At 41.2% G+C, this 142,041-nt stretch overlaps 10 protein-coding genes and 1 pseudogene across 15 annotated transcripts; 3 read left to right on the top strand and 8 right to left on the bottom strand.

Moving 5' to 3' along the window:
* The first annotated feature begins 38,266 nt into the window (after positions 1-38,266).
* On the top strand, positions 38,267-42,156 carry cuedc2 (CUE domain containing 2). 2 transcript variants are annotated; one of them, XM_056435413.1, is made up of 9 exons: positions 38,267-38,390; positions 38,635-38,717; positions 38,808-38,951; positions 39,055-39,116; positions 39,321-39,442; positions 39,594-39,761; positions 39,852-39,916; positions 40,004-40,064; positions 40,162-42,156. In XM_056435413.1, the coding sequence occupies exons 2-9, from the start codon at positions 38,644-38,646 to the stop codon at positions 40,306-40,308; spliced, it is 843 nt and encodes a 280-aa protein (XP_056291388.1). In that variant the 5' UTR covers positions 38,267-38,390; positions 38,635-38,643; the 3' UTR covers positions 40,309-42,156. The 2 variants fall into 2 exon arrangements, with proteins under 2 accessions (XP_056291388.1, XP_056291390.1); XM_056435415.1 differs by having other exon boundaries at positions 38,267-38,507.
* A 110-nt stretch (positions 42,157-42,266) lies between these two features.
* Positions 42,267-50,603, bottom strand: hif1an (hypoxia inducible factor 1 subunit alpha inhibitor). Of its 3 annotated transcripts, none has more exons than XR_008834294.1 (9): positions 50,175-50,603; positions 47,284-47,534; positions 46,704-46,852; positions 46,436-46,581; positions 45,239-45,345; positions 44,793-44,856; positions 44,577-44,687; positions 43,244-44,260; positions 42,267-42,906 (listed from the first exon to the last, which is right to left on the bottom strand). XR_008834294.1 is itself a non-coding variant. In XM_056436099.1 (8 exons), the coding sequence occupies exons 1-8, from the start codon at positions 50,352-50,354 to the stop codon at positions 44,204-44,206; spliced, it is 1,065 nt and encodes a 354-aa protein (XP_056292074.1). In that variant the 5' UTR covers positions 50,355-50,603; the 3' UTR covers positions 42,267-44,203. The 3 variants fall into 3 exon arrangements, 1 of the variants encoding a protein (XP_056292074.1); XR_008834293.1 differs by having other exon boundaries at positions 42,267-43,325; positions 44,147-44,260; XM_056436099.1 differs by having other exon boundaries at positions 42,267-44,260.
* Positions 50,604-54,647: 4,044 nt separating this feature from the next.
* On the bottom strand, positions 54,648-60,208 carry wnt8b (wingless-type MMTV integration site family, member 8b). The gene is made up of 6 exons (XM_056435652.1): positions 60,042-60,208; positions 59,091-59,124; positions 57,909-58,047; positions 57,323-57,448; positions 57,087-57,229; positions 54,648-55,869 (listed from the first exon to the last, which is right to left on the bottom strand). Exons 1-6 carry the CDS (start codon positions 60,110-60,112, stop codon positions 55,300-55,302), a joined length of 1,083 nt encoding a protein of 360 aa, XP_056291627.1. The 5' UTR covers positions 60,113-60,208; the 3' UTR covers positions 54,648-55,299.
* A 3,221-nt stretch (positions 60,209-63,429) lies between these two features.
* scdb (stearoyl-CoA desaturase b) lies at positions 63,430-70,729 on the bottom strand. The gene is made up of 6 exons (XM_056435651.1): positions 70,610-70,729; positions 69,425-69,682; positions 68,481-68,611; positions 67,251-67,456; positions 66,307-66,539; positions 63,430-65,128 (listed from the first exon to the last, which is right to left on the bottom strand). The coding sequence occupies exons 2-6, from the start codon at positions 69,657-69,659 to the stop codon at positions 64,929-64,931; spliced, it is 1,005 nt and encodes a 334-aa protein (XP_056291626.1). The 5' UTR covers positions 69,660-69,682; positions 70,610-70,729; the 3' UTR covers positions 63,430-64,928.
* Positions 70,730-74,520: 3,791 nt separating this feature from the next.
* trmt2b (tRNA methyltransferase 2 homolog B) lies at positions 74,521-78,727 on the bottom strand. Its single transcript, XM_056435412.1, has 2 exons — positions 77,714-78,727; positions 74,521-76,950 (listed from the first exon to the last, which is right to left on the bottom strand). The coding sequence occupies exons 1-2, from the start codon at positions 78,581-78,583 to the stop codon at positions 76,327-76,329; spliced, it is 1,494 nt and encodes a 497-aa protein (XP_056291387.1). The 5' UTR covers positions 78,584-78,727; the 3' UTR covers positions 74,521-76,326.
* Positions 78,728-78,825: 98 nt separating this feature from the next.
* dnajb12a (DnaJ heat shock protein family (Hsp40) member B12a) lies at positions 78,826-83,780 on the top strand. The gene is made up of 9 exons (XM_056435353.1): positions 78,826-78,974; positions 79,288-79,465; positions 80,068-80,213; positions 80,312-80,482; positions 80,950-81,029; positions 81,143-81,252; positions 81,342-81,514; positions 81,798-81,940; positions 83,185-83,780. The coding sequence occupies exons 1-8, from the start codon at positions 78,842-78,844 to the stop codon at positions 81,917-81,919; spliced, it is 1,113 nt and encodes a 370-aa protein (XP_056291328.1). The 5' UTR covers positions 78,826-78,841; the 3' UTR covers positions 81,920-81,940; positions 83,185-83,780.
* Positions 83,781-84,640: 860 nt separating this feature from the next.
* LOC130207003 (DNA damage-inducible transcript 4 protein-like) lies at positions 84,641-85,900 on the bottom strand (annotated as a pseudogene).
* A 409-nt stretch (positions 85,901-86,309) lies between these two features.
* On the top strand, positions 86,310-123,485 carry spock2 (SPARC (osteonectin), cwcv and kazal like domains proteoglycan 2). Of its 2 annotated transcripts, none has more exons than XM_056435352.1 (11): positions 86,310-86,359; positions 93,210-93,516; positions 107,483-107,528; positions 117,445-117,559; positions 117,880-117,985; positions 119,666-119,774; positions 119,924-120,058; positions 120,419-120,637; positions 121,125-121,187; positions 121,846-121,977; positions 122,569-123,485. In XM_056435352.1, exons 2-11 carry the CDS (start codon positions 93,328-93,330, stop codon positions 122,703-122,705), a joined length of 1,251 nt encoding a protein of 416 aa, XP_056291327.1. In that variant the 5' UTR covers positions 86,310-86,359; positions 93,210-93,327; the 3' UTR covers positions 122,706-123,485. The 2 variants fall into 2 exon arrangements, with proteins under 2 accessions (XP_056291327.1, XP_056291325.1); XM_056435350.1 differs by having other exon boundaries at positions 86,327-86,497.
* A 311-nt stretch (positions 123,486-123,796) lies between these two features.
* Positions 123,797-127,718, bottom strand: tysnd1 (trypsin like peroxisomal matrix peptidase 1). The gene is made up of 4 exons (XM_056435349.1): positions 126,509-127,718; positions 125,741-125,871; positions 125,400-125,585; positions 123,797-125,219 (listed from the first exon to the last, which is right to left on the bottom strand). Exons 1-4 carry the CDS (start codon positions 127,558-127,560, stop codon positions 125,017-125,019), a joined length of 1,572 nt encoding a protein of 523 aa, XP_056291324.1. The 5' UTR covers positions 127,561-127,718; the 3' UTR covers positions 123,797-125,016.
* Positions 127,719-128,295: 577 nt separating this feature from the next.
* On the bottom strand, positions 128,296-133,486 carry sar1ab (secretion associated, Ras related GTPase 1Ab). 2 transcript variants are annotated; one of them, XM_056436247.1, is made up of 7 exons: positions 133,409-133,486; positions 131,631-131,701; positions 130,986-131,105; positions 130,825-130,890; positions 130,644-130,747; positions 130,428-130,559; positions 128,296-129,518 (listed from the first exon to the last, which is right to left on the bottom strand). In XM_056436247.1, the coding sequence occupies exons 2-7, from the start codon at positions 131,686-131,688 to the stop codon at positions 129,402-129,404; spliced, it is 597 nt and encodes a 198-aa protein (XP_056292222.1). In that variant the 5' UTR covers positions 131,689-131,701; positions 133,409-133,486; the 3' UTR covers positions 128,296-129,401. The 2 variants fall into 2 exon arrangements, with proteins under 2 accessions (XP_056292222.1, XP_056292221.1); XM_056436246.1 differs by having other exon boundaries at positions 130,428-130,747.
* A 621-nt stretch (positions 133,487-134,107) lies between these two features.
* Positions 134,108-140,500, bottom strand: ppa1b (inorganic pyrophosphatase 1b). Its single transcript, XM_056435490.1, has 11 exons — positions 140,376-140,500; positions 139,570-139,634; positions 139,086-139,139; positions 136,485-136,604; positions 135,766-135,852; positions 135,468-135,594; positions 135,248-135,375; positions 134,894-134,979; positions 134,694-134,769; positions 134,547-134,586; positions 134,108-134,456 (listed from the first exon to the last, which is right to left on the bottom strand). Exons 1-11 carry the CDS (start codon positions 140,434-140,436, stop codon positions 134,425-134,427), a joined length of 876 nt encoding a protein of 291 aa, XP_056291465.1. The 5' UTR covers positions 140,437-140,500; the 3' UTR covers positions 134,108-134,424.
* Between the last annotated feature and the right edge of the window lie 1,541 nt (positions 140,501-142,041).

Here is a 142,041-nt window from a genome sequence, read left to right as displayed (position 1 = left end):
AAATTCTTTTTTTACCTCTTTGTTTTTTCCACATTTGATTTTCGTTTCCTGACGTGTGAGGCTGTTGGTTTGATGGACAGTGAGGGACGGGTTTGTGTGGGCGCAGTCTGCAAACCTCTGTGGTCGTCACTCTGGATGAGAGAGAGCCTTTAGTTATTAGGCTCTCTCTGGACAGATGGGGTCCATTTGGAGGTTAATTTAAAAATGAATAGAGGACATAGAGAGAGAAATGGAGATGGAGACAGAGAGAGGGGCTGAGCACAGACCTCACAGATCATGGAGTAAAACAAAACATAGAGTCTAATATGTTTTTGCTCCACACAAAACATTCATAGGAACCATTATCAGATTCTTAGAAATGACCAAATTAAAACAAGGAAGCCTGCCCCAGACCAAGCTGCACAACTGAATCCTATCACTTCCCATCCATGAGGCCATTTCTTAAACATTGAGGCATTGTTCAGATGCATGGACTGCAGCCCCTGCCTCCCAATTTCCATTTCTTTCCCCCCTGCAGAAAGGCTGAATCTGATCCGGACCCATTGGTGTGTGGATAATGAAGGGGTTACCAGGAGCTGGGAGAGGCCCGTAATTCCCCACACCGGGGGAGTGGGTTTTTGGGTGGGGTTTGGATGAGTACCCCTGCTCTGTGATGCATGCACTCATGTGAGCTTGTGACAGCCTTTACCCAAATCCAAGGCCAGACATAGACGCTGCATGTATTATATAGAGATACAGTACAAAACCCAGCTTCAAACATTTCATTGCTACAGAATTGCTTTTTTCCACACAAATGGAGCTTACGCTGTATACATTAGTGTTAGTATTATTTTGATCTTCTGTACAAATTAGAAAGGACTCTCCCAGAATATCTTGCATGAAAGAAAAACAATTCTACTTAGCGTACTACTGACACCAAGATTGACATGAAATTCAACTTTAAGAAATGTAAATGAAAATCTCAATCCCCTATATGTCGTGCTGAGCTCATCATCCTATGTTTTCAATAGAGGTGGGAGTAACCCAGCTCAATCGAAGGTCACAAAAATTAGCATATTTTCTGGCAAAAAGGGTTAGCCAATGTGTGGGTGTCTCCCTAAGGGGGGTCACCTTAAACATCAGTGTTAAGGCACTAAGAGACCCAGGGTACGTACTCCAGGGTTAAGTATCTCCACTTCATTATGATAAAGATGTGAACCCATCCTACCAACACTGTCAATAGACATTGAGTCGGGCGCTCTATCCAGCCTGGCTCTGCCTCTCTCAGGGCCCGGCATGAGCCTCCATCCATCATCTGAATACTACGGGCCTGAATCATTGCCGATCATTATAGTAACAGTGAGAGCTCTGATGATTGGCTGCGATTGTTAGATCACAGGGATCTGAGGGGTGATCCTCTGTGTGATGGGGTTCACCTCCGGGGTCAGGGCCAGGTCAGCCAGAAGAGAAGCCCTCCACAGAGACTACCTCCAACATTCCCAGTTACCCACAAAAGGCTTAGAAAGTGAAAGAGGAAATCATTTGATTCGACTTAGTCCTGCATTAGCAATTAGTAACAAGGCTTCTTTTTTCACATATTAATACAAAGAGAAAATCTGCTCTTTCTGCTTCACAATGCAAGATGAGCCGCTGACCCCATCCAACTTGTTTCTCAAAACTGGCGCAACACAACATCGTAACCTGAGGCTATGTGTTGTCATCCAAATGAGATAAGTTTATTTTCCCCAGACGAGCATTTGTTCCATCAGCCTGCAGGGTTGCAGACCACACAAGGAAGCAGTGGGGAGTCCTTCTCAGCACCTGCAGCTCTTGCGACGTGGGCCGCTAGCAAGGAAAGGCTTTGGCCGCCACCCAAATATCTGCCTGCACCTTCTGTGCAAACGCGCCAGCCTCAGGAAACCAGGAGGCAGCAATATTGCGGAACAAATGTCCACTAATCTCAGCCTGCTGGTCTGGGGTTCTAGGTGGGGCCTCCTCCTTAGAGTTTGACCCTGGACAATGGTCACACAGGACAGTGTTACTGGTGAGTAAGCAGCACACACCAACAGAAGTGTCACTCACAGCGGTATCAGGATCCAGCAGCTCGCCCCGGATGGGATATTTTACAGTGGCGAGCAACATTAATACATTAGAGTAGAGACGGAAAGCAAAAGTGTGGACTTTGACTCAGAATGAATAATTAAAATAAGTAAATCCCAAATTATTCAACAGCAGAAACACATTGTACTTATTAACATGATATTATATCTGAGATATTAAGAGCAAAGGGTTGTATTGTTCAATTGAAATGTATCTTTACAAATCCTTTCCAGGCAGAGTGTTGACGTCAGTTCGAAATCATGTTGTGTAGACATGTAAGATTGCTTTCTTTTGCAAGAGAAGTATTTACAGATTTCAATATTTGACTCATGATCTCAAAAGCCATCTACAGTGAACCCAAAAATCCATTCTTTGCATAAATACATTGATTTACTTTTCATATAGCGGTGGCGTTCACTGCCATGGGAACAATTAAAAACAGATCAAATCATCCAAGTGGATTTACATTATCCCAAGGTAATTACAAAACATATATAGTCTTCAGTAGTTTCATGTATACAATACCAATGATGAAGAGATGCATGCCAGGTAAGTAAATATCCCCAGGTTATTTAGTATTTATCTTCAACACGCCAAGTCCATGATCACTCTTTTTTATTAGAACCTGGCTTTTTAAATAAGAAACTAAGATTAAACCCTAAACCACAATGTTGAGAAAAGTCTATATTAAACCAGTAAGTGTGGCAGGTTCAGGGAAGACTGAAATGTAATACAATAATACCAGCAACGTTTTGAGTACACAACTGGATAAAAGCTTATCATACATCATGTTAGAGGCCTTCATTGGTCCATATATCTACCCAGTAGGCTTTCAGACCACTTCCTTACTATCATATTAAGCATATGGTATTGGTGGAACTTTCTCTATTAAATATTTTCTTTTTCTTTTGTATTTTAAGACAATAAAGCAATGTGTGAATTATATTAAAATTCACAACAGAAATTCTGCAAAAACATAAATTGTGCTCTAAGCTACACTGCCGTTCAAAAGTTTGGGATCACCCAGACAATTTCGTGTTTTCCATGAAAACTCACACTTTTATTTATCAAATGAGTTGCAAAATGTATAGAAAATATAGTCAAGACATTGACAAGGTTAGAAATAATGATGTTTATTTGAAGTATTAATTCTTTTCTACAAACTTTGCTTTCGTCGAATAATGCTCCTTTTGCAGCAATTACAGCATTGCAGACCTTTGGCATTCTAGCTGTTAATTTGTTGAGGTAATCTGTTGAAATTTCACCCCACGCTTCCTGAAGCACCTGCCACAAGTTGGATTGGCTTGATGGGCACTTCTTGCGGACCATACGGTCAAGCTGCTCCCACAACAGCTCAATGGGGTTGAGATCTGGTGACTGTGCTGGCCACTCCATTACAGACAGCATACCAGCTGCCTGCTTCTTCCCTAAATAGTTCTTGCACAATTTGGAGGTGTGCTTTGGGTCATTGTCCTGTTGGAGGAGGAAATTGGCTCCAATCAAGCGCTGCTCACAGGGTATGGCATGGCGTTGCAAAATGGAGTGATAGCCTTCCTTATTTAAAATCCCTTTTACCTGGTACAAATCTCCCACTTTACCAGCACCAAAGCAGCCCCAGACCATCACATGACCTCCACCATGCTTGACAGATGGTGTCAGGCACTCTTCCAGCATCTTTTCACCTGTTCTGCGTCTCACAAATGTTCTTCTGTGTGATCCAAACACCTCAAACTTGGATTCATCTGTCCATAACACCTTATTCCAATCTTCCTCTGTCCAATGCCTGTGTTCTTTTGCCCATACCAATCTTTTCTTTTATTGGCCAGTCTCAGATATGGCTTTTTCTTTGCCACTCTGCCTAGAAGGCCAGCATCCCGGAGTCGCCTCTTCACTGTCGACGTTGACACTGGCGTTTTGCGGGTACCATTTAAAGAAGCTGCCAGTTGAGGACCTGTGAGGCGTCTATTTCTCAAACTAGAGACTCTAATGTACTTGTCTTCTTGTTGAGTTGTGCACCGGGTCCTCCCACTTCTCTTTCTGCTCTGGTTAGAGCCCGTTTGTGCTGTTCTCTGAAGGGAGTAGTACACACTGTTGTAGGAAATGTTCAGTTTCTTTGCAATTTCTCGCATGGAATAGCCTTCATTTCTAAGAACAAGAATAGACTGGCGAGTTTCACATGAAACTTCTTTTTTTCTGGCCATTTTGAGAGTCTTATCGAACCCACAAATGTGATGCTCCAGATAATCAACTAGCTCAAAGGAAGGCCAATTTTATAGCTTCTCTCATCAGCATAACAGTTTTCAGCTGTGCTAACATAATTGCACAAGGGTTTTCAAGGGTTTTCTAATCATCCATTAGTCTTCTAAGGCGATTAGCAAACACAATGTACCATTAGAACACTGGAGTGATAGTTGATGGAAATGGGCCTCTATACACCTATGGAGATATTTCATTAGAAACCAGACGTTTCCACCTAGAATAGTCATTTACCACATTAACAATGTATAGAGTGTATTTCTGATTGATTTAATGTTATCTTCATTAAAAAAACCAGTGCTTTTCTTTGAAAAATAAGGACATTTCTAAGTGATCCCAAACTTTTGAACGGTAGTGTAAATCTGGCAACATTACAAAAAAGCCTTTTTATAAGAAATTATAAAATATGCCTCAAATGCCCAAAGACGCTGAGTGGTCCTCATAAATTTCTGGGAGAAAGAAACACATGCTACATTGTTACCATATGATTTTGCGGTATCCCATGTCCACAAAGGATATTTATTTTTTAATATGTGTTGTTACCTCAAACAAAGTAATGACACTAAGTATTTTTACGTTAATTTCTCTTAATCTCGATCCCTTTTTTAAGGATACCAGATGGTTACTTCCTGGGTCACTTTATAACTCACTACATCTTTTAAACTTAAAGTAATTGCATATGCTTGATACAGTTGAAAACAAACATAAAGTGTGATGGCTTTGAAAATAAATGATCCCACAGTATATATATATTTTCAAAAATAAAATGTATCACTGAGGGAAGTTCCTGCATTAAAAGAAAATTCCAGTCTGTTCAGTCAGTGAACAATATTTGTGTCTTCTGTAGCCTGGCACACAAGAAGTTACCCTGTGAAGTGTGTTATTGGAAAATAATATTTGAAATTATTTTCCTGATCAGTGGTTTATCTCTTGGAATTCTTCCACATTCATGGAAAAGTTCTGCAATGTGAGCAATACAAACAGAAACGCAGTCATGAGATTTATATTTACTGTTCCAAAAACTGACTTTCCATTCTTCTTAATCAGTTCTAATAGATAACAATTAAACCTTAGAGTGCATGAAAAGAAGAGAGTGTTCTGTTTTCAGATTCAGTATTCTAGTTGTACGGCGTTCTTATTTTGGTTTAGTTGCTTAGGGAAGAGAATATAAAGAGAGAGGCAAGAAAAATATAAAAGCTCAATCACTATTAACTGATACTGTCTGTCTTTGTGTGTGTATACATATATATATATATATATATATATATATATATATATATTTATATGAGTGTGTGTGTTAACTTCAAATGAGCATTGGATTGGGGGTGGAGAGTGTATCTATGGCAACGGTCTGGTCCCCAGCTGTCACGGTGAAGGAGAAGATGGGTGCCATGAGTGAGGAGACCACTTAACCTCAGCTGCTCCTCAGCTTAGGGGAGTCAAGATGCTGCTGAAACCCTTGCAGAACCTCACTTAATATGTAGACAATAACCCCCCCTCGCCAGACAAAAGATGACTTCAAACCAGCCCGTGGAAAAAAAGAGAGAGTGAGCTTTACAGCAACTCCTCTTCCTAGAAGTGGAGTTCACTATCAGAAGCTCAAGTACAGCAGATGGAGAGTTTAGGGGTACGAGAGGGGGGAAATTGGCAAAAGCTAATTAGATCTGGTTTAACTGGAGAATCGCTTTAATCGTTAACTGTTAACTTCTCATAGAGGGATGCCATTTTGCAGCAGATTTTTAACTCTGCTGTAACCATCTGCTGGAATTACATCGAACTACACGGAGTGCATACAAAACAAACCGGTGGAGACCAGCAAGCCTTAGTATGTCTTCTGTGGAGGTTTCTTTTGAACAGACAATGTAGGCTAATTGTAACAGAGACATTATTGGTTAAGCACTTATCGGAAAGTATATTAGGAGGAAGGTATTTTATTGACATTTAACTATTGTTTTATTTTTATTTAATCATTGACCTTTTGTGGCCTAAACCTAACATCAATTTGAAGATACCGATGTCTCCAGTATGAGAGCCGTGAGCTTCAGACACCCAACATCAACCACTTGATTAGCTTTGTGTACAACGCAGTACCACTACAACTATCACTCTTAGTTAAAGTAAAAGATACTCCAAATTAGTCAAATATAAACTGCATTTTTAGATGACTTCATTGGTTTCGTTTCACATATTCCAAAAGGTACAAAGAATGTTTGAGTCACGTTTGTCATGGCCACGAGGACACGTGAAACTCCTCTGTACTTTTGTTTCTGTTATATTTTGTACTGAACATTATCAGTAAATACAATATCATTGCACCATCGAGGACACCAGAGGGCTATTCATGTCCTACCCTTACAAAGACACATCATATAGAACGTTGCATATTTAGGAAATGCTATATTAGCAAAATAGAAACAAATGAATATTCTTGTAAAGATGTCATCAAAATAAAATCCTCAATGGTCTAATTTGAGTCATGAAACTACTTGATCTTTTACACGTTTTCAATGGGGACTTAGAAAATGTAGGCCCATGATAGATAGAACAGATACAGTGAACATACTGGGTCATAAAGTGTTCTACTGCAACTAACACTTATTTTGTTTATTGATTCATCTTGATGACTGTTTCTTGATGAAGCGTTTAGTCTTTAAAAAGTCAGAAATTAGTGAATCACAATTCCTTAACACCAATGTGATGCCTGCAAATGACTTGTTTTGTCACAAGTAGACTAACTATATTAAATATACAGTGACATAACTCTGATATAAGCAGCAGTTGTTCACAATTGATAAGCTAAAACCAGAGAAACAGAGTTTGGTATATTTGTTGAACAGTTAACTGATTCACAAAATAGCTCAGAATAAAAAAAAATCTAAATCGATTTATAGACCAATAATCATTTTAACTCTAACATTGTTTGAATCAGTTGTTTCCTGGTATTTGTTGTATTGGTATAAATGTGCGTTTCAGGGACACAGTCAGAAACTTAAATACAGATAGTTCTTTCCAGCACCAGTTTTAGCTCAAAACCTTAAAATCCCCCAACATGAAGAAGAAAACAGCAATACTGGCCACAGCAACGAGGACACGTGAACTCCTCTGTCCTGGAGGGTTGAACCCTTTGATCAGCACTGTACCAGTGTAAGTCACAGGACAATAGACATGAGATCTCCCTTTATCACACCTGCTGTGCTGAAAAGTGAATAATTTGGGGGTCATCAGCTGACAAGGTTGGACTGACAGGTTGGAGGGAGGGAGGTGGGTGATGGAGAGAAGGAGGGAGGGGTGGGTCTGACAGGGTGTCGTCGCGTCTGTGACACGTATTGCCGCTGACAGAGGTTAGGGGGTCACACAGGAAGGTCTGTTGTTATGAAGGGGAAGCGGCCGGCATTGTTTCGACCTCACTCCCTCCTTTACTGCGCTGCGACGGTCTAATCAGGCTTTGTCGCTGCTGCCCGACATCGACAGCACAAGCTCACTCTGTGTTTTCTCCTTTATTTTGGGTTGTCTCTTTGTCTGTTTCTGTCTCCATTTCTGTCTCCCTCCCCCCCACACACACACACACACCCCACCCCTCTTTCTCCTGCTAGCAATATTTGTATTCGTTCTGTCTCCCCTTCTCACGTTTTTCCTTCCTTTTCTCTCTCCCCACATATTTCTGAGTCTTTACCTCTGGCATGCCTCCTTCTGGCTCCCTGTATGTGCATGCATTTGTGTGTGTGTGTGTGTGTGTGTGTGTGTGTGTGTGTGTGTGTGTGTGTGTGCCTCAGGCCATCCCAGGGGAGACTTCCCAGGCTTTAGAGGCCAAATGAAGTGTAAGTCTATTAAAAAGGCAGAGCCGATGTGTAGATTCCCAGCACAGCGTGTCATTCTGGTGCAGTTGATTTCTGCTTGATCAACAGTAGATGTTGCAGGAGTGAGCTCAGGGAGACTGACAGGTCAGCATCAACACCTCTACCGTCTTCTTGTCTCTCTTAGCATCCTTAGGTGGCCCGTTAAGGCCTTTTCATGCTTATAAGCTGCAGCTGTTCCTGAGGTTTAAGTTAGAAATATTATGTTACTGAGCACGTGTGGAGGTCTGATCTAATTCAAAACACTGTCACAAGTTTACACATAAATTTAGAGAATGACAGATCGCTATACATCTCTCTGCGCTTCATTTGCAATGGAGATTCTGTTGATAACCATTCAATGGAAAGAGGAAAAAACATGCATGTTTGTAGGCTACACATCGCCTGCTTTTAGGGTATATGTGCCACAAAATCCCATGGAAGGACAGAGAGATTAAATAGGCCTGTTTATTCATATGAAGATGACAAATGTTGGAAGCTGGAGGAAAACGAAAGGCTCGGAGGACACACTATTCATTATAAGAGCGCCTGTGGGTCATCATGTTTTTATCTAAATCAGTTCCCATCCCATTTAGCAAACCGCCTGTGTGTCTGCTTAACCTACTTCAGGTGTTCAGTGTGGTCTGAATACATGGGTCATTTGTCTGCATCTATAAAGAACATACACATCTACGTATATATACAACACATGCTATGTATAACACGCAGCATTGATGGCCAATAAACTATGGTGATGAACCTGAAAATAACATGCAAACAAATGTTAGAAAAAGCACTATTATGATTAGATTATGAATTATAACCAGCAAATAATGCGAGCAGATCAAAACAGTGTGCATTGGGAGCAAAGTGACACGAGAGCAGCGTAACCAGAGTCTGTCAAGGATAATTACAGGTGATTGTGAGTGTAGCTTGCGCTGCTAAAAAATTTAATTTGCTATTGATTTGATACTTAAATGGTGTACGTCCATTCCTATCACTATAACATGGAAGCAGGGTTGCCAATACACAAAGACCCCTGACTCCTCTCAGGGTGACTCCGAAAGGCTTTGAGGGAGTTTGTATATCCTCAGCAGCACCAAATGAATTCCTCGAATCTCAATTTGACGATCCTTTTCTTAAAATAAAATATGATTCGAAACAAAACTTTGCTGTCCACCACCTGAGAAAATGTTTTTAGAAAAAAAGAAAACCAATACAACTCATCTTAAACTGCCTCTGTGGCAGCTCCCGCTACAGTAGGGGTCTCCAGGACCACCTTCAGGCATGACGACACACAGGCTCACAAGAAAAAAAGAACAGCAGTTTTGCTGTCGCGGCGCAAACTTATACTGTACAATCAGAGACTTGTATTCAGATCCATGCTTCAATTAATACTTGGCCAAAAAGATTTCTTGTAAATCTTTCAATGACGAGTAAAGCACATTTCTATGTATATTCAACTGCGAAGAGATTTAATTCTGGATTATGATCTGATATATTTCAAAGTCATGGAACTTCCAATGTTATAATGTAATGCATTTACTACATATACATGCATTGCACATTAATAATTGGCTCTTGTTTCAGCTTTGATCTAAATCAGGTTATTACGTTTGCATGAAACATGGGACAAGAGAATCTCTCTATTCATGTTTCATTACAGTTTCCATGTTTCTGATTGTCTGAGTGCAAGTGTATCCTCAACATCTCAGCCACAGGATGATCACAGTTTGACTGTCTGCTACGCTGCATTTATCCACTCTGGCATCACCACTGTGACCAGATGTCTGATCACAGTAGCCCAGTTTCTATTGGAAATTTAGGATAAATGCTCGTTCAGATCTTTAGAACCAGGATATGATGCAACACGTACAATAATACCTGATGTAAATGTCCCAGTGTACGTGAATTAGGAGCATCGTTAGCTTCTGTCGTGGTTTTAAATGTTTGATTACTGATCCTGCACTCAGGAGCATTTACAAAAAATCTGCATTTGGGCTCGTAGGAGCTAAAAGAAAAAAAATACCTAATCTAATTAATTTCAGGGACATTTTGCAGATTTTCAACCAGCTCTGCGTCACTGCAGAGTGGTTACAGCAAAGTTCCCCATCACCTCTCTGTCGTCGTCCTCCTCCTCCTGATAGAGTAACAGGTGGAGAGGTGTGTGGGGAGCCAACAGTCCTCTGTAACTCCATATAAACTCTGAGCCCACCCACTTTTTAGCATCCAATCAAATGCAAAAGATTAATTAAAATCCTCATAGTACAGAAGCTTAATACTCTGTAACTTCCGTTTCACTGGGAAATTAACCAGATGCACTTTGTGTCCACATGCACAACTATACTGACGGAACAACCACATCTAGCTGGAGATGTACGCAAGCAGATTAGTAGACTGAGAAACCCCGATTCCTCGGATGGATTTTGTACTTCATTTGATGCCTCACCTATTCTCCTGTGATTGTTGTTTTTAAATAGAAAGATGATTCAAGTCCCCCGCCCCCCCAACAAAAGAGAGAAAACGAGTTCATGCATTTTAAAGCCTTATTTGACATGCCACTAAACAAGATTGCCAGAGTTGTTGAACCATGCAGTGATGATGAGTTGGATGTGGAGGTTTACTGGCATGACTGAAAACGTATATACATTTTTTTAAAGTCTGTGTGTAGGTAGGTTTGGATAAAGGCAAGTGGACACAAAGACAGACACCTATACCCCGTGTGCGTCAGCCTGCTCTATCTGTGCGCGGAGGCTGAGGGGGGGTAGAGGTCAATAGCCCAGCTCTGACCTCTCTGGGCCTATTTCTCTGACAGACATTTGTCACTCTGCTGAGGGCTGTGTGCCGTAATAGATTATTGACCACTTCAGCGATCCCATCACTCCACACACCTCGGATCCCCAATACAACCTTCATCGCCACACAGGAGCCAGAAGAAAAGACAAGGGAGCAACCGTATGAGGAACACATGTAATGATGAATGAAAAGATAATAATTTAAACTGAAGCGCCAGTGTTATATTATATGCATGTGATTGATTGTGTTTTTAAGAATCACAACATCACCTCACATTAAAATATCATCACATACAAGATGGCTTTTCAGTATTTACGTGAACCTGTATGAATTACTGAACACATGTGAGCAAACAAGCATACGAGTAAATGGGCTCGAAAGTAAAAGCCTGTCCCTTTAAATGAGAATGGGACAGTGGTCTGTCTCCGTTGAATTCGGGAGAAAGTAGGTCTTTTCTCCATATTGTGTTTTTTTGTATCTTGGCACATTCTGCGATCCTTAATTGTATGATAATTCATCTCGGAGCACTAATTTACCCCCTGCCAGTCGCTTTAAATGTGGGACCATTTTGTGAACCAGCACTCAGAATTAGAAATGAAGTGATGGCTCAAAGAAGTGTGTCTTCCAGCTAAGAAGCATATTTATACCCATATTCTTAAGTGGGTTTCTTCAACATTAGCGCTTTGGGCATATGAGTGCACATATGTGGCATTTTCTGAAAGAAAGATATGTAAATGTGTGATGTTTCATAATTTTCCTCTCTTCCCCAAAAAGTTGAACAACAATTGTTTCATGGAAACTAATGATTTGGCATTTTCACCGAAAGGCATATAAGCTGTGAAATAATGAGTTGTGATGTTTAAAAACAAAATGCAAAAATATCATTAAAAAATATTATGCCGCAAATTGGTTGGGGTTTTTTCTTCACTGAAATGCACACATAATGATTCAAATCTAGTGCGGTTTGATGGTTTTGATGTGGCATGTTAGGTCTGCAATATGTCCCTCTCCAGCTATTCATATAATAACTACCTGCTGTTTGGATTCTTGGGCCCTGTCTGTCATGTGATTGGGGGACATTTAGACTTATTTAGCCATTGCTTATTTAGCCACAGGAGGCCTATTAATTTCAGCAGGCCCTGTCCTCTCCAGGGGCGATCGCTATCCGCAGCACGCGCGTCCCATTGTTTAGACCCATTTACATCTGTGGTCAATGAATAATGACAGCTCCAACACAGCAAAACACATACTTGCACACCGATGCACAGGGACACCAATAGGCACAAACTGAACACAGATTTTCCAAATGCAGGGTTAACAGAAAAGGAAAATATATATTCCAGGGTTGCTTTTCTTTATCTGAAGAGAATTATGATTAAAAGCTGCATACTGCCACGCGGCGCTGTAACACCTCTCTGTGATTCTCCACCCTGTTAGAGATACTGCTGGTGCGTCTGTTATATTGGCATCCTCCCAACCGTATTTGACCCATTAAATTAGCCACATTGGTTGATATGGTGCCATGCTAATGTTGAGGGTTTCTCTCCATCGGGTGCACAGACTTCTGGCACCCGGTATTTCACTCTGGCTGTGCAGAAGAGGCTGTGCCACTGCTACCACACATCATAGAATATTAACCCTTTTCTGTTCCCACCAGATGGCACAGCACAATAACAGCTGTCAATTTCAAGGCAGTGCCTCTTCGGTGGATTTTTCCCCCTTGCTCTTTGGGACGCTGGGAGGATTTTTTTAAGACATAATAAGCGAACTGATGTGCTGTTTCAGATCGTAATGAATCAAATGTTACAGTGGAGCAAGAAGCGTGTTTCCTCCCTGGGAAACCAAGGAGGTGTTACAGAGCAAGTGCAACAGCCAGCTGCAACACACACACACACACACACACGCACGTACGCACGCACACAAACACACAACCAATGATGGAGCTGTGGAAGAGATCTTGCACATTGAAATGTACGGCACCAGTTTGAGGTTTCCCCTCCTTCCACCCGAGCAATCGGAGCAGTCAGGAGATGAAGTCCCTGGTGCCCCCTCAGCTGCCACTCTAGTTAAATTAAAACTGAGGCCTCCAAATACATTCCTCATTGTAGGCCTAAAGCGCAGGAAAGTTGTATTTGGCTCAAGTGGCGGCTGGGGAATTGCCCCCCTAACCTGGTCCCATTTGCCTTATTTACATGATAAAAGCTGGAGTCAGGATGAACCACAGGCCCCGGGCTCTTTTTTTTCTCATTTATTCATTTCTTTACCAACATCACTTCCCCTTCATCAGAGACGAGGGACAAAATCATGCTATCAATTTAAATTGAGTTTAACACACTCGCTGGAAAACAGGACAGGGAATTGCCTCTGTGCCCGTCACATGTCTCCCAACGACACTCTGCCTCCTGAAAGCAGGCAGAGAGCCGGGATTCGCCAATAGCAGGACTTAACCAGTCATTATCTCAACCGGCTGCGAGATTACAAGAGTAATATGGATGTTTACAGGAGTCTCCTTTTCAGTTCAATCAACTGACGTTCTTCAGCTGGAGTTATGAGAAGCGGACACAAACTGTATAACAGTCACAGAGGCCATCAATCCCTCTCATAGTGTGCTTTGTAACTCAATTTCCCACCTGGCTTGAGCTGAGGGCGGCACACAGAAGTCAATTCCAATAGCGAGTCCCCAAAGTGCATGTCCAATCGAGAACTCTGCAGTTTAACCTAAACGGACTTCATCAATCGTAGAGTTGAGGTAAATCAATTTCGATTGACCAAAGTCCCAGCGCTCTCTCAAGTGACACTGCATTGTCTATACGTGTTGGCTGTCCGCACCTGACTCCGCTAAACATATCTGACTTAATGACATCACACTGGAGCGTATAACTACCGTGCTTTCCAGCTATCCTCGCTCTCATCTTTTTCACTCCGTCTTTTATGCCACAGGCTAAGAGGAGAGAATTGCAGTCAGCAGGAGGTAAAATCCATACACATCTCCTGAGATCTCATCACACTCATCAGTGTAAGAACTCATATAATCCTGCTAATGCCTGCGTGCCTGTCAATAGCAGCTCTCACTGAGACAAAAGTGTCCTAATTAGAAAATGAAAGTGCAAACACACTTTATGTGTCTGTGTGTGTGTGACGGAAGGAGAGAAAAAGAGATGATGAAAAGCTAGTTAGGTGAAGAAAACAATGGAACACACACATCATTGAATTTGAATGAGTGGATCGTCTATTTGTAATTTTCATAATTAGCAGTATACCTTTCACGTTTACAAAAGCCCTCTTCATATCCCCCCTGCCATTTCTCTCAAATGGTATCATCCTCCTTAAAGATTAATTGAAGCTGGGATAAAACAAAATGGTTCCCAGGGGGTGGCCCACTGTTTGTTATTCATGTGGGTCTGGAAAACAGCAACAGTAAATCCTCTAAGTTGTTGTTAAACTGGGGATATTACCATATGTGTGCCATTTCCATGGACTGACAGCTCCCTCTGGATCAACTGGGGACTATTGATCTTGCAGCACTCCATTTCAAGTTAATTGTGCTTGAAATGAGGTCCACACTCCCAGGCATACCTTTGTTTGAAAGGTGGATATTCGTTTTTATTTGGCAGGATGTTGATATCAAAGACACAGGATATATTCTATATTTAGTTTATGTTTATCCTGCAGAAGCAGTTTCTCTTGCAGTGATTGGTCAAACAGTCAAACACTTATAATAGGGTGAAGAATGCTAGCGTTCAACTTTAGTTGTGTTTTTCTCAGTTGTGATTGGACAGAAATAACGCCCCTCCTACACTGATGAAGTAGGCAATAGAAAGGGGAGAACGTTGTTTTTATTATGTAGTAGAAATAGAAGGTCCACATTTGTATTGACTTTAGTGAAGGGGACGGGAGGCTAGATCTTTTATGCGCTGAGATGCATTATTTGGACATAATTTCGATGGGCCTAATATTGTGTACACATTACAACAATTAAACATCTATGAGGATACTTGTATAGATTTATTCTGTAACACATGATTATTTTGGGGTTAATGTGACCATGTGTGTGCCAGCAATAGTAATAATAGTTATATGGAAGAGTTTCATATAGATATAGATATTTATGTGTGTGTATGTGTTTGTCATACTGGTATTCTTTGTCAATTGCTTTGAACTGAATGACTGAAGAAATCAGTTGCATCTACACTGTTTAAAGAAAAGAAAGCAAACTTCCCATCGACTAGCCAAAGCACAAACAAACACTTGACCCTGGATTTAATCTACTCAATTCTACTATTTGCGACGATTATTCACAGAAAAATCCTTATAAGCTACTTTTGGAAGAGTTCTTAGGATTCTTTCTCTCCTAGCCTTGTTTAGCTTTAAATCCTAATCGGAGATAAATTGTCTGCCCTGCAAAGTTGAGCCAGACACAGAGGAAGGTGAACTTTGCTGCTGGAGAACAGAAAGAACACTGAAAGTTTCACAGTGTTGTGGCTACTGTACGTAGAGTATAATCCTTGTCATGATCCCTGTGCAAATCGGATTAGCATATGTGACATGTGTGTTTTACGGCCACTTTTGGCAGCCCGACAGGAACAGAGTGTGAGAGGTAGACTTGGAATGAAGCAAAGTACAACCTCATTAAAACAAAAGAGAAAACGGTGAAGTACGGTCTGTTATGGCCCGAATACTGCCACTCTCACTGATTAAACCTCTCATTCTCAACTGCATCATAATCCTGCCGGGAACTCATGAAGGCGGATTCTTTAAGAGGTGAAAAAGAGGGGGATACAAAAAAACAGTGTCAGTCCCAATCGGAAGACCATCTCGGAATATTCCCATTGCTTGTTCCTCCGAGGCCAAGAGCGCATTGCCGGGATGAGAAAGGTTGAAAATTCCATCTTCCTCAGTAATCACACCCACATCAGTCTGATGTCCCTGATTGTTGCTGCAACCGCATCTGTTTGCAATATCAGACCACAACAAATAAAAGGTGTGAAATGGAGGACATTATGGGGGGCCAGTGTATAGAGGCAGGATTTAATTTGCATGGCAGATTAGCTTTTTAGTCCCACTGGTGGGGCCACAGCCTCGGGGGCAAAGGCGCCCCTTTTCTCCTTTCCTCCATCCATCTCTTTTATTCCTTTATTAATAGGATCTAGTCTTTTCAAATCCATTAAGTCAATTGAGCAGGCACATTTATAATCTGATTTCAAATCTAGCATGAAAATGCTTAACCAGTGGCCCCGGCTCCATGCTGGTTTTACTCTAGGCGACTGAAGGGTCCTAAGAGGAAGGAAGGAGATGAGAAGGCAAAACAGAGCGAGGATAATCAAATATGTGTTCACTGAGAAGATGCAAGGGAAAAGAGGACTGTACGTCAGAGAAACAGCATCAGTGGTTTGAGCTAATGTCCAAAGACAACATTGTATTACGTTCAAGTGACAAAGGAATTATCACTCTTGTTCATCGGGAGCAAAGGAGAAAATATTGCCAGACTGAAGAGATCAGTGATGAGGGATCGGTCAACAACACTTTTGGACTTTGAACTGTTCGCTTCTCTTTCCTTCCAATAGTCAGCGTGGCTTTCTTTTACCCATGATGACTCTTGTTCCCCAATCCTAACCAAGTGTCCGTTATTGCAGCATGACAACGTTTCCCCTAACGTTAACAAAATGGGAATTACATTACATGACATTACATGTCAGTTAGCTGATGCTTTTATCCAAAGCGAATTGTAAACCAAACAATGATCATATCCAACACAAGCTAAGGTGTTTTAGTAGATTAACCAAACCAAAGGTATGTAAGAGCAAAAGACACGTTTGTGTAATGTGTAACTGTTCTGGAAGGCACAGCCAAATTACACCATATTGATAAAACGTATGTAAGATCAGAAGCTGTGTCCCTCTGAAGGGCAGCTGCAAACGCTGCATTTTGCTATTTGATTTTAGGACTTGAAATTGATAAATCTTAACAAATCAGCCACAAAGTTGATGGGGTCATTTTCAGCCAATGCACAGTAAATATACTGCATGTGCATTTATAAAAAGAGCACAAAAATCCCTCAGTGTTGTATACAAAAAATAAACACTTGTTACATCTTCCGGGCTACCTATTTCCAAATCCCAGTGGAAGAAGGAGAGATTGAAAGAGAGAGAGAGGTAGAGAGAGAGAGAAACAGAGAGAGAGAGAGAGCACGGCTGGAGGCTTTTTGGTCTCTGCCCTCTGCACACTGGTCTGACTGGGGCCAAGTTTCGCCTCAGTGCCCCGACGAGCCTCAGCTTTACACAGCTACACAAACAAATACACACTCTCTCTCTCTCTCTCTCTCTCTCTCACACACACACACACAGCTGGTGATACCAGTTAATAGACAGCAAGAGGAGAGAGCCGAGTACACACTTCCACACAAATTCATGGATTCATAAATACATAGAGTTGTAGTTTAACCCACCACCTCTCAGCTCCCCTTCACTTTAGAGTGAGAGCTAAATAAAGAGAGAAGTAGACAATTAAATAAATCAAAGTACAACAAAGAAAACCAAAGTGCAGTGAAGATACAAGTTAACACAATTATTTTAACAAAATAACAAAATAGGTCTCATAAAATGGGTCCCTAAAATGATTTAATATGTATACCTGTGAATGTTAACTGAATGATTAATATCTGATAATGTGATTGATAAATTATGTTGTAATACTGATATTTGAATGCCCTGACTCACATGTCTGAGATATGAAATAAACTCCTCTGACTGAATAAAATCATATTAGCTCTCACATTCCTCGAGCGAGCCGATTAATTAATGAATCCTCACATCAACCTTTACCTCATTTTCAAAAATTACTACTCAACATCTCAACACTGAAATTTGGTCCAGCCTCAATCCATCTTGTGATTTTGTACACAACAGGTCCATATTCAGTTTTTTTACTAATTTTCTCATTTATTACTTATTGGGTTATTATTTAAATTTATTATTATGTTTGTATTTATTCTTTAAAAGTTATCAGATATTTATCTTATTGTTGCTTTGTTTTGCTTCTGTGATAAAAACCTCACAGCTTTATTTTGTTAGACATTCTTCTTTATTCTGTTTGACTTCTCAGCATACTTGTGTCTTCCATCCAACTTTCTATTGTCCCTGCATTTGAGTCTCTTTTGAGATCACTCTTTGTTCATTCCATTTGAAACAACTTTTTTCACACTTGATACGGTCCTCTTTTAGTGCGTCAAAGTTTCATAACTAGACTAGTCTCAGTAGTGATGTATTATCTAAAGTCAAACTGATGACTAACCTGCTATATTTTAAGAATATTTGATTGAACGATTCTCTTCTCATATTGAGAGAGATCTGTCTAATCCTAGTAGTGGAAATCCTGGCCCTTCTGAAGATAGACTTTGCATAGGCCTCTGAAGAAGATTACAGTCTGAGAGAGGAGGGAAACTGAAGACAAGGAAGAAGAGGAGGAGACTGGGCCACGCCCTCAACAACCCTGGAACCGCTCACTTCTGGTTAAGCGTCACAAGCGTCATGGCGTTTCAAAAATCTCGAAGTAACTAAAATAGTTTGAGAACTTAGCTTATACAATAAAAAAGGCGTATATATGGCCAACTCAATAAATCCAGAATACAATGGTTAAAAAAATAAAAAAAAGGTTAAAAGCTCTCAGAGCTCCGTTCAGCTTCAAGAAGAGTGCCATGCTAAAGTAGCATTATTATAAACTTCCTTAGTTAACTAATTACTTCTTAACTTTAATGATTAATGATTAACTTTTAGGGACAAGATTAATAATAACTTAATAATAACCAAGTGCCCCCTGCTGAGGATGTGGTTGGAAATTTGAAACGCTTATCAACCCGTATGGTATATTGTTTTCTCCTATCAACGTGACGATAACAATTACTTGGTGGTTTCTTTCGGCGTTTGCCTGTCTCTGGACCCCTTCCATCCAGAGGAGGGCTAGGCGTTTTGCCTTGCCTTGCCGGCTCTCCGTTCTTTATATGATATTATCAATGTTCTAAGGCTGAACCACACCTCCCTCAAGGTAGCTGCTCTTTAATTAAACCTCCGGAAGAGCCCACAGATCCAGATCTTTGGCTAACCTACTCCGATCTCTAACCTCTTCCCCTTCCTCTAAATCAAGAAAGTGGCAAATCAGTCAGTTCAATTTTGAGACATCATAATAAAATTTTTGAAAATTCAATCAATCAGGGAAAACACAACACAGCACGAGCGGCACTGGTAAAAATACAAAATTCCTCTCTCCTGCAGCAGATAAAGGACTCCCTCTCTGTCCTGGTCTTAGACCTTACCATGCCATTCTGACACCATTGATTGACTGACACATCCTTACAGAGAGACTGTCAGTCGATTGGCATTTCAGGTTATCACTAATTTGGTTTAATTCCTATTTTCAGATTATCGATCTCAGTTGTGCACCAAGACGCCTGTTAAACCACCAAACCAACAAGGTTCGTTCAGTGGGTTCTGCTTTTGACCAATTTATTTTTTACTTTAATACATTGCTTTGGGCAATATATCATGGAAACACCCAATAAACTTCATTGTTATGCAGATGACACTCAACCTATATTCGATAAAAAACAACCAGAGGAAAGCAAATCTTAAATTCAAAAAAGTCTTAAAAACATAAAAAAAAAGATGGAAAACCTGCAACTTTTTGATGTTAAACAAAAAAAGTAAATTAATCTAATTTTCGTATTCACACCTCTCAGAGATTTATCTGTGAGGTGTGGTGACTGTATTGAGCACACCCCACAATCTCTGGCATCTGCTTTCTCTCTTTTGCCTTTAACTAACTCTTCTCTCTTACCTCAAAAGTAAATCTCATCTAAAGCACTTCATTCTTTCATCATTCAAAAATCAAAAAATCAGGAAAAAAAAAAAGAAAAAGAAAAAGTGGTTCTTGTTCGTTACTGTTTATTTCTACTTAACACTGCTTATTCTTAGAATATAATGCTCTCTCTCTATCCTCAGTTCATCCAGAATGCAGCCAGAATGCTGCAGCAAAGAAAAGAGAGACTAAAATCACTCCTGCACTCTCTGCTCTGCTGCACTGCTCACCAGTAAAATAAAAAATCAAATTCTTCTTCTTTTAAAATTCTAAAGCCTTGATTGGTGATGCTCCATCATATCATCATAGCTTAAGGAGCTTATAGCCCCCACACTACAGCTCGCTCACTAAATGGAAGACTACTACTTTCCTAAGTAGTAAAAAAGAAGTAGATGGGAAGAGAGCCTTTATTAGCAGCTCTCTTTTATGGAACCAGCTTCCAATTTCAGTCAGGGGCAGACACACACCTCGTTTTTAGTGAGACTTAAAGACCTTCCTCTGACACAGAGCTATAGTAGGCTGGCTGAATCAGGTTTGCCCTGGCAGCCCTTATGATATGCACTATAGGCTTATAGCGGCGGGATTTTAGGAGGCACTGGTACCTATCTCCTCTTTTTCTCTCCTTAAGCATCTCAATCACTAACTCTGCTGTCTCCCTTCTCACTTCTTTCCTGAAGCATCATCGGACGGTATTCGGACCCTTATATCGGATCCTATCCCATCTGCTGATGGACTGCTCTGGGTGTCTGAATTCCCTCATGACTGTCCTGTTGAGACTCCTGTTCCCCTCCCGCCTCCCTCTCCCCTCCCCTGCCTGGAATGGATCGTCGTGGAATATATGAATATACCTACTATGAACTATTCATATTCATTCATATTCATTGAATGTTTTTCTATCTAAATCTGTCCTTTCTGTACACACTACATCATCTCATCATATCTCCAGGAGGGAGGATCTCTCCTCTCCTCTCCTCCTTTTCTTCCCTTTTTTTTTCCCTGAATTTATTTTTTTTTTTTTTTCGTCGATGTGAGGTTTTGGGGCAGGGATGTGGTGTACACAGATTGTAAAGCACGAGAGACAAATTTAAAAATTGAAATTGGGCTATACAAATAAACTGAATTGAATTGAATTTACAAATCCTGAACTCTTCTCTCTACAACACATAGCTGAGTGACATGGTAGCAAGCAGCTTGACAGCTTGAAGTGCTGCATCGAAGGCACACGATTACAAATACAGAGCGGTTGTAATGAGCTTCGATGGCTCTCTGTGCAGAAATAGTATTGAATATACAAAGATAACTTAATCCCCAAAATACCATCTTTGAGAATTAAACTTGCCATCAGTTATCCGAGCTGCCTGATGTGAAATCATTATCTGCAGGGCTGCCTTCTGGATTGACTTTGAAACTTCGCCTACGGTCTGCCAAATGCAGGATACCCCTCCCAATCGGAGCATTTGTGAATCCTGTGATGTCAACCTTGAATTACATCTGTGCACCCCCCATGCTCCCTACCCCAATCCACGTCTTATTAACATAGAAGGCAACAGCAGCAGCAACAATGTTTTGCTAACAGTTCATGCATTACTACTCAGGGGAGGGTTGGCACCATGCATCCCTGCATCTCAACCACACACACACACACGCACACACATGTTCCCCAGTGTGATTCAGTGGGAAGATTAAAACAGCACAACACTGCTGATCAGATCCGCCCCTGACAGAAGCGGCGATGTCGAGCTGCAAGGAGCCCGAAGTTGGTCTGTCACTGATTCATAAGAACTCCAGCTCTTGTTGCCCAGCTGCAGCTGATGTGCACATCTGTGCTTCTTGACACGCCACAAACAAGCTTATTTTCACAATAGACCAAAGTGGACACACACACAAAGGGCTCATCTCAACAAAGACACACAAACACACACTCGTGATCTGCGTGCACAACCGACAAATGCTCTGCAGTGCGCAAGAGCTGATATTTAATTTGTAAAACACTGCTCAGCAAAGCTGCAGCGAAATAGGCAATTAGAGACTCTTCTTCCTGAGCACTTGACTGTATTCCTTGAACCTTTACACAATGATTCATGTCAAAGGATTTGTCACCTTCGCAGTGGGGCCTTCGCACATAGCTTTTCAAAACACACAAAAGGGGAAAAGGAGGGGGGGGAATTAAAACCCTCCTGTGAGGATTTGGGAAGTTATATAACTCCCAATTATCAAAACTTCTTGCAGCCTTTGCAGGCCTCCCCTCTGTTTGTAAGACTCCCAAAATATCTACAGTGCCACTGAAGAGTGTATAATGCCTGTATGCCCACATGACTGGCGAAAACACTCCTGCTCTTTCTGCCCCGCTGAGTCCTGCTGCATAATGGGGTCTTGAAGGCTCCGGGCTCAGAGCGGGCCTGCCTAACAAAGCCTTGGTGGCTTGCAGCAGACAGGAGAGTGTGTTTTCGAGCCGGTTGCCAAAAACTAATTTTCAGGAGGTTTTCTGTGGGATGGGGTGGCAGCAGCATGACAGTGTGAGGTTTAGATATCTTGGTGAGCGGGGAGGGTGAGATATGTATAGGTCTTTTGTGAGGGTCCAGAGAGTTGATTAAAAAAAGAGGAAGTTCACAAATTGGTAGTTCAGAATAAATTTCAAAAGTTATCTTTGCATTTTTTTTCACCCTTCTTCACTTTTTTGTTTGTTTCTTTGCAGTTTGTACATTTCCACCACTTCATCAAGCAGTTTTTTGGAATTAATTTCAGATTAACCGCACCAAGGAATCCACTTTCACCAGTCTGCCAGCTAGTCTCGTATTTATTTCACTCCCTCTGTATCCATCTCTCATGAGTATTTTTATCCTATCAACTCACCATTCACTTTCCTTTTTGCTCCACAGTAATGTACCTGTTTACCTGTTGGGTGGTCTTGAGCTGGGCTAAACTATAAAGCCCCAGTCCCTGCAATCTAAGTGTAGAGTAGCTGCTAATCCGATTTCAGGAAACAGCCCCCACCTCCCTCTGCTCCAACCCCACCCACCACCCCCAAACACTAGTCCCCCCCTTCCCCTCAGAGAGGGAAGGAAATAACAGAAACATGACAGTGAAGGAGTTGGAGGGAAGAATATTTCAACGTTGGTTTGGTTATTGGAGAATTTTTCAGCGTGACTCCATAACCAGGGCTCATACATGTATCTGTCCCTTTAAGGTGCGACACTGAGGACATATTACCTGCCCACTGACTGGTCTCTCCTCTGAGTCCACTCTGCCCTCTCGAGTACGTTACCGAGGCCCAACATAAAGCAGTGTTTCATGGTGCTGGGGCTTATCTGGGCTCTGAAAGTATGTGAGACATGCCAGGAAACAAAGGAGCGTCTCTGCGCCAACTGCAGGGTGAGCATATCCCTTTCACAGGCCACACATCTCCCTGGCTTTACTTATCTAACAGGCTCACAGTGGTTTTTAGTGGAGAAGGTCTGCACCTGGAAAGAGGCTGACCAGCATGGCACATGGTTGGTTAATACTTTCTCATACAATGTGCTTTAAGGAATTCCAAATTGCAATATTAAACATATTTTAGGATGCCTAAATAGCCATTTAAAGGTTAGAACAAACAGGTTCTAACCTCTAAATCAGCTCTGGTTAAAATGTGATTGTTCAGATTTTTAGGTATCTCTTAAAAAGTTATACACTCACAACTTTATATTTAGTTATAGTTACTTTTGTAATTATAAAAGGGCCGTGGTGATGAACATTCCTAAATGCTGATCTGGGGCTGCTTTTATTAATGCTTTTTCATGCTGAGTTACTCAAGTCTAAGACACTTATAAGCACATATCTAGTTAACACACGATTTAACGCAGTGTTTTTGTTTGTGTCTTTCTTGAGAAACTTAAAAGCTTTTAGCAAATTAAGAATTTTGTTGTTCAAGGACAGCCCTATTCTGAATGCAAGTCAAATAATCAAGAATTCAGTAATATAAACACTCTACACTGAAATTATAAGTGTAAAGATATTTGCAGTAGGTACCTACAGAGGATGTTTTTAATATTAATCCCATTGACCTGCAAGAAGCATTTTGCAAAGCGTCTTTTTTTTTAGACTATAGCCAATAATATGCCATGTAGAAAAAACATATTATACGAAGCAGAAAGAGCAGAAAAAAAGAGTAAAAGAAAAGACATATACACTAATACCGAGTATGTACAGGAAACTATTCTGTTTTACTTTCCTCTGCTGCCCAAAGTTTTTAGAACGCAAGATGATTGGAAATGCTACTAATTACTTGGCCCATATTATATACAGATGTAAGAAAGAAGTGGGCAAGAGTGACAGCATGTAGGCTGGAGTCAGATTCTTACCCTGAGGAAAGCATGGCCTCAACTGGCCAAACATGAGCAGTACAAGCCACAGCACACCCCAGCTACCCCTTTGTTTGTACATGCACTTACAAGGCAGTATGAAACCTTGCAAACTAAACAACAACCAGCAGACTTTCTGACTCAGTTATTACAGATAAAAAAACTCTCATTTTGAAACAATGAAAAAAAGGGATATCTCTTTGGTAAACACGTTGCATTGTAAAGATGCATAAAGGTGGACAAGACAATGTCATATCACTGACATGAATACATCTGCTGTAGTATGTTTGACATGATGAAACCCCACCACACAACTCACACACACTCACACAGGCACGGTGGTGTTTCGGACAGCAATGTGTGTGACATGAGGGGATTGGTGTCACAGCTGATCCCTGGTGTACTGACAGACAGCCGAGACCCTCAGGGCCCTCCTTTACAGCTGAGAATACAACAGTCCATACGGCATCTGTCGTGCACTGAAACACAAGCGCGCGTGTGAGTCTTTGTTTTACACGCATGCCTCCGTGGCCACATTCGTGTGTGCATGTTGTTGTGTATTTCTGACTTTGCCTACTGAATCATCTTGTTGCAATGCCCAATTTCATTAAAACACTTTTCCCATTCACTCACCTGATCCCCAGCACAGCCCACCTCTTTTTTCTGCTCATCCTAACCTGCTAGCCACCTGCCATTGTGGCTCCCTGATTAGCCCCATTCTCCAGAGTTCTTCCTGTGTTTATTTGCCTCATCTTTAACAACAGGTCACTGTGGTTGCTTCCACTGATGACCTTGTTCTATCACTCCTGACACAGTAGGATTGCTCCATAAAGGATAAGTAAAGACGCAGTGTCTGGGGGTTAAAAGCCTCCACTTTCACAAACAAAGGCAAGTTAACAGTGATGTGGTTGTGTGATTGTAGTCGGGCTTCTGTTCCTTCTGGGACAACTGTGTGCTCAGCTCCTTTTAGGGGAGTGAGGCTTTATTGCTTGATCTAGAGAGTTACCCACTGCTCTAAAATCAATAATTTGCTTTCTCTATATAAGCTAGAGTGAGTATTGAACACCAAAGAAGTAAAAGAGAACAAATTTGTTTGGTTCCTTGTTTGTTTTTGCACTATTTGTTCAGTAAGACACTTGTGTTTCGTGCCATTTAATGTTGCTTTTTATGGCATTTACCCATGCATACCCATATCAGTTTTCACCACATAATTGGGCTTGAAAAAGATTCACTACAACATTATCTCAATATTGATAGAACATTTTAAAATAAGAAAATAATTAATTAATTTTAATATATATACGTATATATATATGTGTATATATATACATATATATATTAGGGCTGTCAGCATTAACGCGTTAATCTATGCGATTAATTTGGCCGCGATTAACGCACTAAAATATTTTAACGCAATTAACGCAACTTTGTTTACTTCCGGTGTGCGTTGAAGTTTTTGCACTCCTCTGAGTGTCAAACCGCGGCAGTCCGCCTCCTTCCTCCCGTCTGCTCCTCGATTCACAGAGAAACAGAGGGCGACGTGTCGGTGACGCGGGGCGGAAGGTGCAGGTGACTTTTTTTTTTGCTCCGCCCCGATGCGCGCGCACACGCCGGCATCGGAGCTCTGCGGCGCGCGAGACCGAGAGCCGAGATGACATGCTGGTGTAGAGACGATCAACAACAGACGTTTAGTTTAATAAAAGAACAAAGACGTCTTGAAGAAAAGAACCGTACATTACTTCTGCTGTAATCTGGCGCGATAGAGAACATTACAGGGGGGCGGGGCCTCACCCTGATAGAATGGTGGGGGAAACACTGGGATGTGTCACATGCAAAAGACTTTAAAAGGTGAATTTACATTGTTTTGTAAAATCGAGAAAATGAGCCCAGACTCCAGAGGGTTAACATGACATATGTGTCAGTTTACCAAGGCCACTGGTTCTGCTGTTCAGTGTTAAAGATGACAGGACCAATAGGGTCTCAAATACACCTTTTCTTACTTATCTGATGTTTCACTGAAGAAACAATTTATCATCCATGATATTAAATACCTCACTGGCACTTTATAGGTAGGAGCCTCTTTGAAAACACAGCTGTGTGAAGTGTTGTCTTTAAAAAGGAATACAATTAAACAAGTGTCTAAAATACACGCTGTCTGAAGGGATTACTCGTTCATTTAGAAGATTTAGTCTTTAGAAGAAAAAAAAACTTTTAATCGCGATTAATGAATTTCAAAATGTGCGATTAATTAGTTACTTTTTTTTAATCGATTGACAGCCCTAATATATATATATATATATATATATATATATATATACTACAATTCACTCAAATGCTTTATGTTATACTTTGTTTGTTGTGAGGTCTGTCTATTTTTTGGCAAATTAAATTGTGTACGGAGGTGGAAAGCGAGTCTGTAACCATATAATTATGTTAAAGACACTCGATTACTTAAAACATATTATCATGTGTATTATTAACATGATATAAATAATTACCTTTCAATATATCATGATTTATCGTCAATACCAGTTTATCGAGACACCCCTTTTTGGGGCATTCATGTTCCCCTCAGGACAAAATGTATTAACTCTGATGATCCCTCAACTTTTCATGCAGCGCCCTCATCAGGTATATGTTTGTACTGCAGTGGTTATTTCATGACATTCCCATCAGCACGAGCTGTACTTTTTGTTTCGTGTTAATTAGCAACTAGCAATTTAGCATCCTAACACGCTAAATTCTGATGGTTAACATGGTTAACAATATCCCTGCAAAACATCAACATGTTAGCAATGTCATTGTGAGCATTCATCTCTATGTAAGAGTTTAACTTAAAGCACTTTGTTCAAGTAGAGCCTCAGAGAGCTGACTTTAAAAAAATCTGATTTGTTTTATGTAACTTCACTACTTCAAAAAATGGATAGAAAAAATTATGATAGGACACAATAAATGGTAAATGTTGTGTTGTTCCGTTTTTAAATCAGCAACATAGTTTTTAAAGCCTTCAGCCTCAATAAACATTAAACAATAAACAAAAAGACCAAAAAGTCTAACCACTCGTTTGTTTTCCCACTTTGTCTTCATCAGAGCGACTGAGTAAAGTGCTGATCTCACACTTCTATAGTTGCTGTGAGGAGACGCCTCTTGAGAAGGCACCGAGGAGCTCGGTCGACTCCCTGGGTAGACACAGGCCGAATGCTCCAGATTAACAGGTTTTCTTAATGTCTCCTCTCTGGCGAAGTTTCTTTCAGAGGGTTGAGAGGCAAACCGGCCCTGGTGAAAGGCTCACTCTCCATTAGTGGAGGTAAATGGCTCTTCTGTGAGCAACCGGCTAAAGCGGGCAGGATAAAGGCCTCTCCACACACTTCTTCAGACAGATTAGAGAGGTGACTCTTGTCTCGAGGATGTTAATGTTTATACACGCACAGGGGAGCACTCTAGCATAGGAACCTCAGCAGTGTCACTGTTACGTTTATCACAAGGAATTCACAAGGCTCTGGTCGTCAACAAGCTCATGGTGCATTTTAGTCTACATTCAATCATTTTGCATAAAGCCACTTTGTTTATAGTTTGAGAGAAAGCTTAAAATACTATTAAAACCACTGCTTTAGCGTTAGATGTTGAGGAAATTGGTTTTCAAATAATGGTAAGTACATCATGAAACTCTGTTTGATCTTTAGGTGGTGTAAATACTGATCAAAATAATTTTTCAAAAACACGACTAGTAGAAGTTCAGAAAACTGGTAAAAAAAGGAAAGGCTTGAGAGTGAAGATAACATACATTTCAGATAACAAACATAGATTTGTTCCGTTTTTAAAGGTTTCATATTGTTTTTCTTTATGTAGTATATATTAGAAGTTTATACATGTAAAAAATAAAAAATAAAACATGCAGTTTGGCATGACTTGCCAAACTATTACATTATATTTTCCACCAACAGTGTTTCAACTCTAACTCTTCTTTACTTTTTAAGAAGGGGAAAAGGCTGCACCTAATCGCAGGCTCATTGCTTCCTCGCCAGCTAACAGCCCCTGATTGCATTTCAGCCGAGAAGTAAATACTACATGCTCAGTTACCAGGTGAAATCAAGCAGGCAGATGTGTCGGCAGCCTCAGTAGACACTCGCTGGACCCGGCCTCTGTCTACCTGTGACACAGAGTTTCAAGCCAAGTCAGCTGCTGCTGAACCACGTTGCTGAGTAGGTATACACGTGTGTGTGTGTGTGTGTGTGTGTGTGTGTGTGTGTGTGTGTGTGTGTGTGTGTGTGTGTGTGTGTGTGTGTGTGTGTGTGTGTGTGTGTGTGTGTCAGAGAGAGAGAGTGAGATGGAAAAAAACTAGACAATAAGTAGGAAGGATTTAGTTGACTTTTTAAGAAATAAGCATTGAGTACGGATCTAAAACAATGAATTTGAAAGACTTCATAAAGCAATTAGATAACTTCAGTTTGTTATGAAGAGTGTAGAAAGCAAGAGAGCAGCAGAGGTATGCTTGCCAGAGAAGGGGTGAGAATACAATAGCCCTCCTTCCAAGGGTCTGTAACCATAGACTCTAATAAAGTCACTGCCTGCAAATAAAGAGCCACTGCGCAGCTCGCCTTACAACAACAAGGACGGCTTTATACAACTTGTCTCTTTGTTTTAAAGTACACCACAACCAAATGTTAAAGAGCAAAAAAACACAGCGCATTGCACAACATCGATGACCCCGTAATACCCTATATTATTGTGTTTTTGAGCAATTCAACCACTTAATACTGGTTCAATGACTAAGAATGTATGAACCTTTACACCCACGTGCTGTCAGATCTGAATCAGAAGGATAATGTCATTGCATTACATTTGACTCAGACTTTGACAGACATATTGGATAGTTACATTTCAAGAGTAAGAATGTAATTTTTTTTATTTAACATGTGTTCTCTTTTTGCAACGACCTGTCAGGGCATAGTAAGGAAATGTGTTTAATGCCACAAGGCTGAACGTAGGAGCATTAAATGTTGGACTTAATAAAACTTACAAATAGTTTAAAAGTGAGTAGTTGATCATTAACCTTAAAACAACAAGTAATATGGTGTTTGTGTGAGGGTATACTGTATATGGCACTGTAGCAAATTTAACTGAATTAATCAAATATTAAATAATGCAAATCGACTTGTTTGAGGTAAAACACACACAAATATAACGATGGTGATATTGACTGGACTTTCCTCTAAATTATAACTTTGCGAATAAACACTTGTCTGTATTATGTCAATAGTTGCATCCAGCCAAAGAAGGAGCCTCACTTTGCTGATTTCAGGCCTCCCCGTTGCTTAAGGTTGTGACCCCTCTTTTTATTTTTCCCGGGGCCGTTGGGTTAATGAAGTAACAACAAACTGGGCCTGCAGCTAATTTGGAGTGGCACTTCCTGGCCCCTCCTGTCTCCACGAAGACGTATTTCATTTTCTCTTATCTCCGCCTCGGTCATGTGGCTTTCCGCATGGATGCCCATGTCTCCCCCAGTTGCACGACTAATGGAAACTTCGTTAATGTCATTAATCTGCAGACCAGGACATGAATCAAACACGTTTAACCTTTCTGGGCAGGCCTCTGCCACCGAAGCTGTAGCGACTGTCCACACACTCGCGTACTGGTGGCTCAGTGTGACGTGTAACGATACCAGATCCGCATCAATTGAAGCCAATATAAAGATATTTGGGTCTAACATGGGATTTAACAGGAAGAAAAATGTACTTTCAATAATGTTTTTAATTTGTCAGCTGTTACCAGCGTTTCACCAGGGAAAATGCTCGATAACTAATGAGTTTTGATTTCATGCATCTCTCAGTTTTCACTAAATATCTGTCTTTTCTCATCAGCCTCACTTGACTGAACGGGTGTTTATACATGACAGCACTCTCACTTCCACCATGCACATTTAAACAATGGTAACGTCAAAAGACTACTTAATGACTAATCAGGTGGCTGTGATTCATGCCTCATTCAAAGCCCTTATTCACACATTCCACCAGCTCCATGAATGGACACTCTCAGCCCCACATGTCATATACTTTCATTCATAAAGAAGAAAACAACGAGAGGGGGAGAGAGGTTGCAGAAAAAAAGGACTCTCTCTCTCTCTCTTGTAGGATGCGTAACCCAGGGGACATTTTCTTTTGTGCGGCGCTCAGCTTATGGGGCCAAATGCCAGCAGGCTTACCTCCACACTGTCTGTCTGTGTGTCCCCCTTTCCTTTGCACACAGTAATTAGGAGGATCTTAATGGAGAGGGGGTTTATTAGTGTCTGAGGAAGGCTTTAAACGTCACTTTAATTAAGGGGGATTCAGCAGACAGCTTGTGTGGCGATGTCACCCATTTTATAAAATCCTTGTTTGGGCACAACAGAAAAATAGAAATGGGTCTTTAAAAGGAAGGAAAAAGGGCTTTCCAGCGGAAGGCGGTCTAGACCTGCGGTCAGAGACAGAATAGAAAGTCTGACCCTGGCTAAGCATTAAGATGATGGTCATTATCTGCAAGAAATTCCAAATGTGTGCATGCGGGGAGAAAACTACCCCCCCTTCAAGAAAAGAACATCAAACCGCCTGCCAAACAAACCGCCTGTCCCTCTGAAACTGTTAAAAGATAACCTCACCGCTCAAAAAAAGATTTGGGGCGGGGGGATTAATTTATTCTCAGCATATCCTATGGCTATTCATGCAGGATATAAAATCCTAGATTATTTCCTGCTTGGTTAACTCGCATCCGGCCAGTCCCTCTCACAAAGCCATTCTAATGTTGCCATTAGTTATGCTCCTCTGGTGGCCAAAAGATTGATCCCGGAGACTTGGAATCCAATAAATGTGTACATGAATGGCAGAGGGAGATAACACGTTGCCCACAGATAGTGCGAGGGGCCAATCAGTGCTGAAAGACGCTTGAAAAAGGCTGATTAATGATAGCATATTTGGAAATAACCTCAACATTAAATCTTCAATAGGTTTTTATTTACCTTCACCTTTTAAGTTTATTATATTATTCACTCTTTTCAGAACAACAATATTAGCCACTGAGAAATGAAATTAGTTTATATGTCTCTAGTTGTTTAACAAAAAGAGATGGGTCAGATGTGTTGTAAACTTTTTCAGGAATAAAGAAAAAATAAATAAAGATTTATCAGATGTTAGTTGAGAAAAATAATGGGGAAACTTCTCAGTCCACCCCAAAAAAAGAAAACGACACATAAGACAAAATGTACCCACTCATAAAAGCTGACGCTCTCACAAACATCACGGGGCTATGAAAGTCAAGTCTTCCACAATAACTGCAGCCACAGAGCCACTGATAATGTGCCTGAGGGGGAACAACAACGTGCTCAGGGACCAGGGATTGCCTGAAAGACGGATAAGAAGACACGGGAGCAGGTTATCGGCTAGTTTAGGAGGTGTCACTCCGCTCACACGCTCACCTGTTCTGCAGGAAAATCACAGAATCACAAACAGGAATCCTGTTGCATCAGGCAGGGATCTTGCTGTTATGGATCATATCAATGTAAATATATTGTACACCTTTTAAACCAGGTCTCATACAAAATGTTTTGATTCTTTCATACAAAATGTGCTCTATTTATTTAAAATAAAAATATATTACATTCATATTTTATTTACATCTTTTTATGAAGAATAGCTGAATATGGTACCTACACTAAGACACATCATTGAAATAACTCTTATACTTGATATAACATCAGGATTCACACTATAAACCCATCTGACATTGTGTGTTTAGTCAGTGTGTAAACTAAGAAATAGCTTCATGTCGAACATGGAAGGAAATTGATGCCGTGCTTGAGAACACGTTAAAACTTCTCAGAAAAGGCTCTTGAGGCTCACGGGAAATACACCATGTCCACACCGAACTGGTGTATAACAATGTTATCAGAAGACATTGTCAGAGCTAAATGTCAAGATGTTTTACTTGTTACTTCAAGATAGATTAAATTAGCTAGCTGTTACAATGCACTTACACAAATTCCATAATTAGTGCAAATCATTGATCAAAGCGCCAATTTCTCTGTCGTATATCGCCTCTAAAAAACATACAAACGGAGAAATACAAGCCGTTTTAAAGCTTTACTTGAAATGTATCTTAATCATGTTATATAAAGTAATGAATTATTTTTTAATGAATGTGTTTCATGCTCAAAGTGGGTGATACTGTTGAGCAGTGAGAGGGAATTAGCTGACTGACTGAGATGAATGGCAGCTGACCCGGGTGTACGTAGAGGTGATGTGCCTTGTGGCTCTACAGGACAGGCACTCTAAAAACACTTCCTGTGGAGAACAGTGGCGTCCCCTCACCCTGGGCCTGTCTGAAAGAACAGTCAGAAGAAAGAGCTTGTGCTGGCAATACATTTCAACAGCTATAAAAGCGTATTGTGCTTGTTTACTTTATGTTAAATCCCACCAACTGCCTCTTCACTCATACGAATCTGACAGAATCAAAGAGTACAGTTTTAGTGCAAAGACAAATTGCATTTTCCACAATTCAATTCAATTCAGTTTATTTTGTATAGCTCAATATCACAAATTACAAATTTGCCTCAAAGGGCTTTACAATCTGTACACATACGACATCCCTGTCCCAGGACCTCACATCGGATCAGGAAAAACTTACAAGAAATAGAAAAAAACCTTACACAGGGAAAAAAGGGAAGAAACCTTCAGGAGAGCAACAGAAGAGGATTCCTCTCCAGGATGGACAGATGCAATATATGCCATGTGTACAGAAGGAATCATTACAGAGTTACAACACATTCAATGAATATGACAATGAAATTAGTTTAAACTAAAAGAAACAATGCTAATTCCTCTTTTTTCCAGTGGCTTCTTACATACATGATAACAATCACCACGTCATGAATAATTAGAGAGTAGTTTTTGTTATCATCTTTAAGCAGCTTGCCACTGTACACTAATGTACAGGAAATGTACGCTTACTAAAGTGTTTAATTGCAAATTATTTGTAAAAACTTTGTCATATCACTCGCAGCGCTTTATTGTTTAGTTTTACATGAAATAACTTATTTTCATGACATGCTTCAATGTGCATACCACAAATGCAATAAATCAGAAAGAAATGTTTCTTTCCATGACAAAAAAATAAAATAAACAGCCCAACTGTAGACTGCTCAACTGCTTTGCTAGATTCTCCAGATTTTGTATCATTATGCTTCCACCCACATAAATGATCAAAACAAATGACAATCTCTGCGCAGAGACAGAGCCCACAAAAGGGAGTCTGACAGCCATTTCCACAACAGATGTTTTTACAGAGGGGTGTCTTCTCTCCGCTGAGCAGTCTCACACATGAGAGACCCCCAAAAGCTTCAGAGAAACGTCCAGAAAACCAACATGTAAATTTGTAACTGCCATGTCTCAGACTAGCAGGCCCACAACAATTGTATTTATCTGGGAATAAAACAGAGAAATAACGAGAGATTTTTATAAAGGCATGCCTAAATATACATATCAGTGTGGATGATATAAAAAGGCGGAGGAGTAGAATTAGAACTCCAACATCAGAAAAAGACAACAGACAACATCGTTATGTGTTATCATGAAAAGATAAGTCCCTATTGATCCACGTTGTGGGCAAAGGCTGCACTATTGACAGGAAGACAGAATATGTCGGAGGGGCAATATTTCATACATTTGGCCGGTTCACTCCATCATGGCGAGAGGGTGTTTTTCTGGGCTGTATATAATAACACGTGTGCTCTTTATTTCCTTCAGATCAATGGTAATGTGAGGGAGGCCACACAAGATGGATGCCACGGGCAGGTTAACCTATCGACTGCTGAACACAGACAGGCAGACCAGGACAAGGGAGACCAACCCATTTACTGAGATACACCGAAGATAGCTTGGTTTCAACCGCCCTACTTATTGCACCCATCTGTTGAGCTTTAGTATGCAGAACAAAAAAGAAATGTCACTGCAAAACTGTAATTTAAACATTCAACATCTTACATTTTTAGCTTACATTTATAAATCAAACATCCATCCACGAAATGCTTTTATTTTCTTCTGCATTCAATATGAAATAGTTTGATTTGATTTTGGAATGATGCATGCTTCATGGTCTGCACGTCCTGTCTAACCCTGACCTCTTGAAAGTTGATGTGGAGGGGAAAGTGGCAATGGGCTGCCTGTGACCACTTCCTGGAGACAGGACAGGAGCCAGACGGGAGGGCAGGCTAGCCGACACAGGTGGCCCGGATCTGGATCAGGTCCGCCGCGCCCCCGGACAACCAGCCAGCTCATCTCATGCCCATGCACCAAGTCCATAACCTGCAGCTCTTTATAAATGAAATGGTATATGGGTCAAATTTTATTAACATGCCAACTTTTATTCCACAAATGTTTTAATACAGTATTAGCTGTACTGTACTAATCGAGACAATAACGCTTTGAATCACATGACCTTCAAGAGAGGTGAAATGATCAGTGAGTTTTAGAGTTGATTTAAAGATGGGTTATGATTGTAAAGGAGGCCTTATATTGTAAAAGTTTTAATTAATTAAACTGAACTGTGCTTGAATTCACTCTGTAAATGCACCTTTTGTAATCCATTAGAAAAGATATGCTAAGTGTTTAAAATGTTTAACTAATTATCTTTCAAAATAATGTGCGGATCCTATCTCAGGTAATTCAACTGAAATAATCAGATAATTCTCTGCCTTTCTATTGTTGCTACAAATTCACTAAGAAAATACAATAAAATTTAAATATGAAGTCACTCTGGCTGAACTGCAAATCGAACGTTAATAGAATAATACTGTTCCGACAGACAGCTCCAAGCATTATTGTCTAAAAGTTGGGTAAAGGGTAATTAATTTGGCAGTAAATCATTCAGTGTCTTGGTGACTCTGATGAGAATTGTGGTCTTTTTTTCTTTTTTTCCACTCAGACATCCCCCAAGCCAACCCCCAGTCGCCATTGTCTGTGTGAAAATGGAAATCTGTGCCACCAGTACAATATCCACATTATGTGCCCTGCCTCGACATTGTTGCATGACATGCTTGATTGTACCCTGGCATATAGGAACAGAAATGAGTAAACATACCATTAGCACATATTATGGTTTGTCTGCCACTTACTTATCAATGTGTAATGTATGCGTTTATACATTTTTTAATGATTTCTTCCATGCTTGAATCAAGTTCGAGCTTGCCCTTATATAGATGTGCTTTGGACAAACTAAAGCTGTCTACTTCAAAACACCCAAAATACATTTTATAAGAAAAAAAATATTTATCTATTTTACTGTCACACAAATGCACAAAACATTCCCACGAATGTTCTGTCACAGCATTTCCATTCAAACATTTCTTGTTTGTGCTTCCCTAAAAAGGCAATTAATATTATTAACATTGCTTGAGGCTAAAAGTGCAATATGTGCCTTGTTATTATTGAAGGTATATGACATTTATATACATTGATTTGACTTACCGTGCGTGTTTATATGTTCTATAATGATTATACAGCTGAATGCCTTGTCGTCTCTCAGTACGTTTGTTTCAGGTAATACAGTTTGAGGACATGTGACCAGCGGACAAACCAACCAAAAATAGACTTTCCCCTTTATCATTAAGTGCGTCAATCTTCTAAGTGAACCTAAATTCACCTGTTTGTTCGATATTCATCTTAGAGAATAAAAACCTCTTTTGCACTGTGTTTTTTAAATTGAATAAGTCAGTAAATGCATGCATGTCTTCCTCTCTCACTCACTCATGGACTGCTTAACCACAGCATGCACAAAGATGTGGAGTCCTGGCTCTAAAAGACGATGATAATTCATAGAGAATGACCAAACATTAACAAGTTGCAAATGAACACCTATTTACACAAAAACATCAGATAATGGCAGCCGACCAAATTCATGATCAGTATTGTTGCTATGGCTGAACTCCCCTCACAACCTGTATATTTTAAGGGTCAGAGGTGTGTCACATATTGAGAAGGGCTGTTTTCAAAATGTCAGTCAAAGTCTTTCATTCACAAGAGATGCTCTATGAACTATTATGGATCTGATATATAGATCTCTTTAGTTTGGTTTCTACTGGAAGGAGTCCAGAGTGAACCTTCTCTGGGAGACGTGGTCGACCTCCTGCTGTCACTAATAACTCAATGCTGCCACCTTGTGTTTGGGAAACCTTTGACTTCAAAAAGAGGAAAGAAAAGCCTGTTTCATCTTTTTTTTCTTGAGTGAGTTCCTATTTACCACTGAACTCACAAACATGAATATACAGGAACCAAGGTGGCTTTTTGATAATTAATTATTGATTGGGGCTAAATGTGACTGAGCAGTTAAGAAATGGCTTTGTATGTAAAAGTGTCAAACAAATGTTGCCTGAAGCTAAAGTTTGTCGGATTGTAATACAAATGTGAACATAATATTACAGTATATTGATGCTTCTATATATTGCATCTGAGCGTTAGTGAGTGTTATGTAGTTTGCAGGTTTCTCTCAATGTCAGAGAAAGCCTAGATGCTCTCCTTTGGTGCAGATTGAACACACTCTCCTCTGATACCTCAGCCCCACCTGTCTAGCCATGACCTCAGAGTTCAAACAGAGTCCAGCCAAGTTGGGAATTGTACTGGGTTGTTTTATCAGCAGCGTGTACCATATTTCCCCCATGAAATACTACAGCCGGCTAGAGATACTGCCAAGGGAGTAGGGAAACAATTGAATGGGCATTAATGATTCACAGCTACATATCTGCTATAATACCAACACAGGTGGAGGTAACCGTGAGCAGGATCTGATGACATCATTGATGTTGCCTCAGATAACACCTTGATCATCAACTATGTATGGATCTGGCAAAAGGTATGAGATAATGTCCAAGTGAGAGTAGACGGTGTTCAGGCTAGACCGATGTTCAGACAGTGAGTCTGAATATCAAAGGTTGTGAGTCACATTTATTGATGAAATAATCTAGATCTAGCATGTTAGCTGTAAAAGCCTAGGTTCAATACGTGTTGGACGCTGTAGAGATATGTGTTTCTGATGCAGTTTTCTTGAGCTGCAGTTAAATGAATCATTGAATCATATCGGCAGAGGACCCTTCTTGTTTGTGTTTGGGTCATGATCTTTTTTTGTATTGCCTTAAAACTAGGGCTAAGCAACGTGTCAATATTAGCAAAATTGATTCGATATTGTTTTCAATATTATTCATCATAATATGGCATACTTGTTGTCTTCCTGGTTTTAAATGCTGCTTTACAGTTCAGTGATGTCATTTTCTAAATATACCAGATATATTATTTGGCTTCACCCACTTAGTTATATTATATCCACATTTCTGATTATTCATCGAAATTGTATTGTGTAAATATTTGTTTAGACCAATTTTGTCTAAAATATTGTGATATTTGGTTTCTCAATATCACCACACCCTGCTTAAAACACATTGTAAACAATGTTGTGACATTTGTAACACTGTTTTAAAAAATAGCTAACTTTTATTATTTGGACAAATGTTAACCATACAATAAACATTATTTCAAATAATTGGAGTTAGAATAATTTTGATTATAGTATTTTAGAAAAAAAGTGAAAAGGGCAATGAGAAAATGGTTTTCAAGCTGATGCCTATAGTCTTCATAGTTTCCATGTAATTTAGGGCAGCTAGTCACAATAAATTTCATATTCAATTAATCTGACAGCTATTGTCGAGATAAATAAATGAGTTGTTTGTTCTATAAAATGACAGCAAATTATTAAAATATATATATAGCTATAAAATATAATATTTTAATATGTTGTCCTGCCAAAAACGAAAAGATATTCAGTTTAAAATTATATTAAACAGAGAAAACAGAACATCCTCACATTGGAGGGGCAAGAAAACGCACATTTGTTCTTGAAACTTAATCAAAATCCAAATAAATATGTGTTTAAACTTTTACACATTTAGTCTGTCGATATATGAGTCAGTAATTAAATTAATCATTGTATAGCTGTGCGCAGCTTTCAGATCAATGTTACACATTAAAGAAGTTAACACCGCTACCGACAGTCCGAGGACAGCAGCTGCATTCAGCGGACCTGCGTACATCAGAGGAAATGACGTGCAATGTTTTGAACCGTGCGGGCTAGCAAGTAGCGCGGATACCGCTGCACACTGACCGACAGCCCCTAACGCAGCCGGGGGAGCAGAGAGCTTCATGTCCCCGTAATAGTTGTCACAGTAAGTTGAACTCCATTAAAAGTCGCTCTGACTTAAACCCAAGAGGTTCTCCACGCAGCGCTAGCTCGAGCTCGTGCGCTAACAACCCACCGCTACTTCTCCGAGAAAGATACGAAGGTTAGCGAGCTGTGACAACCTTGACACCATGTGACGGGAATAACTGGCTGCATGAGATAGATGACAACGAAGATCTAGCTACCTCAAACCCAGCCGCTAGGTGAACTACTCTGTATCTCTTCTGCAGCAGGACGCAATGGACCTCCACAAAATCATCCACAGCGCGCTGCATGAATTTATTCAGGCTTACATTCCGGATGCTGATCTCAGGTAAATAATCTCTCGCTCGTGTTGCGTCCTGACACACAAGCTGCGTTCACTCGGTTGTTAACCTCTTGTTCTTCTTCCCCATCAACGCAGCACACTGGACGATGTTCTCCTGTCGTACATCACCGGAGTCCTAGAGGACCTCGGCTCCCAGATGAGTGTTGAGGAGAACTTTGGCGTCGAGGACTTTGTCGAGATGTTGGAAGCTTACATACCTGGCTTTGCCGAAGTTGACAGGTAAACAGACAGACTTCTTCTTCTTCTTTTTGTTTTCAACTTTTCTGATTGTAGCCTACTGTCATTTGTTGTTGTCACACAAACAAAACCATTTATTTTGCAGTGTCAAGGTCTGTGAAATGATGTTCAATCTGGCTTCAAAACTAGCCAGTGCTCGGACCTCAGGTGGTGCTTTTTAATTGATTATTATGTCTAATGCATGCAATAGCCCACAGTTGGAGTCCTACCCTTTCCAAATGGTTTATGTCATTTACCAAATGAATCGCCATAAACAAACTTATTGGGTAGTGCCACTCATATTAGACGTAGATGATCAGCTGAGCATGTATACTACTGTGTGCTGATGTCTTTCCTTTTGAATTGATGAAGAACAATTAAAACTGAAGGCTAGGAGGGAAGAGAATTCACTGAAACTCACCATCCTGCCCACTGAGCCGCCTCCAGAAGAAACGCAGTGCCTTAAACCACAGGCAGAGGGCGCCACTGCCAAGGTGATCATTGCAGCATACATCAGCACATTGTTTTCCCTTTCTTGAAGCATTTTAACGACTATAAATTAACATTTTCTCATCGTGTCCTACTGCTGATATTTATACTTTAAATGTGTCACGTGTGAGCTAACATAAGTGTGTGTATGTCCAGCTACCTGTGCCTGAGTGGGAGTCCCAGGAGCAGCACCTGCTAGAGATGTTTCCCAAGTGCAGTCTGTCCGAGGCTCGCAGCGCCCTGTCTATTGCCAAAGGAGACATGGAGGAGGCTGTGCGCCTTATCTTAGAGGGTGATGTCCAACTCAGCCCCACTCCTCATAATGTAAGCCTATGCTACGCCACTGTGTACACACTGTGTATGTATGTCACTGTGTGTGTGTCAGTCTGATTTGATGGTGTCCTGTTGCCTCAGGTAAATCATGGGAAGAGTGATTCCCCACAAGCAGACCAGAAACTTAAAGAGAGCATCCTTGAGAAGTGAGTATGGTTGCTATTATCCTGCGTAGGGCAGAGCTGTCCTCTCTACTTTGTTTCTCTGTTCATGACGATGTTTCATCTCCAAAGATACATGCTGGTGGATCGGGAGGATGATAAGAAAACCCACCGGCCTCTCGCCCCCAAAGATGTAAGTTCTATTCACTGCGTAACTCTATCACACAGGATATACATGCATTCTATCTGTTCCATGCAATACAACTTGCATTCTGGTGTGACTTTTACAGCCTCCGAAGAAGCTAGTTCGGTACCACGGTAACCAGGTGGTAACCACAAAAGGAGAGCGATATCAGCTGGTGAAGAAAGACGAAGCAGAGGACATGAAGAAGACGTATGTCAGCCTCAAGCCTTCACGAAAGTATCGATTCCATTGATGACGAGCACACAAGTGTAAGAGCAACTCCTGACAATATTGGTTACACTTTTTTAAATGTAAGTTTATTTGGCCTACAGTTTTTTTTTAATGTTTTTCTGAGTAAAGAACATATGTACTAGTGTATCGGTGGCTTATTTCTAAATTATGTTACTATTTTACGCCTTGGTTAAAACATTAAATTATTGTTTCAGTTACTTGAGGAGCTTTTGACATTTTGATGAGGTTGTTGTAACTTGTCTTCTCGTTTGTGTAGTAACAGCTTTACCGATATACTTTTTGCCATCTCAGCAGGTCTGATGTTAAACTAACATTATTGTCATTTTTAATCCATTTTGTTGTTTAATATTTATTCTAACTTCCAATAGACACTATAGAGTCATGACATGAAGTTGTAGAGATTAATCTATTGTCTTTCTGTAAATATGTCATTGTGGTGCTGTAGAGTTCCTTCTGGACATTACGAGTCTCGACTGCTTTTTCTATGTACATATGAAGTTTTTGAAGCCAAATTATTTTTTACATCATACAGGATTACAGCGCTGTGGAAATGTGTGGTCAAGCCTTGTGATTTGGAAAGTTTGTTGTGCTATAAAATGGTTTTCAAATGAACTCATTTCTGAAATATGTAGATTTTCTTTATCAAATATTTGTTCAGCGAGTAGCTCCAGAGAGTTGGATGTGGTCTAAGTGATGGTGCTCATGCCCCACTACAGTATTGTTTACTTACAATGACTCGACTGCCGTGTGTACAGGACTGAATGACGATGAAAAAGTATGTTCTGCAGGTTAGCGTAGTTATCTGGACAAGGGAAATGTTTTTGTTTCTCTCAATCTGTTCCAGATTTGAGCAAAATGTTCCTGATCACTTTTGATAGTGAAGGAGGTTCTAGATTAGCACGACCTTGAACTCTCCTCATAACAAGTTAATATGCTGCGAGCAATTCAGTCCACTAGAGGAAGGCAATATTCCTGATTGGTGGTCATCCTCTCCCATCACAAATAAAGGAAATGTATGTGATAACATGCAAAGTTGTACACTATAGAACATGTTTTCTTGAATTATCAAAATGAAAATTTTGGCTCAAAGCCACCCACAAGTGAGATGTGTGAGCTTGTGGCTGTTACCTGGGATATCTTGTCAGTGACACAACTAAACTCTTTTTAACCATCATTACATTCATTGAAAATACATTTTCCAGCACAACAAATTAAATTCTCAAAAGAACCTACTATTACAGCTCCCATTGTTTTAGCATAATACAGGGGATGACTTGTGGTTGCCCCCTAAATGTTTAGCAAAATGCTGCGGGAGGACCTGACTTTCAAGTTCATTCCAACAGCATTACTTTATTTTTGATATAGATGTTTAGATTTTCAAAGTCCGATCATGTATTTATTATGAAGTGTGTGTGCGCGCGCGCTTATAGGGTCCGTTTGTACAAATGTGTTTACTAAGTGGTTCGTTCACCACATTCATGTTTTTAATTTAGCTTCGCTTGTAATTGTTGTCTGGATTTTTACAAACTATAATTGGATTATTTGATTCTTGTTTATTGTATATTCTGATAAATGGGTTGGTCAGGTTTTTTCTTTTCCAAGAAATATTGACTGTTTATTTGTGTTTCTTTGCATCCATTTTTAGAGACAACAATCAATTGTTTTTGATTGGTGGTAATCTAGTTGTGTTTGGAGTGTAGGTGTAACACAATCAACTATTGAAAAGATGTTACTAATTATCAGCAGCAATGTTGTCTTTAATTACTAGATGAAGCTGTTTATTGTTGTGCTTTGACAAACCACTGACGCACAATTTGTAGTCAATAAATATCAATTTTTGTAGATCACTGATATTTGTACTCTTTGATTTGTTCACTCATGTTACTAAATATACTAGTTCAAAAGCAACTATTTCATTCCCTTAACTTGTTAGAAATCATCACAGAACTCAGCACTGTAGAACTTTGCAAACAAACTTTAATCGGACGATAAAGGAGAGCACATACTGTATGTGCAACACAAAACACAGGCATCCATCCATAAAATCATGCCTCTATTCCTATGACTCAATCCCACATTTAAAGCTGTTTAAGGCCAGAGTGAAAACCAACATTGTGAAAATAAAACAAATATAAAAATCAACTCATTGCAGCATTTCGTGCCATGCCATTGTTAAGCGAGGCACAGGCGTGCAGTAAACATGGTTGACCGATCAATAGAAGAGGGGGGTGAAACATCCGGTAAACTATTTCTACAGAGGAAGGGTTTTTGTTCCATCGTAGAACTAGATATGCATGATATCAACAATTTAAATGTAATTATACATAACAAACCCTGAAGACCTGTATATTCCAGGTGAATTAAGTGCTTTGATATTCCTATACCACTTACCAATGTATCCAATAACACATGCAAACAGCTGTCTGAATATGGAGATGCCCATCCACTGGTCTGTATATTGGTTTGGCACATACAGCACAACATGTGAAATGATCCTCCCCGTTTGTTTAATACACATTTTTACAACCGTTCTGAAGAGCACTTTGAACTTGCACAGTCATCTTTCAAGTGGCTCCACTTTCATGTCTTCAGAATATGGCTGCATGCAAGAGAAAATAAGGGGATTTTTAATCAATAGCAGCAAGAGGTTTCCATCTGGAATCATCCTTTGACCACATTGCAGCATCATTTCATCTCAGATCTGCTGCATTTAATACAGCATATTGAATGGTTGTGTTTAATGTAGAGCATTGTAAAACATGACAGCTAGATGGTACATAAGCTACATCCCAGCAGATGGCCCTGCTACTTCAGTGCGTTGATTTAACATAAATCTATCATTTAAGCAGTTAACTTAAATCCCTTTTACAGTTTTTTCCATCAGAAAAAACGTGACAAGTTATTTCTTTTTTCAGTTTTCCAAAACAGTGACTTACTTTATTGAGGTTTCTTTCTTTTACTGTGTATGCAACTAAGATGGTAGGATGTGATTTATTTCCAGTGCCTCTTCACCTTTTACTGGAAAGCACAATAGCAAATTCAGTAAAGTCCAAAAAAATCAATCAAGCAAGAGCATAAATAAACAAAGCAGCATCACTCAGTTACAACAATTTAACTGCAAGCCGTCACATGTCCCTTTAGCTGAATATATGAGCTCCCACACATATTTTTTTATCATATTTAATTACAGTTTTGAATCACTGTACTTCTGTGTTTAATACCACGCCTATACTTTCCTCTTTGCAACAGAAAGTTCTTGCTGATCACTCCCTATAACCATGTAGGATAGGCGTGGAGATGATGCAGATTACGTGGATAAATATATTTAAAACACTTAAATGACCCGTTGTCTTTAAAGGTTTACACCACGCCAGTTTTAAAGCTGTCTTTGTGATGAAGACGGAGAACACAATATGATCACTCCACACTTGGTAATCAACCCACAGCTGTGTTACTACATGTGTATAAGAAGTGTTCTGCATTTAACTGATGTTTACTGTGTCTATAATACCCCTTAACTCATCCATTAGTGGTCAAAATGTTGTCGTTATTCCAAAAGGTACCGATCTCAGACAACTTCACCTCTTAGCTTGAATGTGTTGATAGAACACTGATTCACATAAATACATCTGGACGAAAGCCAAATCAGGCCTTTTTCTCAAAGAAAAAAAAACACTTCCACAAGCTGGGTGAATTCCCATGAGTTATGCAGGTGTTTCTTCTATGATGGATGTATTGGCAACGACCGTGGGAGAATGGTTTCAATATGGCCGCTCATTGCCGTAAAGTGATGCGTAGCTCCGGCATCAGAATGTGCAGTACGCACGCAGCAGTCTCACTTCAACACGGCAAACAGTTTCCAGAGCAGTCTGATGAACAGTTTTAGGAGCCGGGCTCTAACTGAGATCCTGCTCATATCGCCCCTTGATCATGGTTTTCAGTAGAGGTCCAACCTCCAGAAACACAAAGGGACTCTTGGTTAGTACAACAATTAAGCAACTTTACAGTGTCAGACATATTACTTTACTCATCATCCCAGTCTGCATTTATCTTTCCTTCTTACTAAATCAGGTACGCCATAAATATTCACAGTAATTGGGTTGCTGGAAGGGTCAGCATGCCCCGGAGATTTCATGTAGCAGGTGACCTAAATGTCGATCTGATTTGATGTTCTTGAAAGTGGCAGTGTGACATTCATGTGTGACTTATGCAACTGATGCTAGGAAAGAGTTTGTATTCGGAAGGGGATAACAAAGTAAGTTATTTTACCTCATGTGGGTCTCCTAGTGCTTCTCCCAGCATTTTCTCAATATTTCTCATGATGGCCACCTTCTGATGAGCACGCAGCGGGTACTCTATCTTCTTGGGTGTGGAGGCACCCTGACCGAATGAGTCACAAAAAAAAAAGTGAGTGAAAATGAAGAAACATGTAGTGGCAAGGCAACACAAATGTGGATATAATGTTAAAATAACAAATATGCATACTTTGTACCAGAAGTTTACAGTGATCGTCACTCCACCGTTTAACAGTGATTCAATGTGATGCCACCTGAGGAAAGAAGACAGATATGAATACACTTTGACTGCCGAAGCAGTTCTTATCGTTAAGAGTAGTTTATAAAATAACACCAAGGTACCTCCACTCACTGTGAATTCATGGATTCAAAACATTAAAATGTATGACAAAAATTACAACTGTATTATACAGTAGTTGTCTGTGACAGCATGAATGTCAATCAATTCTGGGCCGAACAATAAGGCACAGTAAACTTTCATAACGGAAACACATTGATGGGTCATTTTCTAATCAAATTAAAGAATCAAAGAATATCTTCCCGAAATGCATCCAAGAAACTCAATGCTCTGGAGATAATCAAGTAATTTGGTGGTAGAGATAATTTTGCTCCATAAGTAATAACAGAAGTACTCACCAATACATCGGGATGTAGAGCACATCTCCTGGGCCCACAACAGTCTCATAACCAACTATATTTTTAAAATTGGGAAACTTCTCATAATCAGGGTTATCAAAATCAACCTATAAAAGGAAAATATGGATTCATTACAAAACATGAACATCAACTTCTCGCTGATCTCATTCAAAGGCATCCGTATTCAATTGAGACCTTTTCATAACCAGTTAAAGGTTCCTCACAGTTTTGAATATGTAGACAATGTGTAGACTTGCATAGTGTCTCCCTCTGAGAGCTTTAATGTCAATTATCTCTACCACTACAGATGAAAAATAACTGTCCTGAATCACAAATCTGCAACATTATAAGTTGATATTATTTAACCACACAGTAAATTCCCCAGTGTTAAAAATTCAGTGTTAAAGTATATTGACTCTTTCAGAGTTATCACAACACTAGCAAAAGTAAATAGCTCCCAGTGTTGGTGTAAATGTTGATATTTTAGCAGAAGCAACATTTTAGAATAACTCTATACTGAGTTCAATTTACACTCAAGCTGTTTTTGTGTCTTGAAATACTGAGTTGCAGACGGCTAACATGACCGAGTCAAAAGCTGCACAGTAGAATTAAAGAGTACATTAACACTAAGCCAGTAAACAAATGGTCTCTATCGACAGAGTGTTAAAGAGCCACTGTGGGTCAGTGGTTAGCAGTTCAGTCTTTCAATCAGGGGGTTGGCGGTTCAACCCCCATCCTATCGATGTGTCCTCGAGCAAGACACTTAACCCTGAGTTGCTCCTTGTAGCTGTGTCTGAATGTAACATGAATGTAAGTCACTTTGGATTAAACTGGCAGCTAAATGACATGAAATGTAAAGTAACACTGAACATAGTTAGAACATTTCAGGGTTAACATAACTCTGTTAAGAGTTATTATTCTACACTAAGAAGTGTAGAATTAACACTATTTATATTTGACACTCGGACTAGCGTTAATCTAAATGAAAAATTCTCAGTGTAGTTTAGAGTAAAATAATAACTCTTACCAGAGTTGCATTAACTTTGAAATGTTAACACTATGTTCAATGTTACTTTAACACTCTAAAGATAAGGGACCATATGTTCACTGGCTGAGTGTTCAAATGAACTCTTTAAGTGTTAAATCGACACTGCCAATCTGACTGTGTACTTGGATGTCGACACATCTGTGGCTTACTTGGCTCTGTCGGTCACAGGGGTGGTGCACAGGATATGGATAGAGACACTCAAACTGGTCGGGAGGAAAGAGGATGCATCTCTTATGGCCTTTAATTTGTGCGAAGAAGTTCTGCTGCTCGTCGTAATGTGCTGGAGTCACGTTGCCTGTGGTGACAGAATATTAACAGGAGATGTGAAGTGTGAAAACCATTGAGGACAACATTATACAGCAGGAACTGCCAAACTGCATCCCTTGCTCGGTGGATAACGTCTGTGATAGCCCTTACCCTCCATGCCGATCAGCAGCAGGTTGGATGTCAGTTGTCCCCAGTTCCTCTTGGCTTGCTGCTTGTTGATCCAGTTCCAGTTGAAACCAAGGAAGTCAACAACAATCTTCTTCCCTACCGTGTCATTCAGGGTCTGCTGCAGATATACCCTTGAAATGCATGAGAAAAGAGATGTATACGCCACCTTGCTTCACTCTGAGACCTGAGGCATCAGTTATATTGCTATTAATGTGTCTTCAAGGTTTTAAGCTTCTTCAGCGTGTACTTCTATTGCAGAGGACACCTCCTTTACACCATGAGGAACAATATGACTCCTCAGGAACAATATGACATTGAAGGATGTGCACAGCAAAATCCAAAGAGATTAGAGCCGCCGTGAGTGTCAGCGAGTCAAACAGTGAATTCACTTTAGTAAGTAATCAGTGTGTGTGTGTGTATGTGTGTGCGTGTGTGTGCTTGTGTGTGTGTGCTTCTTCCCTGAGTGTAAATGCTTAGTCATTTGCTCCCTCTTTGTTTAGATTGTTCGTAGCTTACATCATATTCCTGTTCCAACTCAAACATCTTTAGGAATATATCTTACCTCTCCTCTCCTCTCATTTCTTCCGTTAAATGCATTTTATCCACAAATTCAGAGAATTTCATTTCCATTCGTTGCGATTTGGGGACAAAGTTCTCAAAATTAGCCATTTTTTTCTCATCATAGTAGAGGAATTTGTGCTTTTGTGCAGTGTAAACAGAGAAGTCTCCATTCCCAATGTTCTCCTGGAGGTATGCAACATCCCATTTAAGAGCTGGATACACAAGGTTTGTGTCTGTTAAAATCACAGGTTCCTGAAACAGATGAAGAACAATTTAATACAGTCATATTACAAACAATTATATTTATTCATTAGAACAAGCCTACAATTACAATAACAAGCGCATCTCGATGTAACAATGGGATAATCACAACAAGACTAAGAGGGTTATGTCACTATCTATGATTATAATATCCAGTAGTTGCATATAACTGCAATTAATAGTTGAACTTTATCAAATATCAGACTCTTGTTAATAGGTGAACATTTTATACATTTCTATTATTTAAAACTGTTACACTTTTTTGTTGCACTACTGTACATCATCTTGATTGCGTCTGTGTTTTTCCAACTAATGCATATCAACTATAATCTTTTAAGAAAAATGGAACATAAATCCCAACACACATGCAGTTTATGGCAAAGGACACGTGGAGCTCCGAGGGCTACGTGACTAACTGAACGTCGACCGTTGTGCGCGCTCCCGTTGCCTCGCGCGCTCGCGCGCCCTCTCTCTCTCTCTCTCTCTCTCTCTCTCTGCACCTCCATGCTCATGGGATCGCTCTCTGGTGAAAGTGAAACTGAGAGCGGAAGAGTTCAATAAAGTGGTGGTTTGCGGGTCGTCTTTAATAATAATAATAATAATACAACTGTATCTTAGCATCGTCATTGAGCCCTGATAGACGTGCAGGTTTTACAGCAACACGTATGTGACCCCAGGGTTCAGCCCTCCAACAGTTTTAACTGGATATTGTTGTTGTTGTTTTTGTTTATTGTTATTTAACTATCTGATAACGAGCCAGCATGGACTTGACATTTATATATTTTTTAATTTTGCTTTTGAAATCACTTGGAATGAATATTTCTTTCCCGAACAAATAATCCATCTGTTTGAAAGTGTGTAAAAATGTTTTGCACTGCGCTTGACCTTTTGACCTGAGCACAATCCAATCACAGTGAATATAATCGAGTCAAGGAAGAGTCGTGTGCCTTTTTCTTCAAATTGCGTTTGTGATACCTGATGTGATGTGTGTTTACTTCTTTCACCTCACTTGAGCCACATTGAGCCTCTGAACGGGAGTTCAAAAGTGGTTAAAAGTGGGTTGGTGTGATAGGAATGTTACTATTCTTGAAAAACATTTATCAAGAGCTGAACATTGAGAGCTACATGAGTGTAAATAGAGAACCTGGTACATATTGAGAAGACAGAAGACATCTCTATTCCTGTGAGCACCAAGAACCACGAGACAGAAGAGAAAGGTTCAGTTCTTCTAATACAGAATCTATTTCATATATTAACGTGTCATTTTGCATATATGTTGATGAGACACAATTAAATTGATTGCTGAAAGTTTCCAATTGCTCAAGAACCACTAAAGCCACTAGAACCACGACTTGTTCAACAACAGTTCAGTTCTAGATATACATCCGAACCTTTTAGGGTGGAGTAAATAGTCTTTTCTTTTGAAAGAGACATGATAACAAATGATAACACATTGTCACATTTATGAAAGGCGACATATTGTCTATGCGAACAGGTGCACAACCCTCCTGGGAAAGGCTCCAGCTGCCATCGACACTGACTAAAAATAAAGAGATCTGGAATGAGGTTTGTATTCCTATTGTACGCCAGCTTTAAGTCAAAGCTGGTTCCCTCTGTTCGACAAATACCACTGAGAAATGTAATGATGTCATCCAGACATCACATTACACATAAACCTAAAGCTGTTTCACCAAAAGGTTGAGAAGGAAAACACTGTTGCAGACTGCTCTCCATGATGTGTTTCTGAGTGAGACACAATGATGTCTGCAGGTGTGTTCAACCAAAACCATGTGACATCACGGATTTAATTATCATGGTCTGGAATTCCAATGGGTTTTGCAGTTTTATTTTGCTTTCATTCCCAAAACTATATCAAATGAATCCTGTAACTTACATTGGGACATCCGTTATTGTCCCTAATGTCTGGTTGAAATGCAACCATCATATATCTACATTTCTGCCAATGTACTTATTGTTCCAGCTCTCTAGACTTATCTCTTAATGTCGAGATAAAATGAATGATACATTACTTTTCAACCCTTTAACATCACATCCTTCAAAATAACACAAAAAATAATCAAATAAATAGACAATTTTCTTCGTATTTTTCTAGCTAAATCCAATCATCTGAATTTCTTGTCCAAACTATGGCGTGTGCTCATATGGTATCAACTCATTTCAGCCAATAATATCATGACATCCATCAATTCATATGCCAGTTAGAGCCACAAGGGAGGGTGTGTGTGAGAGGGTGTGTGCATGCGCGCGTGTGTGTGTGTGTGTGTGTGGGGGGGGGGGTCGCAGTCTGGAGCTCTGTATCGCCCTACATTGCCCACTTTATAGCGGTCCAATCAAATGCTAAGGATTTGGCTTAAACCCCTCTTAGCTATTCACAAACCCAGTTCCCCAACATTCAGTTTCCCAGTGATCCCAGTGCAGAGGCTAAAGACGCTCTAACTTCTTTCTCACTGGGATCTCACCACATCTGCATCTTTGAAGACATTCTTCTGGGAGGACTTATATACCACCCACTATTAAAATACCTCTCCATACTTTACTGGGGCACTGGTTTGTGGAGCAGGACCCTGGTGAATGTTTCTTATTCCTTCTTGTCAGGTGGATCAACTTTACCTCGTTGTTTATCAGCATCTCTGCTCTGGGGTCCGTGTGAGACAGTCTGGGAATGGGCTGCGTTGGGAAGGAATATTTCCTTAGCTGAGACTCATCCCAGTCCCAGTTCTGGACGCCAGTGAAACCAGTGCCGCCTTCGCTCGCCGCGGGATCAGCCTCCGCAACGGTCGTCGCCGCCATGGTTCTCCGACGGGCGCTGATGAGCCGCGCGCGATGGAATAACCCGCTTTTTGTTCCGGGCTTTTTGTTCCACCCTGCTGGGCTACAGAGTCAGCAGCGGGACGACTGCACCAGCGTTCCCATTCACCGTACTGACTTGAACTGGGGGGCTACGCGCCGTCCCGCAGCAGCTCCTCTCTCCGGCTCTGCTCCGTGGTGTTTACACACCAGTCTGACAGCCAGAAAACAAACGACACCACCTGCAACAGGAAAGGGGAACAGCTCGACACTTTGACTGCCCCGGATTGCAGACAGCGAGACCTAGTGTGCTGGGTGGCTACATGGGCGCCCTGTAATGGCGGGCTCTGGCCGCGAGAGGGCGCTGTTGTACTTGCTTTACTTGCAGTTCTTCAAGGAGATTGATCCCCAGAAAGGTCATTGATCTGTCACAAGTGCACAAAAAAGGTTACTTTTCTTGAGTATTCAACCTACTTCATATATCTACACTATATTTCAGAGGGATTATTGTACTTTTTTGTCCCACTACATTTATCCCACAAAATAGACATTGCAGTTATTTTTTTGATCCAAAACACACGATTAACTTAATAAAAATAATAACAATAATTATTATTATTATTCATTTTCGAATTATTAGCATTCCAATTAAAAAATATAAATGATATAGCATATAATATAAACATTATACAAACTCTGATCGTGGCCAAGTATACATACTACATGATATTACTCTGAGTGAACATGATCTATGTTGCATGCATGGATTGACATTTTTAATTCACTCAGTTATAGTACTTCAGTACAATGTTGAGCTACTTGCAGTAGTATCAACATTGATTTCACAGCTATAGTGACAAGTCATGTACAACATATTGTCTTGCATTCAACAACCCTATACAGCTGCTAAAATTAGTTCCATCTGGACAAAATACAATATTAAACAACAACATTAAGAATGTAAGGTGTCATTCTGCATAATCAGTACTTGCATATTTTAAACAACCTGAATCTAAATATTCTTCCACCAGTGTTGGTCTGAACAATGTGCTGAACAGTAGCAAACAATAATGCACAGTAATGTCACAACACAATATGTATTCATCAGACAGGTTGAGAAGTCATTGTCTTTCTCTCTTTCTCTCTTTCTTTCTTTCTCTCTCTCTCTCTCTCTCTCTCTGTGAGAAGATATGGTCATGAAAGACTGATGTAACACTTTTGAAATCCTCAGCCAATATTTACCTATGTTCATCATTGCCTCAACATTGCCATATTGATCCCTCTTCATGAGATAACCGGGCACACAGTAACTCGCTCACTTGACTGATCAGCTGATTCTCGTTCTGTTTTGTCAATGTCAGACTGGTATTGAACTAGATAGAGAACATCTTATCAATTGACTTTGATCATTGATATCCTCTGTTTTTAACCTTTTCTGGCCGCTTTTTAAAGCCACAAAAAGGCAGAATTTCATCTCAAATGCACCTCCTGAAGTGTCTGTAAACCCTGAAAGATCTTGTATGTTTTCTCTTGATTCAGGCTTTATCAGCAGGTTTCCACGGCAGGGACTAGTGTGGGGCTCCCTGGTGGGTTCCCATGCTCTGTGTTTCCTGTGCAGATCAGTGAGCTGAGCTGAGCTGATCCCCCGGTGCTCCCCTCTCCTCATTCTTTGCAGATAGAACCAGGAGATTGACCACCCTGGTGAGCCTCAAGAAGCTTGTATCTCAATCCTGCTGATAGCAACAAACATACACCACGGCCGCCTTCTCCCCAGCAGATGGACTGCTGTCAAAACAAAGGCTCTCTTGAGGAGATACTGTGACAATGAAACAGTTTCTTGGAGGGTGGAAGCGTCTGATGTTTCTTGAGCTTAACTTCATGTAATCATAGCTAACAAACCGACACAAATATACACACATGTAGGTAAAGTTATTTCGCTGAGTTTTTGTTTTAAGAGCTTTCATCTTTACTCATCTGGCTTTCTCTCACATTCATATTGCCCCTCGCCCCTCTAGGTGTTGTAGGTCCAGAACCCCTAAGCCATAAATCCTATTAGCCAAGGATTCTCTGGAGCATTATAAGTCGTTTTCCCATCTTTCAATGATTGCATTATCACTTGCTACCTGAGAGAAATGTTTATTATTATTACTCTATATTATTAATATGTATGTGGTATACAACCAGAAAAGTACAAATTCAAAAACACATCCTACTTCTCTCTCTTAGTACAAAAAAACAAACACATTTCTATCAATACTTTGTGTTGTTCCTACAGAAGTTGAAATTGATTATTGAAGCTTTGTGAGAAAGCAAGTGCTTAGACCCCACTCTTCCTCTGTGGTGGCAACTCTCCCTCCGCCACCTCAGGCTTACGGCAAATTGGACATGGCAGGGCCGGCCCGGGAGACGGAAGTTCAGACCCTGTGGTCGGAGGTCGCGTCACTCTATGGGAAATTATGTGTCATGATCAACCTTGTGTGCTGTTTCACACGCCGCTATAATGTGTGTGTGTCTCATTCAGTTCATCTCCCTTCTGTTTTTTTCTCCATTTGTGTGGTTGTTCATTCGAGGGAATACAATTGACTGAGAGAAAGCTGACGATAAAGCCATGTTGTTGTGTGTCTGTAATTCAGGTTTTTACCTCAACTGTGGCCTCCGATTCTTCATGGGAATCTCATAGCCTATTCATAGTAGTTCATTATGAACACACCCCAGATTAAAGACGAGTAGAGAAGTATAGTGCAGCAGGAGCAATTTCCACTCATTCATCTCCACTGCTGATGAACAGATCTTGTCTGAATACGTGAACAGGGCCACAGGTGTGTCAAACTGCTAATCGTTAAAACAGCTAAACACGTTTTTCTACATCTGGCTTTCCCACACATTAACAGATCACTGCCTCAACAGACATTCAATTTGAGATCATTTTTCTCTCTTGGCATACAATGTACATGTTCTGCTGATAGTGAACCAATGCATGACATCGTGACATCGTGACATCCTGAAACGAGGGAAAAGTCCAAATAGGAATCACATCATTCTGCACGTCGAGTTTTAAGTAGCTTTCTTATATTTAATTCAAAATGCGTTTCCTATCTATAACTTTGCATTACCGTCAACATCTTGTGAATGAGCATCCCCCCCCCCACGCCCCCCACCCCCCTTCTACTTCCTATCCCAGAGTACGTTGCAGAACCTCCACAGAGCCGGAGGGCAAAAGCTTGGTATGCTGGCTCTTTTGTTGGTGAGAGGGCTTCGCTGCATGCCAGGCCGAGCAATCCAGCCAGCCACAGGGGTCATCAGAGGGAGGAGTTTTGATTATGATCATTATTTGGTAAATAAGATGTCAACAAGGTGTTTCCTTGACACTTTATTGAGTAAAAGGAGGAAGGTGCAGAAATGAACGCCCCCTTCTCAATGGGACTTCTAATCTCTTCTTTCATGTCCCATCTCGTCTGAAGGGTTTCGGCTTCGGCTGCCATGTGCTAGTTTGCCTAGGCCTGGCACTTCTTACTTGCAGGTGGGGTGAGTATCCTGGCAAGCATGTGTTTATAAAACCCACTTGTTTGGGCACAATACTTGAACTAACTTCTTTTGAGAGAACAGTGTGAATCAGTGCAAAGCCTTTTCCCAAAGTCCTTTAGAAGGCGACAGCCCATTGAGAGGAGAGAAGGAGGGATTACCTTCCTCGACAGTGGTGCATTTCCGAGAGAGCTGATTAGCTCTGCATTCATTGTTAAATCGAGCAAAGGAAGGCCCTAGAGGAGTGAAAGGATCCAAATAGGTGGGCCCAGAAATAAAACAGCCGCAGGAAGCCCTGCACAGGCAACCCAAAGTTTTCCCAACATTTCTTTTCCCCCTCTCCTAAGGAGGTGCGGCGTGAAAAAGAAGATTAGCATACAAAATTAGAGGCAGGATGATTTTTAAGGGCAACTTGCCTCATGCCCTCCACCCCCACGGCCCTACTCTGTCTGGACAAAGTTAATTAAACTAGTATTAAACAGTAAAGAAACTTCCAAGCGCTTGGGAGTTAGGGGGCTCTTTGAGGATTACCATGATGAGGGAAAGAACGGGGAGGTATTTGTTGAGTCGAAATTGAGAAAGGCGTGATGGAACGAAGAGTACGCTCGAAAGGGTTTTTTACTCTTGTTGGTTTGCCCCAGAGTATCCTGACCCCGATGTGAACAATGTGAAAGGAAGGTTGTGTTTACTGCAAACCATCAGGTATCACTGCCACAAGGAGGAAAGAAGGATCAGTGTCTTCTTCAGGCGAAATGAAGATGGAAGGATTTATTATTTTGTCATTACAATTTAATAGAAAACAAACCACGAAAGAAACTAACAACAAGACCAACTAGGAAATGTGCAATAAATTAACAATGTACAGTACAAAGTGCTTCATTTTATATACAATTAAATACATACAGAAGGGCAGCAAAGATCAGGGCGAGCAAGGGGATGGGAGAGGAGAATTTACCCCCACAATGTTAAAATATTTCTAAATAAATTCAACGCTTGGTAGTGATAGTTGAAAAGTACAAAGATTACTGGTGGGTCTTTTAATGGGAATACAACCGGAAGGGTTCTTAAAAGTTGGGATTTTATAAACTATTTAATGTGTATGTATGAAAATAAATAAATCATGTTGTCAGAGAAAAACTCTTCAAATGCCCAGTGGAAAAAAATGTATAAAAATATATCTTAAATACATTTATACCAAAACTTCTAGAAAGTTGTAAACTTCTCTATCATGTGGCTTCGTGCACATCCCACTGTCTTTAACTTTTAATACAAATTTGACAATGAAGATGTTCTGAACTTGTAGTTTTGCTAAGCGTTTGTCCGATACACACACACACACACACACACACACGTTATGAATACACAGAGAGAGATTGAGTGTTGACAGGAGTTGCAGTGGGATATGATGACAGCGTTATGAAGATGCTCAGTGCTTCTTCCTCAGTCTGAGGTTCTTCCTTCGGCTACTGGCACTCTCATTTCTTCCTCTCTGGCCTCCTTTCTTTACACAAAAGTACTGAGTCACTGTCTTCCTGCACTGCTCACACTTAACCGTGCAGCACCAGTGGAATTTACAATTACAGCTCGACACTATCTCAGCTTTGCGTTCCTCCACAGCCAGCCCGCACTCCCCGCAGAGCCGCTTGCAGCTTCGCTTCTCCCATTTGCTCAAGTTCTTGCCCTTCTTGAGGCACTCTCGGCCCTCTGTGCCAGGCAAGCCCAGTGTGCGGTTTTCCAGGCAGTAATCGGGGGAGTCTTCGAGGTGGACCAGCTCCTTGCGAGAGATGGAGTTAAAGGTCTCTGCGATGGCCCCCCGGTTGGCCGCGCTGTTCCCCGCTCCTCGGAGGAGATCTATCTTTAGAGCCCTGTGGTACTTCTCCTTCAAGTAGTTCCCCACTTCCCTGAATTCTGGCAGCTGCAGCCAACAGGTCTGAGTGGTGCAGCTTCCTGACACCCCGTGGCACTTGCATGTCTTCTGCATGGTCCCCTTCACAGCCTGGAAGCGGCAGAAAAACATTATTAAACCTATTTATAGTTCACTGTGTTAAATAAGCTTAGCCTCATATAAAACGATGTACAAGTGTGTGTGTGTGTGTGTGTGTGTGTGTGTGTGTGTGTGTGTGTGTGTGTGTGTGTGTGTGTGTGTGCATGTGTGTGTCTAAAAGACAGGATGTCCATTGTCTCTTGATTGATGTGTTGTCAAATGAACTGACTGAATTTGAAGTTTTTTCAGTGAAGTATAAAGAGGGATGAATACATTGAAAAGAAGAAATGATAGCTTCAAGGTCCATATGAAGTTCCATAGTCGTCCTCAGTGTTTCCTGACTTTACCCGACACAAACCAGCTGTCGGTTGAAAGGGGACGTTTTCTTTTCGTGAGGAGGGGATGAACTTTCTGTTGAGGTAAGGCTGAATCAAAGTTTCACATCGAGTCCTATTGTCCCCCCAGAAGAAATAGGAGTATTTATTTAGCATGTTCATTATCAACATGTTTTCTAGTGTGAGAAGACCCAATGGAGAGTCCCATTGAGTGGGGAAATGAAAAAAGGAGTTTTTTCTCTCTTTCTATCCCCATTTTTTTCTGTTACAATGATGCTCCAGGTGCCATGGGGATCCTAGGGCCCAACAGGGGGGAGCAAAGGCACCGTAAACAAAGAGCACTTCAGCTGCACGCCTGTGGTCCCCTCAGACTCCCTCGGGGCCAAACAAAGACCAACATAAATGTGGGATCCTTATTGCAAGAATAAAACTAAACACTTATTTTAAAAAGCAGCATAATACAGAATGCTGTGCAATGTCTGGCTCCCCAGGATCTCTAATTAAGCTTGCACCAGTGATCCTGAGATTCTCTAGTTGAGGTATTGTCACAAGGGGCATTCAGCACTAGTAAATAGGCCCTTCTGGTACACCGAACACACTGTTATTATTGGGGACGAGTGGCACCTCACATATAGCGACGTGAAAGGGATGCTTGGGTGGCACACTCAGTGTAATTCGGAGCAGGGGAAAATTATTCAAAAGGTGCTTTACACTGTGCAATCAGTTGGAGGGCCAGGAGACATTCCCAAAATATCAAACAAGCCGCCACCCAGTTTAAATACTGTATGGTTCAAATCCAGGCATTAACATCACACACTTGTGCTATACATCTTAAATCAAGGGCCCATTTGTCATTGCAGAGTGGATGGAGTGAAGTAGGATTAGCCACTGTACCTTGCGCCCGGCCTCGTTATTGTGGAGATTCATGGCCGCTCGTGAATCCTGTCCAGTCTCCATCGCGTCGACAAACTGTTTGGAGATGGCCTCGCCAAAGCCAACGTTGTCGCTGCAGCCTCCCCAGAGCCAACCATGACCACCTGGGAGAGCGAAGAAGAATTAGGTTTCAATCATCTGTGCCATCTGATTAAAAAGTGGGTATTGACCTGTGCACATGTCGGCACTTCTCTGACCTCGTTGTCCGTTCCTGCTGTCATCACAGCCACAGTTGTCAAAGTCTGCCAGACTGCAGTTCCTGGTTAAAGTGTACATGACTCCAGCGGAGCTGATGGCGTGAACGAACGCAGTCTCCCGATTTGCTGTCAGTAGAGAGACTCGTTATCAGCTTATCTCATCACACAGATCCATCTGTCTGATCCGTTCTCTCAGCACATTCACGTTACATATTTAGGCATATTTCTTATTTCTAAAACAGTTTCAAAAATCTTTGACTTAATTAGTCACTTTTCAGTATTCTGCTCAGGCCCATACAACCAGACTGAAGGGTATCTCTATTTCTAAGCTGTCCCTTCATGAAGTTAATTTTGTATTGCCGAACAAGTTTGCCTCTTTGTCTCCTGAATCTCAGTATATCAGCAATTCGGGGGGGGGGACAACCCTCCCCCTCACACAGAACCTTGAAGCATAAGCAGACAGTTGCAAAACACAATTGTAACATCTTTGAAATTCCGTTAGCCACGTTTCCCGCTCAGAGGTGGACTCTCCCTCCGCCTGCAGGCCAGAGGTGCTGGAGCTGGTCTCCGAGGGCAGTGCACTTACCGCTGCGCAGGCTGCTGTGTGTGGACAGCTGCAGGGCTCTCTCGGGGCAGTTCCAGCGGTCCCATGCAAACTGGTATTTGCACTCCTCTATGCCACTCTGAGCTCCTGCTGCCACACTGCTGGAGTAGATGAGGTACGCCTGCAGCAGCACAGACGATGGGTAAGTTAAACCCATCACATGATGCACTCTCATCGGTCAACAATGATAACAACTCAGTGGAGATGTTTCTGAAGCATCTGGCTTGATTTAATACCCGGATTACATATCAGCATCGTCTTCGGCGAAAATGAACCTGATCCAACCAAATTGGTAGAACAGAAATCATTTGTTTGAATAAATCGCAGAAGCCCCCGAGCCCAGAAGAAAGAAGAGATCAGACACTTGAAGGCAAGCAGTGTCCACAGATCTGACAAATCATGAGAGCTCTTCTGCCACTTCTGGACACACTCAGGGTTCATAAAATCAAATGTTATGTGTAGAAGAAAACTATAAGAATGTTGAAGTGAACCAGCCTCAGTCCCTTTTACATGTATATCTCCCGATGGAGGGTCCAATGTTTCACTCTTCAATGTGCCTTGCCACTTTCCATCCCAAGAATTTAAAAGTGGATAGCACATCAACAGGTCCTTCATGTAGATTATAGTCCTTGTCAGTTTGATGACCAAAACAATGTGGACTGATTAAAACATTATTCTACTCTCTAAACTTTATCAGCCGCGGTGAATATGCTGAGTTGTTGAGTTCTCTTAAACCAGTACGCTCTGGCCTTGGCTTTCGCCCGCCTCATTGCGGCTCGTTCACACTGTGTGAACGATAATATAACTAATATGTCTCAAGTGGCCTTTGGGGAGATGGAGTGCCACCTCTTTCACAGGGGTCTGGTTCGCTAATGATGACCACCCACTACAGCAATGCCTGCCCTCGCCTCTTAAAAAATCAAACCTGCAGATACGCAGAGCCTCTGAATAAGGTCAAGTGTACGGAGGGGGGGAAAAACACAAAGGACCAAGAATATCACTGATATATCTTTAGTGCCATTGTTGCATATACATACAAGGTACAATAACTTGTCCATGCACTCGAGTTCAGATATCACAAGGACAACACAGACACCATGTTTTCTCTCTGTCTCTCTTTTGGGGAAAGGACAGGGAGAAAAGATCAAAAGAAAGTTGGCTTACCTTGGGTCCAGTCATCAAGAAATTATTCACTGACCTGGAAAAGGAGACAGATTATTCACTCAGGGAAGCTCAGTGTCCTCCACAAATTCCTCTTCTAACATCTCTCATTAGTGCCCTTTGTAACATGTTAAACCGTGACACCAGTGGGCATCCTAACCCAGTGACTAACTTAAATGCAACAAATTTTTTTTTCAAAATATCATATTAAGAAATACTAGCAATAATTATGTTATTAACAATTGATTACTTCATTGTGGGGGGTTGCCAGGTTCTGCAAACCTTCTAGACTGGTGTCCATCCTTTATATTGGAAAAATATTGTTGTTCTAAATGTTAGTAGTCCAATTTAAAATGCTCATGGGTTTCTCACTTTCTAAAAAGCTATAGAGGCTATCGATATCATTTTGTAAATTAATTAATAAATGGCTTTAAGTCATCATGTCCACAGTTTAAAGTGTTAATAACTTAAGTCGATTTTGGTCTTCAGCACTTTTCTAGAAACAAGCGGTCAGATGGTAGGTTGGAGCTTCACAACATGGCAACCAAAAAGTTGTTCTAACTAATGGTTTATAACTGATCTATAACGCATTAGTAAATTATTATTTTAACAATAAAGCCATTAGTTACAACTTATAACTCATTTATAAAAGATGCCTTATCAAAAAGTGGGATTGATGAAATGCAGAAAAACAAGATTCAGCAAATCCATAATTTACATTTCCTCACAATTGCAAATTCAAACATGTTAATATCGGTAAGGTTGTGCATTTTCTAATACAACCAAATGAGAGAGAAAAAATGCATATAAATAAGCTCTTATAAACAATACTTTAAAAAATAAATACTTGTTTTTCCACTGCCATGCAATTTGAGAGATAAACATCATCAGGACAGAAAGTAATCTGCATATTTAAGAAAGTAAATATCATATTTCATGATCGTTTAAACTCACCAGCAGCAGTATGGCCTCATGTGAGCCAGGAGAATGAAAATGTAATAGAAAACCTCCAAATGCATGAACATCCTGACAGGTGAGCGGGGTGACGGTGACTCCGAGCCCGTCCAAAGCCTGCAGACAGTCTAACGATGGAGAGGAAACTGAGCTACCAGCACATGCAACTTCACCGGGGCTTCTAAGATTCAAGGAGGGGGCTCTGAAATGGAGCTGCTCTCGTCCCAACAAGAGATTATCTGCTTAATTAAAGAGTTTCCCCCTTCTTACTCTCTTGGCCAATCAGAAGTATTGCACCAAGGAGAGACTGAAATGATCAAAAGGGCTCCACCGGCCTTCAGGGCCGGCCAACGGTAGGTTCCCTGCCTCTATTCAAGAGCAAAGGAAGATCTCTTTAATCCTATAGGAAAAGTGTAACACTGATCCCTTGAATTTTTGGCCGGAGGGAGAAAAAAAGTGTATTTTAGCAATCTAACGCGCAGTTGATTGCCGGGGATTACTAGAAGATAGTCCTGTGGAAGACGAATTGTTTGTTTGATAGCTAGGTTACAAATACTGTTCGTTCTTGAGGAATTAATTCATGGTTCAACAAAGGTGTGATTGAATCAATGTGTATCACCCTGAAACGGACTATCGCTCACATGGGGGACGACACAGCCATTTCATTTCAAAAGGGGTCAAACCGGCTCATTATATTGTAGAAAATCTGCGACAAATAAAAAACTATTTTCACTAAGGGATCGACTGCAGGTGGCTGCTATAGAATAATCATCGTTTGTTATTGTTTTCTCACGATCGCGCAAATGCAGAATTGCATTGAATTGGACTATCGGCCTATTTTTTTTATTATTTCGGACATTTCCTAACAAGAACATTACTTCTTTTCAATTTCATAAAACGGGTGATGTGCTGTTACACTGAAGTCATAATACAGAATTAATAATCACGTAATTTTGTACCGTTTGGAAAGAGTGTTTTGGGGTCGACGATTCACTTTAATCAGACCAAATGGACATTTCCATGTTTGTAAATTTCACGTTTTCCTACAATATTTCAATCATGAAATTATGAGAATTTAACAGCGAGAATTTCTCCGTTGATGAACCCTCCAGGGTGACGGTCTCGCCATTGATCAGATATGGGCATTTGCATCACTAATCCAGACGGTCACTACCTAACACTGCATGGAGGGTTATTCCCCAATAACCCCGTCTGACCCGTAGGACCCATTTCCTTTGCCACAGGCAGCCCTTTAGCAAACTTCTTGTGTGCAAATTAGGATTAAAGAAAGGTGATTTGAAGGGGGAGGGGGACTTCTGAGGGATGTTTTTGGATTAAGATTTACAAAGGAATGGCAAGTAAAGTTAGAAAACCGCAGGATCCATCCTGTTGTTTTAGCATTTTAATACTAAATAAATGAATCCTTGAAGCGTATCCATGCAGTGCGCGTGCACTCATGTCTAAATGTTATTGTAACAAGTCATTTTCCAAGAGTGAGGTGTCGGTAAACATCAACAAGTGTCACTCAATGTGAAAATAGCGTCCCTTCTGTCTTTGGTACACATTTAGTGTCTTAATGAAATGTGTCTGATTTGCGCCGATGGGAATAAAACATGTCGATCTATTTCTATACCATCTAAAGTTTGAGACATCAGAAAAATCTGCCAGCCGCAGCAATATTACATCAGTCAACAAGTCCTCAATGTTGCACAAGTCTGCAAGAATTGTTGAAATTGCATGAGCGTCCACAGTGAGGAGTCTGAGCTCTGACTGTCAACGTGATCAACACCGAGGTGTTGCATGCCACGAAGAGGATGGCCTGACAGCCAGCAGCCAATGGGACAAAGGGCTGATGTCACTGTTACGGCATCACAGATCAGTGGTGGTGGGACCACTTGCAGAACATTTGGACGGGCCTCAGTCGGACGGCTGAACTCTGGAGCAGACTGCGGCGTGTTGTGCAAACCCACCGACATTGAAACACGCAAATCGCATGTGCTGCTTTTCAACAGAGCGAATGCGTTTGCCGTTTCTTTGACTTGCCACGACGTCATTAAACAGCAGAGGGAGCCAGTTCACAGATCCTTCAAGATTCAAGATGCACACAGGCAAGTGACATGTCAGCAGGAACACAGTAGGCACAATGTGCAAATGAAACAACAACAACAACAACAAAAACAACACAACATTTACAGTAAGTGTGTGTGTGTGTGTGTGTGTGTGTGTGTGTGTGTGTGTGTGTGTGTATGTGAAATGTGTGTTTGTGTGTGTGTGTGTATGTGGGGGGTGGGTGTGGGAGTTCACAATCCTGATGGCCTGAGGAAAGAAAGAAACTCCGTCTCAGTCTCTCTTCTTGCAGCGTGACTATCTGCAGCTGCGCTGTTGCAGCTGGAAACAGTCTGTTGTTGGGTGGTCTGATGAGTGTCCATCCTGAGATCCTCCATCTCTGCTGCTCCTCCTCAGTCCTGCAGGCTGGGTCCTGTAGGGTGTATAGTGCAGTATGCCGAACAGCGCACTACTCCTGCAGAGCCCTCCTGCAGAGCCTGAGTGTCTGAGCAAACCAAAGCCTGGCCGCTGTGATCAGGACCAGCTCTCAGCTCAGCTCCAGAGAAGGACTCTCTGATCCTCTGGGATTTTTTTTTTTCAGCAGCTGCCTGAGGTGGTAGAGGCGCTGCCTTGCCTTTCTCACCAGAGTGTCTGTGTTTGTTGACCATGTGACCATTGACCATGTTGACCATTTGGTGACCATGTTGACCATTTGGTGACCAATTTGGTGACCAAATGGTTGAAAGCATACACTAAATCTTCTGTTTTGTTTTTGCTCACCCACTGCTGATCAAATGAGGCTTTTTCAAGTGTTGAGTCTGCAGTCTACCCTCCAGGAATCTTTAAGCAATATTAATGTGAATTGGTATCAAGTACAACAGCATGAAAGAGGCTGAGCCTGACAAGCAGAAGTAGATTCCCATAAGAGGCTTGTAGACAAGAGACGAGGCTTTCGATTATCAAGCGCAATATGTACAACAAAAAACAAGAGCGGCAAGATGATTATAAACTTTGGAGAAATGTTTGTGTGGAGCTGCTGATGGGGTCAGTGTAGAAAAGTACTTTACAGTCTGCAAAGATCCCCAGGGCTCCTATCACATACTGCACTGTGCAATGCGTTTAAAATGAAAAACATATTTTCACATGATTCATTTACACAGAAGCTCTTAGGACATTTAACATGTAATTAATGTAAGTCAGTGCAGTTTGTCAACCTAATTATTTTATCACATTTGTATTCTTTGCCTCCCATAGCGAAGTACATTGCTTTTAAATACTTTTCCAGTATAGTTTATTATATATTGGAGTATCCACAAGACACTGATAAAGAATGTAACAGAAATGGTGTCATCATATTTTTATTCAGAATGGGAATAAGGACCATTACAGAATTAAAACAAAAACAGCAAAACATATTGTCACAAGTAGAAAATTTGGTTTATTTACGGTACATACTGTGGGCAAAAATATCCTTCGGAGAAAAAAAGCCTTTTTAAAAAGCATTCAAACTTCAAGAAGTTAACACTGAAAAAGTGTTGCTCTTTAAAAGATGAGGTGTGGGAAATATCACAACATCAATGATATAACACATTTGGATCTTGTTTTAGAGCAAAATATCTGTTTGGTTCCACAAAGGTTTTTATATATTTTTGATTGGTCCCCCCCTTTTCATTATAAATAAGGGAATTTCATTTTTGAGCTGTTCCTTAAAAAACAAACACACAAAACAACTGTGGTTCAATTTAAGCCCCAATTTATTTCCATAACTTGCACTTTTAATTTCTCATCAGGTGTGCAACCCACATAAGGCAATCGGTCAAGTGTCCTGACACATGTTTCAATAATATATAGTCACACAGCACAAAAGGTAAATCTTCCATTTGCCTCGTCTGAGGGAGAGCTCATCTCAAAGTGTATTTCAAATGAATACAAAATAAATGTAAATATATATCTCTCTCTCTTTCCAGGTTAAGAATTAGAAGTCTGGTTCTGTTTCAGTCGGAGTCTGCTTCACTAAACAGAGTTATACAATACGTTACTCCAGAAAGTGGTCCTCATTAAAAAAAAAAACCTCTTGTACAGTGGGTGTGAAAATAAACCAAAGTATAACATCTGTACTGTATTCACACAGGGTTCCTCAGGTAGGATAAATAAGGGCAGTTCAATTGAGTGTCGGCTGTCTCGATGTTGGCCTTGAACACAGCAGCTTATGATTTAGTAAGACCAATATCTTACCAAAACATAAAGAAAGCCGTAGATTATAATTGACACACAAATAAAGATGAAACTCCACTCCTTGTGGCATGAGACAAAGCAGTACGGACAGAAGTTAGAGCGAAAGGCCCTCAGTATCGCCTGTAGAGAAACATCATTGTTAAAGTTCCAATAAAGCTTTTAAAGTGCCAAAAACTATTAATAAATAGCACATTAACAAATAAGATATACAGTAAATTATGCTGTATTCACTGCTTTTACACACTGCTCACACATATTCTGGTTGTCCTACTGCTGCCAAGAGACACTTTAATCCCAATAAACAAATTTCATTCTCTTTGTGCCAGTTTTATATATATATTATGGTGAAAAGCTGTGCTTGCACACGTAGCCAGGTCACTGGCTGTGACTAATAGTTGGTGAGGACACGTAAAATCTTAAAAAGAGACTCACACATTTATGGAAAGTCTAAAACTCTCAAAAGCCAATATTAGTCTCAGGAGGTTTATCTTATATTCAGAATGGGAATCACCCCTAACCACCACTGAAAGTCTGCTATACCCATTGCTACATTCTGTCTTGACTCGACACATGGGCATCAGTTCCAGAGCTCTCGGCTCGGGAGACTCAGCCACTTTTGTCGCTGCCTTCACCCGTCCGATTCATGCGTGCAGCGATAACTTCCTGCGACACCTTTTTGAGGTCCTTGGCCAAACCCAGGAAGCACATGGTGTCTATGAAGGCCGTGGTGAAATTGAGCTTGATTCCAAACTCACTGGTGGCGTAGTCGAAAGGGAATGTGTGGTGGTAGTTGTGGAAGCCTTCCCCTGGAAACCAAAATGAAAGACTTTAGTATTTTGATAAATGTCAAACAAGTTAGAGTGCATGACTGAAGATATGCATGCACCAATTATGTGGTCCATGTTCACTCATTAAAACACATCAAAGGATGGTAAGGAGACCTTTTTTTGATAATCTTAAAAAGTCTGACTGGCATATAATGTAATTCACAAGTAGCCAAAAACCAGGAGATAACACACAAATATTTTTTCTTTCAGATGAGTGTTTGTCATCATAATACAGTTTAGTTGCCATGGTAACATCACAGGTGTGCCCACGGCCTTAGGAGATACAACACCTACAAATCTCACGGGGCATTTCAGTAGAAAACAATGAAATCAAGGAGCTTAAAATGATGAAGCGCACACTGGTAACACTGCAGGTACAAGCTGAACGCAGTCATTTTTGAATCGTCATTCAAACCTTTCGGACCTGGTAGTAAAAAGTCTAGGAGACTACTTTTGTGTGGATGAACATTGAGGTAATCAACAGAAACTTTCGAAAGAGGAAAATGCTTCCAGGGCAAGGGAGAACAGTCCATACGATTGGGTTTACGACAGCTGCTCTGGGTGCGTAGGACAAGGCGAGACGTGTGGAAAAACTACAATTGGTGCGACTGTAAAACAATTTTTTAAAAAGGGGGGGGAAAATGGAGCACTTTTGATTTCAATCTTGATAGATAAAATGGGGCAGACAATGATATATCTGGAAAGACTGCATGGATAGACAATTGAAAGCAAAGAAAAGTCTGCAAGAATTGTGCAACCACTTGTTGGCGTTTGCAGCTAACAATGCTCTTCGCTGTTTGCAGCATCACACCCCCGTGGTGTCAGCCACCCCAAATAAAGTCTTGACTGGTGGAAACCAATGACACTGAAATAACGCAGTGTCCAAATCTAAAACAAATACATAGCTCAAAAGCTGACATCCTCTGAAATGCAAAGGTTGAACTTTCACCCCTGGGTTATCAAACTGTCCCACTGCAGATGCCCAAGTCCACTTTAAGGGGGCCCACACTCTGGCAGACTTGACACGCTTTCAACAAGGGACGTAAAGATCATTAAAATATTCCTCAGGCTCATTAAGGCACTAAATACCCATGGAGTCATAATACAGCGACAGGTTACTGGAGGACAAAGAAATACACAACAGGCTGTTTCCTTACCGATGGCACTGAGAATAACTATTAGGTTTTCCCTCGGGTTGATGGTCTTGTCATAAGGCCTGTTGCCCCACATGTGTGCAGCGCTGTTGACCAGCCAGGTGGCGTTGAGCATCACTGCATATCTTAGGAGTCCAGGGACAAAGTATGCCACGGATAAGGATTCCCCCCAGAAATACCACGGCACAAACATCGGCAAGCCGAAGCAGAAGATGACCACAGAGAGCTTGTAGTGCCTGAAATAAAGAACACGCATGTAAATCTCTTAGATCCCTTCTCACTAAACAAAACAGATTTATAATGATGTACATTTAATCTTTTGGACAAATCTGTACCCATGCCAGAGTAAAGGGTCCCATAAAGGACATAAATGTAATCCCAATTATAAACCTGACAAAATAATAAACGCCCTTTGTTTGAGAGCAGAAGTACAAATCTGGGATTGTGGAAGGAGATATGACGGTCGACACCAAAGGACTAAACAGGGATTTGATCCCTTGATCATTAATGCACGCATTAGCAGACCATGAATATCAAGCGTTATCATGGTCAATACAACCCAGACTTCCTCTCCAGTTTGGGCAGACGGGGGAATTACTTTTAACAACAAGACACATTTAGAGACAGCCATTATGCATTAGCAATATAGTCAGTGCTATTAAAGGAAATAGTCTGATATTCATATATTATACTTTGGAGAGCAATGGTGTGAAAGCCCAGGTGATGGATAGTAGTGTTGTTTTTTATTATTTAATCTTATATAATGATATTTATATCTGAAAAATACTTGGACAGGAGACAGCAAACATCAAATTGATAACATACAGACTAACATTAGTTTGTCAAGTCATATTTAAATTTCCCTCAGAGACGCAACAAGAACAGCAGTATATTTATAATAAAATTATTATTTCTTTTTTTAAGTACTCAGAGTAATGTTTTCTCACCGTTTCTGGAACATAACCACTTTATCTGCCTTCAGGTCTGACATGTCCAGTTTTTTGCCCTTTTCAATGACATCGGGATGTTTGCGAACCATCAGCCAACCAACATGGGAGAAGAAGAACCCCCGTGTGGCATTGTGGGGGTCTGCGTCCGTCTCGGAGTACTTGTGGTGGACACGGTGGTCCCTCGCCCACTCAAATATGTCATTCTGTTCACAGAGACAAACATTGCGAGGATTATGTGTACAGGGTCAGATACGTCTCAATAAATGCACACAGAGACTCAAATAAAAACACGAAGAGTGACAAATGTGCACAGAACAATTCACAAATACATTCCAATGCACATGTAGATAAATTTCGATTTATATAAATGTAAAAAATCAAATACATTTATGCATTTCTATGTGGATTTATCAGTTTGTGGATCGCACAGCATTTGTTTGCAGATCGCTACACACTTGCGCACGGATTTATGAGACTCGACCGGCGTTGTTCAATCTGTTAATGTCGCCAGGGGAGTCTCATAAATCCGTCGACAAGTGTCTAATGATCCAGAAATAAATACATAGATCCACAAACCAATGGACAAATCCACATAGAGATGCATAAATATATTTGTGCTTTGTTTTTAACATTTATATAAATCGTTGTTTTTTTTAACATGTGCTTTGGAATGTATTTGTAAATTGAATACATTTGTGAATTGTCCTGTACGCATTGTGAATCAGATTACGGTCAGAAATAACAAAACCATAAATGCATCACACTCAAATTGCACAACTTTACTGAAATCCCCATACTACTTCTACTTTTTTGTTGGTGGTGTGAGGAATATTAAGCATTGGAGTAGCTTTTAAAACTCCTTCAGGCATGTTCCATGAAGAATAAATGCTCTGCTTTCAATAATACTTAGTGTTGATGTTTTCTCTCCAATAGCCGACACTCTTTGTTGCATATTGGATGATAATGATTGTTGTGATGTCACAACAACCTGTTTGTACATCCAAGGGTGAAACTCAGGGAATTGCTCCCCTTCAGCAGATGAAATCAAACAGTGAATACCAAACATCAATCAAAACATATTGTGAGTTAAGGGTGCATTAAAGATGCAGCAGCTTCCATGCAATGCACATGGAAATATTGTGCTGCTGCAACAGCCAAATCTCCCCGTTTGGAGGGGGACTCAATAAAGGTGCATCTTACATTATATTACATTTGGTCTTGCGTTACCTGAAAGGCCATGGAGTTGGCAAGAGCGAGGAAGACTCGCAGCGGAAAAGAGGCCTTGTAGCATCTGTGGCTCCATAATCTGTGTGCACCAGCAGTCACACCGAGACCACTGATGAAGTAGCACACTAAAGCTGGAAGAAAGAGGTGGAAAGGACATATTTTAGGGGAAACTGTCACCGCTACACTGAGATTAATTTTACACCCGTGAGAGCAGTCACTAGGCCACCACGTTCTTTCCAATACACCCTGGCCTCTTTGTTCAGAGGAAAGTCATCTATGTGGGGAGATGGAACAGAGAGCGCATGCAGGTCTGCCCTCAGATTTGTTGTTCTAAAACTGCTGAATGCATTTCTATGTGAAGCCCAGACAAGACTACCCAGGATTTGAGACCCGGGGGCTTCTGACTGCCAAAGAGCATTCTGTGGTGGTGCCACACAGCTCACAATGGGATGTCTATGGGACTGGTGATTGTGCTTTGTCTTTCACGGTGAAATAATATGCAGCTCAGCATTGCAAAGATAGAGGGAAATTATGCAACACCAGAGTGGAAACAAAGTTAAGACTGTTTAGGAATTAAAGTAAATAGTTGTGTGTAATTAATATATATACACACATTTCAGCTTACAGTTAGTCTTTCATTAGGGAAAATTAAATACTTACTTTTGAAAATACTAAACATTCCAACAAGTACAACTATTTTACAATCAGCCACATGTTTGAGCACTCGTAAAAGATTTGAAAAACATTTGGATTTGTATAATTAAAAGGCCAGAGTGACTCATTGTGTATTACTCCCATAGGCATAGACCCACCCTCAGGCCGCATGTATTGTAGTTAGCAGAGATAACACACCATCAGCACATTCTGTTCTTCTGTGGCCCACAGGGTGAGAGGAGAAAACACAACAAAATGTTGCATGCTAACCTGCTACAGTGAATACTTACTCCAGGCAAGAGTTGCAACCGAGACGGATGGCAGAAGAACCAGTCCATAAAGAGCTGCGACATGAAGGCTGGACATCAGAATTATATTTCGCCACACCAGCATCCTCGGCGGTTTGGGACCCGCTTGTTCTTTATAGGTGTCGTCAAAAACATCCTCCACCGTCGAGGTTTCTGCCACGGCACCTCGGATCTGTTGCGTGCCATCGTGACGAGTCCTGGTTTCCGTTTCAGTCATTTTCTTTTTCTCACAAGGGGTTTCTGTAAAAGCAGTGCGCAGCAGGAAGAGGAACGGGGGGGGGGAGAAGAAAACAAGAGAGATGTTGCTCAGTTAAATGCGCCCGGCGGGATGCAGGAGGGGAAGGTACGGCGGCTGGCTGAGTCCACGCAGTACGAGCAATGTGCGGTTCTCTCTCCAGCAGCGCCGCGGTCGCGCAGTGGCTGAAAGCGTGGCACTCGTGTAGCAGCGGCACAGCCCGGCTGGGTTTGGTGCGTCTTTGCCGCTCTACTGGTTCATAGTTCCGCCGAACTGAATGCAAGTTAACGGATGTTGCGCTCACACGTCATACGACCGCCCACCGTTCGTGTTACCGGTGCCATGCAGGTGAAATAAAAGACAGACGATGAAGACGCCGGCTCATCGCTCATGTTTCACGACACACCGTGACCACGTTGCGTGCCCCTTTATTTTCAGTGCCGTATGTCGACGATTTGATACTTACAACTGCAGCCATGAAAACCGGGTGCCACTCCTCTTTCACTGCCCGGCTCTCAGTGGCGGCGACTTCACACGAAAGTGGTAACGTTGAGTCGCTGTTGTCGGACAGGAAGATGACCCTTTAGCAACAGTTTCCCCCACCCGGGAGAACCATGGCAATTCACCTTTGGGTGCCCCGCGCCACGGGGATGCCACAGGTCAAAGACTAACCCCTCGACACTTCGCCTCCGGCGGGCGGTAAACGTGTCTGGTCGCTCGGCTAGCAGGTTAGCCGAACGGTGTGCGCGCCGGACAAAGTTTGGCCGTTAACGATAGCGTGGTAGTCTCGCGACCCAAAACAGACAAAACCAGCTGCGACATTATTATTTAAATGACAGTCACACTTTGCATGCGACACTGTGCGCCTCTTCAATAATGTCCGTTCGCGTTGGGTTTGCCTCCCGATGGCTGCTTCGGTCGAGTCTACTCACCGTGAGCTGTAGAGGAAGGCTTCCGAGCTGCAGGCGAGTGGCTGGAGCGATGAACCCGGCGGTGACTGAAGTCCTCACTGCGATGCTGAGCTGGTTTTAAAGCAACTGGTCGACGAGGAAATTGATGCCACAGGTTCTGTTGCCCTATTGGCTGTTTGCTTATGTTACCCACCCTCCCGTTTTTTATCACCAACAGAATGACTGAGACATGGTTTCGCCTCTCAAATCAATCAATATAACTTTTAATCTGATGAAACCGTGTGATGTGTTGTACCACGGGTCAACTCATCTACCACCATGATGTCATACAGCAGGGGTGCTCAATACGTCAATGCAACTCTCAAAACGTTGTTTCATTCATATGACCTGGCCCCCATGTTGATATCTACTCTTAAAGGTTGAACATTTTATTGAAAATTCTAAAATCATTTGTGTAACTTTGCAGCAAAACGTGTGATTATTATATGAATCACACCTTTTAATTTTCTGAAGCATGTACTTTTAGTGAATACACCAGAAATGTGTAGTGAACAAAAATAAAATAAGCAGAAATTAGTAACATATGAGAATAGTGAGCACCCTGCCACAAACGCAGGCATTATCACCCAATTACTCAACTCAAGAGATAGCAGAATCCTATCTAAAAGGCAAGGCTGGCTTGTCGCAATGTATGACATCATATAAACGATGGTAACCCATTGAGGGGAAGTTTGTTTGCTCATACTGTACACGCATGATGTTATTGAACTCGAGTAAACTGGAATGAATGGGATGTTTCCTAAGACGATGGCTCTGAATAAATTGTATTAGCACCGTCTGCTGCACAAATACAGCTACTACAAGGCAGACGAAGGGAAGCACTACAACCTACACGGGAAGTGGACACAATAATATGGACATCTAACACAATATATATATATATCTATATTAGAGATGCACCGATCAGGTTTTTGGTGCCGATCACCGATAATACCGATCACCGATCACTGAAATCAGTATCTGCCGATCCAATAATACCGATCACCGATCACGGTGTCGATTGAAGCATTCTATTTATTGTGTAGCATTATTGCCTAGGACTATGAGGAAATACATATATAAAGCAACTCAAACATTAAAGAAATTACCGATTTCTTTAAACATTTAGCACTTTTACTTTGAAAAATGTCCTAATTGATACATTAAAATGGTTTGATTGCTATTGTAGGGGATTTCAGATATGTATGGAACACATCTGCATTATTCATTTCCTGGAACTCTTGGGGAAATCTATATACAGGACTTTTCTTAACATACAAAAGTCTGACTTATTTTTATAAACTCTTCCTTGGTACAGTAAAAATGTTTTAATGTTAGCATAATTTAAGCTAAATCTCAGAAACTATCTCTAAAGATACAAAATCAGTTCATTGTTTACTTTTATATGTTCGTGTATGATTTGTCGACATCTTATTTTGAAAAACTGATGTTTCACGTGGTTCTTTCCGCTAACTTTGCAAAACCGGATGTTGTCACTTAAATCCTTCCGCTAACTTTATCAAAACCCTCGCGCGCTCCCGATCGAATGTGTTTACCGTGAGCATCAGTCTATAGGGGCAGACATGTGAGTGTCGGCTGAGTTGACCCAGTGATTCAACTCGGGGGACGGGGACGCCGCTCGCTGCGTGAGGATCCCCTCTGACCTCTCACTCTGCGGCCCTCGCCGGGCGCATCGTCTCCGTTGCGGTGCGCGGCGATTGAAACGTCTGATAGTTCTCGCAGATGTTACGTCATCTGATCGGCCGTTCTGAGAACGCCGATCAAAACCGATAATGGGAATATCGGCCGAAATGGATCGGCGCCGATCAGATCGGTGCATCCCTAATCTATATATATATATATCCATACCTGCAAACTCATGAGGGGTGAAAAAGGTGACAACGGGGGTGGGGGGTGCAGGTGACTTTTCTTTCTTTTTTTCACCACACCACATCCACGTTGTTTGAAGCCTCAAAGCTTTTAGAACCACAACTACAATCATTTTATTGTTCTGACCACAAATCTAAATAATGATAATAAACAGTTTAAGAACAAAAGGTCCTCCGCTCTGACTCAGCCCTGTAATGATAGTAATAACAAATATACATTGTCATTATATATAATATGGTTAAAGTCATTCATGAACCAACTTCCTTTTTTTTTGCCTGAACAGTCCTCATGGACTTCTCCCTGAATCTGTTCTGTCTCTACCTGTTTGTCACGATACTCATATTATAACTTCTATACATATTACATACCTGCCATAAATATCATGATACCCGATACCAGAATTCAATACAATACCATAAAAACATCATGGTACCATAAATACGAGACTGGTATATTTATCTATAATAGTAATAAATAAAACATCTGTATGGTTCACTTTTTACCAACTTTTTCAACAATTAACAAATGACAGTAATATTAGTATTAATACAGCCAGATATGAATGAAACTACATGGTTCCATCATAGCATTGATTATACACTATGAGGCCGTTAGTCTCTGACCAGATGATACACAGTTCATCAGGATGAGCAGCTGTAGAGTTACAGAACTTTACAGACTGAAACATTTCACTTCTGGCATCTTTTTATTTTTTAAACCGAAGTCGGTCTCTAAAGCTGCGCCACTTCTCTCGCTGTGAGCTGCGCAGCGCAGTGTGCGCAGACAGCTCGACACGGAGCAGCGCGTGCGCTCTGATCGCTCTCTTAATGAAGTATCGACACTAAAAATATGCTAAATCACATCGTGTTTAACGTACGGGTACTTTGTTAGCATCGCTACACCGTGCAGCGTGACAACAGCAGATGTAGCGGGCTAACATTCAAGCTAACCTGAACCCCCAAACACTGTCGACATCTGAACGCTGATTGGCCGAGACTCGACATGTCCCATCAAAGATGTTTTATTGCGAAGAGCACCACTTCACACTTTTCTCCGCGTCTCACTGCAATCTCAATAGCAGCGGGCCAGGTGACCCCCCCCCCCCAAAAAAACTAAAACTCTTCGGATCTCCACGATTCACGTGGATGACCTATTTTGAGTTCAAAACGGTGAATTTCACCGAAAGGTCACAAGTTTGCAGGTATGTATATCACTAATTCTTGAGATAAGGGACAAAACTACTTTTGAAACCTAAAAAACTAAAATGGGCAGCACATTCATTTGGAATAGAGTTTCTCATAAACACAGGTCTGACCGAACAAACCCTGTAAAGGAACACGTTTTTTATTAAATCACTTTTTATAAAAAATGACATTTATCCCATTTGTTTGTTGATATTTGTCAACTCCGTCAGATGCATTAGAAATCATTTAATTTTAATGATTCAGTGACACTTTTAAGTATTTCAATATCTAATAATAGTGTGCCTACTCCTAGTTAAGTGATAAAAAAAACATTGTATTCCCTTTTTTGAAATTTTACACAGTTGAGGAAAAACGCCGTTGGAAAAAAACTTAATTTTGTTATTTATTTTTAAAATTGTACATATTTAATCCGTGGTTATATGCAGTTAAGACACCACTGCATGTAGTCCATGCAATGTTTTAGTGAATTAACTCTATAAAATAAACAGAAGTAAAAGGCTTTTTTTTTTTAAAGAGAAAAACCCACATCTTAGGGTGGTACAAAACTGACGGTGTTGACGGACTGATGTAAAATCACAGCAAACAAGGTCTGTTAACAAGGCCGTAAAGCTCACATGAGACATTCATGTGTCTTCAGTCCCTCTATGCTTGGACTATAAGTGCATTTAACTGTTTAAGGACAAACTTAAAACTTATTAGCAAAGTCAATGAACGATGCAGGATCTAGAATCCTCTGTGTGTTACAAGACCATCAATCTAGAGAAATTGCACGCAAAACAAACAGGCCAATAAAATGGGGACGGTGAAAGGTAAAGATCTTTAATGACCAAGAATAACTCAATACACCACCAACTCTATTCTATAAATAAAGTAAAAGGTTAACTTTAAACTAAACCCATCCTGGTTCGGTTGAGCACGTCTACTGGAAGTTGGCTCCTCCATACTTGCTCTGGTGGACTATCTGGAGGGGTGTCTACTTCTTGCCTAAAAGCAATAAATATAAATTAACATTTGTGTTGATCATGTATTTTTTGCCAGTCAGTCAGTTTAGTATAAGTATTATGCCAATATTAAATCATAAACACAATCTGTGTTTATTATGCATCCAATAATGAGGTTTTGGAGCATTTGTCAACTCCGTCAGCTTGACCGTCAACAGTCAGACAGCCATTCTGACGGAGTTGGCGCCAGACGGTGTTGACGAAATTAAAGTTTTTATTGTCTGAATCGTATCCCGTACACTGGAGCCATTTAGATTTTTCCCAGTTGCTAGCTGCCTACATAAACTCACCAAAAACACCTCCATTTATTTCACAATTCTTTTTTAAAATAATCATTCTTGGATGACAAAGTTCACATACAAAACCTGTGACGACAGTTATATCAACTTAGTTTGCTAAAAATATATATAAATGTTAAACTTCCGAGACCATGTGCTATACTGCTGCATCCATCAAGAGAAGAAGCATGCACAAGGGGTCCTCAGGGTTAAAGTTCACACCATAATATGCCAGATTTTTTTAATTTGTAAAAATTCTGACAGAGTTGACATGAACTGAGGACAATACTTTGAGTGGCAATTTTTAATGTATAATTTGATGGGTATTTTGCTTTATGTATTCGGTTACATTCTATAAAGCCATGCAATTCATTTCATATTGATATTTATGTATTTATTAAATTTGTAATGACTTTTCTTTGCAATTAGAACCTGTGACCTCTTGCAGAGGACATGTTAATTTGCATGTACTTTCTAGGGCAATGCTTGCACTTGGTCAAATTGCTATGAAAATATATAAATATAGACAAAACTAAGTACATTGGGGTAGTTAAGTCATTCATGTTGAGCTTTTAAAGTATATTTCAATTAATTTATATATGTAATTCTTAAGCCAAGCTTTGCATTTCAGTGGAGGACATGAATTGTCTCTTATCTCAAGAATCAGTGATATATATAATACAATGTGATAGCCCAGCAGCAAATGTTACCTTTGTAAATCTTATAACGTATACCCACTATGTAATAGATGCATTGACTCAACACGTTCACCTCTACAGTCCATCTGCTGTAGTAAAGCACAATCTGTGTATTAAATGAAGTCCCCAAACTTCATGAACTAAACATATTAATAAAGGTGTACATTTTCTCCATGAATAGTAAAATCAGCACATGCTCACGCTCTTATGCAGATTAGTCGATCTGCAGAAAGAAAGAAATGGCAGCAACATTTGATAGCTCCAACTTCTCAAATGTGTAAACTCATTCTGTATCAATGTAAAATGATATATAATATATGTTTAGGTTTGTTGATTTGTGAAAAACAAGCAACTTGAAAGCGCCACCTTACTCTGTATTTTCAGATATTTTATACAGCAAAAGATTAATCAGAAGATTCATGAAAAAATAACCATTTGTTGCAGCCCTAAAACAGAATCCTGAAAGGAGATTTAATCAAGAAGATGAGTGAAAACGCCTGTGTGGTGAACCACGGATGTAAAATAATCCATTATTTGGCATACATCATTATTCAATGCCCCATTGGCTTTCAAAAGCATCCCGAGTGGCTGAAGCGTTGAAGGCCTACTCTGAACAAAAAAAACCTGCTACCTCTCAAAAAGAAGTACCACTTCACAATGAAGAGTGTGTGGAAACATATCCACAGGTACAGCTAGTGTTGGAGAAAAAGCTTCTCCTGTGAGTTTCTTCTGGGGGTCAGGGGCACAACACAGCTCCCTGAAGTTCCTCATGGCCTCCCCATCCAGTTTACAGGAAACATAGACCAGCCTGCGGATAGCAGGTTGGTTTCGCAAAGCTCGGACCACTCTGTAGTGCAGTCCAGCTCGAGCAGGGTTTACCACAGCTACAACAAGGCCTCCACCTTCGGAGCTCAACTGGGACATAACGCTAGGAAGCACCACCTCCGCCTTCCCAGGGATAAACTCACAGTTCAGCACTTCATTGAGAGCTGCGTTGTGTCGAGCATCTTCTACTGCCTGTTCGATGAGCTCTATACCAATAATTCTGTCCACACTGGGCGACATAGTGATGCCGATGGCGCCTGTACCACAGCACACGTCCAGGAGAGTACCACCGACTTTGGTTCCTCCTCCACCATCGTCAGGGTTTGGGAAGCACAGGTTCCTCACTGTGCTATACAGCACCTCAGCAGCTGTCTGGTTCACCTGGAAAAAGGCATCGGCAGAAATGCGGAATCTGAAGCCCAGCACCTGTGAATGACGAAACAAAAACAATATTTACAAAAAACATAGGCATACACAGATTTTGTGGTCCACTCTATCATCACAAAATCAGAATGTATAGGGTAATGTATATGTCGATGTCATGTTGAACAAAGGCTGTGAAAATAGTGAGTAAATTATGTGACTGCAGTCGGCAGTCAAGCTCATGAACAGAGCCCGAACCCCCACTGACTGACTCGGTCATTCCCAGGACAATTTCCTTCCGATCACTCCCCTTGCACATCAATTAATTCTTCACTTAAATACACGTACGTCTTCACTTTAAATACACTTGTCACTTTAAACTTACTTACACTGGTTAAAGTACTGAAACCGGCCTGTCTGTGCACTTTATTTTATATTTGTATTCTTAATTCTTGCCCTCTGTTGATTTTTGTAAATGTTATTGTCTATTGTTACATGACAAATTCCTTGTATGTGAAAACATACTTGGCAATAAAAGGTTCTGATTCTGATTCTGATAAATAATCTGTACCAGAAAGCCTGCATTACAAATGGCAACTGGAGTCATGGGCATTTACCAGATGAGTAGGGTCTGTCTGGGAGATGCGATCACAATGCATTATGGGAAAACTAAAATACAGTGTAGTCCATTTACCCAAGTACTGTATTTAACAGTTTTGAGGTACTTTTGAGTATTTACATTTTGTGCTGCTTTAAACTTCTTGTATTCATCGGAACATATTTCACTTTTTAATCCACAAGTTTTATATATATATATATATATTACCTCCTCGTATATGTGTGGCTGACCATGCAGGAGCTGGTAGGGGGATTCCTCGTGAGTGCAGCGAGTCATGGTGCTCTCCTGGAAAAGCAATGAGTCCAACTGACAGACTGATCCAGGCCCCAGCGTAAAGTACTCCACCAGGTCAGCCTTGTGGACTGCCACCTCTTCTCGGGTGAGCTCCTGTGGATGAAAGTACACGATAGCCATGGTGTGGCCCTCTGCGTTGGTCCTCACTGTGATCTCTCTCCAGTGACCCCCAGTGTGGAACAGCAGGCACGGCTCCAGGGGCGAGAGACGCATGAATCCCTGATAACACCTGGCTACCAGTGTGTGCTTCTCCGGCATGTTGAGCAGGTGATCTCCATTGACGCACACAATGTTTCCCTTCCTGCCTGTGCCCACGTAAAAACCAACTGTCTTTGGATTTCCATCCACTCCTCTGTTGACAGAAAACGTGGACTTGTTGCGGTAGCCATCCCTCACTGGCGATGGCAGAACAGGCAAGACAGGGAAGCCAGGTTTACTTCTGACAGGTGATGATTGTGATTGCACGTCACCTGTAAGATACATGGAGAGCTGAGATAGTATCATTTCCTGATGCTTTTGCTTGAGCTCTAGTTGATCATCATAGCTCAGCCTCCACAGAGGAGTGATCACATCAGCTAGCCTTTCCTCCCAGGACAGATGATCCGTGCAGGGAGGTTTCTTCTGACTTTTTCTCAGCTGTTTCTTCGATGGTGGTTTCCTTTGGCCTTCTGAGATCGTGTCATTCGTCAAACAATACAGACGAGTTTGCCTCACTGTAACGTTATACAGAATATGACGTTTGGCAAATATAACTGACCTGCTGTGTAAAGCTGCCAAAGCCATTTCCACTTTTGGAGAAATCGCTGCAATGGCGGGTGGTTCTGAAAGTGTCAGCTGGTGTCACAAAGACGTCCAGAGCCGCTCTATGCAAAACCACTGACTTTAGGTATCAGAGTTTAAAACCCTCCTTTGTTGTCGGGTGTACGAAGGGCACGCTGGCCGGGCCACTCAATTGTTACCACGTGTTATTTAAGAGCCGGGTCGCTTCTACACGTCATCTCCGTGCGTCCCAGGGCAAGTAAACATTTCCGCTTTGTCGCGATGGACTCAAACAAGGACGAAGCGGAGCGGTGCATTAAAATAGCCCGAATTGCAGTCAACAACAACCAGCCGGACAAAGCCAGGAAGTTTCTGGAGAAAGCACAGCGCCTGTTTCCGACAGATCAGGCGAAAAGTACGTCGAACAAACGCCTGTTTCGGGAGAGATTGGGTTAGGGTGGGCCAGCGCTGTAAAGAACAAATTAGCTAACGTTAGCATAACCATGTTAACGTTACACCAGCTGCTCCAAGCCGACGCTGGTATTTGTCGTGTATCAGCCCCCCAGTATTTGGTTACTTGAGGTCTTAAATTGGTGCTTATTCACAGTTCGCGTTTACAGTGCTGACGTCACAGTGCTAACCGCTAGCTCAAGCTAATACGTTATCTGAGAGAAAGGGACCCGTGGAGTTTTATCTTTTTAAATAATATGACTCCACCGTCTCCACAGACTTGTTGGAGTTGTTGGCGCAGAACGGGAAGCCTCCGGATGAGAAAGGCGGTCCTGTGAACGGAGACGGACCCACCATGAGGCACCGCGGCCACGGAGAGGAGCCCAACGTGTCCGCACCGGGGGCCACGGACTCGGGGAAACCGTTCACCGCGGATCAGCTGGAGGCTGTCAGAAAGTCAGTGCACGTGTGAATCTGCTCTTTTGTCTTGGTAATAGCGTTACTACGCCGTGGCACGACACACACGCCACGAGGTGTTTTACTCGGTACCATATCAATCAATATTATGACATTTTGGTGCGCTATATATTAAATAATATTCAATCTTTGTGGAAGTGATTTTGGAAAAGATACTCGTTAATAACTGACTGATTAAGAAGCATTTATTTCCAACTCACTCACTTTTCTCAGTTATTAGATGATTTTGAAAAGATCAAAGTTTACATTGCATTGATATGGGAACAACAAACTGATGTGATATTTTTGATAGTTTTTTTGAAAGATTTAAAAACGAGCATTGTAGTGCCATAAGTCAAATGAGAATATTGGAATTGGCAAAATGAAGTGCGTGAAGTACATTTTTCTTTGTGTGCTGACCATTCTCAGAAAGACTATTAAGAATGTACAGATTGAATAAAGTCACTTTTTTTTCATAACTGTTACGGTAATGAGATATTTAATGATGCACTCATATCGCAGGAGATGTTTTAAAATGTTTTAATTTTTTTATATGAATCTGCTAACTGTCTCTGGTTGTTGTTTGTTTGTTTTTTCTGCAGGATTAAGAGCTGTAAAGATTATTACCAAATTCTTGCTGTTGAAAAGACGGCCTCTGAGGAGGATCTTAAAAAATCTTACAGAAAGCTGGCTCTAAAATTTCACCCAGATAAAAATCACGCACCTGGAGCCACCGAGGCATTTAAAGGTAAATTAAAAGTAATCTCCAGTGCTGTTCTATTGATGACTTCTAAATATTTGCTTACTAAGTGCAAATATGTGGGGGCTTCTATGTGTGTCTTCCAGCTATCGGTAATGCCTATGCTGTGCTGAGTAACACTGAGAAACGAAAGCAGTATGACCAGTATGGAGAGGAGAAATTGCACCCAAGCAGGCAAAGACAACATCGTGATTTTGAAGCTGACATCTCACCCGAGGATCTCTTCAACATGTTCTTTGGTGGAGGCTTCCCATCAAGTAAGAGGAGGGCAGATGAATACAGGCCTAGTCAGTGTGTTGTCATTTTTGTGTGTACTATGGAGGCCCAAGAGTATCGTGGTGTTCTTGTTTGGAGTAACATGTTTCCACGCCTCAGCAACCCACTTATTCAAACTAGGCTTCTTCACTATGTTCTGCATAACCTGGGTGTTGATTATGATCGTGATTGCATGTTGTATGCCGCTGGCTCTTCTGTCCTAGGCAGCTATCATGTTATGGCTGGAGTCAATTAGATGGAGCTGTCTGACTGGATGTACAGCCTTGTGAATATTTTTTTTGTGTTGCTTTTCATCTTCCAAAGCAAAACAAATGTCAGATCCCAGTGCGAAAGCTAGTGTTAAACACAACTTTATTCTGATAGTTTCTTATCATTAATATGCTATTTTAAAAATTCTTTTCAGGCTAGTTTATTATCATTAATATGCTATTTCTGAAATTCTTCTCAGGTAACGTACATGTTTACAGAAATGGAAGAATGCACTCTGCACACCATAATAGGCAAGAAAGACAAGAACAGCAGAGAGATGTAAGTCCTGTCTATAATACTATAATAACACTTTCTTTTCATACCAGCTGATGTTCTGTATGCTCTGCAAGGAAACCGTCATGAAATGTTTTTTTTGTTCTGTCTCTGGACAGGGAGGTCTGGCTCTGTTTGTCCAGCTGATGCCCATCTTAATCCTCTTCGTTGTTTCTGCTCTTAGCCAGATGATGGTCACCCAACCTCCCTACAGCCTTAGCTACCACCCGTAAGTGTTTCACTGCTCAGAGAGCTTTCTGAGGCTGTGCAAGCAAAATATCTCATCGGTCTCCCTCTGTTGTCTTGTCTATGCATCAGGTCAGCTGGACATCTTCATAAAAGACATACATCAAACCTGAAGGTGCTTTTCTATGTGGGCGATCGCTTCAATGAAGAATATTCGGGCAAGAACCTGAAGACTGTTGAGAGAAGTGTAGAAGAAGACTACATCTCCAACCTTAGAAACAACTGTTGGAAGGAGAAACAACAGAGTAAGTTATTGTAATTATTGATTAATCTGCCAGTTATTTTCACAATGAATAAGTTGATCCTGAGTTAACTAGTCACACTTTACAGTTCGGTAACCGTACAGTATGGCATCTTGTTTTTAAGTTTGGTGTGTTATTGTTTCATGGGTGAAATAAAATAACACTGTTTGACTGAATTACAAAGGATAACATATGTCATATTTAAGGAGGAATTGATTGTAAACATTTTGGTGTGGATATAGCCTGTGAACTAGAGTACTGACATACTCTCCTCTTGTACTTTCAGAGGAAGGCTTGCTGTATCGTGCTCGTTACTTTGGGGATTCTGAGTCGTACCAAAGGGCGCAGAGAATGGGGACTCCCAGCTGTTCCAGACTATCTGAGATTCAGGTTCTATTGGATGGCTAGAAACCCATTGTGCACATATGGGTAAGTTACCACAACCCTAACAATGATATTACAGAAAAATGGCAACTGTATTTATTTTTACTTTATTTGATAGGAACAAATCCTTTATACTTGGACGAGCTGAAAGCAGCTATCCAATGCAAGTATCGTGGGGTTTAAGATGTTGGCACCTGTCCTCAGAAGGAATTTTATGAAACCAAGAATACAGTACATAAACTGCAAAAAAAACTCCAGCAATTTGCATTTTATTATCCCACTAGTTACACACTCTTCATTAGCGTTGACAGTTTTCCAAAGCATACCAAATGTGTTTGGATTGACTACAAACTTCCACGGTTGTGTTGCCATTTATTTAAATGTAAGGACTTTCCTCCAATTTGTAATCCATCACGGCAAGCCTTTCATCAATTTTATTTTGGTTAATTTACTTGTTGACACATGCCGTTGCAAGCGGGTACTGACACCTGATATTTAAGAATCAGCTAAGTTGTCTCAGCTGTCAGTGTTTCCCACGAGCACTTCACTGCACCAACAAGAAGGCTTTTTAAAACGGGTCCTGCTCTCAGCAGCATTACCATGTTATAGCAGGACGTTGACCAATAAAACAAGACATCAATATAGGCAACTTGGCTAGCTTGAGCAAGGGTCAAGTCTCTGCGAGTTGTTTTTAACCCTCCTGTCGCCTTAGGGTCATTTTGACCCGATTCAATGTTTCACCCTCCTGTTACCTTTATATTTACTAACATATTTTACCCTTTGGGTTCAATTTGACGCCAGCAATTAAAACCTCCAGAAAATTATTAGAATTAATATTGTTTTCCAAGTTTAAGTGTGAGGCACTTTATGTTTGTTTGTTGACTACCGAAAGAACACCGACATTAAACATTGAATGGGGTCAAATTAATCCTAAGGCGGGGGGAGGGTGTAATATTGATTCGGATCAAATTGACCCGAAGGCAACACAAGGGTTAATACTGAAATAAACCAAGACATATGACTGCATGGAAGGTGGGAATAACAACTTTTTTTTTTTTAATGATTTTTTTTACATATTGTATTATTTGAAAAAATGCTGCAAGGTTTGAAATTGCCTAAAATGTGCACAAATGTCAGTCTGCTCAATTTCTTCTTGCAGCATTGTCACTGATACTGAGCGTTGCACAAATGATAATGAATGATCCGTGTAGATGTTTGTTGTGTTTGCATGTAAAGGAATCTAATCAGAGTGCATCCCCTATCAGTGATTCTGTTTTTGTTTTTTGCAGGTTCGTCGGTACTTGAATCTAATTATAAGAAATCGGTCGGAGCCCACTGAAATTGGAGCATATTTCTGCAGAAAACCAAGAGAATCAAAAATGCCTTTTGTGCAGTGGGCAGCAGACATCATCAGGGAACCTCTCTGCAACTTGGTGTAGATTGACTTCCTGTAGAACTGAGCAGCTTTGAGTTGACTGCTGACATTTACTTACTCAATGTGTCTTCAGTGTGGCGAGAGTCCGCTGGGCGTCCCGGTGGAAAGTAAGAGCATAGTTGTCTATTTGAATGGTAAACAAAGCTGTTAAGATTAGCTTTCTCTGTCCCAGTCTTTTTTGTTTTCCCTAAACATTTTGAGAAACCTCATGGCCTTCTCATAGACAACTGTGTGAGCCACTCACAAGGAAAATGTGTAATTTTTATAGTTCTTAACCAATGTAAATATTCATTTTACTTTTAACAGTGCAGGGTTTATTGGAGTTAATATCATTTACTATTATGTTATTTTGTGGATTTGCTTGTAGCCTGTTGGATCATAAGTATTGAAAATCATTGCACAAATAAAAGTAAACCATATTTATTAAATTAACATACTAAAATTGTAAAACGGTTTCTTTGTATTCAATTTGTCCGATGGTTAACGAGTGCATATGTTCTCTTTTAAACTAGACCAAGAGTCTACAGCCATGCTCAGTCGAGTGAGGCTGTACTTAGGACATCAGGGCTTCAAGCTGAATGTAACTTTAGCCTTCTAACATGCTCAGAATGACCGTTAACTTGCTGATGCAGGTGTAATGGTTTTCATGTTCACTACAAAAAGTACAGTTGATGGTTATTACTTTTTCAGGTTTTCATTCAGAAACCAAAGAATTGGACACGAGATTAAAAGCAAGGGGACAATCAATCATTACAATTATGTTGTGGGGATCATGAACATCGAAAACGGGTATAATGGCATATCAGCCAATAATTGTTCAGATACTGGCTGCAACAAAAAAAAAGACCTTCAAAATAGAAGCACAAAAAAAATGTTCTCCCTTTTTTAAGAAAAGGCATATTTATTTCATGCCGTCGCGGGCCACATAAAATGATGTGGCGGGCCATGAGTTTGACACGTATGATCTAGGGCATTTACTCACACACACATGCACTGCCCTAGAGAGGTTTCCTGGTATGCTCATACATGTATGACTGATTTGGGCCGATTAAAAACCGAGATAAACCTTCCCTGAACTCCAAATAGTGTAGATTAGATGATTTGAACGTGCATTTAACATCATGGACAGACTGGCACTACATAAGTCAATCACCAACAGTCTTAAGGATTCATCCTCTTCAAACCATGAATATCTTATATTGCAGTCTATATAACTGTTGCTGAGATATTTCAGTCTGGAGCAAAGGGGTGAGCCAACTTGTTACCATCCCTAATGCCACACTGGTAACGCATAATAAACACGCACTCAATTAATACAAAATCATTTATTTGTTTTCAGTTAAAAATACAAAATGCATGTTTCAGGTCATATTTGACTATCAAATACATAAGTTGCTCCTTTTTAAGGTTGAGACTACATTCATAGGAAAGTAACTGACCCATCCAGGTGAGCAGCTGCCACGAGTCATACGATGCCTCCGCGGAAAGCTTTATATGCAAGTAATACACCACAAACAACCATCCTGTTTGACATGTCTTAGAGGCATAACATATTGTCTTAAAGACAATGCTTAACACACAAGCCTCCTACAGTCAGCCTACATGGGAATTCAGTTCAGCTAATCAGGGGCAGGAGTGCTTGGTCAGCAGCACTCCTCAATCAGCAGCTCCCCTGAATAATACAGCTTCCTCTTCACAGCCCGAAAGCTCGTACTCAACCTCAAAGTGTCTTGGTGCCTTGCCGATGTCTGTGGGGACTTTCTACCTTTGAAGAGCTTCTGAACCTTTGGCCACAGACCGCCGGACTCGAGCCTCAGCACCAGGGTCACATGGAAGGTTGAGACCAGGGTGGCATCCACTGCTATTTGGTCCACAGTAAATAGGAAGCCCTGATCCCCCCTGTCCACACAAAGGTCAATGAGCGCTCCCCTGAGGCCGCAAGGCTCGCTGACAGCCAGGTGCAGCAGCTCTTGGCAGATATTGTGCAGTAGATAGTCAGGTAAAATGAGTTTGGAGCAGCCCAGGATGTTTGAGGCATCGTTGAGACTTTGTGTTATTGTTGCTACAACCTCAGTAGCCAGCACTTCCTCCAGGGGATAACAGAAGAAACTGCTGTCCAACGCTGACAGGGAAATGTCTGCCACAGAGCCTAAAACAAAAGAATGCAGGTTAAAGTCGTGTCTGGTAGTGCAGTTCTCACTAAGAGGAGGAATCTGCCTCCTTCAACCCGTTTGTTCTTTGTCAGTTCATGCTCCCTCCTTTAAACTAGTGCAAATCAACTGAAATAAAACTAAAACATTTTGTTTGCAATTAACAGAATGGAACCTCTCCATACAAAATCTTGCAATACTCACCAGTGTCACTTCTGCTCCACTGATGATCAGCTTGATTGATCCCCTTCAGCTCTGTCAGCCTCCGCAGCAGACTGCCCCAGGACAGTCGCTTTGGACCCCTGTCTCCGTTGGAGAAGGAGGAAAGCTGCCGTCCAGGGAGTGATTGCTAGAAAAAGACATATTTACAAACAAAGAAAAAGATATCATATTGTAATAAATAAATAAAAATAAGTGCTATGTTATCCTCCAACGGTTGGTCCCCCTAACGAACCAGACCAGCTGGAAAACACACTGCAACAATGGAACAAAGCGTTATATATAAGCCAGGATGCCCCGCCCTCTGTATTTATTAACCAATGAGGTTTCAGCTCACGTATTCTGCTCTCTGTCCTCCCTGGTAACATTTTTGGTCACTTTGAATAGGTAAAGGCCAGGACACCTGACCCTGCAAGCGTCCGGTTTCCAACCAAACAAGTAGTCATAATTTATGTGTTTCTACAATATTGTAAGAGTAAACGTCCAAATCGACCAATCAGAGCCCGTCGTCAAAACCCATGAATTACTATGACACACCCCTTCAGTTTTGGGACAACAGATATGATGAAAGAGCTGTGGAAAGATTCACTTTTGCCCCTGGCAGTTTAAACTGACACGCACTGCACGTATGTCTCGTGTTTTCTGTAACTGATCGGAAACGTGAGTGCTGACCTTATTTCTTGTTTTAATCAATGCATTGGAGTCACTTTATGAGTCTCTCAAGGACCGTCTTCCCCGACGCATGGACTCAACAGGCTACAGCCCCGTCAAGTTGCAGACCAGTTTCGGGCCACAAATGTAATATTATAATATTTGTTTATCTAAGAAAACTTTCCTGACACCTTCTCTTAAAACCTTAAAAAGTCAGAATTATTTATTTCTGAGAAGTGTAACCTCCGTCGGGAAAGTCCTAGGATTATTGAACATAGGCCTATAATCAATACTTTTGTTAAATGTGTGCTTCGGTTTATTGGCCGAATATGTTTCATAATTTATAAAAAGCTGCTGCTATTCTTAGAGAAACAAAGCAATCCGAAGGAAGTTTTAGGATCAACTACTCTGACTCCTGACTTCATATACACGCAGAGCTAAGCACACACGCACACAGATACACACACAGACACACACACAAACACACACACGCACGAACAGCATACACACACACACACGGTGCCTCCCTCACCTCTTTCAAATGATCCTCTTGTTTAATAGGCTCGACATTAACATTATCATCATCTGTTGGTCAACGTGTTTACAGTATATAGTGTTTTTTTGTTTTTGTATGTGCTTTAAAAAAATCGATAGTTCATACAGTCTTGTGTGGTCTTGAATTATTGGTTTGTGTTTCAGCTCTGATATGGGACTGAGGCCTACTGTATAGAACTTGTGCTGCAGGCCAAATGCAGGTGGTAAACAAATAAACGACTTATTGCAGCACACAGCTCAGCCCTAGTTCCATTGAACACAAACCGACTGTACGTTGGAGAATATATGACATCTAGAATACAAGTAGAGGGAGTTCGGATTTTATTGTTTGAGCATTTCTACTCTGACGTGACATCGGGTGGAAACCATATGTGGAAAAGCAGGACTAGGTTTATTCCTGTTGTCCTTCCTGCTGTAATGCGCTGCATATGCAGATGGTGGCGCCTTTGTACAGCTGTAAAACAAAGACATTGAAGAAGTGTGCAGAAGTGTGTGACTGCATGGAGCATGTCTGTGCCCTGAGTGTTGTTTTGAGTGAATGTGTCTGAACACACGATCTTTGACATGCGTCCCTGTATGCATGCATGATAGTCACAAGTGTGTTTATTCTGCTTTGTGTAACTGCATATTAACAGAAAAAAATATGTCTTTAAATTAAACTTCAGCTTTTACGCTACACTATTTTGGGCAAAACATTATTTGCATGATGTCATTGGGACAAAAAGTCAAGAAGGAAATAAAGCTTGACAGGCATTGCGTTTTACAGCTCAAACAGGCCTGAAAGAGCTGTTCGGCGAGCCAGCCTTGGGCTATGTAATTCATATATAATAAATCAGCAACCAAATGGATTCTTAAGAATGGATTTTTTGGGGGGAACAAGTTGCTTTATCTCAGGTGCTCAGTGCATCACAAAGAAAACCCTTTGCCTCCTATATGTTTCTCTCTAAAGATCTATTTGTTACAATAATTGGCGTGAAAGGAACCAGAGCAATTATGTGGCACTTAAATGGAGAATGCAATATATTTACACATGATTTAGCTCAGATACACGCTTCTCTTCCAGACTCTTAAATATGCTCACATTGTTAATTAATTCAGGAGGGGGAAAAGGGTCCCTGGATTGTGTTTGCCAGGCTGTAGCTATAGCAACAACATGCTGGTTGTGAGCGGGGTCCAAGCTGTAGTGTCATCATCTCCTTTGCCTTGTGTTTTTATCATTGCTCATGAACAGTGGGGTGGTTTGTGTGGTAACGCTGACAATACAAATCTAACAAAAGAAGAAATAAAGACATTATTACATCGCCATGATAAATATTCAGGCAAGTAGCATCTCCTGTCACTGAGCCCTGTGTTTATCTGTAAATCCTCAAGCTCTGAGTGCAGGGCTCACTGCGACACCTAAAGTTGGAGCTTGTAAATCGTTCCATTTAGGTTTTGATTTATTGCCGGAGGAAGCAGAAACAGACCTGCACTCTCGAGGGGGGCAGGAGAAACAGTGATGTTTGGCAAGTTTTGCTGAGATTGCACTCTCCAAAGCATTTAGTCGTTACACACCACATACAAATAGCCAACACTTTTTGTGATATTAGCTTAATGGAGAGTTAGGACTTCGTTTTTGGTTGATCTTGAATTATTAATAATAATAAGTGTGGTTCTGTTGTGTTCATAAACTCAGATTAAACCGACTAAAGAAGCCCTTTGATACAAATGTAAGATGCCTTTCAAATCACATTTTATGAATGTTTTACTTTTAGTGCATACTGCAGCCGACTTTGCAAAGTGTGTACTATTGCCTGCAGTCTGTCTTCAATTGGGACATATTACTTGGTCATAACTTTGGAACGTTGAACTTTGAACCTCTTGCTCATATAACCGCTCTGCAGAGGATTGTGGGTCAAGATTGCTAGAAAATCATGCTGACGTGCATCGTGCAAAATACAACAAGATGTCGTTTAGGGCTGTCTAGTATTTTTGGCTCACTGCATTTAACATACAATGTATTGGGAGATGCTAAATATTGTACATACTTTTAAATCGTATGGTAGTAAGAGTATTTCAACGCACAGGTAGCCTATGCAATTGCCCCTTCTCTTGCCCCTCCCCTTTTTCCTCTCTTGATAACATATCACTTCCTATCTTTGGGTCAGTAGGCTTGCACATTGACAGAGAACCACTATCGCACTCTACCGATTAGGAAAACAATAAATGTGTGCAACCATGTCAAATAAAGGCAATTTCATTTTGCAATTTTGAAAAAGAAAGCTGTTTCATAGAAGGTTAGTAGGAGTGCATTGCAGTTTATATAAAAAATATGCCTTTGTCGCAAAAGCCATATTGATATCCCATTGTCGTGTAAACAGGTGTAACTATAACTATTAATTAAGGCTCTGTTCCATTTAGGTGGACCAGGTCCTGGTATTGCTGGCTCACTGGAATCACTTAACTATGGCAATTTAATTTGCTCAATTACATCTGTGTTTTCCCTGCATGTCAAAATGGCTGCTGTGAAAAGGGCCTTGAGATTGGAATCATGCAAAACAGGCAGACAATTAAACAATAGTGTAACGCCACACGCATGCAATGCATGTAGGCTTTCTGTCTGGTGTTCTAATGCATCATTTAATTTTTTTGACGTATCTCATACATATCAAGTTGTTTTGTCTTGTGATTTTCATTTCAGATTAACTTTCCTGTACTTGTGCTGTATAAAACATTTAAATCAGGCCTTTTGATATTTGTTTGTGTCATCGGCAGCACTGAAGGCAAATGTCATTATGGTATTCCCTTCTCTGACTACCGACTTGTCATAAAAGACCCAAAGGAACTGGATTATTTGCAGTTTCCGGTTTGTGTTCTCATGCCTTTTCATTGATATAGAATTGAATGTCATCACACACAGAGGCTGCATTGCATAGTGACAGGTGCAGGAGTGAGAAACTCTATGCATATACGATGAACCATATGACATCAGACAGAAAAAAGGATCCTGATCATAATTTATAACTACTCTTACCGTGACTTGTCCCTGAGTGACGCTATCTCTCATTTTAGAACCATGTGCATTATTTAGCAATGCTGCCAATGTTTTGCTCTTTGTCTTTGGTTTGGAATTAAACAAGACTTGTAGGGCTGTTGTGCTTGCTCTTTGAATCTGACAGTTTTATGGATATCATTCATCTGTTTACCGGAAACATTTTTACTGGACTCATTTTAAATGTGCATTATAGTTTCTATAACTTTACGTTGAAATAACAGTTCAACAATTTTAGGATTTTTTTGCAGAGTTGGATGAGAAAATGAATACCACTATTTGTAAGCTGAATAAGAAATTAACGGTGGCAGTAATGTGGCAGCCAGTTAGCAAAGACTGGGAACAGAAGGAAATAGCTAGCCTGGCTCTGTGCAACAAAATCCACCTCCCAACACCTACAAAGATGAACCCTTGTCACTTTATAGTCTCAGCAGCATCTAAGTAGTCCATCATTGACTTTGACTCAATGAGTTGTCCATGGCTACCAAGCATTATCGTATGTCCAAGCATGAAAGGCACCTGTTCTTGATGACAGTAGCCACCATCTTTCCTCATTGTGCATCATCTGTTCATAACATTTCTCTGTCTATGCTCCACAAAACATCAAACCTGGAGCAACCACTCAAATGACTGACGGGTGTATTTTCCCCAGTTGTTACAATGGGATTACCTGAAACCCCCTCTGGTTGGGTGACTCTAGGATTAGCTAGCCCTTTTTTCTTTAACTTGCTCCAATAAATGAGATGCACATTGTTGCCCTCGTCTCTCCGGACTGTCACATCACATCTGTCCGTGGGTTCATGAACGGGCTTTGTTGTGGCAAAATGACGAGCAGAGAGACGTTGATTTGGCGAAGCAACCCAGCGGGAAGTGTTTTAATGAGCAGAAGGCAATATTCAACAAGTTAAACAAATCCATCTTTCTAGAATATTAAGCATATATTTGTAGTGTAAATTCAGTCCTCCAAATCGGACCTTTCACCAATCAAATTAGTTGTTGGAGTCCGTAACCAGAGCCCTTCCTTCTCCTCAAAGATTGTATGTTCTTTTTGGGGTTTCCCTCGGAACCAAGCTTATCGAAAGAACCTGCCACACGATTTACTCCGGTTGGGTCATGATGACCTTTTTCAGAACCCGCTAGTCATTTGTGCACATTGTTGGCCTGCCATGTTCTGCCCTCGTCTCTCCGGATGCCTGCTCTGTGACTGTCACATCACATCTGTCTGTGGGTTCATGAACGGGCCTGTGCCTGACTCCCAGTGCAGCCGCTTCAAGCTTTTCACCTAATATGTGCCTCAAAGCATTCGCAATGTTAATCACAAAGCCATTTTGCTTAATTTGACTCGCTGCTTTTAGTTTGATTAATGTCACTGAGGATGAAGCCGGCTGATTGCTGAAGCTGCTGAGCGATATGTTAGAAGGCATTGGTATGAATGCCACTGTGATACTAGTTCATAGCAGAGGGTACACACTGAGGACAGTCCAGTTCAAACCAACTGCATGATGCAGATTTCATGTTTGCACACATCTTTTTTTTTTACGAATCAGAGTGCATAGCTGTGTTGTAAAAAAATGAGCATCACAGTTTGCATTGCATAATGTATGTATGGATTAGGACATGCTTTGTTGTTTTCAGACACTGATTCCATCACATCACAATCTCTGCATTGTGTTCAATTTGAGCAACTTCCCCTCTCTTCCCCTCTGCTCAGAAACTTGATTGCTTTCAGCTGAGAGATTAGATGAAGCTCTGTGTCCTGCCTGCATGCTTTAAGAGGGCCTCAAAGAAACGCTCGACAGGATGAAATAAAGATGGCATCAATTAATCCAGCATTTCGATTACAAGCTGTGATTTACTATGTCCCTCTGGTGACTGACGGAGACTGTAAGCAGAGATACAGCAGGCAGGGCAGATACAGTCAGACACTGCACTACGCAAATGCCCTACTTCTGGTTTTCTAGAAAGCACTGCCATAATCTGTGGGCAATATGAACACAGCAGAACGGAGCTCAACAGAAAACTAATCTACTAACCTCTTCTTCGTGTAGTCTCTGTCAATCCAAGGAACAATTCTGAGTCAGAGCGGCAGCACAGACTTCACTTTTCCAATTTGATGTACAATTCAGCAATGTGTCGCTATTATCGTGTCAGTTAGGGAAAACGATTATTAAGTTATTCTCCTTTTATTCAGGGGTGGACATACAATACAATAAAATGTAGTCAAGTGCAATTCCCAATCAGTTCAGTTTATTCCAGACCACCAGTCCACAGTAACATCACCAACAATACAATAGTTTTGTCATTAATGGTCCTTTTCTGTTAAGACATGTGATAGAGATGTTAATTCCTCTCATTAATAACATGGCCCTGGAAATGTACACAGGCTCCCTGTCACGGCTTACTGGGGAGCTCTGTGGATGAAGTTGTGATGTATATCATGACGCTGCTTGTCCAGAAAACAACACATTGATGTTTCTAAAATATTGTTTTGTGTTTGTCTGTATTACATATTATGTCTGATATTCACCGACCACTTTAAAATGAAACGTAAATGCAGTTGTTATTAGTTGAGTCTGCACAGTTAACAATTAAATCTTAAATTTCTTTTGAACAGCAGTGTTCATACATTCAATCCACCGATGAAGACCAAGTGATGTGGTTGAAGGCTCCAGAATAAAATAGTGTCCTATAGGTATACATATACTATATCCATTTCTTTAGTAAAATATTGTAATTCAAAATAAATACACATAAAAACACAAAACTGAACAATGGAGTATATTCCTTTTTTTGTTTTAATTTAGACTAGATTGTTTGAGATTGACTTAGATGGTACATTTTCAGAAAATAATCAGCATCATAATAGGTTTATTATTCATTATAAAGTAAAAGTACCAACCGTTTTTAATTGGGTTGATATGCTGATTTTCTTTGTTATATGTGATAATTATTTTGTTATTGAGAGACTGGTATTCCTCCCTATTTCCTAATATTTTAAAGAACAAATAATTAGAGACAAAGGAAATAGCCATTCATTCCAAATACCAAACAAACATTCCCACTTGAGCAACCATGAACAGGGGTGCAGGGCGTCACCTTACTTTTGAGGGTGCAGCAACATCAACCTCCACATTAAAATGCTAATATATCAGTGAAATATTGATATAAACAAACCAAATAGCGTCACACCACAGGACTTACCTTGAATACTCTCTCTCTCTCTCTTTCTCTCTTTCTCTCTCTCTCTCTCACTCACTCTCTCTCTCTCCACAGTAGAAGGAGCATCCTATAGGCTAATCAGCTGGTAGTTTCTACCCAGCCTCAGCATCCTCCCCCTCACAGAAGAGGAGAGTCGACAGCCGGTGTGCGTGGTGTTTTTTTGTCCGCTACCATGGTGGAAATGACGGATCTCGCGTGCCTTCTTGTCCCGCTGGTGATGCTCGTGGGGTCAACCTTCCAGACCGACGTGAAGAGCGTCAAAGAAGGGGAAAAAACGGGGAATTTCATGGAAGACGAGCAGTGGCTATCCACCATTTCACAGTACAGCCGCAAGATCAAGCACTGGAATCGGTTCAGAGATGTAAGTCCGCCGTGTTGATGTGAGATGCGCGGTAATGCGGTAGCTATAAGACGCGCTGGTGGAGAAATACGCACGGCCATTCAGAAACAATAACAATAGTTATCGCACACTTTCTTGGCCTGCATATTACACAGCAAACTTGGTTTTGTTGTTGGAACATATTCACACATGCACCGTAGAAATACATACACACTTTAGAGCAAATGTTTAAAAACGAGAACATATTCAGTTATAACAACTATAACCACTTAAAGGACTTTGTTGGATTGCCACACATTTAGACCAATAGGAGGATACAAACAGAACATAGCTTATGTCGAGATTGTATTAAGTGTTCACATTCACAATATGTTTTATTTTGAATGAATGTCCTCTTTATGCAGCCTCCACATTGTTGCCTGATTGTGTCCTTGTTTTTAAAGAATTCCTCAAAATGTATATGATATGTCAATCAGATTGTTTGGGATAGTGGCAAAGGGAAATGGTTTCCCCAATGTCATACACTGGATGTGTTACTCATCTGACTGAAGTGGTATTTAATTAGATAGCTTTACCAGGTAGAAAGTGAAGCCACAGTTTATATTACTCTTCCCACTTTTAGTATATGGGCCCTTGTTATTATGAGCAATTAATGTTTCAGTCCCATTTGCACAGCAGGAGCAGTGTAGACCTATTCCATCATACTGCCGTGAATATGGGTTACCTCAGATGTGTTTCCAGACGTGTCTCGGGAGATTTCACGAACAAGAGAATTAAGCAATTAAAGCAGGGAGGTGGGGATTGATTGATGTGCATAGTCACCGACTGAACAGACTGAACTGGGTTGCAGGGATTGATTAAAGCCTGCAGGCTATGGACAGTGATATATTGCTGTGTCTGTGAATGTATGGACACAATTTTGCCTGCAAGCTCTGTGAAATTAGTACTAATGATCCCAACATGATTTGGACAACAGTGCAGTTGGATTATGTTCCTTATAACTCCTGTTAATTTAGTTTGAATAGATCCAGGGTGGTAACTATCACGTGATGGGTATCATTATTGGATTTGAAATGTGAGCAGCTGGCTTCGGCTCGAGCAAGCATGAGAACAATGCCATATCTTCTCAGGAGGAGAAGCCATGACAAGTAATAACCACCGCAGATAGGCTTTGTTATCATTTTTGATCCGCATTCATACGCCTACTTATGGACGTCCCTGAAGAAAAGGTGAATGCACGTGAAAATTGGCAGCCGCCCCTTCTGGGATCGGATTACTTTGACTGTTAGTACTTAAGGAGAATGTCCTCTGGAACTGTATTAAAGGAATAATGAAATTGTGGGCATGGAAAGATTAAATCAGAATTATTGTGGGATTATCACTCAGTGGATGCTGCTCTACATTTACACATCTTTGATCCAAAATATTATAGCAGCAACTTCTCCCTGAATTCAGCACATTGTTATTGGCAGTGCAAAACAAAATCACACCAAGAGTGAGTAGAAACAAACACAAACAGAATATGTGGAGCATCCCAAGATATAAACAGTACATCTTAACTTTGCTTGAGGGGTTGCCATCGAGTATAAAGATGTCACTTGCTCAGATTGACCTTTTTTCCCTTGATTTATCATCAACGCTGCTGGGTAACACAAACCGTTCCCGTTGCACTCTCTTTTTAATACTCATTATTCCCAGAGGTGATTGTCTTAGTGTTTGTGTGTGTGTGTGTGTGTGTTTGTGTTTGTGTATGTGTGTGTGTGTGTGTGCGTTGCATACGTGTGTGATCCATTCTACACTCTTGCAAAGGCAGGAGTGTGTTTTTGTCGAGGCTGTTACATCTGTGCGCGTTAGTGTGTCCGCGAGAGCGTTAAAGAGCAAGAGTGATGGTGTCTCTGGTGATGATGGTGATGATGATGATGACAGTAGAAACATCAGAGAAGAGAACCAGTGAAGCTCCTGGGGGGGAATCGCCAATAGAAACCACTTTGATTTCAGCTTGCTGCCGTAGCAACAGCAGTCTCTGTGTTATGGTGTTGAAATGGAGCATGCATCACTGAGGGTTTGATGACTTTATCCTCCTCGCCAGTCCTGCTTCAGGGTAGAATCAGAGGAAACATCCTTTATTCGGATTTCTTTTAAATATCCTTTAAACTGTAAACCTCCTCTATTGAAACACAATCTGCGCTAATATTTCCTTGGTGATTCAGAATTAGAGCTGCTGAATATTGAATGTAACGAACATCTAATTGTTGCTGCTTCATGTTGGTCTTTGAGCAAGAAATCTAATCTGAACCAGAAAATTATCAGTTCAGTCTTTGGGAATGATATGATTTATGTACAAAGGACTGCCAATGACAGAGTTATAGGGATTCAGATTGCGCAAATTGATGTTGACTTGCACAGTCCTCTGAGAGCTGAATGTTGAATATTAATCCGACACAAGAAAGCAATAATCAAAGCTTCACAACATGAAAGACGACCTCTTTCATTCTCTCTTTTGCATGTGCCCAAACACACACACATGCAAATAAAACTTTCACACATGCACAAAGCATAGGCTTAAGAACACACACTGTAAATATTTCATATTTATTCTCTTATGAAATGTAAAAGCAAAATCTGGATAACAGGCTCATTCTCTTCCAATAAAAATAGCTACCGCACTTCAATTCAATCTATTTCACAGGAAGACGAGACGATTAGATTTAATAGTTACAGTCAACATGTAATAGAATGGGATACCTTCAATCCTTTAATCTGACAGGTGCACTCAACATTTCATTTTACTGATGCACTAAATCCAGGAAGATGTGAACGGGGAAGGCAGTCACGGTAACTGAGTTCAGAGCTATGACCCAAACACTTTGTGTTATTTACTCAAATGTTATAAGGCATGAAGTACTGTTGGTTTAAATTAAAGCAGGTATAACATGGAATCAATGTATGTGTCCTGTTTTCTAAACAAGCAGAAAGTTATATCTCATAATGGACCATTAGACAGCTCTATAATGGATGAATGAAAGAAGGAGATATAGAGTTTCTAGAAACAAAATACAGATATACCATAATAGAAATACATCTTTATTTCATCATGGACTCACTTTCATTTTAAGCTTAATCTTTAAGACCAGACTTAATGAAATGTGTTCAGCACAGACATTCAGAGACTCAATTATAGGGGCATTTATATGTCAACTGGGATCATCTCACAGTCGAGGCACTGTCTATTTTCAGTATGAAATTAAATAGCTGGAGACTAATGCTTTTTATGCATTGTGGATCCAATTAGGTATATAAGACTAGAAATGGGTGATGATTAGGACTGTAACTCACAGGAAGCTGGTTATTGTCAGCACCCCTCACACATGCATGTACATGAAAGAAAGAGCTCAGTGTTTATGATGTGAATTTTGGACCATATTTGTCTTGTTGTCTGTGCTTCCCACCCAGTGCTGTCTGTGGCTGATAAACTCGTATCTTATAAACACGTCTCTCCACTCTGGACCAATCCTGTCTGCACCTTTTCTACATTCACTTCACTTTTAAGGGGAAAACAACTCTGTGCCAGCACACAAACATCAGATCCCTGTGAAGTAAATACGCAGAATGGGGGACGCATTTGTGGAAGGTTCTAGCAATCTGGCAAGAACATTTGACGAGAGGTTTACCTCAGCTGCCTCTACTCCCCTGCCTGATTTTAAAGTCAATCTTAAAGTGGATGCAATCCAGCACAATTTAAATTTTAACTGCTTTTTATTATACAAAACATCATTGTGGATAATGACGACACTAAAGCCAAATACTGCATCCCAGATGAACGGTACATTATCATCACCAGACTACCAACTGCTCTCTGATGTTTGAAAAGACTGCCACTGATGCACTAAAGCTATCAACGATGATAATAGTTTATCAGAAATCCATTAGTCGATCTTGTCATATTTTGTTCTGGTAGGAGTCATTTCTCATCGCAATCCAGATTCTTTATGGAGCTGCAATCGCCCAGAGCTCTGTCGGCATAGCAGACGGATCTCGATGACATCCAACAGTTTTGGGAAAGGAAAGTTGGTCCGGTCTGTTTTGGGGTTTGGAGGGACTACTGGTGCTTTGTGTGGTGTTTTGGCCTTTAGGTGGACTGTAATTGAGTAGAAGAAGAAAAAAGAAACAGCTTTTCATCATGCCATGCTTGCAAAGCTACAGCTGCTCCTCACCGCAGCACAATAGCAACAGCTGAAGGGAACAGGTGCCACAGAGACACAGGGAGGGGATTCTATAAGAAGTGAGAGGTGATAAATATCAAATTTCTTAGCCGATGTAGTCGTTGATGAAACAGAATACAGGTGTTAGTAATAGCCCAAGGAAAAAAAGACACTTTTGTGCAACATTCTTCCCTAAAGATGGTGGAATGCCTGCACGTCAGCCTTTCCCATGCACGGCTCCCCGGCGTGACTGTAGCTTCTTTGTTGGCTACACCTGAGAGTCCAGGAATCTATCTGCCTGCAAGGAGCAGTAGGCTGTGTTATAGGATGAATTCGAAGATATACTTGCATTTTGGTGCTGGTTCAATCAATAATTGTGTTTTTTTTTGGTGTTTAAAAAAAAGTTATAATACCTCTAATGTCAGTAGCTTTCCATACAGTAAATGCCACGTGCCAAGTGTTGATTACCTTTGAGCTTGAGCCAGACTGAGTCACAGCCAGTGCAAGACTGGCTCCACTTGGCACTTTTTTAAATAACTTTAAAGGTGCAAGAGATGGGGAGTATTTTGATTGCCTCTCAACGACTCTCAATGTACCGGCAGCTCATCATTTAAGATGCTAACGGCCCTCACGGTGCAAACAGTACAAACCAAACAAAAGAAACGCTGGAGCAAATCTATTTTAAGTGCATTAGATATTAGTAAGCTGACTGGACTGCTTAGGCACCAGAGATGAAAGCCAGTCTTGTCCACTGGATGAGACATGTCTCAGTCCTTTCATGCTGCCGATCGGGTTGAGACGCTCTCATTCTATTACATTGTTTTCGACTCCCCTGTCTCCAATCATTGGCTGATTCTTATCCTTCTTGTTACTCCTACCAAGGCAACTTCATTGATTTTCCATTGTTGAATGTCTGTTTTTTCACTCTAGTGTGAAGGTTCTTCCTGTGTGTAACAGTTATCCTGTGAGATGCAGACTGCTTTTTATTCTCTGCAGGGCACTGAATTCACGAGTGCAATTTTCAACCAGCTTTCGTATGTTTTTGTACCTTTTATCCATCCTTTGCTGTCACAGTATTTCTGACGTCACTCATCTCTACTTGAGGCGAGCAGATGTGAAGAGCCTTTCTTAATTATTGGTTTTACATGGCGCATATGAATACCTTTTGTTTAACACCTTCGGTCGGAAAGATATTACTCGTATAACAATGAGGATGAGTGGATGTGGACAACAGACTGACGATCTCTATTCATCTGTGTTTTATGATAGAAGTGGAAATCGATCTGTGAACTAAAGCATAAGAAATGGACTCTTCGATCTAGGTTGTACTTGCATTTTTTATTTTTTTGCAACCTGGTGCATTAAATCAATGTATTGCACACACAATCCAAATCTGACCACAATCTGAATGTTGGTCAGACTTTCCATAAGGTCTTCAATCATTCTCTGTCTCGTGTTTTCAATGTGAGGCTTAACAGAGTATTTGAAAACTCTGGGATTATTAGAAAAAGGAACGCTCTGTATTGATGAAGTCAGGCTTGTTGTCATTAAACCCAGAGTGGAAAACTGTTTGGCAAAGCTCTTGATGTCCCCAGAAAGGAAATAAATCTGAGGCTCTGCAGATACAACATATCCCCAAAATCAACACAAAAATAAATCAGGATATCAATTAAATGAAAACATGTGAACAATATTCACCTGATTTGCTTGTACTAAAGTCTATGTTTAACCCAGGGCGTAGATTCCATCTGCTCCTTAAAACCATTGCTTACAGCCAGGGTAATAATTGGCAATGTGTATGTTCAACTATACTTCAGTAATATTAAGATTCCACACAAAACAATTATGTTTCAATTGTAGCAATTTCAAATGGTGAAATAATCCACACAAAAAACTAAAACATTTTTAAAATAAGTGTTATTTAGGCTTGTAGAAATACATGGAGCCATGGATAAACAAGTTTATTCCTAATAAAGACAAATGAAAAATAATTCAATCAGACAATTATACTGAGAGTAATGTACTTTAATCAAGAAATTAAAATGGTGAACACGGTTGGGTGTAAAGTATTGAATAAGTCGTTAAAATAAAAAAGTCCAAATAATAGAAAAGGTAAAAGAAACACATATTGTGCCTTTCGTGCTATTTTGTTTGGTTGGTTATAGGTATCAGAAAGTGGCAGGAGAAAGAAAACAATGATGTGAGAGGAGCGTGACTGGTCGAGAGGGAAGAAACAAATCTGCGGTGGCAGACAATTGAATGATGAAAAAAGAGACCAATGTTGAGTAAAGGGAGGAACCATAGTGGCGGTGATTAGGACGTGCAATTTTCTCTACTTAAACGTGGTTAATTAGGCTGAGCGTTAGTGTTTGTATAGGTGTGTGTGTGCACACAGTACCAATGCAAACTGTTCAACTGTGGGTGTCGGTAGATAGATAGATAGATAGATACTTTAGTAATCCCCAAGGGGAAATTTGTCGTCACAGTAGCAGCACCAATAAACTAAACACACGAGAATAAAATATAAAATATAAAATATAAAAAACAGGGATGAAAGATATAGATGTATACAAGTAAAATATAAAATACAAAATGAAGTATATATGTATATAAAATGAAACATATATGTATATATATACACACACACAAACAAATATAATACAATGACTGTGCAAAGTATACAAAGTAAAATATAAAATACAAAATAAAATATATATGTATATATATACACAACATACATGCATACACAAATATAATACAATACTAATGACTGCAGTGTGAAATTAAATTAAATATAAAAATATTAAATATAGACAGAGTGTGCAAAATGCAAAGTGTGTGTATGTGTGTAGTGTAAATGAAAATGAAATGTGTGTGTATGTGTGTCGTGTAAATAAATGAAATGTGTGAAGTGCAGCAACGGCTAGCAGCAGTTTCTCCGAGTTAACTTCTGTGAATCGTGAAAAAATTAACGAGTCAAGTGTGAGCGTGGACCCGGCAACGGATTCACGGTCAGACAGACCTCACGGTGACCAAGAAAGCTGTGAGGTTCTTCTGATGGAGACACCTGTTCAGAGGCTACAAGGTCAGATACAGACAGGAAAAGGGCTGTGGGTACGCACAATATTCTGGGATATAACTTTAAGCCAATTCAATTTTGCATATTGTTCTCAAGCAAATAATTGATTTGCTAATTTACATATTTGGTCAATATTATTTCAAAGTTTGTTGATTTTTTTAATTTAATGGATGCTAATTGATGATATTTGAGTGTTTATTTCTTTTACAAATGGTACTTTCCCAGTCCTCCCAGCTCTCTTACATAAGCGGTGCTCTTGGTTTGATGCTCTGCCTCTGGACTCGTTAGCCATCAGCTCAGAGCCCAGTGTGCATGCAGATAAGAGGAGGACATATAGGATGAGAATATTGTTGATTGGGTTGTTTCATCTCAGGCTCGTCTCATGTGATCCATAAACCAAAGCTGAGAGGTTGTGTGAACAGCCGCTCAGTCTTAGTGTGAATCTCAAGGTGGGTGGAAGTGATACGGTGCCGTATGGAGCATCGCTGCTGAAGACCACTTCGGGGCAATGTCATATTTTTATTTGATTTGGGGTTATATTTTATACTACAGCGGTATCTGAAATAGTTTTTTTTTCAATAGTGTGTTTCCAGAAGATTTGTGTACATTAAAATATTCGTACTTTTGTCACGGCAAGAGGCACTGTTGAGAAAAATAAATGTTTGTTGATTTTTTTATTCGTATACCTGAATCCAATGCAAGTTCTATTTTGTATATTCAGGATTGGGATGATAAGGGATGTGTTGCTGCTTGCTGATCAGCCTATTGGTGCTTTCCATGTCTGTGAGAAATCTTCCTGGTCAGCCTCTGCACACGCATCTCTCAGTGACTATCGTCTTTGAGGGTGTACCTCAATTTACTTAAGGACCATTGGCTGTCGACAGAGTTAACTGGGAAGAGGTTGGAAAATATGATTTCATCAGCAGAAGTGGACGGCTTGCAGCCTGGTCCTTGATGAAATCTGGAGGCAGATCACAGTCAGGATGAACTTCAGTGTAGAGCGTCATTAAGTCTCATTCTGCACAACAGGTGACACGTCATTCAGTAGATGACAACTGCATTGTGTACGTTGATGATCATTGTCAATTGAGAACAAAGGAGAAAGCTGTGTGACTTCAGTCCAAAGCTTGCCGCCTGGCTTTGATGAAACTTGAATTCCTATTTTGGTTTTCATCAAGAAACATACACACCTAAATCAAATATTTGTGTATCAATTTATCCTGTGAGCTTGAAGCGGGAGCACTGGGTATCGCCAGATTTCCAATTCAGAGAGATTGAGGTCTTTCTGTGTGGGCGGGAATCCATGACTTGCTTCATGAACCGTGTGCACTTTGAAGCTCTGTGTTCTTCTGCATGTGTTTTACGAATCCACTGAAGGCCGATATCAACGCTAATAAACCAGATTTCCACATGACAGTGTTATTGCTGTGTCCTTTATTACTGATTAAGCAGCGGTGCGCTCCGCTGTCGCTGACAACACGAACAAACCCCTCAGGACAACCACAGTGAACGCAAAATGTCAGTCACACACACACACACACATTGTCACATTCATTGAATGTATTTAAACTCTAAATCTGTCCTTCTGTACACATTACATCTATTGCATCTGTCCATCCTGGAGAGGGATCCTCCTCTGTTGCTCTCCTGAAGGTTTCTTCCCTTTTTTTTCCCCTGAAGGGTTATTTGGGAGTTTTTCCTGGTCCGATGTGAGGTTTTGGGGCAGGGATGTCTATGTGTACAGATTGTAAAGCACTCCGAGACAAATTTGTAATTTGTGAAATTGGGCTATACAAATAAACTGAATTGAATTGAATTCATTTCAACGTTGTTTGGAAACGACAACAGTGTTTGGATACATTCACTTCAACGAGATTCCTGTTTCTTCCTTTTCCAATCCACCCAACAAGCACCATATCTGTCACTTTGTAAAGAGATCTTTTTGCTTTTGGAGTGACACTGCAGTTCTACTTGAGCTGAGTCCAATTTTACTCTGGACATGCTCACCCTACAGATATGAGGGCTTGCTGTCTGTCAGTCACGATTGTGGAGCTATAGGCAGCAGGGGGAACAGGCTGCTGTGCATGAAGAGGAGGGTAAGCTTCCCCGCTCTAAGGGAGGAGCGCTTTCTTTTATTAACAGATAGATCACAGAACTCCTGACTGTCTTTAGCTCTCAGCTTGCGTCCTCCGATCACGTCTGTGTAAAAGAACGACATGTTGTTTCTCCTTTGTGAGTCATATTTTCGAGCGATGTAATTTTCCCGCCGTGTGCCAAACTCGTCACCGTGCTCTGCGTCTCATGCGCACTTTCATTGTCCACCCAGGAGAATATATTCCCGTGAATATATATTCTGCAGCTTCTCGTTCATGAAATCATTGATTTCCAGTCCTGTCAGCACAGCAGGACACTTCCCTCGTCGGTCCTGGCAGATACACAAATACAGAGAGGCTGCTCAATAATGCAGGAGCTGAAGCATCAATAAAGGAGACAGGAGAGGCGTCAGATTAATGGCAAGGGCGTAAACCCTTTGAGGTCTTACCCTGATAATGCGTGACGCCATCAGCTCCAACAAGGTTAAACTGCATAATCGGCAATCATTCATGAAGCTTTACTGGAGTGTTGGGGTAAAATGCAGACACCACAGAGTTTATTGGAAGTGATTCTGTGATGAACGAGTAGAGGATGAGCAGAGCAACTGCAGTAAATTTCAAGACTCGAGTGGAGTCCTTGCTGGTGATGAAAATATTTACCTCTGTGAAATAAAAACTGTGCGGGTCAAAGAAGAAGGTCCCAGCTCTCACGAGGGCTGCTTATTTCATGTGTTGTGTTAGGATTTATCGCCTCTGTGGGAGCTGTTTGCCACACGCTTCTAGTACAGTAAATGTTTACGGTGATGAGTAAGTCATCTCCTCTCCAAGGAGGTGTGTGTGTATGTGTGTGCGTGTATCTTTAAATGAATCATATTTCTTTTTTCAGACACAGCAATATGCTAAAAAAAGCTTTACATCTGTAGATGTCTGTGAGATGCCCTTATTTTAAAGAAATACAGCCATAAATGTGTCTAATTTAATGGTCATACTCAGTTCTGAATTTAGAGATTAATTGAGTTAAGAAAAAGACATCGGCATTTAAAAAAACTACATAGCTGTTGTAAATGTATTCAGCATTTCATTACTCTTTCTTTGAGCTCAAATTTAATTATACAAATTGACAAAACAACCTTTAATATCACTTCTTTTTACATTAAATCAATGTGGCTGCTGTACAACTACTCAATGAGAAGAATGTACCAGTACATACACCAATAAAAAATATTAATCTTGTGAAAAATAAATTAAATGAATTATTGTTGGGATCTGGCACGAGCGCGTTTTGGTTATTAGCTAGTATGAATGTTAAATTATAGATATTAATACAATTATTAATATCGATAGTATGATGAAAACAACACGTGCACAACATCTCATTAAAACTATAACAGAGTTTATTTATCTTTAACAATACTGATAAAAAATACTAATATTGTAAATCAACACACATCTATTATACATTGTGCATCACTAATATGTTTTTTTAACTTTCTATTCTTACTGATTTAAATTGGGCAGGATTTGGAAAAGGTAACGTAATCACAAATTATAGTACAAATATAATCCTTACAAAAAAAATCTCTTTACACTAGGAATACAACCCCAAAAACCCACATCGGAAAAAAAAAACAGAAAAATAGGAAAAATGCAACAGAAAAGGGAAGAAAGGAGGGAAAAAACAGAAAATCCCCCTGAAGGAGGAACAGAGGACAGACAGAAAAGAGAGATGTAGAAAGATGGAGGAAAGATTAAAATATAGTAAATAGTATAAGTATTACAGATGTAGAAATAGTTCATAGTAATCCATATGATAGGTGCAGGAGACGGAGGCGAGGGAGGACAGTCAACAGGCATGGAGGTGGGGTCTCAGCAGGAGGGTAGTGGAGTCAGGAGCAGGGGAGTCTCAACAGCAGTTCATACATCACAGCAATCCCCCAGTCCATGAGGATCCATGTCGATGAGGAGATAGAAAGTCAAAAGGACTAGTAAGTGAAAGAGAAGAGAAAATTCAAAGAGTTAGAGACGAAAAAGAGAGATGGAGTACTCAAGAATTCCTAAAAGTCAGTGAATCCTAGTGCATCCAAATGTCTAGGCAGGGCTATAAGATAGGGCAAACCTGCATAAGCTAAAAGGGGTCAAACCTGAAACTACCTAACAAGTGTCCCTAACTATGTCTTCTGAAGGTCTACTCTACTCTGGAGATGGAAGCTGGTTCAAGTCCTGCCTGCCTATTAAATCTGGCTCTGGTTCCATACTCTTACTGGAACTCAACTAACATTCTAGGAACTTCAAGATAAAGTGCACAAGTAGTTAGTTAGCTCTAGTAAGCTCAATGGCTGACATATGTGATACGACAAGATCAAAAGGCTTTTGTGGGCAGAACCAATCAAATATTTTGAGAAGAAGAGAAGAATTTTTTTAGTGCAGTGTTGATTTACTGGAGCAGAAGTGATTTGCTAGTTTTAGTCAGTTAGTTTTAGTCTTGCTTTCTGGCTTTCTGGACGAGCTGCAGCATTCTGGATCAACTGCTAGAGCCTAGGCTTAATAACCTGCAGCTGGGCAGTAATCCAGTCCAACATCCAAATTGTGGACCAATTTTTCTTTTTCTTTTTTAGATTTTTTGATTTTTTTTATTACGTGAATGAAGATGATTTTGAAAGAGATTTGCCTTGAATGGAGATAGAGTTTACGAAAAGAAAGAGAGATCAGCCACTTTACAGTGGTGTTGGATGCCAGCCAGTGGTCTTTGCATGCCAGAATACAGCCAGCAGAAGATTGATCACTGGATCTGGTGCACCCGATTAAATTCGATTAAAATTAAATGTTTTTTATGGGAAGTTGTTTCACATGTGTGTTTTGTTTTTTAAGACATTCTTGAATTTTACAGAGTTTTGGTGGTTGGTTGTTGGGTTCTGATTTTATATATTTAGTATCATCTATATAACAGTATCATCTTTATATAATGTTTTATCTAGATAATAATAAAGGAAGCATGTAGGTATAGGAAAAAAATATCCAAGCACAGAACCTTGTGGAACTCAGGGTAATTTAACGTTGTGATTAACTCATCGTGTACAAACAAACAAGATTTACAATGATAAATAGGATTTAAAAAAAAAAGTGGTGCGTTGCCTGAAGTGTAACGACAAACAACGACTGTAACACAGACTGTCATGGTCAATGGTGTGATGGTCATGGTCAAGGATGTCATGGACAGACCAGAGAGTCCTTTATCTGCAGCCATTAAGAGGTCATTTTCCATTACCATTAAGATGTCATTTGTGTGTTGTTGTTTTCGTCTCGGTGCTGTGGTGTTTTTATAAAATATTATGAAAAAAAGTGTCGCATTATGATGTAGAAATACTTTCTCAAGGATCTTGGAGGAAGGGAGAGGGAAGGAGGGAGGTCTGGAGTGTAGTTAGCTCTCTGTCTGGATCCTTTCTGGATCCAAGGAGGATAAGGTTTACCTTAAAAAGGCCTAGAAGGTGTGTTGAGTGTAGCAGAGAGACATTGATAATATCTAATAGAATAATTAATAATTAAAAAAAGGCAGCTTTAAAGGCAAAAGCTCGGGAGGGGGGGGTCCAGAGACAGGGTGACGTGTTAGAAAGAAAAACGTGAAAATAATTGGTCACGGTTGAAAGGAAAAAATCCTCAAATATACACCAGGGCATACAGCGGTTTTTCCAAGATTCCACTTGAGAACAGATTGGCACTGGTTATTATTAAGAAGATTTGTCTTGTCCCTAAAAGTTAAAATCTTTTCAAAAAAAAAGTCATAAAAGTCATTACCACTAAGGTTTATAGGAATGCTGGCTCCACTCTCTGTCAGCCTGGCCACAGTGCTGAAGAGAAACCTGACCTGGTTTTTTTTTTTTTTTTCTATTATTGATGAGTAATAGGCTGCTCTGGCATTACGGAGGGCCTTCTTATATGTTTTAAGACTATCTCGCCAAACTAAGCGGGATTCTTCGAGATTAGTTGTATGTCTGTGCACTGACAATCATATATAATAAGGTTTTTGATCATTATATCTTAATAATGATGTATTTTTAACTTTTTTGATATTGTTGCCTATTTCATTTGGCTTCAAAATGATCATAAATAGTCTTTTTTGGAAAATGTCATTGAATGCACTTTTCTTCTCTAATATGTGCTCCTTTCTCTTCTTTTGCTGTCATTTCACCAGGAGGTAGAGGTCAGTTGTGTCCAGCTTTTCTTCTCTGGTTCTCCCGCTGCCTTTGTTACTGTGTCTAATTCCTCCATGTCTCATTTCCTTGTCTTTTTGTGTCTTTATAGCTAATTCTCCATCCTTTTATTATATTTTAAATCTCCTTCAACGTGCCCTTTTTATATAGAATGAGTCATGTTCTTATTAAGTGTGTGTGTGTGTGTGTGTGGGGGGGGCTCATTTCCATACATATATACATCTCATATTTGTCTGTCTCTGGTGATTGTATATACTATGTGTGCCATGATGTAACTGATAATGTCAACTTAACGTATTCCCCATGAATATGACGGAGTGTTGGTATGCTATCAACAGCACATGCACTCAGGCCTTCCTTCTTTGTGTCTGATAATAACTATTGTTTTCTTCATGTGTTCTGCAGGATGATTATGTCCGTACCTGGGATGAAAATCAAGGTTCTAATGACAGTAAGTGTCCCACCATTTAGTCACTTTCTTACTGAGCTGTTAGGGAAGTCCTTGAATGCCATTTAACATGAACACTTTTAATGGAATACTTCTGTGAAAGCTTGCTGTGAATTGTCCCGCTAGTTGGAGAATGCTTTGAGTGCAGTTACCTCTTCATTAACTCATACACTCTCCTGTCGGGCAGTTGTCAAACTCTCTTTTTGAGCTCGCCATTATGAAATTATGTTTTAATTGGCTGCTTGACAGCTGACTCCAAGCCCGGGTGGTTCCTGCAGTGCTTACACCTCACTTGGCAGGAGTGAGGCTCTTCTGTGGCATGAAACAGACATTAAGAAATCTTCTGGCCTGGCAACATTAAAGTCACAGTTAAGAGGTAGAGCATCTGATTTCTGCACTGTGACGTATTTCACAGTGAAATATTTGAGCGGTGTACAGTTTTAAGGGGGAAATCAAATCCTTTGCATTTGACTGGGTCGCTAAAAAGTAGTGCCGCCAGGACGCGAGCTTGTAGATCACCCAGCAAAACTCAGCCAGTTGTTTCCCGTCATTTGCTGGATGTTCATCTGCGTTGCAGTGACACAAAACATCTGCTAAATTGTCCTTGAATTAATTAGACCCTAGCCACAGTTTCGGAAATGAAAACACGGTTGCCCACTGATATTCAAACACACATCTCTTCCTTTCTCTCCATGTTGCTCTGTTTGCTAACTACAATCCGGAGCCAACGCTTGTGTTATGACCAGTGTAGCTAGCCGGTGGGGCTCTTCCATAATCTAATTGAATTGGATGCATTGCTTTCAATGTCCAAGTGCACAATGAGTCATCATCGTGTAAACTGAAAAGAAAATACAGGGATTTGATAGGGATAAAGATTTAAAAATATTCTGACATTTACTTTTTACATATTTGGCATATAACTGTAAGGGTCTGTTCTGTGTGTACTCTGCGTCTACTCTTTCTACTCTGTCAGGGCTAACACCACAGGTAGCAAGGTGCAGGAGCTCATGCGCAAAGGAATTGAGGACTGAGTGTAGATTAACACAAAGATGCTCTTTAATGAGTCAAAAGTTTCCAAACAAACAAAAACCAAAGTCCAAAGAGGGGCAGGCAGGCAGGGTCAAAGCAGACAGGATCAGATACGAAAGACAGGACAACGGAAAAAAGACAACAATCCAGCAACAGACAAGGGACAGAGTGGCACAATATATAGGAGGGAAAACAGGTGTACGACATGAGACGGTAACGAGACGAGTGGCTGAGGACATGTGCAGAGAATGAAACGATCAAGGAGACAGGAGAGGCTGAGGGCAGGTGAAGGGGATGAAACGATCAAGGAAACAGAGAAGACACAGTAGACACCGAGGAGACAGAGTAGAAAGAGTACACACAGAGTACACACAGAACAGACCCTTACAATAACAAGAGGTAAATTAACAATTACCACAGTGACACGGGATTTAATCCTGGGATTCTTTTACTTTTCATTTCACTGAGACTTTAAGGCTCGACCTATAATGCTCACTCTGTAAATGAATGCCAATAAAAGATGAATGTGTATTCTTCTGCAAAACAGTCCGTTGTCCAGAAAAATATGTTGAAGAGATCTTTAAGATGACACAAAACTTAAACAAAACAGTATATACATATGTATGTTCAAAAGTATATCAACATATATTTGGTCCAAGATGAAAAAATATAACTACTTAATTAAAACCCGCAATTTATTTGACAAATCTTGTTGTGTGCTCAAAATGTCTCATCACGCACGAAAACTGAAGCAGTGAAATCAAAGCCACATGATTTATTCAAACTGAATATCAATGTGCCGTAGCATGGAGTCAGAATCTGTGGCCTATGTTTGAACTGTGATGCTTCTCAAACTGTCAGTAGTTCATCGTGTTCGACAGCGCTGTGTATGCTGTGTTTGGATTCTGGGGTCGGGCACTCGCTGTCCACACTTTCTCCTCGACGAAAAAAGGTTGAAAGATGTTAGCGCTCTGTTTTATCTGCTTGAGTGGATCCGATATGCCTCCCCCAGTAAATGCTAAATATCGACTCGACTCCAACCCATCACTACTTTCTTCTGCTTCCTCCATTTTTCCTCTTTCTGTGCTGCAGTCAAGCAGGAGGCATGAGGCTAACCGTGTGAGGACTCCTCCTCGACTCATGCTGAAACTCCAGCCTTAATTGAGCCTCTGCAAGATGAAGTCATGACAGAGTCACGTCCTCAACCATTGTCGCTTGATTTGCAGCTTAAATGCCTTGGCTGAATGACAGAGTCCATTAGCGTCATTTCTAAGGGCCTAATGAAGGACTAATTAGGATTTCAAATGAAAGGCCATAGAGGGAAGAACAAGTCCAAGAATAGAGTGACAGAGGTGTGAGCTAATATGACTAAATGTAGTGCAAAGTGACTGACATCAACATTATTCCTGCCAACTCTTAATTCAGTGTGATAATGGGGAAATTGTGGACTGGTGAGATGAAGTAAGTTTCGAAGTGTGATAGGGTTGAAATGGAAAATGGAAAGGATGTAGTTGTGCCTTTTTGTTCAAGAGAAACCAGATGAACCGAACCTGGAATGAGCTGTGTAATGCTGTCACGTTTGTGTCGTCTGAGGGGCTTCGTTTATACTTTTGAAAGAAGTCTGTCCATATTGTCTGCATCTTCCAGTCATCTGAGGCACCAGATATTCCTCATACTAACCATATTTAACTTTAAAACCAATGGGGGGTTTGTGTTCAGTGTGGGCCGTCTATTCAAAAACATAAAAGGTTTTGCGATAAAAGGTTTTGAGCCAACTAATTAACGCTAATAGTGCTTCGACAGAAGCAGCCCAGTGTCCAACTAATTACATTAGTACGAGACAATTCTGCATCTTGTGATTTGCGATCAGCAACCAGCACTGTCAATGCCATTACTACAATTTGTCCCTATCTTTGATCATAAAAAAATAAAATAACATTACCGCTGGATGATCGAATGTGATGTTGATATCAATGTAATTCTGGGTTTTGCATAATCTTCCTCTTGCATGGCAATAGAGTTGAAATAATAACCCAACTTTTGTCAACCTAGTCGACATGGATCACCCTCACAGGTGGCATCGCTTAAATTTAATTGTTCAACTGTGTGTGTGTTCAGCTTCTATGACACTTTATCAAAGCTATATATGCTTGCCTTAGGTAGTTAGATGAATAGCACTGTTAGTCTTTAATTTCACACAGAATAGAGCCCTTCAGCTATACTTCCTCTCGTTTTAACATGAGTCTACTATCTCCCTCCATTGCCTTCCTTTATGAGTGGCCTAATGAAGCGAAGGAGCAGAGAGAGGAGATGTATCCCTCTGAGACATAACTAAATCAGCGTGATGTCTTCACTCCAGAGCTTAGATGAGCCTGCAGGCCTCATTCCTCAGCCGGGCAGCTCAGGCTGCTCTACTTTTGAACTCTCAACACTCGTAACACACAGACAGTCAACGCCAACAGCAGACCGAGGTAGACATTTGCATGCATGCACCGTAGTGGCTGATTCCACTTCAGCCAGCGCGGTGCAGAGTGAGGGAGACGTCAGGGTAATTTGCTGTGGATTCCTACCGTCCATTTATCAAACTGACAATTGATTAAATAACGTCGCTGTTAAGAAGGTAAACACTCAAAGGGAGCGGTTGTAATTTGGATTTGTCAGAACAAACAAGCGTATATGTATTGTATACGGTACTCTCAGGAGACCTGTTTTTCAACCGTCATTTGCATTTCAACAAGCCAATCACAGCCAAAGAGGTCAGGTGGAAGGTGTAGACACTTTCTTGAAAATTGATAAATTCAGATAAACGGCAGACACAAATAGGGATAACACGCTGAGTCCACACTCACAAGGTCAAGGGTTTGATTACTCTTGATGCTATTGAGAGACACTGTTGCTTGGAGCTCACACAGACACACACACGCATACACACTTCTGCAACTCTCAACCTCTAAAAGCAGCCGCCACAATCCTCCAGGGTGGACTGTTGCCGATATCTCAACTTCACACTCCAAATGTGTCCAGTGTCACCCCTTCCCGCTCTCCCTCCTCGCCACCTGGGGGCTGCTACCATCAAATCCACAACCCTGCGTAGCATACCAGGCTGCAAAGGGTTCAGCATCTGCCTCCAACTCCAGAGGAGAGTCAGGCCCCCGGGTGTAGTTACAGGCTTCATGTGAGGTATACAAGTATTTAAAAAGCATTGAATTTAATCAACCGTGTGGACCCACCACCCGCAGGGACAATCATCGGGGTCGGGTGCTATGTAGACCGGGCGGCAGGCTGGGCAGGGGTCCTGGCTGTCCGCTCGGCGACACATAGACTCTAGGATGTGGATGGCCACCTCGCGCAGGGAAGGAAGGCCAGAGCTGGTGCGGGAGGTGCAGTACCACAGAGATCTAGTTGTTTCTCACCTCACGCACAGGCGCTGGCCTGGAACCAAGCTCCTGGAGAAGGGTTGGACTCTCTTCTTTTCTGGAGTTGCCCGGGGTGAGAGGCGCCGGGCGGGAGTGGGGATACTCACAAGCCCCCGGCTGAGCGCTGCCGTGTTGGAGTTTGCCCCGGAGAACGAGAGGGTCGCCTCCCTGCGCCTACGGGTTGCGGGGAGTAAGGCTCTGACTGTGGTTTGTGCTTATGCACCAAACCGCAGTTCAGAGTATCCGGCCTTCTTGGAGTCGGTGGGAGGGTCCTGAAGAGGGACCGCCTGCCGACTCCATAGTTCTCCTGGGAGACTTCAACGCTCACGTGGGCAATGACAGAGAAACCTGGCGGGGAGTGATTGGGAGGAACGGCTTGCCCGATCTGAACCCGAGCGGTGTTCTGTTATTGGACTTCTGTGCTAGCCACGGCTTGTCTATAACGAACACCATGTTCGAACATAAGGTGGTTCATAAGTGTACTTGGTACCAGAACACTTTAGGCCGGAGATCGATGATCGACTTTATAATCGTATCATCTGATCTGCGGCCGTATGTCTTGGACACTCGGGTGAAGAGAGGAGCAGAGCTGTCAACTGATCACCACCTGGTGGTGAGTTGGATCAGATGGCAGGGGAGTCGGCCAGAGAGACCTGGAAAGCCCAAACATGTAGTGTGGGTGAACTGGGAACGTCTGGTCGAGGACCCTGTCCGGGAGGTCTTCAACTCCCACCTCCGGATGAACTTCTCACACATCCCGAGGGAGGTTGGGGACATGCAATCCGAGTGGACCATGTTCAAAGCCTCTATTGTGGAAGCGGCCGACAGGAGCTGTGGTCGGAAGGTCATCGGTGCCTGTCGCGGCGGCAACCCAAGAACCCGGTGGTGGACACCGGGGGTCAGGGAAGCCGTCAAGCTGAAGAAGGAGGCCTACCGGGCCTGGCTGGCCCAGGGGTCTCCTGAAGCAGCTGACAGGTACCGGCAGGCCAGAAGGGCTGCAGCTGCGGTGGTCGCGGAAGCAAAAACTCGGGCATGGGAGGAGTTCGGGGAGGCCATGGAGAAGGACTTTCGGTCGGCCTCAAAGAGGTTCTGGCAAACCGTCCGACGGCTCAGGAAGGGAAAGCAGGGTCTACCCCAGGCTGTTCTCAGCGTGGGGGGGGAGCTGCTGACCCGGACAGGGGACATCGTCGGACGGTGGAAAGAACACTTTGAGGAACTCCTAAATCCGGCCAACATGTCCCCTCTAGAGGGGGCAGTGCCTGTAGACTTGGGGGGGTGGCACCAATATCCCTGGCAGAGGCCGCTAAGGTTGTTAAAAAGCTCCTTGGTGGCAAGGCGCCGGGGGTGGATGAGATCCGCCCTGAGATGCTGAAGGCGCTGGACATTGTTGGGCTGTCTTGGCTGACACGCCTCTTCAATGTCGCATGGGGGTCAGGAACAGTGCACTTGGACTGACAGACCGGGGTGGTGGTTCCCATTTTCAAAAAGGCGGACCGGAGAGTGTGCTCGAACTATCGTGGAATCACACTTCTCAGCCTCCCTGGGAAAGTTTATGCCAGGGTACTGGAAAGGAGGCTCCGACCGCTGGTCGAACCTCGGATTCAAGACCAGCAGTGCGGATTCCGTCCCGGTCGTTGAACTGTGGACCAGCTCTTCACCCTCGCAAGGGTCCTCGAGGGGTCCTGGGAGTTTGCCCAACCAGTCTTCATGTGTTTTCTGGACTTGGAGAAGGCTTTCGACCGGGTCCCTCGGGAATTGTTGTGGGGGGTGCTGTGGGGGTATGGGGTTCCGGACCCGTTGCTACGGGCTATCCGGTCTCTGTACGCCTGCAGTAGGAGCTGTGTTCGCATCCTCGGCAGTAAGTCAGACACGTTCCCGGTGGGTGTTGGTCTCTGCCAGGGCTGCCCTTTATCACTGGTCCTGTTTGTGATTTTCATGGACAGGATATCTAGGCGCAGCCTGGGGGTGGAGCAGGTCAGGTTTGGGGGTCTTGGGATCGCCTCTCTTCTGTTTGCAGATGATGTGGTCCTGTTAGCATCCTCAGACCATGACCTCCGGCACTCACTGGGGCGTTTTGCTGCCGAGTGTGAAGCGGCAGGGATGAGAGTCAGCACCGCCAAATCTGAGGCCATGGTGCTCTGCCGGAAACCGGTGGATTGCTCCCTCCAGGTGGGGACAGAGTGCCTGCCCCAAGCGAAGGAGTTCAAGTATCTCGGGGTCTTGTTCACGAGTGAGGGTAAGATGGAGCGGAGATCGACAGGCGGATCGGTGCAGCTGCAGCAGTAAAACAGGCGCTGTACCGGTCTGTCTTGGTGAAGAGCTGAGCCGAAGCGAAGCTCTCAATTACTGGTCGGTCTACGTTCCAATCCTCACCTATGGTCACGAACTTTGGGTAGTGACCGGAAGAACGAGGTCGCGAATACAATTCGTAGGGTGGCCGGGCTCAGCCTTAGAGATAGGGTAAGGAGCTCGGACATCAGGAGGGAGCTTGGAGTCGAGCCGCTACTCCTTCGCATCGAAAGGAGTCAGCTGAGGTGGTTCGGGCATCTGATTCGGACGCCTCCTGGACGCCTCCCGTTAGAGGTTTTCCATGCACGTCCTACTGGGAGGAGACCCCGGAGAAGACCCAGGACACGCTGGAGAGATTACATCTCCCGGCTGGCCTGGGAGCGCCTCGGGATCCCCCAGAATGAGCTGGAAAGTGTTGCGGGCGAGAGGGAAGTCTGGGTCAACCTGCTGGGTCTGCTGCCTCGCGACCCGACCCCGGAATAAGCGGATGAGAATGGATGGATGGATGAATTTAATATTCTCAAAATAACTCTTTAAAAATATTGAATTCTACTTGTAGTCAAGTATTATTCTGAAGTGCAAGTTTTAGGTACTTGTAATGTTAGTTTTCTTGAGAGAAGGGGAACTGTACAAGCTACCGAGCAGTATATTTAGTAATATAAGAGATTACTACATCAAAATGTGCTCCACCTTTTCCAGCTCCAAGATTAACGTGATGCACACATTAATGCATCAAAATTATAATCCTAGAATATTATTATGCAATAAAAGATATTTGTCTTTCGAATCAAAGTGTTCTCGTTGTATTCTAATCTCAAAACGCTCCAAAAGGCTTTATTAGTGTATTAAAATCACAAAAATGCATCGCTGAACTTCCCGATGTATCTGCTGCATGCTGTGCCTGTTATTGTATTACCTTATTAGCTTCATTTCATATCACAGGAATATTTGTGACCAATATGCGCGATGTGTGACCATGGAGCGGGATGGGGATTTTTAACTTGACTAAAACAAATAATGTTCTTCATTTTATTTATTAAGAAACACAAACACAAAGCTATTTTGTATAAAATATGAATAAAATAAAAAGTTATATTGAATTCAAATACTTGGTAAATCATTACCATTCTGGGCTTTAAATCAATACTGATGTTTAATTATATCCCTAACAGCATATATGGCTTCACTACTACTTAGAAGATAGCACTAATGATGTTTAAGACCAAGTGTGTAACTATAAGATAAGAGGGTTGACGATGAGCTCTGCTTCAGTTATCCTCAATCTGCAAGGATAAACCTCATGCAAATCTGGATTGTATTAGACTGAAGCACATGGAGCCTAATTAGGAGAGCTTTACTGCTGCAGACATTAGTTTAATACCAAAGGAGAGACTTTTGAAAAAAAAAATGGAAAGTGGTAGGTGCATCAGGGGTTGAATAGAGAGAGAGTGGATGTGATGAGGGAAATAATAAGCATGCAGGTAGAACATGAATAAGAAGACAAAGTGAAGATGTCTGATTTGAGGAGACAAAGGAATGAGAACGTGAGGAAGATTGATAGACATGATTGCACAACGGGGGTTTTCAGAAAAAGAGAGGCAGCGAGTTCTCAGAAACACCAGATTGAGCTGCAAATCACAGTCAACCCAGACATGATTCCCGGACCACAGAGAGCCTGTTGCTATGGAAACGTCATCATCGTAGCCACTGCTTTAATCCGTGGAAGCCTGTTAAGTTACCATGAGGCTCAGGCAGCCACCTTATGCTTCTGTACTCACAACACAACGGCGTGCCAACACGGTAGCCGCACGCTACCAACAAGATGTATTTACAAATGTTTTACTCTTAAAAGGCAGGATTATCTGATCTCTGTATGCTGCTTCTGTTATTCTTAGTTTATTTTTGCATTATTTATTGGTTAAATCTTCATTGGACAGATTGCAAAATACATTGTTTTGTGTACTTTCCACCCTCTCTCTGTGCTGTATCCCCATACCTTGATCCTTGTCCTCCTTTGTGTCAGGAAGTATTGTCAGGCTTTGATGGGCTGCTGCACCCTGATTCTGCTGATGCACTGGTGTGAATTAGACGGGGGGCATAAGGCTCCAATGTTGATAGTCTAAATGGATGAGAGTGCATCTGGGCATTGATGCCGCCGAGCCGCACTGTTTCTTAGTTAGAGCAGTCAGTCTGTGATACAACCAGCTCAGCCATCAAAGGGGGGTGTATTGTTTTGGATTTGATTCTCAAAATCAGATATATGACGGTTTGCTTCAATAATCCTGTGATGTTGGCTACACTAATGTATTCAGCCACCGCAAAGGACAAGTGAGGAGATCCAAAGCCTGTCTGCGAAATTATAATGGTGCCATAAAATAGGATACAGTAAGAGCAGGGGGATGAATTCAAGCCCCCTCGTCATGTCGACCAACCCGGCACAGCAATCTGTGAATAATCCTGTGTTCCGATGTACTGTATTGATGGATAGTGCCGGTGAATAAAAGCCAGGGGATGTGAAGAGAATAGAGTGTGACATCGAGGTCGGGCACCTGGGTGCCTGGAACAGACAGCTGTGACATATGAGTGTGTGTTGGGTGCTGACACGCAGTTCAGCATTAGCTGCTAGAGTGTGATGGATGGATGGATAGGGCAGAGTGAGCTAGCCATGCAGGCGTTAGTCTACATTGAAAAACAGCATTGGTTTTAGCAGGTCACATATTAAGTGTAATACATCAATTGTATTTAAATCAGTAAATGAGAAAAATAAATCTGTTGATGAGGTGTGGCAAATGCATTCTACTGCAGCACAAATCAACTTTTGTTGAAGAGTCATCAAGATGCATATTTGTTAGAGTGCAAGACCAACAGTTACTGCACCAATCTAATACTTTAGACTGACTCAAGTTATGCCAAACAAATAGAGGCGAGTAATTCGGGATTCAAAACTGGGAGCCGAAAAAAATAGAGAATAGAGTAAGAGTGAAGCAGTGGAGATACTTCATTGCAATTTGGTGGGATGATTGAGATTTTGGGATCGATCGGTCAAGGGGTGGGATGATTACCAGTTGATTAGATTTTGGGATCGATCGGGTCAAAGGTCAAGGTCAAAGGTCATGACAACTAATGCCAAAATATAATTCAATGCCCGTTCTAGTTCTAAATGTAATTGTGTGTTTTGTCCCCAGATGTAGACACCACCAAGGACCCCTGTCAGAAGGTTAAGTGCAGCCGACACAAGGTGTGTATCGCCCAGGGCTACCAGAAAGCCGTATGCGTCAACCGCAAGAAACTTGAACATAGGTGAGTGTGTACCCCCTGGGCAAGAACTCCCCAATCACACACACACACACACACACACCTTCCCTGTTTATGCACACTAACGTCAACACCAGCAAGTTCACAGTGGCTTGTGTTTGGAATGTGATAAAGATTGTTTGTGCACCAGTGCAGGACGACGGCCTGCTGTTAAATTATAAGCTAATACATTCAGACATCATGGAGGGCAGTTGGCTTCCTGTCCAGGTCGGCGCTGCTGTGTCTGCTCTCTGCATCCGCACAGCAGTTGCTGCCTCAGCCCGACTCAGTGCGGCTGAAGTGTTTGTGCGTCCTTTGTCCTGCAGACTGAAGCAGCCCGCTCTCAGCTCTCCTGATGGAGGCTGTCAGCCCTGTCCCATCTCCTCCACCGGGCCTGTGTGTGGATCAGACGGACGCAACTATGCCTCAAAGGTAAACAGAAACAAATGCACATCCATAGCGCTGGGGAATAACATAATCATACTATTGTCAGTTTATCGACCTTTCGGTGGTTTCACGTTTGTTTTTACAAAATGCTGCGATCCATTTGATGGATTCCAAACAAATTGTAATTTAAAATGAATAATAATAATAATAATCTTTAATATACATTATAGCAGCTGTCATACTGCAACTGCAGAACAAAGTGCTCAACAATAAAGAAACATGGGCATAGAATGAACATAAAAAACCTTAGTGGAGGCAATTTGAGCCTTTTCATTTTTGTTGACGATACTGCTACATAAATTCCGTTGTCAGTTTATTAGAAACATCAATGCAGTCTCATACAGCAGTTTTGCAATAGCTTCTGCCTTTATGAAGGTTATAATGTTCAGTTTTTTTGACAACATTCTTTTAGAGGGCTGTTTATTCAACTCTATAGTCATTTTGGATGCTGTTATTGGTTATTTGTGCTGCATAATTCTGTTGAATCATTATGAGAGGTGTTGTGTTATGATTTTGTATCAGTGAGGGAAGATAGAAAAATGTAAATACCTGTCAGTATATAACGCACCCTAGTTCAACAGCACCACAAACTACCGCTCCCAAAATGACCATGACCATGACCATGCACCAAACACACAGATCAGGTTTGCAACTAGCTAGGGAACATAAGGAAGCATTTAGCAGCTAAATAAATAGATATTTCCCCCAGGATTTATTTTGGATAGTAAAGCAGAGCAAAAAGGAGAGTGAATGTTGGACCTATAAAATGCCAGCTGGCCAGAAGCACAACTCTGAAACAATGTCTTCATTGTCTTCTGAATATACAACTGGTTGCTAACACGTTCGTCATGAACTTTATGAGAGGGTGATGTTGATTCTGTGTTTACAGCTTGTTTCTGTTGCACTCTATTGGCCAAATAACAAGCAGTGCAGGCGTAAGTCTAAACATAGAGGAACAAATATAAATGTGTGCATTTCTCTGAAAAGTAAAGACAGTAGAAATAATCCCTGTGTGGAGGTGGAGGATACATTGGCAGTGGAACTGTACAGCAACTCCCTCAACAAAGAAGTGAACATATTGTACGTGTGACTTTAGCATCACATATGTTCTGTTTTATAAGAGCATATGTTGTGATATAGAATTGCTCAAATAGTCTTGACACCTATTTCACACTTATTATTCTTAAAGACACAGACGTTTAACAATACATATGTGCGTCTGTCAGATGTTGTTAATTGTATTCACGGCTTTGGCTTTTTGTTTCATGGACATGCTAAAACAATGTGCAAAGCATTGTGGGTGAATAGTCACATACAACTTGCATATACAGAGCAGAGTAGTGCGAGGAGACTGTCAGCGGAAAATCTGAGACAAAGAGCGATGATACGACCTCAGAACGACCGATTGGTGGCTCGTGGTGACAGAAACCCATGTTTATTGATTCATGCTTTTTCTTTTGGATCACTATTCCTGACCTTGTGTGGAAGCAGAGGTTGAAAAACACATTCAGGAGCAAATCTAAGATTTTAATTAAAGCATCCAGTCGGTCGTCCATTAATTTTTTATCTATCTTGCGGCAGTAACTCATTTTACTTCACCTTTGTGTCCCCTTCTCGATGACGCCTGTGTGTGTCCACGGATGTATTTGTGTGTTTGTGTTTCAGTGCAAGCTGGAGCAGCAGGCTTGTCTTACAGGGAAGGATCTTACCCTGAAGTGTTCAGGTCTGTGTCCTTGTGCAACCGCTGCCCCTACATCCATGGAGAGTAAACGTGGTAAGATTGATATATTTAACATGAATTTGCAACAATGCAAGGCTTCCAATCTCTTTTATTCTGTATGTCTCTCACACACAACAATGATGATAAATACATGAAAAGGTGCAAGAAATATTAGATTATGTATCTCCTTCTGGCCTCCACAGAGAGCTGTACCGGACAGGATCTGGCTGATCTCGGGGAGCGTCTGAGGGACTGGTTCCAGCTTCTGCAGAGCAATGCCAAGCAGAACAACAATAGCAAGACTGGGGCCAGAACCACTGCAGCCAGCACCACATCAGGTTAGAGCGACTATTTAATAAACCCAGACATCAATAAGAGCATATGCTGTGCTTCAAATCAAAAGGAGGTGAGCCCCAGGACTTGTTCAGCCTCTAGTTAGTGCTCGGGAAGCATTAAGTCTTAACCGGGCTGTAAAGAAGAAGAGAATTCTTGTAAAATGTTGATAATGTTTCCTTTCATGCCTTTTTTTAAGAGATGCAACCTTTTTTTCTTCATGGAACCATGGGACATAATTAAGAAAATGATTTGCATTGGAAACAGGAGATAATGCTGAGCTCATTGGCATGGTTTCACTTTCCATCTGTGCAGCTGTCTCTTGATAACAATGAATGTTTGTTTGTCTGTTTTTGTGTTTGCAGTGCTGGACAGGAGCCTGGTGGCCAGCTGTAAGGACTCCATAGGCTGGATGTTTTCTAAGCTGGACACAAATGGTGACCTGTACCTGGACCAGGTGGAGCTGGCTGCCATCAACCTGGACAAGTACGAGGTCTGCATCCGGCCCTTCTTCAACTCATGCGACTCCTACAGGGACGGCAAGGTCTCCACTGCCGAGTGGTGTCTCTGCTTCTGGAGAGAGAGTGAGTATTCTGGGGAGGGGGTGAGGGTTGTGCCTCTGTGCTGTCATCTTCCCCTTCAAACCTCAAGGCGCTCAACTGCACCTCAGGTTTGTAGCCATCTCCGTGTACTGTGCTGGTCCGTCATTATTTGTCTTCCAGCTCCTCCTCTCGTTCCCCGGGGGGTGAAACCACAAGGAGCTGAGAACCTTCCTGCTGCTAGTTGACAGCCTGGTTCTCCAACAGCTCTCAAGAGACTGAGACTGTCAGCCAACCAGCAAAGCAGTCCCACGCACATACAGCTCTTTGATTGAGATGAAGAAACACACTGAAATTGATTTTGAAATTGCAGGATGTGATTCAAAAATATTGAGTACACTCAGAAGATACTTTAATTTTTACTGTTGATTGTTTTTGGCAGATTGTAGGAGGTAGTTGTTATCCGTAAATAGGCCAGGGAGTGTGTTTTGTTCTCTTGTAAAGAAAATACATATTTTCTTTCCTTTTTAAGAGCCGCCCTGCCTGGCTGACCTTGAGAGGATCCAAGTATTAGACGGCGGGAAGAGAAGAGTTGGTAGGTATCCATCTTCTCATTAGAGAGCATTTCATCCAAATTGGATCTGTCTTTCTTGGTGGAGGGATTTCCTCCAGCAGATGACAAGCAGGAGGCGGGGATTAGTCCCTGATCAGTCGGGTGGATTAGAATGTGATACTGACAGACGGCAAAGGAAAGCAGCCATCAGTGTGTCTTACATGAATGTGAATACGTGAATGTGCATGTGTGTGTACGCATGTGCGCGCTGCAGATTTCGGCTGGCTGACTGGGCTCTGAGTCAAGACTCTCCAAGGACAAAGAGCAGGCTGCAAGCCCGACACTCAGATGCTCACTTAAAAGACTGGACAGTTGTGTTTTGCCCCCACCTCTGTGTTTTACTTTTCTTCTTGGCTTTCTGCACTGTGTGGACACAGGCTTTATTTCATATGTACTTAATGGTTCACACACACACACACAGACACACACATCCACAATATGCTGACTTAATACATATTCCCCCCTCTTACTTTGTGAGCATATTTGTATTCATGGAATATGAAATTGGCTGCAACATATGCTGCATGCATTACATTCACACCTGGCCTTGGCGCCATGCAGGATGTGTTGCTCGTCTGTTAAAGGCGCGCTTTACCGTACCCGACTCTTGTTTATTTGTGTTTTTGCATGTGAACGCTAGGTCGATTCATCCCAAGCTGTGATGAGGACGGCTACTACAGGAAGCAGCAGTGTGACAGGGGACAGTGCTGGTGTGTTGACCAGAACGGAGGAGAAGTAGCCGGATCTAGGATGCGCGGCAAGCCAGATTGCGGTAAGTCCCCTATAGGTTTCAGCTGTCAATATATATCTGAGAATATAATTTGAAATTGAAAGTTGAATGTGCCAGGAAAATAAACTCGACATTTCCACTGCGGATCGGCCCACATCTCTACCTCACCTCCACATGTCTTCTGCACAAGGCTTTCTTTATGTTGAAGGACTGAGGTCCACTGCAACATAAAATCACTACAGGGACGGTGCCACATTCTTGTGTCCGGACTCTGAGTCATTTGCATTCTGAAGCGCCGCTTTGTCACTGTGAAAAAAGTATTTTAAGATAAATGAGGGCTGGTTGGACTGAACCTGCACTTCATAAGAATAGCTCCTCTGGCGAGGTTTAGAAATAGCTATTAAAATCCAGACAAAGTCAAACACATGCCCCCTTTTTACCATTGCAGTCAATGTTTAAATTTGTTTTTTATTTCACCATCATTGATTGAAAGAACTACATCAAAGTTGAGAAGAAGACATGCTGAACAGAATTGATTGCAATATACAAAATTGCCACAGTGGATAATCAAATCTCCATGCACCCCCCTCCCCCACCCCCCCCCTTCCCTGCATGTATTCCGTCTCTCTACAGATGATGAAATGGCATATTCAGGTGATATTGGAAGTGGGATTGGATGGGAAGACGAGGAGGAGAAGGAGGCTGAGGAGACTGCAGAAGAGGAAGAGGGAGAGGTAGGGGAGGTGGATGATGGGGGCTATATCTGGTAAACTCTGTAGTCCAACCACTCTACAAGAGCATCTTGATGATCCTGAACACACACACACACACACACAGATACTGCAAAGAGATAGACGCAGTGACGCTCTCACACTCAGAGCAACATTTGCTGATGAAAAGGTGAAGGGGTAAGATTGCACGGGTTGGGAGAGGGAATATGCATATGTTATGGACGTATTTATTGTTAAAGGATGTACTTTAAACAGGCAGGTTATAGGTCTAGAGAATGTTGACCCCCATACTTGTGAATCTTTGTTTTCTTCTGTTGTAAGTCCTTTGAACTCTCTTTGAGCAGTTTTTAGCTGATGCCTAATGGAGACTTTAAGCAGTTGCAGGTGCTTGGCATGTGCTTACATTGAAGAATGTGGAGTGCATTTCAATAGTCCAAATTGGCCTCTTTCATCTTTTTCTGCAAATGAAAAACATTTAGATAACCAGTTTGGATTTCAGGCAGGAACCAGGCGATAAAGAGAGGAAGCCACATTTGAATATTGAAAAGCACCCTTTGATCGTTTTCATGTAATTTGCTATATGTAGTCATTCATGAACTTAATGAAAAAATGTTTCTCAAGCATCACACATTCGCTTGTATATAATGTGTGTATCGGAATACAGAGTGTCACCTACTAGTCCTGTTATCAATGCCTTGAAAGACTAGCAGAATATAGTGCTTAGCTGACAGGTGTACATCATATCATAATGTGGATCGATTATTGTGTTTAATAAAAAAAATTCAAATAAAATAAACTTGTTTATGTGGCCCAGCTGTACATGTAAGTCTGTGCATTTGTTCTTTCTTCATGCTCTTCAGTGCAGCATGCTAACTGGACCCTTCTCCCGGCAAACCTTTTGACTATTTATTGCAAGAAAATCACATGTAGAACTAATAACATCAAAATGTGTGTGTGTTTGTGTGTGTGTGTGTGTGTGTGTATGAATAGATATAGCAGTTTTCAGCAGGCATTGACCATTTTTATTTGTATTTCTTTTTCATTTAAACTGGTCTTAAAAAAGTATTGCTATTATTTCAAGGTGAAATCTACCGCTTAAGCCTTAGGTGATCAACAAACAAAAAGTCAAGTTAAACTACATTCTTGAAAGTTGAATGTAAATAACAAACATAATAATAGATAATGATGCAGCCCATCTTCACAAATACCATTTCAAAGGCATACATCTCTCTGTGACTTGTCCTTTGAGGAGCACATCTTATTGACTGCTCACTTCTACTCCTGCATACCTCGCTCTGCAGTGGAGTGGAGCATATAGTTATGGGAAACCAGCAGAAATAAAATACAGTCTGCACATCAGCACTTCTAACAGCACAATGCCGATAGAAAACTCTCCTCCGCCCCCTCGGGACATTCATCAATCCTCTGCGCTGTGAAGTATTCAGTCTGGGATCAAGGAAATAGAAACCAGTTTGATTCAGCGTACATATTCTCAGCAGCTCAGGCCAAGAGAGCTTGTTTTATAATTGTTCATCATTGTAATAACTGACAGTAACCAATCCTCTGAAATGTTATTTCTCAGTTTCACATTTCGGTGATAATGGAAATCTGTACCAGTAATGTCCCAGTGGGTGAAACCTTAAATGTGTTAGCTGTGAGTGGGAAGCCCTGCCAGCAGATGTCTGAATACCTGATATTGACAGCAGGTCTGTGGCTACCCAAAGGGACCAATCATTTTCAGCAGCCTATCTGTAAGTTATGCTGATTTTGGTGAAAAAAGCCACATGTAAAAGAACAAGATTTAAATTAAAACACATACAAAGTGCACATTTTCATCATATTGTACCTGATAATAACTCAGGCTTAAATGATATAGGTGAAACCTGATGCACTTTCTCTGCCATTGTTCTAACTGGTGCTTTGTGAATTTTCATAGTGAATGATATGGGTATTAAATCATGCTTAATTCAGCCCTGTCACTCTAAATGTCTCTGGTATTTTGGTTGTCATGAGGATCATTTGTGACAATTATGTACAGAAAAGTCACGAGAATATATTTAATTTAATTAATATAATTAAAATCTCAGCATGTATTTAGGTCAATTTTAACATACATATTTAGCAATGTGTCCTGCATAATTGCGGGTGAGAGTTTCATCATTAGGAATTAACCATTTTAATAGCATTTTCTCCTTCAGATCTGTGACTTTGTGTCTGTCTAGATAACAAAGTACGGTATGAAACAGCAACGGTTTAAGAAATTGCTTACATATTGATTTTAATATAATTATAATCCATATTGGTTTAACCATCCAATCTTTTTCTCTAGCAAATATGCAGGGGTCCTCAGTTATAGTTTGCTTTGTTCACTCTGTAGCCTCCACACTGTGTCGACTTCTTTTTCTGTGCTATTCAACACCTTGAACACATTGACATCCTTTGTCTGAACAAAATTCTGCAATAATCTCTGGAAAACAGTCACTGGGATGCTAAAGTTGAGATGCGGGTAGGTCACTTTGGCAACAAAGTCCCTTGTGTTGCTGGACACAATACCTGCAAAACAGAACATAATCATAATAGTTGTTAAATGCAAATACAGCAATGTAGAAAGAGCTGTAGCGTGTTTAGCTGCCTTCTCTCTACACATGGGCGCAGTGGTACAGTGAAGTGGTTCACGGTCATCTTATGCCCCCCTCTGATCAGAAAGAGAACTTGACTTGCAGGGCTTCTTACCCAGCAGCTCTCCTGTACGTGGCCGCACCACAGCGCCCCCGCTGGTCCCTGCTTGTACTGCACAAGTGGTCTGAAGCATGACAGGCTGGCCATTCAAGCTGATGGTTTTGGAAAGGACACCACAGGTCAGGGATGGACCACATCTCCGACCCAAGCCTCCATATCCCACCACAACTACAGATTCACCTGTAGGCAGACAAACCAAGCTGAACATCAATATTCTATCAGTATATTTTGGGTAGAAAGACCGATCTCTTCTGGCAATAAATGTAAAGTCAGATGTTATCGCCCCCGCATTCCCCCCCAAAAAATGTTTTGACTTAACAAGATTGAAATCAAACCTGGATTGTAACTCTGAGCCATGCATGGGACCACAGCTTCTGTGAGGGAGTCCCTCAGCTGCACCAACGCCAAATCATAGGATGAGGAGGCTTTAGTAGCAAACAGCACATCACCCACAACATCAAGGACTCTGGGAAGCAGAAGTCGCCAAAACAAGCAGCAAACATTATATATATATATATATATTTTTTGTGTGTGTGTATTAATTAAAATCAGTAAACACTGATCAGACACATTGCAGCATGCAGCCCTGAACCCACACAGGTGTTTCTTCTGTCTGATTAAATATCCGCTCAATATATAGTTAGTAGTTACTGTTCTGGCACTTAACCAAATATTGATAACAAACAACCACATATGCTGAAGAAGACCCACATATTTTGGTAAAATATATGGACACATTTCAAATTCTGATGTGAAGACGTTAATAAAGTTGTAATGCTTTAATTTAGTTCTAATGTGACGGGGCCTGCTAGCCCTATTAATTAGGTGGGAAAGGGATATATATCAATAAACAAAGTACACATACAGTCCTGAGACGAGGTCCAATCAGGCTAAATAAGTGACACCTGTGTGGCTGTGATGGGCCTTTAACTATATGAAAGGAGTTGCCTCAGGGTTCTTTGGTTGTAGTACCTGGTGTAGCACAACATGTACAGTAATGAAGCATGTAATGTTGTTATTACATGTTTTGTGAGAACCACTGGCTTAATTAGCCTTTTGGAAAGAGCAGCTGTTACGTTTAACAGGGGTTAAGATGAGATCACCTCTCCCGGTGATGGAACTTCAAGGTGACCGTCGACTTCCCGTTGACCACGTGGCGACAGGTCATAACCAGGCGCGAGGCGACTACGACCCCTGAGCCCCAGAACGACCCACTGTTCACGAAGCACACCGTGGGGCACTTCACGGCCATGATCGCGTGGTCCGCGGTGGACATGAGGAGGCCTGCCTCTCCCTGGTGGAGCCAAACATCTCGGAGGGGATCTGGAGCACTCGTGCAGCCGATGATGTTCCTGAAGATCAAGTGGACCGAGCAGACCAGGGTGAGGCCTATCCACTCGTTCTCCTTCCACCCAAATGGAGAAACGATAAGTCCGAGGAGACGCGCCTCGTCCGCGCCGTTCACCACGAACAACCCTCCGCCCTCCGTGCCTGGCAAGCACCGGGCGTCTGTGAGGATGATGGCGTTGTCCTCTCCCGAGAGGTTGCTCACGATGCCCCTGCTGAGGCTGCTGCTGAAGAGGTCCAGGCAGAGGGAGCCGAAAGGAGAGCCACAAGCAACCACCGGGCAGCCTTTCTGGAGGGATGAGCCGCTTTGCCAGGGTATAGTCCCGGCTGTATTTGGGCTGCTGTCCGCCCCCACACTCGCCTTCAGGACAGCGAACCAGCTGAGGGACTGGGCTTCTCTGAGCAGCTCCTCGTCCTCTTCATCCACATGGAAACGCCACTTGTCCGCCTCTTGGAAAACCGCCTGGAAAGCTCGTTTGAACTCCAAGCAGTTCACCAGCATCAGCAGCTCGGCTGCGACCTCCCGCTGACGTGTTGTTTTGCCCCCGGAGGAGGGCGGCTCTCGCTCGGTCAAAAAGTTGACGCGGATTTTAAGTTTCTCACTGAAGTTGTGCGGCGAGAGGAACCTGCGGTCCGAGGTGAGGGACTCTCTGTCGGTGGTAAAATGGGTAAACGGGAGGCCCGTGCATATCACGGTTCCAGTCTGACGGTGCACGATAACTCCGCTGCAGCTCAGAGGTTTCTTTGCTGAAAAAGCCTCGAACAGCTGAACTACACAGCAACACGTCTCCACCTCCTGCACCTCCATGTGGACTTTAACCACGCCGCTGCAGAAGTTAGTCGATGACGAGGTTGAGCAACTCTAAGTCACTGGAGAGTCGTTAAAAGGCAGCACAGAGACTCCTAAAGTACAGGCGTAGCAAACTGTCTAGAGTTTAAACTTGATGTCGTCTTCTATCAATAATAGTATCGACAGTAGTGTTTACAATGTTAGATCTGTCGTCTATCTTCCTGTTTGAGTCTCATTGGTCTACAAGAAAAGAACCGATGAATGTGATTGGGTCTGAATGTCATTCGTAAAGCTAAGCCAATGAGAAATAAGGGGGTGTGACCTTGACCGCTCCTGTTACAATGTAGTAATTTTTGTGTTTGACTGTTTTGGAAATCATTTTAAATCAAGTCTAAAAAGGTATACTAAATAACTTCAGATTAATTGTAATATCTCAAACTAGATTTTTTTTTATACGGGAAAAACTGAAATGGTTGCCTGTTTTTATATTTTTTTGTAAATCTTTATTTAATATATATTATGAGTATGACGCATTGAATCAAAAGGAGCAGACCAGTACATTAACCAAAATTACTGATTTTTTCAGATCAGCTGTACCTTGCAGAAGGTCTAATAGTTTAGCTGGGTTCGATGTTAATATATTGTTTTTAATAACGAACTTCAAAGCTAGTTTGATCATGATAGTGGTGTAGTAAGTGTTAAATGATGATCGCAATTGGTTGTATAAAAACATTTACAATTTTTAAAAAGATACAAATTGCCAAACAAAGATTTATTTGATTGTCAAAAATATTTGTTGGGCTCAAACTTCACACTTTAACATGACCTACCTTTTGTAACTTCAGCGCTCACAGCTTGATGTAACAAGGTAGGCCAATTTGTATTTATTTCAAAATATAAATAAGAGCTTATATACAAAATAGTGTCTAATATTGCACTAAAAGGTCATGTCATGCATATCGTGTGTGCCTTTTCTTTCAGCACCACCCAAGTACTCTCATAATATCACTGCATGTTTTGAGCAGCCACTAATCACAAAGTACTCGAGTTGTTTTACAGCGATAAACTATCCCGAAAACCAGTAGTTTGGCATCCACCTTTGTGACATCACCTAAGTGTGCTTATGCAGTTAACATGTACTGCAATTATTAGACGCTGTCCTGTGCTATTGAATAAAGCTCATCACAGCAAAATGTCAGTTAATGCACTTGTGGTCACATTCATATATTGGCCTGCAGTTAAACTCTTAAATGAGTATGAAAAAACCATGAAACAAGTCGACCTGTCGGTATCCTTGGAGGTAGCAGTCTACTGTATTAACACTTTTCCTTATGAACAAAAATCTCTGCAGCACTTAGTGTGTTCTTGGATGAAAACGCTTATAGTTCTTCAAGATTCCCATTAGTTTGAAAGAAGTAGGGTAAATATATAATTATAATATTCACTCTCAATCAAGGAAGAGTAACCTCAAACACAAAATGTTAACCAAATTGACCTTCACTGTAAGTCTACACCAGCAGCTAAAAATACACCCGGGTCAGAAACTGGTTCACAGCGATGACATGTTCTATATGGAAATTCTCAACAGGCTTGAAGTAAAGGTACAAAACACACCATGAAAATGATTCTCCACACTCGATACAGACTGATGATCCACAACTTCATCTTTGACTCGCTGTGGTATGATTGATATGATCGTTCTTTGAACTCATGAAGAATACAAGGTATATCAACACTAAACACTCGTAAGACAAGTCCTAATGATGGTACAGTTAAAGTATCTCGATGGCGGGTTGTTGTGGAACATGTCTTTCTGTGTGCAGGCAGCGTGGTAAATGAGGTGCTTCCAAGACCATGAGTCAGTCGATGTACTGGGATAGCCAGCGGAAACCGTCTCCGTAGCCTTGTCTCTTCAGCACACTACACATGTAAACCTCCATTGGCCTCAAATTCTGCTCCTTCAGGGACACTTTGCCCTAAGAAGACACAAAAGGACACATCCAAAGGCACAGATATTAATTTACAACCCAAGCATTTCAACCCACTTCATCATGGACAGTATCTTAAACCTGATATCCTGACATAACGCTCTTCTTTTGTGCTGAGGTGTGGTTTTACGAGATTTGTGAAAGCACACTGTTATTACCTTCGCATTGAAAATGCCGGAAGGTTATGTTTTGATCGCCTTGTATTTATTTATTTATTTATTTGTATGTGTGTTATTCGCAAAACTCAAAAAGTATTTAACCGAATCGCATGAAATTTGGTGGGATGATTGTTTATTATCCGGGGACCAGTTGATTAGATTTTGGGATCGATCGGGTCAAAGGTCAAGGTCAAAGGTCATGAACAGGTCAAAATCTTTCGCAGAACTCAAAAAGTATTGAACTGAATCGCATGAAATTTGCTGGGATGATTGTTTATTATCCGGGGACCAGTTGATTAGATTTTGGGATCGATCGGGTCAAAGGTCATGAACAGGTCAAATCTTCTTGAATCACATGAAATTTGGTGGGATGATTGGTTATTATCCGGGGACCATTTGATTAGATTTTGGGATCAATCAGGTCAAAGGTCAAGGTCAAGGAAAGGTCCAAATCTTTTTTTTACCATAGCACGATACATTTGTGTCCAATTGGCATGCAACTAATGCCAAAATGTTCAGAATTCAATGCCCAATCTTGTGATATGCGAAGGTATGCGCTCTACCGAGTGCCCATTCTAGTTATTCAGTGAAATTGTCCTTGAGCGACCAGGACACAAATGTGCTATTTATTGAAGACGTAAAGCAGAGTAAAGGTGTAACCATTGGAAATATACTGGTTTCCCCTGCTTTCCAACTTGGAATTAATTCCACATCATTGAATCCCTCGTGTGTTGATTACCTTTCCAGTCGTGTGTCCGTGAAGGCCAAACACTCCTCTGAGCCCGTCCTCACTGATGGCCTCCTGACGGTCTATCTTATTCCCCAGGATCAGAACCGGGACGTTTGAGATGGTGTCATCAGTCAACAGGGCCTGCAGGCAGAAAGGGTTCAAATGAACGCCAAAGAGACCCGTGCCGAGTGTCGTATTCAGGGGAAACCAATGTGATGAAGTTACATCCAGTTCAACTTTAGCCTCTATGAGTCGCTCATGGTCTGCACAATCCACCATGTAGACGATCCCGTTGATGGCCGGGAGGTAATTCTTCCAGATCCTTCGTGCTGTGAGAGCAACACAATGTGAGCGTGTGTGTACACGCAACTGGCAGTGCATCAAACTGCATCTTTCCTATTCCTACCTTGCGTATGACCTCCGAGGTCAAACGTCGTAAAAGTCATCCCAGCTATGGTCAGCTCCTCAGACGCTGAGGACGGAAGAGAAGCGCCGACTTTAGATAAGTGACGAGGCAAGAAACCAACCGCTCCCAGAACAGAGGACATGTCAAACGGCTGACTGTACTTGGATGGAGCGTCGGCACGTGCTGTCCCAGCCGGTCGTCTCTGAGCATGTGCAGGAGGGTCGTTTTTCCAGCATTGTCTAGTCCAAGGAACACAAGCTTGCCACGCTTCTTGTACAACCCTGAGGGCGAAAAGAAAACCAACCATATTCATTTAAAGGAAGATAAGTAAGTCCACTTTTGTTTTTTATCTTAAAGACTAAGATTAAGATGATGAGCAGGAGGACAGGAGTCATGTACGTCAAAGGGTTTTCTTTATTGGTCATATTCAGGAATGGCATGGAAATTCTACCACATCTGTGTTTCTATACAAATTGACCGGTATCTATTTTTAGAAATAGATGATACCAAAAAAACTTTATGGAGATCTACTTTCAGCTCGTCTTTGAAACGACCTGTATTTCATCATAGTTTGGGAGATTTGTGTTAGGTATTTTGTTTTTAGCTCCATAGTTTCCATGACCTCTTCTGACACGTTCACTAGAAATGTTGAGAAGTTTTCTTGATGGAGAGACTTTATCCATTCAGTGTGGTTCATGAGCTCCAGACATTTTAGTTTGGGTTTCAATGTATTTACATGACAACACAGTTCTGGTACTTAAGGACGGGCTGTATTATTGACATGTACAGTGTGTATAGTACTGTACCGAATAGTTGCAAGACACTGCTGAGGCTCTTGTAGATCCAGTCCAAAATAAAAGACATTTCTCTGGACTGCCTGTAATTAGATTAGATTAGATATTCCTTTATTAGTCCCACGGTGGGGAAATTGCAGGATCACAGCAGCGGGTGCACATTAGAGCAGTAGTAAAAGATAAAAATAAAATACAATAACAACATTAAATATGCAGAGGAATACAAAATATATATACACGGTAGTGATTAAAGTGTGTTGTCAGCAGGTTAAACTTTCCAGGGTAGAGTGTTGTGTGTTTTAGTTTTCTACTGCAGTGTGTTGTGCAGCCTGACAGCAGCGGGAAGGAAGGACTTGTGCTACCTCTCCCTCAGACACCGAGGGTGAATCAGCCGGTGGCTGAAGGAGCTGTGCAGAGCTGCCAGAGTGTCATGCATGGGGTGGGAGGCGTGGTTCATCAGAGACGAGAGCTTACCATCATCCTCCCGTCCCCCACCACCTCCACAGTATCCAGAGGACACCCAGCACGCTGCTGGCCTTCTTTAGCAGCTTGTTCAGCCTCTTCCTGTCAGCCGCTGCCATGCTGCTGCTCCAGAAGACCGCTCCATAAAGGGCTCCCTGCACTCACCTCAGGAGAATACTGAGGTCTTTTGGAGTGCACTCCTGAAGACCTCCATTGACTCCGAGGTGGCATCAGCCATCTTTTATGGAGTGGTCTTCTGGAGCAGCAGCATGGCAGAGGAGAGGCTGAACAAGCTGATGCAGATCATACACAGTAACTGAATGTATTTATTGGAGCACTTGAAAGAAGAACACAGCCCAGGACAGTAGCTACGTTGCAGTCAGACCTGAACGGAGCCTCTTCTCCACTCATGAGCATCCATGAGAAGATGAAAACTATTCCCATGAGACAACACAGCACTTCAAGATAGAGAATAAGTGGAGCATTTAATGTAGTGTTGCAAAATGACAGGATATAGCACTGGAGCTCATTGTTAATCATTATTCCCGATGGATTACTCTGCTGGTATGTAAAAGCTGTGCGTAATCACACTAGCTTTAAAGCACGAAAGGAAAAGAGGGGGACCGAAACAACAAACAGGTTTCAGAAGATTTCTAGATGCTATTTTGTGTCCGAGAGCTGCCTCGCTAAGTCATACTGATCTTCCTGACTATTTTTATGACGGGTTGTGGCAAGGACACTTGATCTCAGCAGTCCCCCCTGCTTCCCTCTCTCACTCTCTCACACACGCACCTGTCACTCTTTGAGACTTGTTGCGAGTGTTGCCTTCAGTGACTGGGAAAATACCAAACTGTTGACTACTTATCATAGTGTTTCAGTCGTAAAAAACAAACTGTTTATAAATTAGGACACTTGAATCCCAGCTCTACGGAATAAATACTGTAACCCAACAGGATTTAAATGAACCCTCTATGTTATTCATGTCAGAAACAGAGCGCATAATGCAAATCCCAGATTAGTATTACAAAACTAATATACATGTATTGCACCATAAAACGGGCCAAAACTCACGATGGGCAATGTTTGTTTCAGCAATTTCATTATTTACGCCACAGTTCCAAGATATTTCCAACAACATCCGCTGTCAGTCAACAATGAACGATACATTTAGCGCTCGCAAACAACAAGCGCGACGAGATCTGGAATAAACTCGCAAAACTAAAGCGTTATCGTGTCAGGAAAGTGGCTCAACAAGCAGAAAACTACACTGAAAACGAAATGTGGAGCCTGAAACAACGTGAACGCAATATAGAAATTGGGGGTCTTACCTTCGTCTGCCGAAGTTATGAAATGCCCGTCAGTTGATTTTTGGTCCAGCCTGTCCTGTCGACTGACATGTAGCCCACGGGTTTGACAGTTAGCCGGAAATACGTCACTATGATGGGGAGGGGGCTCACATGCTATGGTTTCATTAAAGAATTTACCATAAACTTGTGTCATTTACAACAAGAATTGTAAACGTAATTTCCTACAATATGAACACCTTCAATGAAATACTCACACACAATTTAAAGTTATATTCAATTATATTTCTTGATTGTGAGGACCTAAAGATACATCTTTTTTAAATGGCGTTAATACTGTCGAGTAGCACAGAATACTACAGATACAAATCTGGAATACATTTTGCTATTATACACAATTTTTTAATGTATATTTTTAACGTAAATAAAAATAGCATGAGCCTGATAGTAAAGGTTTATCACAAAAAAATTAAGACTGATGAATTACCTAGTGAGAGTAATGTAAAAACAAAGTATAACGTAAATAAATGCATACAAAATGAAAGAAATGTAGGGTACTGAACACTAGGTGGCAGCCTTATAACAAAAAGAGAAGTTCAGTCCAAAGCTGTTTTTTTAAAGCCAACTTCCACATGATCTCACTATCATCTCTGCTCATTAAAACCTGTGGTAACAATTAATTTAGAATACATCATGTTGCAGTGTTTCAAAAATAAGAAATCACACTTTAATGATAATTTAATCAGAGAAGCTTTATTTAAGCAGTTCAGAGTCTTGTGGCACAAGTATCCAAGAGAGTAGTACTTGTAATTTGTTTATGACATCACATCTCCAAATAGATCTTTGTTAAATAAGACAAACATAATTGGTCAAGACATGAGTACTTTTTTACTTTTCTTTTTCCACAATATCTAACCAGTATCTCTTCATTGACAGAGAATCAGCCAGCTCTCATCCAGTCATCCCATTGGTTCCCATTGGTAAGGTGATCTTCAAGTATGAGAGATGAGCCTTTCACTCCCCTCCAATCCGCTGCTGGTTTACTTCCTCTCAAAGTAGAACCATTTATCCACTGCAAATGAAAGTCACTCACATCAGATCACTCATGTTCAGCAGAAATACAATTATAATATTTATAGGATTATCTTTTTTTTAAAGCTACCTGATGAGGGGATGGGTTCTTCTTTTCCCAAAGGACTTGTCTAGAAATAGAGTGAAACATCAGTTATGGTGGAGGAATAAGGCCTAGTATGGACAGATGTTATCATGTTCTAAAAAAAAAAGAAGGGAAGAACTAAATCGTACTTACTCCACTAACAACAGCTTTAGCCTCATCCACTGAGCAGTGGTAAGAGATGTCACTGTCCGAGACAGTCGTGTTTTTGCTGCATTGCATGAGAAGACACATTCATAGTTAAGAAGCTAAAAAGTCATCCCCTTCAGTTAACATCTGTCCTCAAAAGCAGCTGTAAATGTAGCCGTGGTGAAAGTAGTCGGAACAGTTTTCACCAGTTCAGTTCACCAGGGTTGATCTTCTGGGAAATGAGGGCTTTCCAGAAGTCGTGAGTGCTCTTGATTATTTCGATGGCAAAGTCCTGTAACAAAAATAATAATCAGTGCTTAGTCAAAAGCAATTAGTTTTTTTATAACCCTTTATGCTAGAACAGCCAGTTAATAATTAATTAAAATTCTAGTTCAAGTGAAGATTGCATACGTTTGACGAGGACATGAACTGTTCATTGAAGATACGTTTCATCACAGTGCAGTTAACAGTTTGAAAAGTGAGCAAAGCAACTCTGGCAAAGTGCTCAATGATGAATCCAAAACTATTTGCCACTAAATAAGGTGTGCTAGGGTGCCAACCTTGTCTTTGAACTCGCCGTTGAAAGCAAACTCGTTCTCTGGCTTTCCATCTGGCACTTTGTACATCTTGAACCAGTCGACCGTGGATTCCAGGTAACCAGGTTTCAGGCGCTTCACATCACTGATATCTGAACGTACACAAGGACAACATAATAGGTTCAGTAGGACTGATGAAGGACTACTAAGAAACTTAAAAAAGGGAAATAATTAGGGTTCTTACTGTTGAAGTCGTTGGCTTCAGGGTCCTCCACGTTGATTGCAATCACTTTCCAATCAGTCTCGCCCTCATCGATCATGGCCAGGATGCCGAGCACCTTTACTTTGATGACCTCCCCACGGGAACACACCTAGAGAGGACGTTTGACTTCATTTTTTGTTGACATCAGCGGTATTAGCCTTTTTCAACTTAAGAGTGTACACAGCAAACAATTAAGTCAATAATCACGGTGACTTAATGACCTATTAAAAGATGACAAACATTTACATAAAGGCTGTAAAATCCTCAGCTAGCGTTGTACCTTACTGCCGATCTCGCAGACATCAATGGGGTCGTTGTCACCGAAGAAGCCGGTGTGTGTGTCTTTGTGGGTGGGATCTTCCCATGTCTGAAGCACAACAGAACAAAGTACAATTGCATACGTAATGCAATTAAAAAACAAAAATGTCATGCATTGTGGATTAATTATCAACATTCATAACAAATCAACTGAAATTTTGCAATTTGATATATGATGATATGACTGATTGCTTGAAAACTCAAATATCCTATCTCTAAATATTAGAATATCATGAAAAAGTATACCAGTAGGTATTAAAAAAAATCTGAATTTGTCTAATTAAATTAAAAACACAATTACTGTCTAATGATGACAAACACTCAACTGTTCTAAATCTTTTCTTTTTTTTCTGAGGAAATATTAAAATTATTAAAAGATTGAATTAGGATTTTTTTTTTAGAAGTTTTAAGCCATAATCAAACAATATTAATAAATAAAAAAAATAAAAATCAGTTGTTTTGTTGTAATCCAGAATGAATGACATTTTTTTTTTTTTTTTAATTGCATTACAGAAAATAAAGAACTTTATCACAATATTCTAATTTTCTGAGACAGTCCTGTATATACACACTCACACACATGGACATTTGCTGTTGCACATCTTAAAAGCTTCAAGATCACCCTTAAGCCATCACAGTTTTAGAAAGGACTCATTCAAATTGGAAAAACTAAAAACTAACCTGAGGAATGGCTCCATAGTTCCATATGTAGCCCTTATGTGGGAAAATATTGGCAACATATCGCAACTTGCCTTTCTTCACATCTTGCTTGACTGGGTTCAACGGCTCTTTTGTAGCAATCTGAAAATAAACATTTATTGCTGTTACTTTTAAAAGGAACTGATTTGTGCTAAAATAAATATATATATTAGCGCTGGGCAAATTAACGCGTTCTAAATGCGTTAACGCAGCATCCATTAATGCTGTTAATCATTTTGTCATGCGTTCACACTTCTTTTTTTTTTGCATTGGGAGGGGCTTAACACTGATGCACACATTAACCGAGAACAGTAACGTTACCGTTAGTTCACTTTTAAATGGACATTTTGATTTTAAATCTCTACCAGACGGCTTAGTTGATCAAAGTAAAGTAATTTGTAAGCACTGCAAACTTATCACCGGAGTACTCGGAGCATGAAGTACAACATGAAGGCGTTACGCCACACTGATTCAGCCCAGCTCCCCAAACAACCAGCTGAGCGAAACTTCGGAAGACTACTTTGGAGGCGGCGTGCGGGAGAACCGTCGACAAATCAACGGAATTCAAATTAACAAATGCCTTGGCCAAGTGGATAGCGACGGACTGCAGGCCGACCGCTGTGGTGGAAGAGGTCGGTCTGAGGAGCGTCCTGAGAATCTGACCAATGAGCCTCCCTCAAGACGTACCGTGGTCAGGAGAATACAGACGTTGTATGAAACTGAGCGGACGGCAAAAATGTCTGCTTTACAACGTGCACCAACTGTTGCTCTCACTGGAGACGACTGGACATCGCTGGTGACTCTTTTCTTTTTGTCGCCACTCCACATCCATGTTGGTTGATGACACCTCAAAGCTTTTAGAACTACGGTCTTTTGATTGTTCTGACCACAAATCTAAATAATGATGACAAACATTTTAAGAAAAAAGGTCCTGAATAATTCAGTGATCAGGCCCTAATAATAGTAATAACAACTTTACATTGTCATTATATATAATATGGTTAAAGCCATTCATGAACCAACTTTTTTTTTTACTTGTGTGCTCTGCTGAGCTTTGATTCTGTTCCATGAGCCTGTTCCATGATTCTGTTCCATGAGTCTGTTCCATGATTCTGTTCCATGAGCCTGTTCCATGATTCTGTTCCATGAGCCTGTTCCATGAGCCTGTTCCATGATTCTGTTCCATGAGTCTGTTCTATGATTCTGTTCCATGATTCTGTTCCATGAGTCTGTTCCATGATTCTGTTCCATGAGTCTGTTCCATGATTCTGTTCCATGAGCCTGTTCCATGATTCTGTTCCATGATTCTGTTCCATGATTCTGTTCCATGAGCCTGTTCCATGATTCTGTTCCATGATTCTGTTCCATGAGCCTGTTCCATGATTCTGTTCCATGAGTCTGTTCCATGAGCCTGTTCCATGATTCTGTTCCATGAGTCTGTTCCATGAGCCTGTTCCATGATTCTGTTCCATGATTCTGTTCCATGAGTCTGTTCCATGAGTCTGTTCCATGATTCTGTTCCATGATTCTGTTCCATGATTCTGTTCCATGAGTCTGTTCTATGATTCTGTTCCATGATTCTGTTCCATGAGTCTGTTCCATGATTCTGTTCCATGAGTCTGTTCCATGATTCTGTTCCATGAGCCTGTTCCATGATTCTGTTCCATGAGCCTGTTCCATGATTCTGTTCCATGATTCTGTTCCATGAGTCTGTTCCATGATTCTGTTCCATGATTCTGTTCCATGAGTCTGTTCCATGATTCTGTTCCATGATTCTGTTCCATGAGTCTGTTCCATGATTCTGTTCCATGATTCTGTTCCATGAGTCTGTTCCATGATTCTGTTCCATGAGTCTGTTCCATGACTCTGTTCCATGAGTCTGTTCCATGAGCCTGTTCCATGATTCTGTTCCATGAGTCTGTTCCATGAGTCTGTTCCATGAGCCTGTTCCATGACTCTGTTCCATGACTCTGTTCCATGAGTCTGTTCCATGATTCTGTTCCATGATTCTGTTCCATGAGCCTGTTCCATGAGTCTGTTCCATGATTCTGTTCCATGAGTCTGTTCCATGAGTCTGTTCCATGATTCTGTTCCATGAGTCTGTTCCATGACTCTGTTCCATGATTCTGTTCTTTCCTCTACCTGGTTGTCACGATCCTAAAATTATAACTTCTATACGATACCTGCCATAAATGTAATACCTGATACCAGAATTCAATACAATACCATAAATACGATACTGGTATATTTATCTCCAGTAGTAATAAAATAATAGCGAGCAGACAGCATTTAACAGAGCAGTTTTTAACGTACGGGTACTTTGTTAGTATCGATACATCGTGCCACATTACAGCACGAGATGTAGCGGGCTGACATTCAAGCTAACCCGAACCCCCAAACGCTGTCGACATCTTAACGCTGAAGGGCCAAGACTTGATGAAAAGTTTGCAGGTATGATATATATATATTAGTGCTGTGAAAAATAACGCGTTTGATAAACTGTTCAAGACATTGTGCTTAAACTATGGCAAAGCTGCTAAAAAGGTTAGGTTGCTCAAATCTGATCTGATCTAAAACTCCTACCTCCAGTTTTGCATTTGTCCACCTTGGTACTTCGACAACCACGTGGAAGATGTTCTGTAAGAGACAAGAATCTGTCATAACAATCTTGTATTGCTCTGAAATGGTACCAGACACAGCTGAAGATGACGGCCCATGCTTGTAAAATGTGCAACCTTCTGTTTTTTTTCTTACATTGCTTTGGTCAAAACATTAAGAGGATCATCATTTCATCAAGATCATACTTAATCCACTGCAATCACAAGGAGTATTGGCATAGCACTTAAGAATAAAGGTCATTTGCAAATAGACTAGGACCGTACACCTCATTTAAACCAGTTCAGAGTCTGTAACAGTTTGTGTTATTTTAAAACTACATATTAATGGCAGCACTTATAGATCACATCTTAAACAGTGGGTATATTTAAAGGGTACACAAAATACACATACAGTATATTAATATGTATTTATTTATTTCCTGGGTTAAAGGTGACAGATGCTACCATACCTGACTCTCATCAGCGTACATTGGTATGTCATGGAACGGGGAAACATACTTTCCCTCAGCATTCTCTGTAAAACAGATGACCCCCTTCATGAACATGGCAGATGGATACAGGCGGCTCTTATCAACAACCCAGTGTCCTTAGACTAGACTAGCACCATGACTTGAGAGAGCTCAAGTCATGGTGCAATGACACATCTAGGGTAGTGCATCCAATTGTTTTTTTAAAACTTTGGCTACAAACTACGAGGGGAGCTACAAATTATGAAAATGGTAAACGGGACTAAAATATAATCTGTCTGAGCAACTAAAGTGAGCATGAACGCTCGTGTAACCGCTTGGCTGCTCGCAGTCCTGCGTTTATCGATCCCATCGGGGTTTATTGTCGCCTGATATTTAGAGAGGGCGTTGCTTCACCAACGCAAAGCTTTTATGCCAGATGACGTGTAGGAGCACCTTGTCACCTTTCCAGAAAGAGCCAACTTCCTTCTCCAAAGTCCAGGCAAGAAAGGTGGAGGAAACTCAACGAGTCCCTCGATTCACAGTGACGTTATGTCAGAAACCTACTAACGCGAACTATCTGACTCGGGACCCCGGTGAAACTGACGAGCGCAACTTAAAATGGCTCAAAACGAGCATTGACGACATTTAAAACAAGTGTTTTAACGTTTAATGTGTCCAAACAGGGTGAAACTAATCAGCAACAATACAGAATGAGTGACACGTGGGAGGTTGCAGCTAGCCCGTGGGGTTTGTGAAGAAGACCTCAAAGTATCAAATATTGTAACAACTGTATAATGTCTACTTACTGAAGAATGCGCGGTAGCTCAGGGAGTTGGGGTTTCCCCTCTCTTCCACCGTGAAGCTCATGTTTGAGTGCAGGTTTGCCGGCTCTTGGATGGAGGATGTCGGCGGAAAGAAACCTCTGCGTTAAGTAGTGGGTAGCGTTGAAAGATAGGGCATAGCGCATGCGCTTTTTGCCTAAGATGCCTTCAGGTGCTGTCGGAATTATCGCACTTATAGACGAAAATATCAGTATAAAAACAGAATTTAGGGGGAAAACCAATCATATTTATTGTAAATGTCGTTAAGAACTCCCTGCTACATTTATAAGATTATGCAAGAATTATTATGTAATAATGGACCAATGGAGTATAATTTCTATAATAACTATCCTGTGTAAACAGCTGTTTTAAATAACATATTTGCCTTGCTCCCATTCAATTGGGATGATCAATACTTTAACTCTAGTGTTTTGCTCACTAATCTATGGAAGTCCATTTATGCCAGTAATAGAACAATAAAATGAAAATGTAGCCCCAAAATTAGATAAAAAGTCATAATTATGTGATAAGAAGTCGAAATGATGAGATAAAAAGTCATAATTCTGACAATAAGGCGAAAAGACACATGACAGACCTGATATTTATGGCCACTCTCCAGATACTTCTGCAACAGATGCTGTGGAGATAATATTTCCGATATCATTCATGTTGGAAGCAGCAGAGTATTTTGCTAATGCAAGCATTGCGAGTGTTTCCCTTCTTTACATCACAGTCGACCCACCAGATGCATCTATAGTTTGCTTGAACTTGACACATTACAACATGTGGATGCTAGAGAGTCAGACAACCAGCACCGCTCACTGTTCCTTAGGTTTTGCACTGGATTAGACTTGTTCCTGCAGGAAAGAACATCACGGTTAGCTTCACACATAACAAAGAGAAGACCTGTGGCTGTTACTTGGAGTTGCCAGTCATTTATGACAACGACCCAGATTTTCTATATGAAATGAACAAAGTTCTAGAAAGCAACGTGTGGGTGATGGACATAGCCAACAGGAACTTGACTGCTATCAGTTCATGCATAGGCTTTTTAGGTTTCCAGATGTTTGCCTTATGAACATGGACGTACTACAACTGCCTTGTTTATCGGACTAAGTTTCACAGCTTTAGCATGCTGTCCACATCTTTCAGCTGTTCAGTGTTTTTGACACTTGTTTTGTTGAACAATGTTTACAGTTTAATAGCATGTTGTGAGAAAAGAGTGCATTTTTCTGTTGAAAACATACTAAGACTGTTTACTTATATTTGTTTGTATGTGTAATAACAGGTATTTCGCCTGTTGTTCCTAAAGCACTTTATTTGTTTTACTAGTAACTTGAAAACATCTAAGCAATATTTAAGTAATTTTCTGAGTGAAACTAACTTCAGAAGAAGTTATTTCAGCATTTCGGTTCCACCCATTTAATTGTAAATATGTATTGTTCATATAACAAAAATAGTACACATAATAATAATCACATATAATTCTCTACTTTTACTTGATTTGATGACATCCCTGTTAATGAATATATTATATGACTGTACTGATGTGAAAGATGTGTGTATTTACTGTCGTTGAGTTCATCTTTTCTGCGATGGACATCCGATGGTTCCTCTGTGACTCCATCAATGACGTGACTTCATATCTGGG

The sequence above is a fragment of the Pseudoliparis swirei genome, chromosome 17 (assembly GCF_029220125.1).
Source record: "Pseudoliparis swirei isolate HS2019 ecotype Mariana Trench chromosome 17, NWPU_hadal_v1, whole genome shotgun sequence".
NCBI lineage: Eukaryota > Metazoa > Chordata > Actinopteri > Perciformes > Liparidae > Pseudoliparis > Pseudoliparis swirei.
Note: the sequence above shows the minus strand (reverse complement) of the source record. Positions and strands in the feature narration are given on the sequence as shown.

Excerpts from the sequence above, each read along its gene's own strand:
- wnt8b (XM_056435652.1), bottom strand. The coding sequence starts at position 60,112 with ATGTTCATGCATTTGGAGGTTTTCTATTACATTTTCATTCTCCTGGCT. Across the intron at positions 59,125-60,041 it reads ATGAGGCCATACTGCTGCTG|GTCAGTGAATAATTTCTTGA; the intron begins GTGAGTTTAAAC and ends CTCCTTTTCCAG. Across the intron at positions 58,048-59,090 it reads TCTTGATGACTGGACCCAAG|GCGTACCTCATCTACTCCAG; the intron begins GTAAGCCAACTT and ends GTGCTGCTGCAG.
- hif1an (XM_056436099.1), bottom strand. The coding sequence starts at position 50,354 with ATGGCGGCGACGACCGTTGCGGAGGCTGATCCCGCGGCGAGCGAAGGC. Across the intron at positions 47,535-50,174 it reads AGATGCTGATAAACAACGAG|GAACCTGTGATTTTAACAGA; the intron begins GTAAAGTTGATC and ends CATCTGTTTCAG. Across the intron at positions 45,346-46,435 it reads CCTGTGACCGACAGAGCCAA|GTTGATTTTGATAACCCTGA; the intron begins GTAAGCCACAGA and ends TTCCTTTTATAG.
- ppa1b (XM_056435490.1), bottom strand. The coding sequence starts at position 140,436 with ATGAGCTTCACGGTGGAAGAGAGGGGAAACCCCAACTCCCTGAGCTAC. Across the intron at positions 134,980-135,247 it reads ACGGCGAGTTCAAAGACAAG|GACTTTGCCATCGAAATAAT; the intron begins GTTGGCACCCTA and ends TTTTTGTTACAG. Across the intron at positions 134,457-134,546 it reads AGAACCCATCCCCTCATCAG|TGGATAAATGGTTCTACTTT; the intron begins GTAGCTTTAAAA and ends TTTCATTTGCAG.
- trmt2b (XM_056435412.1), bottom strand. The coding sequence starts at position 78,583 with ATGGCTTTGGCAGCTTTACACAGCAGGTCAGTTATATTTGCCAAACGT. Across the intron at positions 76,951-77,713 it reads AGCCACACATATACGAGGAG|GTGCTGGGCTTCAGATTCCG; the intron begins GTAATATATATA and ends CGTCATTCACAG.
- spock2 (XM_056435352.1), top strand. The coding sequence starts at position 93,328 with ATGGTGGAAATGACGGATCTCGCGTGCCTTCTTGTCCCGCTGGTGATG. Across the intron at positions 107,529-117,444 it reads AAATCAAGGTTCTAATGACA|ATGTAGACACCACCAAGGAC; the intron begins GTAAGTGTCCCA and ends TTTTGTCCCCAG. Across the intron at positions 120,059-120,418 it reads TGCAGCCAGCACCACATCAG|TGCTGGACAGGAGCCTGGTG; the intron begins GTTAGAGCGACT and ends TTGTGTTTGCAG.
- sar1ab (XM_056436246.1), bottom strand. The coding sequence starts at position 131,688 with ATGTCTTTTATTTTGGACTGGATCTACAAGAGCCTCAGCAGTGTCTTG. Across the intron at positions 131,106-131,630 it reads CAGTGTCTTGCAACTATTCG|GGTTGTACAAGAAGCGTGGC; the intron begins GTACAGTACTAT and ends TTTCGCCCTCAG. Across the intron at positions 130,748-130,824 it reads CCTCGGAGGTCATACGCAAG|CACGAAGGATCTGGAAGAAT; the intron begins GTAGGAATAGGA and ends TTGCTCTCACAG.
- dnajb12a (XM_056435353.1), top strand. The coding sequence starts at position 78,842 with ATGGACTCAAACAAGGACGAAGCGGAGCGGTGCATTAAAATAGCCCGA. Across the intron at positions 81,030-81,142 it reads GACAAGAACAGCAGAGAGAT|GGAGGTCTGGCTCTGTTTGT; the intron begins GTAAGTCCTGTC and ends GTCTCTGGACAG. Across the intron at positions 81,515-81,797 it reads TTGGAAGGAGAAACAACAGA|AGGAAGGCTTGCTGTATCGT; the intron begins GTAAGTTATTGT and ends TTGTACTTTCAG.
- tysnd1 (XM_056435349.1), bottom strand. The coding sequence starts at position 127,560 with ATGGAGGTGCAGGAGGTGGAGACGTGTTGCTGTGTAGTTCAGCTGTTC. Across the intron at positions 125,586-125,740 it reads GGCTCAGAGTTACAATCCAG|GTGAATCTGTAGTTGTGGTG; the intron begins GTTTGATTTCAA and ends GTCTGCCTACAG. Across the intron at positions 125,220-125,399 it reads ACGTACAGGAGAGCTGCTGG|GTATTGTGTCCAGCAACACA; the intron begins GTAAGAAGCCCT and ends TCTGTTTTGCAG.
- scdb (XM_056435651.1), bottom strand. The coding sequence starts at position 69,659 with ATGACTGAAACGGAAACCAGGACTCGTCACGATGGCACGCAACAGATC. Across the intron at positions 68,612-69,424 it reads GGTTGCAACTCTTGCCTGGA|CTTTAGTGTGCTACTTCATC; the intron begins GTAAGTATTCAC and ends TCTTTCTTCCAG. Across the intron at positions 65,129-66,306 it reads AGTTATTCTCAGTGCCATCG|GGGAAGGCTTCCACAACTAC; the intron begins GTAAGGAAACAG and ends TTTGGTTTCCAG.
- cuedc2 (XM_056435413.1), top strand. The coding sequence starts at position 38,644 with ATGGACCTCCACAAAATCATCCACAGCGCGCTGCATGAATTTATTCAG. Across the intron at positions 39,443-39,593 it reads CAGAGGGCGCCACTGCCAAG|CTACCTGTGCCTGAGTGGGA; the intron begins GTGATCATTGCA and ends GTGTATGTCCAG. Across the intron at positions 39,917-40,003 it reads AAAGAGAGCATCCTTGAGAA|ATACATGCTGGTGGATCGGG; the intron begins GTGAGTATGGTT and ends TCATCTCCAAAG.